The 130,832-nt window shown below is 38.2% G+C and overlaps 1 protein-coding gene across 4 annotated transcripts; it reads left to right on the top strand.

The window, feature by feature from the left end:
• Window positions 1–25,531: 25,531 nt before the first annotated feature.
• Window positions 25,532–115,380, top strand: MYOM2 (myomesin 2). Of its 4 annotated transcripts, XM_069011479.1 has the most exons (40): window positions 25,532–25,619; window positions 30,604–30,683; window positions 32,540–32,673; window positions 33,651–33,770; window positions 35,389–35,527; window positions 35,704–35,861; window positions 36,727–36,819; window positions 46,212–46,300; window positions 46,381–46,431; window positions 46,709–46,873; window positions 51,222–51,383; window positions 53,283–53,424; window positions 55,031–55,230; window positions 55,926–55,979; window positions 58,594–58,721; window positions 61,721–61,904; window positions 65,144–65,318; window positions 66,666–66,787; window positions 67,564–67,584; window positions 68,902–69,089; window positions 71,292–71,418; window positions 75,528–75,706; window positions 75,908–76,022; window positions 76,588–76,744; window positions 76,846–76,952; window positions 78,717–78,761; window positions 79,245–79,381; window positions 84,012–84,156; window positions 84,263–84,322; window positions 85,743–85,810; window positions 89,543–89,656; window positions 91,009–91,096; window positions 94,089–94,127; window positions 94,811–94,916; window positions 97,562–97,725; window positions 98,044–98,080; window positions 98,203–98,225; window positions 99,044–99,099; window positions 101,037–101,252; window positions 102,168–115,380. In XM_069011479.1, the coding sequence occupies exons 3-40, from the start codon at window positions 32,567–32,569 to the stop codon at window positions 102,276–102,278; spliced, it is 4,392 nt and encodes a 1,463-aa protein (XP_068867580.1). In that variant the 5' UTR covers window positions 25,532–25,619; window positions 30,604–30,683; window positions 32,540–32,566; the 3' UTR covers window positions 102,279–115,380. The 4 variants fall into 4 exon arrangements, with proteins under 4 accessions (XP_068867580.1, XP_068867579.1, XP_068867581.1 ...); XM_069011478.1 differs by lacking the exon at window positions 102,168–115,380 and having other exon boundaries at window positions 101,037–102,124; XM_069011480.1 differs by lacking the exons at window positions 67,564–67,584; window positions 102,168–115,380 and having other exon boundaries at window positions 101,037–102,124.
• The last annotated feature ends 15,452 nt before the right edge of the window (window positions 115,381–130,832 follow it).

Raw genomic sequence — 130,832 nt, 5'->3', positions numbered from 1 at the left:
AAAGAAAAAAAAAAAAAAAAAGGAAGAAATGTAATAAAATTAAATCCCTAATACAAGGGAGAAAAGAGCCAACCAAACACATTCCCTGGAAAGGGCTGCATTTCCATTAGAATTCATAGATCTTGTCAAGGGCTGCAAGTCTGGATACGTGAAGTCAAGAGAACAATGCTGATCTGTGCTTCCTGAAAAACTGCTTCTGGGACACCTCTGCCAGCATCTTTCCATCTACAGTTGTAAGGATCTAAGGTTGTAAGGATATCTAAAATGCACTAGCCATCATCCCTGTGTAAAGACACTAAATATTTTTGGTGGTGTAGTTCACTGAACAGTCAGTTCTTGCCTCTGCCAGCTGCTGGTGATTGCCACAGCACCTCTGGTTTAAAATTTCAAAAGAGTGTGGAGAAACACTCACCAGTTCCTTTTGCCAGTGTGGTAACTGTCTTCATCCAAACTAGCTAGCAGGAGAGCTCTGCTGTGTTTAAAGGGCACAACCTACTTACGGAAAGAGCAGCTTCCAGCAGTCCTTCTCTGTGTATTCCTCTTTACTTTTAGAACTGGAGGCTTGGAGGTCTCTATGCCTGAAATCCTTTACAGATACTGGGGTTTAGCAAACAGGGCAAATTGTTTCTTCTGGGTACCCAAGCCACCTGTGGAGCCTCTTGCATTCACCACTGCAAGCTGTTTGAGAAGAGGGAATACTCACAAAGAGGTGCTACAGAAAGAATACTTGTTAACAGTTTCCCCTCATTCCTGCGGGCCAAGTTTCTCCTGAGTAGCTGGCCTACATCTGAATTAAAGCCAAATGTATCTAAGTTTAGCTAGGTTCTTGTGATAGTAAAGACAGTGTTTTCCTGTGGGCAGGATGGGGCTGCTGGGGGCCTGTTGATCCAAGCTGCCATTTGTGGATATTACTTACTTTAGACTGATTGCAATTTCAGCAGAAACCCGACTTGGGAAACCACACAGTGTGCAGTTAATTGGAAACAGAACATGGCACAAGCATCTTTTAAGTTTAGCACTGGCCTTTGAATTTGTAAATAGAAAAGGCCTGTGACTCTGCAGTAAAAATGGTGGCTGCCCTAGTAAATTTCAAGAGGGAAACAGAGACGTTATTGTTTTCTCTCTCCCCATAATTTGCTTTTTGTTTCTCTCTTTGATCTAACAAAACTCTAAGATAGCTCCTTTAATCAAGGGGCAGTAGACAAAGCTTTGTCTGTCGGGCAATGTTTGTGTTGATTCACGCAGCTAAGCTTACAGGCTCTGGTTTTTCCTCCACCTTTTTATTCTATTAGAAAAGCAAGACACTTTTCATATGACCTTTTTTAGTCTTATGATATCCTCTGTTTTAAAGGATGCCTCCCCCCACTTCCAAGGTTTTGTATTTAGGCAGATGACTTTCTTTCTGGTTTTGGCACTTTTCTTTATGTTTTATTCACTGGTGGTTTTATGAGCACAGCACTTATGGTAATAGCTACATAATTTTATATAGGAAACATAAATTTTACTTCTTGTTATGTAACTGGGATTTCAGTAATTTCCTTAGCCTTCGTGTTACTTCTCCATTTTTCACTGTTCTTCTCTTTTCTGCTTGTACACGACTCCTTTTACTACTCCTTACAATGCCAGATGTGATCACAGTTGTGATCAACTATATTTTCAGATATTTATATATCAAATGTTTTATTTTTCACTAGTCACGTGGATACCTTTCAGATAAAGCAAGGATCATCTGATTCACTCTGGAAAGTACGGCTTTTCAAAATCATCTGTGGCTAAACTCCTACTCATTCAGCATCTCCTAGGTGACAGTAGCTGCACGTACTCCACGATAATTTAAAATAAAATATCCCATGGTTACAATCACTAGTTGAATTATGATGATGATAGCAGGGTTTGGTATCTAGCCCAAAAATCTGCAAGAGACCACTGGGATTATGAACACTGTGTTTTTTAATGCAGTTCAAAGATCTATGTAAGACAGAATTTGAAGTACTAGGGGCAGTATTTTAAGTTAGGTTGTCTATCTGACCAGCAAGCATCAATGAAACAGGACTGGGAAAAAGAGGGGAAAGATCAGTAAAAAATATCTCAGGATAAAGAAACAGTATTTTGAGTCTTTTGATGAATGTTTCTCGGTTAAAAAATCAAGTTTTTCCAGAAGTAAGTGGCTAACTGTGGTATGTTAAGATCCGGCTATTGTTACAGAGATGCCTCTGCCCAAATTAAGGAGCAAAAGAGACTACATGCTGAAAGTCAGTAGTAGGGTTTTATTTAACAGTAAGTGTGAGGGGGGGAGAAAGAGAGAGAGAAGTAGGAAAGGGGTGGGGGGAGAAAGTGACAGAGAGACAGGTTAAGTAGAAAATATCTTATCTCCACTCCGTGGATCCTGACAGCATCCTGTTGATCCTCTTCTCAGTGGTGAGGGTCCCACAAAACACAGAGTTCAGTGCATTAATACATGTTCAGGGTAGTTGGGAACACCCAGGTAACTCCCCTGAGGTGGAAGTTTGACACCATCTCTTCCCGTAGACTCTGGATTGGTTGCATCACTTTGCATCATGTGCAGTCCTCTGGTGCAAGGCCTCAGGAATGAGTCTGAGGGTGTTTTGGGGGTCTTTGATGGTTTATGACACCTTCTCAGCTGCCTCTCATGTGAATGTCCCATGGATATGGCCTTCCCAGGGTGAGGGGTTCAACAACTGAGCCAGTTTGTGTAAGGGAGGGTGGGTGTTCCCTCTGACCAGGGGGTTACACCACACATCCAGAAATTCTCCTCCTCCCACCCTGGCCTAGGGGGAGTGTGTGCAAACCTGGCCCCAGAAAATGAGTCTGTTGGCTGTGGTCTCCCCCATCCCAAAACCAGCCAGAGCTGATTTTCAGGACAGCTGCTGGGTTTGGCTTTCCTTGGGGATATATTCTTCTCCTTAGATGCAAGATAATTGGACAATAGTACCGCCCTTACCTCAAGTTCCTGTTAGGTGGCTTAACTCACAGTCCAGTTCCAGTCAGGAGGCATATTCAGGCAGGGGTGGGCTTTGGTGTTCACAGCTTGTTTATTCAATTTTCCATAATTGACAAAGTCCTTTAAAAAAATTTTAAGCCATTGACCATACCATTTGAGTCACTCACGTGGGAGGAAACAGAGTTATTGCCTTACTGCTAGTAGGTGGCATATAAATCTAAATGAAGCAGGTCATAGTAAAGCAAAAGACAGATGAAATTTGCATAAGCATGCAAACTGGTGGGTTGGATGACAAATAATGAAGTGATAGTGGCAGTGCAGAGGTGCTAGGACAGGCAGGGGAATAATGATCTCTCACAGCAGATGAGAGGTGACTGGAGCATAAGCATCGAGGGAAGATAAGCACTGTGCTCTGACAGAAGGCCTGTTCCCACACCCGGCCTGCAGTTTCCTTCCCCAGCATTACTAACTGCTACTCTACTAAATTCTGCTTGGCATAAACAAAATAGAGGCTTGAGAGTGAGGGATGAAAGGTTTACAGTCTGTTTGAGAGCTGTGCTCAGCTCCTGTTCAAACATCTCCCCTGGGTCACATATTTGGCTAGCTGTTACCTATTGCACCTCCTTGAAACAAGAAAACACACTGTATTTTGTAATTTCAGATCAGAGGATGGAGGAAAACCTGAAATGCTTTAAAAAATGAAAATGCTTTGGTTTTAACCCTTTGAAGATTTGAAAGAGCTTGTAATTTTGGATGTCTGGGCAAAATAGCATTGAGCATTATCCATTGCAGGGTTAATACAAATTTAAAAACACTGATAGAATGATGTTCTGTCAGTTTGAAGTTGTATGGGAGGAGCGTGTCAAACCTCTCCTGTCTCTACCTCCAGTCTATCCAAAGTCCTTAAATCCAGAGCAGAAGTGGGTTGTCAGATAGCCCTGCTCGATCTCTCCAGCAGCCTGTGATGAGCAGGGAGATGGGCTGGGAGCTGTGGTCTGCTCTTTCCCTCTCTGCTTCCTCATGGATTCATTTAACTGCCTAGACAACTGCTCCCAGCTGTCTCCACCACAGCAGCAGCAGTGGGCAGGGGAGGCTGAGGGGAGCAGGCAGGGAGAGGGAGGAGGTTGTAGAAGAAGAGGCATTGCCCATGTGGGCTTGTTCACCTGCACAGGAAAACAGGGACTCATGGTCCTTGTTACAGCTCTACATCCTATTTACAGAATGGAGGACATCTCTGGTGCCAGGCCTACTGGCTCCACACTGTTTTCACTCTCTGGGCTATATTTGAAGCAGATCAACTTTTATAATCTTGCTTAGAGCACCCAGTTCCGCGGCTCCCTGCTGCATGGGGAACCCCTGACAACCTCCCTCCCTCCCCATGACCTCCACCTCTCCCACATTTCTTCATGGCAAATCCCTGACCCTTATTTAACCCCATACTAGATGGCGGTGCTCTTCCTAGGAGAGCTCTGATGCTTCCTATCCATATGGCTGGGTAACTTGTCCAGACTCATGATTTATGTAGAGGTAACACAGACATCTGTGAAGCATTAGAGCCTTCACACATAACTCAGCTGATTGTGGGAATGGCCTGGTATAGATGGAGTGAGTTAGACTGGCCGCAGTTTTCCCTGTTTGTGTGATTGACTGTGATCAGGGGAAAAAGGTAACTGTAACTAAGGAGACAATTTTTCTGTCAGGGAAAGGTGCAGTTCACTTAGGAAGGCTTTATGGCACAGCTAACTAGGAAATATGTTATGAGCAAAGCCTTATAGTTTAAGTCACCAATATGCTTGGGTATGCCAGTACTCCAGATTATTTTTAAACAATCCTGAAGGAGTCTCTAATATCTAACTCCAATGTCTACTCTCCAAAATAGGCTATAGAGTTATTTTCCTCATACAGGCCATCAGATGTTTTGTTATTTCATGTCATATGCAGCAGTTTGCTGAGAAAAGACTGAGAAAGGCATTTAGAAACATTTCTAGACTGCTGGTTGCATCAACAGTATGTGATGATAAGAGTTCACATTTCCCTGGGCAGAGAAAAGGGAAGAAACTCTTCTTCCCTTATATACGTTAAAGCTCTGACAATTGCCTCTGATACACAGGATTAATCTCTCTCCCTGCTTTTTGTGCAGTTCCTGACCCCAAAAGGAGGTTCTGAGAGATCTGTCTGAATGAGAACTTGTTAGTGTGATAGGCCTAGTTGGTGGACTTCCAGATAGTCTAAATGTGGAGCTGTATGACAGTGTTGTACATTTTCAGTTGTGGCCAAGGAGGCATTTAGGTTCCCAGGGCATGTGGACTCATTCTGTGATGCAGCAGAGATGCATAAGTTTTGTGTGCCTGGAAAAAAGTCTGATGTTGATGAATTAGTTTTATAGAATCATTTAGATTGGAAAAGACCTTGAAGATCATTACAATGGTTGATATATTTACAGGGGGGGAGTGAGCACAAAACTGGGTTTGTCACAAATCTTGTGTCTATTTGGAACAGAAATACTCTGGTTCACTGGGATTTACCGTGCACATTTGTACCTTGTATTTGCTGCCTAAAAAGACTATTTTCAGTCTGCCTCTGTTTCTTTAAAAATTGTGGCAGTTGTTCTGCTATACAGTTTCTTAATAGTGTTGTCACTAACACATCTCCTAGTGCCTTTTGTACTTTAAAAAGTTTAAAACCACATTGTCCTAGACCCTTCAAACTGAAGACAGTTTCATCCTCTCCTTTTATGACAGTGAGATGATGCTGAGAGATTTAGGGAGTGAGAGACAGCATATAAAAATGTGCTGGACATTGCTGTTTGCTGCAGACAGATTCAGACTCTGGTCCCTCTCTTGGTTGTTTATGCAGCAGAGTTTTAATGCAAAAGGCTCAAGAGCCGCAGGATCAGGAATAAAACCAACATGATTGATTCTTGCTCAGCTGTGGGCCACAATCACTGCAGGCAATGATGTCTCTTGTCATCCCTCTGATCTAGAGTTTGCATTCCTCTCAGCAGAGAAGCCCAGTTGCTGCAGTGCATGTCTTGCTTAACAAGTGAAGTCAAAATGTAGCAGCAACACAGTGTGCAGGATTAAGCTCGTATTGAGCTTTACTATGCTAGTTTTCCTTCAGCTGTAATTCTTACCAGCTTCTCCATTGACTGCTATGAGTTTCTCTGGCATCCCACATTGGGTCAGTGGCATGGTGAATTGAGGTCATCACTGGAAACTTGGTGCAATGATTAGAGTGGCAGCTGTATCTGTTATTGTCTTACACAGCTCTCAGAGCTCTCCTCTGCTGCGTCCTTTCACAGCAGCTTCTCTTGCTGCGTCAGGTTTGCGGTGAGCGATACTGCTAATCTGCCAGGCTGGGCCCCTGCATGAAGGATGCTTCCTCCTTGCTGACAGCTTGCCTAGGAGGGATTTTGTGCTGCAGACCTTGGAAAAAAATTAGAAAAAACAGAAGAGATAAATGTTGCCCTTCCTCCTTTGTCCATGTGTGAAAATGAGCATTTGGGATTCTGCCTCTGCTGCCACACAAAGGAGCCTTTTTCTCTGCCTATCCCCAGGCTGAGTTTCCTCACTGGTCCCACTGTTCTTCTCTCTGGATACCATTCAAGGGACAAGTTGGAGTAACTAATGTCCTCTGCTGTTCAGAGGGGTCATTGCATCTTACATAAAATACACTATCTCTTTAAAACCTTAACCAATCCACCAAAGTCATTATTATGTATAACACTGAGGGTTTTTTCTGCATTTGAATAGTTTTAACAATGCTTAGAGGGTATTGTATACTACTGTACACATGCATTATCTTTCTTCCTAAATACATATAAAATATCCTTGAACCTTAAGTAGAATAGCTGCTGTGTCAGCAGATGCTTGTGCTTAGCTTAACAATTTGTGCTGGCATAGTCTTACTGCTGAAATGCTGTACCCAGGTGAGACAATTGAGAACAGGTCTTTTTTTACTGTAATTAGATCAAATTTCACCTGTGGGGTTCACTGAGATTATTCTGTGTGGAAACTAAGCATATGTCAGTGCCACATTGGTGCCATATTTGCAGACAAGCACAGAAAGAGAAATACCTCAGGGAGAAAATCTCATTCAATGACTGGTAGATGTATTAAAAATGTGTGTTTTCTTGAGGACTTTGCTCTAACAGGTTAGAACTGAATGAAATGCCTTAGCTCTACCCTTTTTCTCTTTCAGAAGAAAAGGAGCTTTGAAAATGTTTAGGAAATTGCAGGATGGTGTTGCAGAAGCTGATTCCAATGCTGTCAAAGGGAGGTAGCACAAAGATGGCAAATAGAAAAACACAGAAAAACTGGAAGGTGCAGCAACAAGAGGATGTGAAATCTCTTAACCAGGGAGTGCAGTATGTCCAAAACTGTAATAAAAGGTGTGAATATTTTGGTAGGTGCAGGTCTTGCTTTTCCTACCTCAGGCTGTGACTGAGTTATGCAGTTTTCAGGGAGACACACCTGAGACTGCTTTATGTTGTACATGACGTTCCAGGTGGGCAGCAAGTAACTCATATGACCCCTTTGGCTTTTCACGTGCCCAAGGTGAGCTCAGGCTGTTGAACTGAACATGTCATTCCTCTGAAAGACTTTGTTCTGGCGGTCTCAGGGAAGACAATTCTAATTCAACATTACTCATCTCCTGGACTCAATGAAAGGCTGGTTTTCTTTCCATGCCATTCCCAGACTGTTTAGGCAAGGTGATGCTTGAAATAAGCTTTATGGGGTTTGTTTACTTTTGTTTTGTTCTGGGTTTGTTTTGTTTTGTGATTTTTTAATGCCATGTAGTCTGTTTCATCTCTTCTTTCTGGACAAGGCCCTGGACACTATGTGTTCCTGGTTTAGCCATTTCGTCTGTGTCATGTTGCTCCCTGCCTTGTAGTAACAAATGTATGGGTTTTCTCCTGCTTCCTCCACAGATTTTACCTTCTGTGTCACCCACATGGAGGCTGGGTGTGTCTTTTCTCCCATATGCCATGGCTGGCAATAAAACTGAGCTTCATGAGAACAAGGAGGAGTTTGCTCTTCAGAAGTGCTTTATCACACAATGTATCTCAGTACACATCTTTTTCTGGGGATGAAGTCATGCAGATGTTGCAAAAAGCCTGCGGTACAGCAAGAAAACTGTGGGCTATTCCTAAGTGGAGAAAACAAGCAAGGCATTCCCCTCACACCTTGAGCAAAAGTAATAAATGACCCTAAATGCTTCTCTTGTGGATGTGAAATTAAGTGTGAAATGGAGGTAGGGTGCATCTGTCCAGGTGACAGAATCCCATCAAGTCCCACGGGATAGTATTGGAAAGCAAGGGATATCAGGTTACTGTGTGAGTCTGTTATGTACCAAAGAGAAATCTGCCATTTAGGTAAAAGTCTGAACAGGAGCATTATTTGTAAAATGAGGATTAATTGCATGGGTGAGACTGGCTGAAATACTGCACTTACTTTCAGGCATTGTCCTTGACTGGAAATGTGGACTCAGTGGAAAGAGTTCACAGGGCAGCAACATGAGTTTTGGAAAATGAAGAGTTTCAGAGCACTGGCTTTGTTTGATTTAGAAAATGAAACTCTACGTGGGGAACATGAAAAGTCTTTCATTCTGTGGAAGGGCACTATTAATGACTGGCTGATCTCTTTGCTTGTTTAGGAAGTGCAGAAAGAAATCAGATTAATTTTTGTTTACTCTCCAGCTAGAAATGTTCAGGCTGGATACTATGAAAAATTTGTTAAGGCAGTAATATTTCTATTAATCTACCTAAAGTTGCACAACATCCTTATTTTTATTATTAGTTTATTACTAAAAATCTCAATGCCTGAAATGCATTACTCTGTATTTTGTAAGTTCTTGAAGTGTCTTTTGGCCATAGAGTACTATTGAGTAATTTCAGGATAAATTGAACAAAGATGCCGTGTTTCTAACAAGATATGGTTCTAATTATCTTGAGAGCACTGAGAGCTTATGGGCTCACCCTCTCACATGTAATCTCATGTTGAGCTTTGGAGACAGCTCAGCAAGCTGTAGTCTAATAAAGCACAGGAGAAAAGTAACTTGGAGAATGAAAAACCCTCAAAAAGATAACATAAACATGGAAAATGACTGACTGATTGATTGATTGATTGATTGATTAAATGATTTATGAAATGGGTGTGAGGAGAAAGAACAATTCATGATGGCATGTGAGAAAGTGACCTTGGCAAAACTAAGCATGCAGGTGACAAAGGAATATCTGGCACAGAGCTGTACAAGAACCATGTGAAAGGGGGAGAGTGGGCAGATTTAAAGCAGTGGCAGATGAAGTGTAGGAGGCAGCAAAGAAAAGCTGCCACATACATGAGGATGAAGTAATAGATCTCCTTCCCCCTTACTTATATTACTGGATGGGGGGAGAATCTGTTTTGAAAGCACTGTAAAACAGAGAGATGGCATTTTTCAGTGTGGACCTACTCTGCACAGCTCCTGAAGAAGACTTAGCAGTCATCAGAAACTAGTGGCTCTTCCACGCCTGCCTGTTCAGAAGCACTTTCCTATTTTGGTCACCGCAAACATTCAGTGTTATCTGTACCTCATGTTCCTTCTCCTGTGCCAGCCTGTGTGAACATAAACAAGCCTTGTCTGTTTTAGTTTCTTTGCCCCAGTTAAGCACTGAATTTACACTTTAATGATTCCTTTCCTTCATTTGAATTTTGTCAGTTCTCTTATGGTATGATGTTCTCCCCTGCTGCAATTACAGGCTTTCAAGATGGTTGGAGACCCTGCCATAATATGCACAAGCTGCTTCACCTCCATACTGCTCCTGTGGTACTTCTCTCTCCCCTGCACTCACTCCAGTACTGCTTAGCAGTTTTCATTATCAGCAACTGCTCAATTTTTAAGTCTACCAGATTCTGGTATTACTAGATAGATAAACACACACACATACACATGTACGTACATACATATATATGTATATATACTATTAAAATTAACAGGGTTATGACTATCATGATTGATCCCTAGAACTACTGGCATGGCATCCCTAGCACTACTTTATACTGCACTATAAAGCTATCTTACCTAGCAGAACAGAAGGACTGTGTCCAGACCGCCACAGACAATGATGCCTTGCTCAGGCTGAATCCTGCCTATACTCAGGAATTGTTTGGGAAAGTTCCATGTCTTATAGTCCAAACGAGGGAATTTCAATACTCTTACAGTATTAGTGACTGAATTACCATGCCTGGGAATCTCCTGTTAGGTTGATGAGTAGCCAGTGTGTTCTGCCTTCTGAAGCTGCCTTTGGCGAAGCCTGCCACTCCAGGGTCTGATCCAGGCAGACATAAACAGGATAACAACTCAGCCAGCCTCAGCTTGGCTGTTACCCATTTTGGCACAAACAAGTCTAGGTTGTCTTCACCCAGCCGAGGGCTGGTGCCCATCACTGCACTTGCTGGTGTGCAGAGATGGTATGCAAAAATAAAGTTACTTTACAAATCTGATGAATCTGAGAGAAAATCTCATGTTCTTACTCAGAAGGCTACTGCATGTGCTGTTAAACACAAAGCTAAGAATAACGTCTCCTTTGAGAAGCAGATGCAGGGGCTGTTTTTGCACACCTCTAAGACATCTGCCACTTTGGCACCTATGTCTGAACTACTTACTCTAGGAGGACAAATTTTACTTTGGAATGGGATGAATTGAGTTTGTGGGGAGGCTTTCTCCACTGACAGTAAAGGCAGTCCATGGTAATGTGTTCAGGTACAACTATAGGTGGGGATAAGCTATATAATAGCAGTCTGCACTCACATTATGGGACAATTGCATGCAATGTGGTAAATCATCAGCTGAGAATCAACTTTGAATGGATTAAATGAGAACCAGTTGTGTATCAAGTGAATAAAAATCACAATAAAATCTTGGATCAGTGGTTATGTCTCTGATTGTGAAGTGCAGATACTTTTGTTTCTTGACCCCTTCTCTTACTAAATCTGCAAAGATCAACGTTTTCTGGAGATGTGTATCTATGAAGCAGAATCTGGGCAGGGAAGCTGATGCATTTCTGTGGGAGGCTGAGTTCCCAGCAGACCAAGATAGAGCTGAAATATCTTTGAGGACTGTAGCTTGTTGGAAACATATTTTCCCAAGGGATGGTGGCATTGCTGTTGTCTGGACCAACAGGGAGGAAACACATGGTGCTACTTGTTACACATGATTTTGTGCTCGTCCTCCCATGTGAGTAGGTGTAGCTGTAGTTCTGTGTAGTCAGATCCAGTTATGTAAAATCTGAATTTTATTGGTTAAATACAGGGAAGTTTTTTTTGTTTGTTTGTTTGTTTTTTTGTTTTTTTTTTTTTAAGAATGTTGGGTTTAAGGATTAGGTAGCCAAGAATTTGTGTGGTAGAGGGTCTGTGCTTTCCTTCTGGTGTAGGTGCTAGTAGAATTTAAATACCGTTCTGAGCTAAATTACAAATTCAGCTCGAACTCTTAACCACGCTTGGGGTTCTGATATTTCTGACCACTTTTTGCCCTTTTTATAGTAATTCTCCTCTGGAAATGCAGCTTCTCAGGGTGAACCTGACATTGTGAGCTGAGAACTTCTTACCTTGGGGCCCCATCTAGTGGGTAGAGGCTTCTACTGAGCTGTAACAAGGGCAACTTTATTTGTGTTGCTGGGAATTGAAAGCCAGGAAGAGGAGATGATACATAAACTCCCTACAGAGCTTAATAATCACAAATGAAATAATTGTTTGTTCATTCTTGTCCTACTGTCATTTTTTTACTTTCTGTCTAACAAAGGCAATGTTACTTTGCATTTCGTGCTGAAAGATTTTCATAACATGGTGGAAGCATACCCTAATCGTGGGGGAAAAAAGAAAAAAAAAAAAGAAGAAATGAAAAAAAACGATAAGAGGAGAGAAGAGAAGAAAAATCATCAATTTCTTCTCTGTAGCCCTGCATTTCTTTTATTACTGGAATGGCTGCATTATTTCACTGAGTGTGCTGCAGTCATTGGTAAGTGACACAAGGATCTGAGTACTACTCTGTGAAGCTATTCATAAGTTAAGAGGCTTCTTAGGTAAACTTGAAAACAGGAAACATTCCAGCCACACTAAAAGGTCTGTCAGACCTTTAAAATCTGTCAAACATTTAAAATCTGTATTTCGTCTTGACAGAAATGCTTATACGCCAGATGCTACAAATGTAAACATGTTCAGGCAGGAACTGTTTGTTATATGTATGTATTACGGAAAAAAAAAAGTCTTGATAAATGAAAAAAAGTTTTATGGCTATATCCAAGTTACTTTTACAAATGACATTTTTCTAATTCATCTGTCAAATGAATTTAGTGAGCCAAATTTGGATTTCAGTTGCACTTAAGTCATTCAGAGTAACCCAAGGGAGAAAGATGAATAACCAGACAAAACATATGTCCAGAGCTGTCTAATATTCTGACTTTTCAAAATAAAAATAAAAAGAAAGAAGAAAATAGCTAAACTATCTGTTAAGGATAAAGTTGTTTCTCTCTGGCAAATGTACTTTACAGAACTAGCTGTTTTGAAGACAGTGTCTGTAATATAGCTGGTAGTCTTTCAGTTTAAGATGAACCCTGGTGAAAACACTTTCTGAAGTGTTTCTGTGCTATCTGTATCTGCAGAGAGCATCATAAGGGATGGAGACTGGGTACTCCTGCATTTGTGTAACAGAGTTATTTCACAAAAAAATATATTTTACAATGGATAGGCTGATTATTTTTATTAAGCTGCTTAGTGAGGTTATTTAAAAATAATGCATGAAGCTCCCAAGGTAGAGATTTTGAAAGATAAATGAGAGTCTGGCTAAAATAAAAAGACCATGGTTGAGAAAGAAGCCTTTTCATACTTTGACTGTTGACCTTGAACATCTCTTTGTCTTAGCTATGTTTTCTTGTCCTATTCTTTTTCTTTTTATATTTAGCATGTGTGTGGGCAAAAAACAAATGAAGTAGCTTTCCATGCCCTGAAAATCTGGCTCTTCAGTTAGCTATTTATAAAGGAGGAAGAGTTTTAAAAGACAATGTGTGAGTTTTAGTTTGAAAGAGTGATTGACAAGTTATTTCTCCTTTTATTCTTACTGACATAATATTTTTTGTATTATTTTCTATCTGTTTTCAGCCTCTTTCTTTTTGTTTTTAGCTTCTATAAGCAGAGTCCTTTTAACAACACACTGACATTTCCCTATTTTGATAGCCTAGGTTAGTTTTATGCTGTCTCAGGAGTCATGTGGTGAGTGGGCAAGATCTTTAGCTGTGCGAATCCTGGAGTAGCTCTAAACTATTTTTTTTCCTTCACTGTGTTTCTCAGCCTGTAGGGACTAAAACAGTTTCCGAAATAAATGATCCTGGAAAAAGTTGCCTTCGGAATAAATGATCTGAAGCCCAGTGCTAGAGTTACAGCAGCTGGAATGGTCCCGTAAGTCCCATTACATTGACCAACAATTGACCTAGCTCAGCTCCCCAGGAAAGGCATGAAGGTCTGACAGAGGTGAATGCTGATAAGATTTTTAGGAAATAGATCCTATTTGTAAGAGAAACTTTCCTGGGCATCACTAAAAAGAGCCTGGCTCTGTCTTCTTTATACCCTCCTTTTAGGTATCTCTACACATTCATACAATCCCCTGAGATTTCTTTTCTACAGGATGAACAGCCAAGCTTTCTTATCCTCTCCCTGTATATCAGTTGCTCTAATCCCTCAATCATGGTATATCGGTGTAAATGCTTATGTATGCCAATTTTGATAATGCACATAACAATTATTCCAAGTATGGTAAATGAAATACTAGTTGTTAGTCTTGTAAATGGTGGCCAGAATTATCAAGTCAAGAAACTCCCTTGAATGTTTTAAAGAAATATGAGATGAGTCTGGATATTATTAATTTTAAACTACTTTTAGGCGGCAGCTGTCTTTGGATAGCTGCTATTTAAATTATTTCCTGGAGGAAGTTGTTGATCTTTGGTGTTGATCTTTAGCTATAATGTATCTACCTAAAAAGATATCATCATTCTTGGTTCCTCTTCAGATCTCTTTCATACACAGTGATTTATCTTTCCTTGTTACTTGGTTGCTGTTCTCTATTCTTTTATTTCAACTTACACATTCACCAAGAAAATGTTCATTAGCTTCTGGAATGCAGATCAATTCTTTGACCTTTTCCTCCTTAAGATCCCTGGTGCATATTTCCTAAGTGTTGTCTTAACATAAGAATGACTTTATTATACCAGGCCTAGAGGTACCTTTGGTGTCTTTGCCCTGTCTACAGCAAATAGCAGGTGCCTAGGAAAGATTTAAAGACCAAAGCAAATATATGTGTTGTGCTGCTCCCCAGAGTAGTTTACATCCTCTTACCCAATTTCAGGTCAAGTCCTCTGTGGGAGGAATACAGCACCTCTGCAGCTGTGAATTCAGAAAAGCTGGATGTGGAGGGCTGCTTTCAGGACCAGAATTAACCCATGATGTTCCAAATGCCTGTGAGTTCCATCAGCAGGAGGTTTGACTGGCTGTAGAGAGACCCATCAGAAGACTGATGGATGTCATGATTAGTTATGTTGGTAAGTTATATGTTACCCTGCTTATTATGTGTCTAAGTGGCGAGAGAGGGTGGCACTGTCATCCTGGCCATCATCTCATCCCCTGGGCTGGCACTAATAATGGGACATCTGGACATCTCCCTTTTCTTTCTTCTTGAGGATTATTAAGGGAGGTATGGGGAGGAGGTGGAATAACAAAAAAATAATAATGAATCAGGCACAGAGGAAATCAGAAGTCAAACTATTGAGACAGACACTCTGTACTAGCTGAGACTGGAGCTTTAGTGGACTATTTCTATGTGGTTGTCATGAGGAACAATTGTTTCCCAGGCTATGTGACACATGAGGAAATTCCTGTCGTACTTCCCTTAGAAAGGGAGTAACACTGCGTGTATGTTCCTTTCTGCTATTAGAGAGATTGCATCTATAGTGGTCTGTTCTCTTTTCAGTGCCATTTTTTTTTCAGCTGAAAATGGAGGCAGGATTTCCAGATCATACATGAGTTTGAAGTGTGTGATTGATCAAAAGTGCACAGAAAGCCAGCCATCATTTTTTGTTGCCCATCTAAACTCACCAAGTTCAGATCAGGGCAATTACTTTCCCTTACACAGGCCTCTATTTGCTTGTTTCATGTTTCCTGCAAAGACACGATCTTTCAAGCTGTCAGGCAGTTTCTTCACCAGCACCTATCACAATCAGTACGATACTCTTTACATTTTTATACTAATTCTACATAGGATTGAGCAGAAACAAATACCTACAAAGGATATTTGTCTTTTTATAGGGACAAAGCTGAAGTTCAAGTTGAAGATTTTATATTACAGTATAGGAATGTAATGCAGTTTGCTCAATTAGCATTCCCCAGAAAACTTCTGCAAAGATCATAATCCTAAGGTGTCCTTTTGGTAAGGTTCCTTTTTCTACACATTTCCTCTTTCTGGAATATTAATTTTTTTTGTAACAGAATCACAGAATCAGAGAATGGGTCAGGCTGGAAAGGACCACAGTGGGTCATCTGGTCCAAGCTCCCTGCTCAAGCAGGACCATCCTAGAGCACGTGGCACAGGATACCAAGATGGTTCTTGAATATCTCCAGTGAGGGAGACTTCACAGCCTCTCTGGGCAATCTGTTCCAGTGCTCGGTCACCCCCACAGGAAAGAAATTCTTCCTCATGTTCCCGTGGAACTTCCTGTGCATCAGTTTCTGCCTGTTGCTTCCTGTCCTACTGCTTGGCACCAGTGAGAAGAACCTGGAAACCTCCTCTGACACCCTCCCTTCAGATACCTGTAGTCATCTCAGTCATCTCTTCTCAAGGCTGAACAGGCCCAGCTCCCTCAGCCTTTTCTTGTACAAGATGTTTCAGACACTCAATCATTTTCATGGCTCTCTGCTGGACCTGCTCCAGGGGCTGCATGGTTCTCTTGTCCTGAAGAGCCCTGATTTGGACACAGCACTCCAGACATGGCCTCACCAGTGCTGAGCACAGGGGCAGGATCACCTGCCTCGACCTGCTGGCAGTGCTCTTCCTAATACACCCCAGGATATTATTGGCCTTCTTGGCCAGAAAAACACGCTGCTGGCAAGTTCATACTGCTTCTCTGAAATGAAATACTGCATGGAAGGTAATGACAGACAAATTTCAAGTCTAGAAAAAGCAGCACAATTCTTTTACACTAAATATAATAAAAAGTTGGAGAAAGGTACAAAGGCACACTGCTGGTAAGGTATCACCACAAAATATTTCTTCCACTGCTTAATGTTTATCATGATCTATGTCTGTCTCTCATCTCTGGCTGACTATCCACTATTATGTCAATAAATAGTTCCAATTTCCTCTTACTTCATTGCCTGCTTGCTATATCTTCAAAGAATCATCTTTTTCCCCATATCTGGAAAATTACAATTATATAAACATCTAAAACCCAAGCTTGTTTTAATTATTTGATTACAGAAGTCCTGACTGCTTTGTGCTAGTAGGCTGCACTGCCAGCATACAGTCAGAAACCAATATTCTGTCTAGCAATTGCACTGCAATAGCAGTGGGAAGGTGAAGTTTGAGGGTTAATATGTAAGCACCTTCAGAGGAAGAAAATACAGCGGTTTTTTTTAAATCTGAGAAGACAGCAAAAACTACTGTGTGGAAGGTAATGCTATGATGCCTTTTCCTGGTCTTAAAATCAAAGAGTCAAACATGGTTAGAAAGGGAAAAGGGATTTTATCTTGGTATTTATTTTAAGGATCCTTAGGTGCACATGCCCACGTCGAATGCACCGAAATGCACACCACAATGCACACCCAAAAGATCTGGTACAACATTATAGGTTTTACTAATTAGCATATCTATCAAAAATTCCCCAATGAGAGGCTTGAGTGAGCCCCCCTCCCCAAGGAGCCTTCCCCTGGATGGTTCTATCTTGGTTTACAGAATGTGTTCTGGAGAGGATTTTGGGGTCTGGGGCACACTGACCCCTAACTACGAAGCTGTTGCTGCCGGTTCTGAGCTTCCCCTCGCCCTCCCAAAGACACCTGCTCCTGCCCATGTGCTCCGAGCTCCTTTGTTCCAAGCACGGACAAAACCAAATGTAACTCAGACTCTCCAGCAGTGTCTGATTGGCCGCTCACCCCGGGTCCGCCCCCAGTCCTCCCCTCTCCCCTTCTCCGAATAAAAGAGATGGTCGAGGGAGGCTTCTCTCTCTCAGCTCAGCTTTTCCTGTGAACATCTGTGGTTGTCTCTCTTATTTGAAAGCTTCTAACTGCAGGAAATTGAGCGAGCAGGGAGCTATATTTCTCCCTCTTTGCTTCTGCTGATGGTATTTGCTTTGCAGCTGATACAGGTGCCGATTTTGAGCTACTAAAGTGCTAGATTGCCCGTGCTACCTCTCTGGGCTGCTCGAGGCTTTCTAAGGCATTGAAATACAAGCGCTAGCCGGTATAAAGCTGAAAAGATACCTTCCACACGAAGCTTCTAAAATGTTTAGTCTCTCAGCTTGACAAACAAGTCCAAGAATGTAGGCAAAAAGCACTAAGAATACAGAAGTTGTAAAAAAGGTATAAAAGGAGTATAAAAGAAAAGGCAAAAAATTTTCATGGCATCATTAGGCAAATTTCAGCTCTAGAAGAAAACGCACCTTTTTTTACACTAAACAAAATTAAGAGTTGGAGAAAAGTGTGAGCGATAAGTAAAAATTAATCCCTGGATATATCCAAATTATGACATATTTCCTTTTATAGTACAAGTACTTCAGCCAGCTGGTGTTTTCACCATATGTTTTATCAATTGCATGGTGTCACTGCACAGAAGTAGCCAATGCAACTGAATAGACGCTGAGGTATAAATAAGACAACGGTGATTATGATACTCTGGCCTCAAACTATGTGTTTCCAGTCAAGAGTTTCCATGCATTAGAAATTCCAGGCAGCTGATTTGGGTCCCTTTTTCAGGGAAAGAACAACGATCTATCACTCACTGAGATGTCCTAGGCAACCCCAATGGTTTCTGTGATGTGATGTTGCTGATATTGTCCTGTCATAAATAACCAGACATCTTGACGACCACACTCAGCTCAAGATCTTTTCGTCTCCTGCACTGCTACAGTATTTGTGTCACTTGGGAAACACTGCCAGTGGATAGGATTGGGTACAAGTGTAATCAGAAAGGCCACGGAGGCAGGGAAGGAGGACAGCTGTCCTAAGCATTCAAAGCTTTACATTCTGTGCCGTTCTGATGTGACGTGAGCCTCGAGATATTTATTAAGCTGGACGAAAGCCTGCTTTGGTCTTGCAGCTCTCTGAATCTGCCTACCTTTTATTGAGGATATGTTACAGTAGATACCAGAGTGGTACCTAATGCTGCCTAACTGCAGTAGAAAATCAGAATAAAAGAAACAAGTGGTACAGAAATTTTGCTGCCATCTCAAGTTATCTGTATCTGGAACACATAACTATCTCAGATTAAAGTTAAGAATAATAAAAAAATTGTTTGATTCAGATATCAGTAAGATAGAAATCAAAACATATGTACTTATACCTCTAAGTTTTTCAATCAGTAATACAAACATTACCTTGTGATTAAAATACAGTTGCAGAGGAATACACAGGCCAGTATGTGAAACAAGACAGGCTAGATGAATTATGAAAAAAAACCAAACCCAAAACTAATTAAGAATAACTTTTCTAAGTTGTGTTTTAATGTGAACAGTGTTTGTGTGGGGAATCCTATAGTTTTTATTTGGGTAAAAGCATCCCTCGAAATGAGTTTTGGCGCTATGTCAAATGAGTCAAGGACACCAATGGATGACTGATTTAGTGACAACTGAATGGCAAAGAGTGAGAAGATTAAATAATCAGTTAAATGGCATGGACAAAGATTTCAGCAAAACCTCCCCATTAGGAATAGTCACAGATGTACAGGAGGAACAGCAGCAGGAATGGAGAGAACTGTTGACCTCCAAATGTGGCTTGATCTGAAGCACCAGAATATGGACCATGGACAGAAACAGTAGATGGAAATTGGGATGGAATAATCAAGTAGGTCTCTTCGGTATGTCTTCTGTAATGAACTACTGTTTTGTTTTTTATGCACTATGGCATTGCTCTTGAAGACCTGGAGAAGAAACTACAGAGCAGTTGGAGAAGAATCAGCATAGTTTATTAACACTTCTGCTAAACGGTGGCTTCTTCCTTTGCTCTTACTAAAAATATGAAAATCTATCAAAACAGTGTAAATTTGGGGCCTGCCTGAGAACACGAATCTTAGCACACTTCTTGTTATATCTACCTATGGCAAACTCATTCCTTTTGCTTATAGCAACTACAGAATGAAAGATATGCAGCATTAGTGAGGAACAGGAATTAAGGGGTCCAGCTGATATAACTCCTTAAGAAAATTGTGCCTGATCTGCATTTGCAATAGTTCTTGCCCATTTACAGTGAAATCTTGTCAGATCTTCATTCCTTGGAGCTGTTGTGGATGTAAGTAATTTAGTTCTGAAATTAAAAAAATATAATTTTTCTACCTGCTTCCAGGAGTATACTCAAAGCTTATTGTTCTAGAGTACAGTAGTGATCATAGATGTCAGGCAGTATATCGTGTGGCATGGGATATACACGGCATAGCTATGTGCTTTCAGTGACACGAACTGTTGGATATGCCATAAAAAGTTCAATGACCTTGAATAGAGGGGATGTGCCTGAACTTGATACTGTTTGAGGTTTTCATGTCAGCTCTCACGTTGGACTCATCATGCAGGCGCTGACATGTGATCTGTTATGTATTCCTTTCCTTCTCCTTTTCCTCTGTGAAACAGGAGCAGATAATTTCCACATTATCTGTGTGAGGATATGTGGAATGTGAGACAATTTTACCTGGAGGTGTTGGGTTGGGGTGAATGAAGATCCTGAGCGCTGGACCAAGGGTGTGCGAATAGGTAGACCTGCATAAAGTGATGAAGAAATGTTTAGGGGAAGGAATCGGACAAACAAAGAGAGGAACACCTCGAAAGGGCTATAAAATGGGCTGACTGCATATCAAGTACACTTATCTGACTGAGCCCTGTGCCTGATCACCACAGTCTCTCCTATCTTTGCTCGAACCAGTCTTAACTATGTATCTCTGTAATCTCACTCTTCATCCATATGTGTGAGTACTGCATGGACAGTCTGCCAGGTACTGGGGGGACTGGGTGCCAGCTATTGGTGTCAGACTGGGGGTTTTAAGTGCCTTTACACTCTACATGTAGCTATCTAGGGGGACGCACGGGTGTGGGATGCCTGCAAGGTCACCCATCATGAGAGTGTTGTTTGCAGCAAGCACTGATGCAGAGAGAGCGCAGGCAACTAGACAGAAAATATGTGTGTGCTTGTGAACCTGGAGGGTGTCATGTGTGTGCCTTCACTAGTGACCTTCAGCTTCTGCCAGCCCAAGAGGAGAAGGGGACAGAACCAGTCAGTTCCAGTCAGACACACAAACTCAAATATAGAGGTTATGAACACAAGAAAACTTATTTTTCCCCCACTGTGAGAGTACCCAAGAGCTGGCCCAGGTTTCCCAGAGAATTAGTGTATTCTTGTCATGGTTTAACCCCAGCCAGCAGCCAAACCCCCACAGCAGCTTGTTCACTCTCACCAGTGGCATCAGGGAGGGAATAGGAAGGGTAAAACAGAGAACTCCTGAGTTGAGATAAAGACAGTTTAACAGGAAATGCAAAAGCTGCACACACAAGTGAAGCAAACCAAGGAATTAATTCACTGCTTCCCAAGGGCAGGCAGGTGTTCAGCCATCTCCAGGAGAGCAGGGCCCCATCACACCAAACAGTTAATTGGTAAGACTAGCATCATTACTCCAAATGTCCCCCCTTTTCTCCTTCCCCCAATTTTATATACTGAGCATGATGTCATAGGGTCTGGAACATCCCCTTGGTCAATTTAGGTCACCTGTCCCAGCTGTGTCTCCTCCCAACCTCCCATGCACCCCCAGTTCCCTCACCAGCATGGCAGCATGGAGAGCAGAAAATGGCTTGGCTCTGTGTAAGCCTTGCACAGCAATAACAAAAACATCTATTATCAACCCTATGCTCAGAAAAAATCCAAATCACAGCTCCATAGTAGCCACTATGAAGAAAATTAACTCTACCAGAGCCAAAACCAGCACAAGTCTTCATTTTTGGAAACATTCAAAATCTGGACATGGTCCTGGACAACCAGCTCTAAGCAGCCTTGTTTGAGAAATGGGCTGGATAAGACGATCTTCAGAGGTCCCTTTCAACCTCAAACATTCTGTGATTCTGTGCCTCAGCTGTCTGTGCTTGTCTGATGCAAATCCTGTATGTAAATGCTGTTACAAGATGCAACCCCCACAGCTGATAGCTACTGAAGCCTAAAGACATTAAAATAGGCTTTGAATTGTGCTGTTCAATGGTGGATTCAGGACTGCAGCTGTGTTGCCTTCATTTACAAGTGTGGCGAAACCTCTGGACCACACCACTGCAGTGTTAGTTCCTGTCTCTGCCTTCTTACAGCCTGTGGTTCTCTCCAGATTTAATGTTCTATTGATGATACTGGAGTTAGTTGATAAAGGTAACAGTTGCTGCAGCAGGTATCTGCCAAGTGTGTTGTGTGACACTGGAATAAATATACCAAGATAAGACAAGCATCTTTATGGTCCTTGTCTTTGCACAGGTCTCATTGTAAAGGTAAATGAAGAGATGCCACTGAGCTGATATTAAATCAAGAAGGATATGAATCTGAGCTTTCCTGAGTCAGTAAAACCTTAGCACTGACTCTGGTGTGCTCTACAGTGGCTTCTTAGACAGCAGGGGGACACATTACTATTTAGATATCTTAAAAAATAATTGACTTGCTGTAACTCAGTGAGTTGTAACTCAGTGGTGTGTTTGTCTTCTTAGATACAAATGAGGATACTTACTAAGAGATGCACTTTATCTTCTGTTGCAGGAAAAAAATTCCAACATTTTCTATGCTCAGGTATTTTAATGTTTGTTCAATGTCTTATGCTAAAATTGTTTGATGTTCTGGATGCAGTTCAGTCTACCTCTGAAGAATTGCTGATTGAAAATCCTTGTCTGTCTGTTTAAAATATCTTCCAACAAATGTGGGAGGGTTTGTTGTTGTTGTTGGGTTTTTTTTGTTTTGTTTTGTTTTGTTTTCTGTCAGCTGCCATTGTCCTCTCTCCTGGGACTTGTACAGCCTTCCCTTAGTTGGAAGTGTATTTACCTCTTCCTCTAAATTACTTGACTGGTCTCATCTCCACACAGACTAGTCTTATTTCTGGGAAGGGTAGTTTTAGCTTTTGGCAGTTTTCAGCTGCATGTAGCCAGCCTTAAATTACTTGCAAGTTGGGCATTGAACAAGAAAATCAGGAAGTTCTAGTAGAAGAAGAGAAAATGCATCAAGAAAAAAAAAGAAAATAAGCAGAAAAGAGGAGGTAGAAAGAGAAGTGCATAGGCTTCTTAGAAGTCAGTATGGGTTTGTTCTCTCCCCACCTGAAAGAGGAAGTAAGGTGTATTTCCCTTGGGGATTTGTGCTCAACTGCACATTTACAGTGCTGTCAGCAGTCAAGTGCATCTTTTACTGCTCTCTTGCTACCTAATCTTCATGGGCAAGTGCACTCTCTCTGAAACTGTTTTGAGTTCAGTCCTTCAGGTGGTGGTATTCTCTTCTGAATGAGACTCATTCTATTGTTTCATAGGTGAAGCCCATACCTGGCAATCCTGAACTTCTGACCAAAGGCACTAACTGAGGAAAGAACATGATTTATTTTTAATGTGGTTGAATTTGCATGCGCTGTTTTGTCGTTCATTTGTAATGCCAAAGGAGATGTTGGGACCTGGGTAACTGTGAAGAGAGGCTGTTCTAAGATCACCAATGCACAGTATCCATTGTTCTAGCATGGCTTTAGAAACTTCACCATAGGGCTGTATGAATGATTAGGACTGCTGCAGAGATGAGGAACCTCATTGCTAGTTACCAGCATTTTAACTTATATGAAGCTGTAAATATGCAACAAGCATTTGAAGAAATCAAGAGTTAACACATTAACAAAGCTGGGCTTCAGAGGCTGCCATACAAAGATGCATTAGGTTTTCTTGTAACTGGAGAAAGATAAAAGCACAAGGCCACTATTAATGTGCCCTTATAGGCTACAAACATACTTCTTCTAACACCAGTACATTCCATTTCATTACTCTTTTGATGTTTAATCCAATGGCTACAAAGCTAGCACATCTTTTTCCTGAGCTCTCTTTCAGTTCTTTGTTCTCCCCTTTGCTGGAGTAGTTGAGCCATTACTCAGGCCTGTATCTATTAAGCAACTCACATCAAGAGACTGGCATAAGATACAGAAGTAATTCTAAAATACCTAATTCACAAAAGGATTTTAGCACATGCTTAGTTTTAAGTGCTTGAATAATCCTTTTGATACCTTGTTAAATCTCTGCTTTAGAAAAGTTCTTAGGGAAGATCTTCTATTTTGGAAGTGGAGGGATCAGGAGAAGGAACCTTCTGTGTTAGGGAGGAAGTAGGAATATATTGTAAATTATTTAATAGTTAAAATGCTGGATAATTTTTGGTGCTCTGCTGTCTAAATTCCACCACCAGTGAATAACACAATATTGCAGTTTTCCCTTGTATCCTATTTTGTAGTATCTATGAAGGGAAGAATTTATTTATTGTCTTTCTTGGACACAACCTGGGACTGGACCCCCTAAATGGCTTGGTCTTGCCTTTGGCATTTTTCCCACAGTCCTTAGGATGCACTTCCATATTTTTGTCATTCAGCCACACCCTGAAGAAAACTCAAAATAGAAGAGTGCTCAAGTGTAAAGGCAGACAGCAGGCTATAAATGCCTCCATTTCTGTAGAGATAATAAATATAGAACAAGAAATGAAAAGCAGAGTGTAGTGAGAACTTTAAAGTTTTCCTGAAAAATGACCTTTTTCCTCCCACAGGAAAATTCAGTAGGAGAGAAGAGATGGCACAGGGAAAGTAAAGTAGGTTTGCTCTGGATTATTACATGCTAATTACTTTGACAGCTGCTTCTGAAGCAACATCTACATTCAGGGCATATGAACTCATTCTACTGTGTCTGTCTCTGTAGATCTAATTCTGTCAGACTGAGTTATAATTCAAGATCAATGGGAGGAAGGGAAAAGTCTGTTTCAAGCAAATGGTAGCCCTAGATGATACAAAAGTAGGAAAGATCCTTACCAGAGCCATTTAGGAAACTTGGATGAACACTGCAGATGCAATCTCTTCCACCTCTTGCTCTGCTTCCCATACGTAAGAAGAATACAAGACTTAAAAAGAACATTGTTCATGTATCAGTGTCCCATACCAAGCAATGGAAGAGATTGTCAGAGTGACTTTGGCAATGACCGGATTTCTATATAAGTAAATTGAAAACAGATTTTGTTATTTTCAAATTATTTTAAGATCAGTGAATTACCTACCTTTTGTATGTTGCTGACTCACTGATTATTTGAGTCATTATGGGCTAAGTCGTGACGTGTGATTAGGTCTGCCATATAGCCAGGTTTTCCCAGGCATGTTGTCCTATTTCCAGACAAATAAGACGAATGTGATTAATTATTCATGATTGTCATAAAGCCTTGTCAGAGGTCTTACCCTTCCTTCCCTTCCCCCATACAGGTACAATCCCTGTGGGGTTGTCTACCACCAGAATGGGGCAGAGTGACTGATCCCAAGCCTACCAGCTCTGCAGAGCCAGTGCTGCTATCCCATGACATCTGGACATGTCAGAGCCACCGCAGTGGTTTCGGTCCAGAGGCCTTGTAGCTTCTGTACCGAAACCCAGGAGCCCTACACGCAGCAAACATCCATTTTAGTTAGTAATAATCAGGAACCACACGGGTCCATCAAGGTCTCACAGAGCTGACTTCTTTGGCTCTGCATGTTTATGCCTCTGTGCATATTAAATTCTTCCTACTTTACCTACGAGACATAGAAAAATCTCTCTCAGTTTGACCGGTGGCATAGTAGAGATGAAAATAAGAGGGGTTTTATACAACTGGTATGCCTTCATATGTTGCAAACATTCTCAAAGCCAGAGAGCTCTTAAGGAAGCAGTGGGGAGGCTCATTTTACAGCCTGAAGCACCAACAGGGTCTCATGTCTCTACTAATAATATTCTGGAGTTTACGTCTCCTCACTTGTCTTCTAAAATTGTCTTCTAGTTTAAAACTTCAAAATCTAAATAAGAAATTTAACCTGTTTTCTGACATTTAATTGCTTCCCATGTGCTTGCTGTTGGTGGGAAAAGAAACCCTGCTTTTAACATAACTGCTTTTTTAAGGAATGAAGGTTTTCTTTTATTAAAATGCAATATTAAACTGCATATAAGCTAATGCTTTTCTTTGACTTTTATATCTCTCCCTTATTGCATGTTAGGCTGGCCACAGTTTTGGGAGAATCACTTGGTTAGTTCTAAATATAGCACTGCATCTGCTCTTAAATAGGAGTGAAGGGGCAGTAGCCTTTGGAGAGAGGAATTATTTGTTTTCTTCAGGCAGTGCTTGCTAAGCTGGGAAAAGCTGGTCTTCCTCTCTGCTTTGCAGTTTTTCTATATCCCTTGGTAAGTCCATTTTCCATCCATATTTTTCTTGTACAGAGCAAATGAGAGTGCTTATAGGAGGGGGTTGAGTGCTTTCTTGTAAAAAAAAAATATTTACTTTCCTCAGGGAAAACAAGCAGTAAGCAGGACTCAAATTGATTCATGAAAAGAAAAACAAAAAAGTAATGTAAGACTTTTTGTCCTGTGCACAGTCACCTTGATTTTATTCTGTATTACATTCCCTCTGTTTCTTTCTGCATATTAAGAACTACATTACAGAAATCCATAGCTCTTCTCATATATATTTTTTTCCAATTGCACAAATGGTGGCAATCCCACTTTCTTTTGTGCTTATACTATATGATTCCTCTGAAGTCTGGGTCTAATTAAGCATAAAATCCTATAGTAGCTGGAAAAAGATTTGGTCTGATGAAGAATGGGATGTAGCTAGGCCAAAAAAAAGAGAATACTTTTATTTTGTGTCTGCCATGCTTTCAAGTACATGTTTCCAGAAGATGTTTCTGGTGTCCGTATTGCTCTAAGCTATGTGATGTGTTCTGTGCCACGTGAAAATTCCATCTAAATACCACTGATAGAGCCTTGGGAAATCAAGTTCATGCTCTTGAAATTATGCCTGTGTGTTGATAATGCCTATGAGCCAGTAAAAGTACCATAATGAAGGAAATTGAACGTTGGGATGATGGGAAATGATTTTTATCATCTCATTGTCCAACGTTCTTAGCTGTCCAGTTGAAGAGATATAATACACTTGCCAAGTGAAGGGAAATCTTCAAACTTTTTCAGAACATGTTGGAACTCCATGCATTTGGAATGTTAGGGTGGCAGGGTTTCAAGTCAATGCAGACAAATTTAGCCTTGTTTAATTCCCAGTCTTGTATGATCATAAATTCATAAGGTAACATCCACATTAGTACCCTTTCTGGGATATATGCTGTTCAGCTTCTATTAGAGATATGGAAAGAAAGTCAGTTTGGAAGCTTCCACTCCTTTCCTTCATGAGAGTCACAGAAAATCTAAAATTGCATTCTTTTTTAGACTCACTAAAATGCAGGAACTGGTGCTCCCCTCCACAACAATTACTTTGCTGGAGGGAAGGTTACCCATGACTCTGCCTGCTCCTTACCTCCACCGAGCAAAGCTCCTCATCAAGGGTTGTGGAAATGACTGTGACCACCCATGACATATTTCAAATTACCTCCACACTAACTGATCTGGCTAGAGGGTGAGGCAAGCCATTCAGGGACTATTACAAAGTCAATGTGTTCATTCTAACTAATCATAGATATGCTGTAGCCAAATGATTACATTAAATTGCTGAATCTACATGTATGTCATTGAAAAGAATATCATTTGATGTTGAGAGATGTTGAAAGCCTACTCATTCAAAACATATATGAAATTAGTAAAAATGGTAGACACAACTGTGATGGCCAGTACTGTCAGCTGCTTGAAAATGTTGCTTTGCTGGATATTCAGATAAGTAGAAATAGAGGAGAGAACTTCATCTTTATGTTTAATAACCAAAGTAATGCATGCTTTTCTGGGGATTATTCGAATCTGTTTAAAACCAGTTGGAGAAATGAGGAAAATACTATTCCCATGAAAAGGAGTGTGATCAGTAAAACATAAGACCAACTACAATGTAGCTAAAGACATCAGAAAGGAAAACACAAGAAGTCTTCATGCTTGCTGAATGATGTCTGGAATTCAGCAGAGTAAGCAAATGAGAATTCCATATGATTTTTTTTTTTTTTAAAGATGAGCATTTGTGTTCTATTGTCAAAAAAGCTAAAATTGAATTCTTATGCAGACTGAACAAGATCTTCAATGAGAAGGACTGAAACATCTTAAAATGACATTATATTTGAGTAGATTTTAAAGTTCATCCTTTTTCTTGGACAAAACATACATTTCTGTGTAAGATCTAAATATACACATGTGTACAGAGATAAGAGACTGGAGAGACATATTAGAAATTTTGTCAAATCAGTTTTTTACCAAAGTAGTTTATTATTAAAATGGAGAAGATTTAAACAGATCCTCTACATCCCATTCTGTTTAGACTGCAGTGTCTATGAGCTGCATAATGATTTATGATGGCTTTACAAGATTTCCACCAAAGTCACTTTCTGGGGGAAAATGCTAATATGTTATTAAGTCCACATTCTGTACAGCATGGATATAACCATCTGGAAAGGATCACATATTTTTTGAGTAAATATTGTAATTTTTTATACTGGTCAATGAATAAAAGGTTGTTCTTTTTTTCCTTTTTTTTTTTTCCTATCTTTCATTGTGGTATGTAGGTGATATGGATTTAAATATATTTTATTAGTTAAGTATTGGGGGCTTTTATGCCCCATAGAAGTATAAGTTAGCAGCTTCCTGAAAACACTTTTTGAAAAATGTGAGGAGCAGCTAGCAGAACAAGAGACAAGTAGAGGGAGAAATGTCTAAGTTGTGGGAAAAACAGGACAAGCCCTCCAATCAGTGCAAATGGTCGAAGAAATCTCTGGCTACGTGAGGACAGGCAAGAACTCATGAATAATTTTGGCACTTCTCCAGATGGTCAGGAACAGAGATGAGCACAGAAAGTGCATGTTGCATGGTATAGCACTGGCAGGTCAGGCTGAGAAAATACATGCTGTACAGTGCATTGCTCATGACATGAGCCTTCTGAATCTGGAAATGCAAGTTGTCTATCTATGGTGAGTGCAGCCATGTTCTTCTTCCCATGGCATTTGTCAAGACATCCATCAATTTAGTTGGTTGTGTGCCTGCTCTCTGAGGCAATGTAAATGATCATGCTAGAATTTACTGCTTGTCCTTTAAATCTTAAATTAACTCACTTATCAGACTAACAATGTTTATATCAGACCCTTGGCTTCTCCGCTCAAGAATGTGGCCCCTTATCACGTGGTCCTAGATTATGGCTTTCTATTCAGATCAGTATTACTGTGTCATGAAACTATGCATATCCTGACCTGGGAACTCGGTCCTTTACTCATGGGCAAGTAAAAATTGTTGTATACATGCTTGTTATATATGTGCTACAAAGCATGAGGAAATGTATGTTTATGTAAACTGACTTGAATAGTCTAATTCACCTGTGGTTTATGTCATTAATCCTTGAGGACATTTTGACTGATATAATATTTTTCTTTGGGTTTAATAGGCTTCTGAGGGGTTTATACAGCATATAGATTAGTGCACTTTAGGTTCTTTTGATGGCCCCAGCATGTACAGTCATAGAAATAAATAGGAATAATAATAATAGAAAGGAAGGATTACAATGGTGCTACATTGCACTAACAGGGTCAGATGAGACACCAAGTGTTTTAGGATCATCTTTTTCCTGTAACTCTAGGTCTTTTTCTTGAAATCCAAGATCATTAATAGGATCTGCATGGATGTAGCTCAAGGATTGTTCATGACACACAGACCATATATTTCAACAAGGCCTCCAAAATTCTTGCAATAGAACTTGGTGAATAAAACTTGATATCTGCTTTTTAATTTGTTATAATCATTCAGATAATTAATTTCTCTTTCTCTGGACTTATGCTTTTTTGTTGTTGTTGTTATTGAGCTCTCAATTTTCCACTGGGATTTTTTCCCCAATTTCTCTGCCAGACCACTGGCTGCAACTCACTTTTGAGTCAGTTCTACCAATTCACTTGCCAGTGTAACTAGGTCTCCAGACACTGTCATTAATAAAATTTTGGTTCACCTAAATCAATAAATTCAGTGGGGTTAAGCTGTCATCTGCATAGCATGTCCTCTAACTCTGTTAGTGGTAGGTAGTCTACATATTAGAATATATTTCAAACATTTCATATAAATGTGTATCAGTGGAAAAACTGGTAAAACAGTCAACATATTGTTCCTAGGAATACAGTATAAACTTCTTTCATCAGGAGCTCAATATCTTATGTGCTGCTTTTACATTGGGACTTTGATTTTGCTCTTCTGATACTTGTCTTTGCAGCCCTATTAAGTATTAAATGCAACATTGTTGTAATTACTTGATGATTATTATTATATTTGGAATTGTTGCCAGGCAGCTCCCTTCTGTGTTAGCAGAAGGCAAAGTGAGTCTGGCTGCTAACAAGCTCAGTTAATTGCTTGTATGGAGGCTGTGAGTGGATGGCTACCCTTGTTTCTATACTAAAGGTGTTAGGGTAAATGTGAAAAATATATGAACCCAAATTTTGAGAAGTCCTGGGTGCTGACAAATAGAAGAAGATATGCTAACTAAAACATAAGTTGCACATTTAGTGAAAAAGGCTGGACTGCAAATGACAATGGTGTTGTCTTCTCTCTCAAAAATGAAAATGACTCAGACTGTGATCTATCCAGATAAATGGACATTACTCTGCAATTGTTATAAAGTGGATCTCAGTGTGAGTTATATACATACCAGTATGTACATTGAATGTTGATAAACTCACAGATTTATTTAACTTGGCCACATGTAAATATGCATAGCACTTAACAGTGGAGTGAGCTTAATCTATGTGTTTGTCCTCTGCACCTTCATTTAGGCAAAAAGGCTAATTAAAAACAGAGAAAAGGGAACATTATACCATTAATTGTCCAGTTAACATATGAACTGTTGTGGAAACCCAATGTCATATACACAATAGTCACACAGTTAGCAGGAAGAAAACCAGTATTCGATGTCTGCAGATGTAGCATCACATGATGAACAGATATCAAAACTAGGAGAAGCCAAGGCTGCTTGTGGGTCTGTGCAAATCTGCTTGTATAACCAAGACATTGTGTCATATGATGAGTTAATAGGTCCATGAGGAGTCCATGTCAGTTCAGCATTGTATAAGGGCACCTTACTAAGCCAGCATCTCTGTGAGGTGCTGAGCTAACTTGGGTCATGCTAACTTTCTTATTTCTCTAGAAATGTGGCATTATATTTATTTAATGTTGCATAGTAATGTGGTAAACCTGTTTCATTTTTGTTTTGCAGTGTTTGGTGCTTTGCCTAAAGCTGTCATTCCTGAACGTGTGACTTGTCATTCTCATATCTCTTGAAAAAGGGTTGAAAAGGTAACTCTAAGTTATGCAGAAGATGCAGTTATGAAGTGATAAAATGTAAAAAGCTCTTTAGATCTCAGAACTTTTTAAAAGAAGATGTGACTTCTATTAAATATACCTACTGCTTGCTCCTACTTTTTCTTGGAAAAGTAAAAGTAGCTGATATGAGAACATCATGATTTGGGAGCACCTGACTCGGCTATTGACTATCTGCAAGTAACAATCACACACTGTTGCTGTTTTTTACTCTACTCAATTTATTACTAGCATTTCCCTTTTTTGATAAATACCATATGCTGGAAATATGGTATATATTGTCATTTTACCTTGTTAAATGTTTTATCTAAATGAGTTTAGAAGATTTCTATCCAAATCCCTTTAAGCTTTCATTTTATATACATCATGAAGCTGCCTATTTATTTGACTTTTTGTTACAAATTTGGACTTCTTGTGTGGGTCTGAGGCAGGTTCTTCTTGGCATGGTCTGTGTCCAGGCACGGCCAGGCTGTGGGGAGCTGGAGACTGTGTCTGCTGTGTCATTTCTGGGGAGAAACTGATGGCCCTGGGGGCTGACATAGGGTCCTGGCCTGTGGGCAGGGTAGAGGAACTCTGGAGGAGGCTGGGCCAGGACAGTCAGGTCCATTGCTGTCCTCAGAACCCTGACACACTCTTAATGTTGTCCCTGGGTGAGCCGGTGTTGCTTCACTTGCCATGGGTGCCCTGAGGTGGATCCCAGGCCATGCCTCAGCCTGTGCCCTGGGTGCTGGCATGGAGCTGGCAGCCTGCTTGCTACAGGAGAGCATAACAACAGGGACGCTCGCCTTAGCTCTTAGTAGGGTACTGGAAGTTACTGCAGTAATTTACCTGACTAAATCTTCATCTGCTTTATATGCTTGTATTGGGAGCTTGCTTCTGTTGACACTGAGGTGTAGGTGCCTTGTGGGGGAGGTTTTGGCTGTTCAGTTGGGATCCCTCACCACAGTTTGGGCCAAATGGCCCAGGAGTAGAGAACCCCATATCTAACCCGGACTGCAGTTACACAAGCTGGCACCTACTCACAGCATGGCTGGTGACATTCCCCACTTCTGCAAGAAGTTATCATCATATTTCTAATGAGCACAAAGGCGTGTAGGCACCTCCATGCTCTTTTAATGATGTGGTTGGGAATCTGCTTAACTCTAACTCAGTGGGAAACACGCTTTTGTCCCCCACACTGCTTGTGGGAGCACCCTGAATGTTTCTTATAACCTTCTATCCAAATAATGATCAAAAACTATGCTATGCTTTGGAGAAAATCCACAAGAAGGTAACCGGAATAATTGATAAGAACCCATGAGGAAAGATTGCATGAGCCAGCTTTGTAGGGTTTAAACAAAAGAGCAGGAAAAAAAAGTAAAGAAAATCTTCAACAGGCTGCTACAAAAGTGGGCGAATACAGTCTATTTGTTGTCATGGTGAATTGGACAAAAAATAGTACGCATAAATTGCCAGAATGGAAAAAGTGAAAGGTTTGAAGAGCAAAGAGCTGAAATACCTAGCAATGGCCAAAAACCTGTCAAATTTCCATCCATGGGAAATTCTATGGAGACGTTAAATGACATCTGCAAAGAAGGGGAAAAATTATCTAGTGAGATCTCTTTTAGGCTATCCTCTATGATTCTGTAGCTCACACTGTATGAGTGATAAGATACAGTCTGAGGTACCCATGTGTGTGACTGATGGCTCTATTTGTCACAAATTGATGCAGTTTTATAGATTTGTACATGTTCACACACGTCTACATACCAAAAAATATCAAACCAAAGTGTCTGAAATATATGGCTAAATGTGTGCATGGCTAAATCTGTGGCTAACTTCACTCTCTGCAGGAGTTACTGGTTGTAACAAGAGGAAGCATGTCTTCAGTAGCAGTGCCATTTTACCAGCGGAGGCACAAGCACTTTGATCAGTCCTATCGCAACATTCAGACAAGATACATACTTGAGGAATATGCAGCAAGAAAGTAAGTGCCATGTATTTGAGCATAGACAGGTCTCTTTTTGGGTAGTCCCTTCTTAGAATCAAGATACTCACCTTTCCCCTCCACCCAAAAAAATTGTGATTTATTCAGAATGATAGTTTTCCACTTCCTTCCATTGGCATGCCCCTTGTCTATAGTCTTTCACCAGCCTAGCTACACTTCCTAACAACATTGCAAGATACCTGCACAGACCTTTAGCTTAGGATCTGTCCTGTTTGCTACCTCTAAACTGAAAATTTTTCCTTGTAGTCTAAAATTGAAACTCTGACTCAAGAAAAATTGCCATGAAATTTATTGTAAGTCATAGAAATAGCTTTTTGTATGACATGATGATATTCCTGCTCCTGAAGCTGGCCATAACTAATTATAGCTTTTGCAATTCAATTTCTTTTTTTAAACTTAAATGAAGGCTCAATGCTTCTCGTGTGAAATCCGAGTTTTAGCCAGAAAATACACATTCTTTTTATCTCAAAGCCTGAAACTTTGTATTGGGGTTCACAATCACTGTTCTCCCTCCTTAATAATTAACATGCCTACATAGCTGGTCCAGATTCCCTTATGAAAGAGGAGAGTTTATGCAGCAGGTTCTGTGAATTATAGAAAGGCAGGAATACTTAGACAGTGCTATGGGGAGTCTTCGTGATTTGTGCGTTGGAGAGGCTGGTACCCCTGTGGTTCACTGAAATGCTATCATTGCACCTGAATGATTGAAGACTGAAATAAATATAAATTCAATAGAATGAAATAAAACACCTAATGATCCCCAGTGACAGATGATGGGCATTAAGCCCTTGAAGGACAAGTGTCAATCGGGACCTAGTGCAGTCAGTGAAGATGCAAAAGTTTCTCACTGAACAGTGCTCAGTCCTGGCATTTAGCTCAAAGTAATTTCTTTGATGTTTGTGAGTTCATATTTTACCTGAATTTCTGGGTTATAACAATGTCTTTTATATCTGAAGGGCTGCTTCCAGGCAGGCTGCTTATTATGAATCATCTGGCTTGGGCAAAACAACATGTAGACTCTGTGCCAGGAGGGCACGCACCTTGGCGCATGAAACAATGCAGGAATCCAGGAAAAGGTACAGCTCTATCGGTCCAGTCTGACCTGTGTAGTGACTCTGGTGCCAACTCTTTTGCCAGGGCTCTTTTCAGAGTTGACAAGACTAGAGGCTTCTCTGTCACTGTTCTTCACTAATCTATTTTGGCTGGAACACTAAATGACTGAGTGTCACTTTCAGTCTCATATTTCATCCCAGAGTTGTTCCCCTGATCCCCACTCTGACTGTTGAAAACAGCTTTAAAACAAAAATAAATTAGAATCCACCTGGTATCCAGAACTCATTTTGAACAGGCCTACTCCACTATTCCTAATTTCTAATTTGGATCAATTTAAATGTTTTAAATTCTTTCCAGAATATCAAAAGAGTTTACTGTCATGTCTCAGTTACAGACTTGATAAGAAATCCCATAGTAACTGTGCTGATGACAATATTCCCCTTAGTGAATTTCGCTGTTTCTGCTCTGCTTTGCTCTACAGTTACTGCACCAAAAACATAGAGGATTTATATTATAAGAATGAATTCTGCCATGTTTATAGAAAATATGCTGTGAAAATCATATACATCCATGTGGTTCTGGTACTTTGGTTTGAAATATATAACCTCAGAACAGAAATCTCTAGGAAAATAAAATGATTTTGGATACATTAATTTAGTTTTTAATTTCATCAATATAAAAAAAGACATGGCAGAACATGGCTGGTATTTAAAGTGCACTGAAATGGTACAAAGATATTTTTTTAAATATCAGAAAAATAATATTTTGATCTACTATTAACTGAATTTCATGGAAGTTTTCTTATTTGGGTATGCTTTCACAGTCTTGCCATATGTTGACTATACTGACAGACATGTTAGAAATATCTGATATTCAGTACCTTCTTTTGTCCTCTTGGAAAGGAAAAGAGTGGCATAGGCTGTTTATTGAATCAGCATAAATGAAGGAAATGGAGCTAGCTTCTCCTAAAAACTTTTATGAGTTGGGGTTTTTTAAGAATTCTGGAAAATCTGTGGAGTTAGATTTTCAGGGAACAGCTCAAAATTTTTTCAAAACTATAATTTCCTGGTAGTTTCTGTAATAGTTTCTGCTCATTCTTTTCAAAGGACAGCTTTTTTTGCATACAACTGTTCATCAAATCCTTGTGAACTCCTTGGTCTGTATCTTTCAGATGAGGTCAGCTGATAACAACCCATGGAGCTACAAGAGCTCCCAGGTTCTAAAGCTAAGGTTACTATGTAAGCAAGGCACAACTTTTAACAGGTTGTGAACAGTCACAGAACTTGCCTTCAGTCCTCTGCCTTCTTGTGTCCATGGGGAGGAAAATCAGGGGCCAGAAGGAGGCCAGGCAGGTTCTTGACATCAGCTACCAGAGGACTGGGGGGAACCAGTCAATGTGACCACTGCAGAATTCAAGACCTAGAGCTATGGCCCCACAAATACAGGGGGAAAGAATATGAAGAAAATTCACATGATTTCACCTACTCATTATTAGGATATGCATACAGATGCTAAGAATGATGCCTAACCTAAATTTTACATCTTGCTGATATGGTTTCAGAGCCTTTGGTTGCCAGATGTGTATGAGTGACAAATTTAAAGTTTCATATTGGTTACCTGATTTTTTTTTTTGTCCCACAGGAGTCATGAGCAAAAGTCTCATGCAAGTGATGAGAAAAGAATCCGTTTTGCCAGTGAGTTGTCTGCTTTGGAAAAAGAGATTCACACAGCCAGGCACCGTGCTAGAGAGCATCTGGATAGACTTGCTGTGCAAAGAATGGTACCTGCTGAATCTTTTTGCTCCTATGCAAAAATAATTGCAAGATATACTGAAATTTAGGCCTGTGCTTCAAATATGAGTAGTGATTAAGCATCTTTTTGTGGATTTAAGTTTAGATCTTCTACCCTATTTGAGTCTAGTTCCAGATGCTTCTTTTCTTTTCCCATGTTTAATAGGTAGAAGAAAATATGGCTCTGGAAAGACATATCATTGAAGAAACTATAAGTCGAGCCCCTGAAATTCTGGTGCGCCTGAGGTCTCACACTGTCTGGGAAAAGATGTCTGTGAGCCTTTGCTTTACTGTACAAGGATTTCCAACCCCTGTTGTACAATGGTAAAAGGCCTTTCCTAGCCCTCTAAAAATGTTGTTAAGCTTTTTTCATTTGAAAGTTATGCCGTAACTGATAAGTGTCACGTATATAATGGCTTTGTTAAATCCACTTTATAATCCTCGTAGATGTGCTGGATCGCAGCAGTTGATACTGCAGTGGAAGGAGTGGGAGGAAAACTTTCTGAGTGGCCCCATGCAATGTGAGAAGCAAACTCAAGTATTTCAGAAGGCAGACAGTGGAAGGCATTCCAGTCTTTCTGGCCATTGAGTTTCCTGAACACAAAGTCGCAAATGACAAAATACACAGAGCTCATAGCTACTTTCTAAGCCTGGATAAATGTGCATGGCATCACTGTTGTCATGGGCTGTATCCGTGGTCACGTTGTGTTAGCTTCTGTTGAGGAGGACATAAAGGTCCTTGCAGATGACCTCCTCTCTGGACAGGTGCTGTCCTGTATATGTGAAAGCCTCAGGCTGGACTGTGAAGGCCTAACACGAGGCACAGCTCTGTTGCTGCTCCCCTTTTTAGTGATGAAGTGTTTTACTGAGGTGCAAGATAAAGCTTGCTTCCCATCTTGTATCAGGGCTAGTGGACTTGAAAGTTCAAGCCCCATGCCATCCTCTCTGTGCTTCTCTTTCTCCTCCTCTTCTAGATTGGGTGCACATCTTCTCTTTCCACTTCCTTGCTGCTATGATGATCCTGCTTTGCCTTCATGGCCCAATATGTATCTATCCATACAGACTGGAAAATACTCCATGCGAGTAGAGAGAGTTCAGATGATAGTAAATGACATCTTGATCCAAAGATCTACCAGAAGAATGAATAGTTGCTGATATTTATGAGTTTGTTTTTTTTCTTGATTGTCAGGTACAAAAATGAGGAATTGATTTTCCCTGCAAGTGATCCAACAAAGTACAGAATTGAAAGCAAATATGGAGTACATGTGTTACATATAAACAGGTAAATCTTTCTGGGGAATACAACAGTTATTAATACTCTATACAAAGTATTTTTTATCAAATAAAATTAAAAATTCACACAAAGGCTGCAAGAGAATTGTTAAATTCAGCACACTTTTCTGTTGGTACTCACTTTCAGGCTGGAGAAGGTTCACTGAGTACCTGCCTATTAAATTATGAAAATGAAATGAAAAATCAGACATTTATATTCATTAACTTCAGCAATCTACAAGATATAAAAGAAGAGGCAAGTAGCTGAAAAAGTGGTAGCTCCTTTTTTATTAGAATTATACCTTCTCAGCATTTGAAGTGGAAAATTATATGTTCATATGTTCTTGTCATGATGAAGCTCTTTTAGGTAAACTAAAGTATAGCTGGGCAGGGTAGGGATACACAGCTGTATTTGTTTTACTATATGTCAGGTTCTCTTTACTTTTTCATCTCCTTTCCTTCTTTTCCTTTTTTTTTTTTTTTTTTTTTTTTTTGGTTTGTTTTCCAAAAAGTAAGGAAGTGTAAATTACTTTTTTAAAAGGTTCTAATTTATTAATTTTATTTTTTTCAAAATGTGAACCTTGTGATAGAAAACATGCCTGGGTAGAACAGCTTCCCATATACTAATCCCATGCTTTCCTAAACAATTGAAATATTACATATAACTTAGTGGAAGCTTTTTAAAAGATATAAAAAACCCAAATAAAAATTAAGACATGACTGCAGTATTTAAAAACAAAATTAATGTCTAGAAGAGAGACACAAACCCCTTCTTTTAATTTCTCCAGAACATGAGTATCAGCTGTGCTGAAACAGCTGGAATATTTGTGGCTAACACTTGTCTGGCCAAACATTTAATCTTCTACCCTGTCTCCATCTGTCAGCAGTGGAAGCAGCCCTGAGCACAGCCTTGTGGCATTAGTACAGAAAAAAAGTGCATCATTCCTTCTGCTTTTGGGAAAGACTAGTTGCCTTTGCCATCCTGCAGCCAAGTCCAGCCCAGCTGTCAATCTTTTCATAGCTCAGGATGGGAGAAACATATCCCTGTACAGAACCTGGCAGCAAGAATCACCAGGTTTTTGCTTCCTAAGGTGCTTCGAAGGCACTCAGTCTTCTGCCCCCAGGCCATGGATAACTTGCTAACTGCTCTCTGTATCCATGAAATCTGTCAACACCACTGTTTCTTCCCACCAACATTACTTTTGACCATAAGAACAGGAGGTTAAAAGATAAAAACAGATTGTCCTTTTGCCATCCTCTCCCTTTTAGCAGGGAAATGGAAAACGCTCTCCTTTGTCGGGATATGTGTGAGTGCCAGTAAGGAGATGAAACTTTAGTCACTTCCTGATGGTGAGTGACTTTGACTGCTTATTTCTTTTGGTTATCATTCCTAAAGAACTTCTTGGTGAGTCCAGATGCCAGTTATGTAGCATGTAGGTTCCTTTGTGACATTTTGGGACTAAATAGCTTTTGGAAGAAATGAGAATCAGTGCTGATGCTGCTTTCTGAGCAACTGTAACCATCAGGCTGAAGGGTATAATGGCTTCCATCCCCTTGGTGCTTTTTATCTCTTTTATGGGCTGGTTATCAGTCATGTAGGCACAACCAGCTTTGGAAGTGTTCAGACCCAGCCATATTTCAGAAAAGTTCAGACATATCACAGAGTCATTTATTGGCACCCACTCAGGTTTCCCCACCCCCTGTCTACTAGTCCCAGACCTCTCATGCAGATTCATGCAGTACTCATGCAGACTCTCTCACATTCAGCCAAGCTGCCATCTTCTGAGACAGTTGCTCCATTTTTCTTTCATTCTGTTTGGCAGTGTGGTCTTTCTGCCACTTAAAGATTCCTGCCTGCTCTCACACAGATTTCCCTTCTACACTTAATACTGGGGGATAGTTATGATTTATACAGTTTATTAAATAAAAAATTTTAATATAAAATTTCTTTCTTTATTGATAATCCATTTTATTTCAAAACCTGATCATCAGCTGTATTTTCTGTCCAAAACCACAGAAAATGAACATGCAGGAAATGGAAGAACATGTTGTTAGAGCATAATTAAGGGTATCTTGTATTGAAAGCAATGGATGTATGGATAATGGTTAAAATATATAAATCATTAATGCTTTTGTACAAACATATATAAATTAATTCTGTATCTTCCATGCATATCTTTGTGCACTTATGTTTTATATTTTATGAATAATTTGTTTTTCTGGGAGGTGGAGCCATTGAGACTTTCTTCCTATCCACTTCTGTGCTCTTCTCAGCTGTTCATATTAAAGTGCTGAGCTGAATGTAATCTTATCCACAGCCGCTCTGAACGGCCTTGGAATTTCTTGGCTACTTTTCTAGCACTTCAGCGAAGCCCAGGCAGTGAACTTTTTCCTTCTGATGCAAGTGGGATATTTATTCCTGTGAGTATTCCCTGATCCTAGTGGAAACATTCTTGAGGCACCGAAACCTTACCATCACCTTGTTATCTTAAAGTAGTAACTGGACACAATTTCATCCCCCACTGTCTGCTGTTATCCAGAACCCATAAACCTACAGTAACCAGATAATTTTAATTTCTCTGTCTCATATTTTTTATGATGCTACATTCTCAATTTACCACATTTTCTGCATGCATTCACAGTGCTATCATGATCATATAGGGTCTCTTTCTAGCTCCTTTTAAACTTCTTCAAATGGGAGTTTGAGATCAAAGTCTCCCTTGAGCAGTAAAGAAAAGGAGTTTGGAGTTTAATTTTATTTTTTGCACATCTCTTAATTATAGCAGAAGTGATACGTATTTGGGTAGTGGTTCATCCCATCTTTCAACTCACATCTGATAGGTTATTAGGAGGAGACTGTGAGGAATCCTGGGAGGCAAAACTCCTGGTAGTTGAAATGGATCATACATATCTGAGAATATGCAGGTTTGTTTAAAATGTACTTTTTGTCCCACATAATTTAACTATGGGTAGGTACACAGTAGAAGAAAAGACTTCTGTATCAGAGGTAGTTAAGATGAGGGTGGCCATTGCTTTATGGCATAGCTGAAAAATGTTTTCTGTCTTAGTGAATATATTAGCAATTAAAAATTGTAACATTTTAAAGTTCCTAGTTGCTAATACTTGTTTAGCAACAGAGTTGGGCTTTTTTGTTTCTTTGTTTACTGTGATGATTTATTAAATGGATCACTTGGCTTTGGCTTTATTCAGCTGTGAATGCCTATGTTACATTCCCAGCTACGTTGGCTGGTGTGTAGAGGAGACAGCAGTATACTCCTCCCTGGGGGTATTCTTGACTCCCACCCCTCAGTGAGCAGGAGGGTGAGCTGAGCCGGATGGTAGGAGCAGGGAAGGACTTCTGACTTTCCAGAGCACTGTCAGTGCGGTGCGGCCACACAGTTTCATATCTACAGGGCTCGAGGTTTAACAGTATTTTATCTTTTATTAAGGCCCTCTCCCTTTCCTATTTAATAAAGTCACAGCCTAAGAAGTGCATATCATCGCAGAGGAGAAGGTTTGCAGCTGCATCAGCAGAAGTGTGTCAGAGCCAGCAGAGTGCAGTGTAACACCTGCTGGCAGCAGGCAGGGCCAGCCTCTGATCTGGCACTCCCGTCCTCAGCACCACCTGCACCGCTTCAAAAAGGAAAGCTTAAAAATTGAACGAACCATCTCTTCTAGCTATTCTCATTTAAAAAATGACCCTGTGCAGTCATTATAGTGCTATTTTAGTTTGATTAGGCACAAAAGGCTTGAGATGATTTAATCTGGAGAGGTAGACAGCGAGGCGTGCCCTTTCTCCGCTGGAGTGGAAGCAGAGTAGAGGCAGAGGTGTTGAGACAAAGGCGATCCTCCGGCGTAGCCCGCAGAGCCTTTGAGCTGTGCAAGGTTGGTGGGTGATAGACTGCAGCTCCCGGGGTTTTGCAGGTATGCAGTACCAGGGGCTGTATAAGCAGCAAAATGGTGTACTGCTTTCCTCTTCTTGCTGAAAGGCAAACAACAGCCCCCAAATACGTGATCTTCTGGCTTGTCAGTCACTGTCCCCTATAAGCTGCCCTAGCTGGGGGCTTGAGGAAGTGGCCACCTCATAACACAGGTCCCTCTTCCCTAAACACAGAATCCAACCAACAGAAAGAATCAGTCAGATTCAGTCTGACTGGAGAATCAGCACAGGAGATGGCAATTCTGCAGAGTATTTCCACATTTTGATGTCATATAGCCATAACACTGAAAATTTTGTCATTTGGATTCAAAGGAGTAATTTTTAACTCTGTAATTTACTACGTACTGCCTCCTGTTCTTTACATGCACTGAATTGTGTTCTAATTCAGAAAAAGATGCTGTTTCACTCTTAACTCCTGTGTTTAAATCTGCACTAGGCAGTTGGATGAATATATGCATTTTAAATAGATATATCTGCCTGGGGAATATTCCCCACACAAGCATTAGCACTTCAGAACCTCATGTGGATTCAGTGCAATTTAATTTTCACAAAAAGTATTAGTACCTTGGGACAGATACAGTTCTGCACTCACATTTTATGCTATCTAAATGTACTCGATGCATATTTTATCTGACCTTTGTAAAGGCTGAAAAACACATTCTCCATCATAAAACAAGAATAACTGTGAGACCACACCTTGCCTCCTGGGTACTTCAAGTGTAGTTTCTAACTGGTCTTGACTCAGTACGCTTTACAGTGCAATTTAGGAAATCTAAGATTTTTTAGCATACAGGGAAATAGATAATTTCAAGGATAATCCTCCATCTGAGCATTACCTGGCACAAAAGGAAAGTCAGAACCTAATGCAACTTGCCATCCTGTCCAACTTTCTTCGTAGTGGATATGAAACAAAAGTGCTATCTAGCTCCTAGCCACTAAAATCCTCCATTTTCAATATAAGATTTAAAGGCATTTCAGTGAGTACTAGGCTGTCTAAGATGGTTTATTTGTCTCCTGGAGAGTCAGATGAATGATCACAGCAAAGAATTTTAAGTTGCTTTCAAAGCAGTAAGATACAGAAAATGGGTAGAGTTGTTATGACCTCTTAAATAGCAAAAAGTGCCTAGCCTGGGGAATTGTGTGTTCACCATAACCATAAATACCTCATTTCTCTTCATAAAAAACAAAGGATGCTATAAGAATGTGGTCAGCTATTTGGTCAGTTACTTTGTTCTTATGTTGCCCTCAGGAAAATGAATTATAACTCTATCACTAACTTTTGTCAAATATTTACTTTCAGATTTTGAGCTTCTTTTGACTAAAGATATGACCCTTTTGTGAATCTTCTGTTTGTTCTAGAGACATTTAGGATCATACTCTATTTTCTCTACCTTGGACACCATCACAAACAGAAAGATCCCATCAAAAGATGTATTTTGCTGTTTCTTAAGAGAACAAAACTGTAGTGAGGGGATTGAGAAGAGCACAGATATATATTCATTTGAAAAGTTAATCTGCTATCTGCCATTCCGTTTCTTCATTTTAGGGAGACAACTTTGCAGTGCTTGAACCTTTAAATTTCTGAAACTTTGAGTGGTTTAGCACAGTTTGGGACCCCAAGTTAGTCCACAATACATGTTTCTCTATTTTCAGGATTATTTTTAGGCCACCTGTTTTTTAACAATAAATCTCTCTTTAGATCCTAAATCCTGTGTAATTCTTACAGATGTTGGTTCCTGTTTAACTATTTTATCTGTTGTTCTGCTAGAAAATGAAGCCAACACTGAGAGCAGATGATGACTGGTTTAAAGTGAGATTTAACCTCAGTCAAGCAATGCTGATTTTTTATCTTTTTTGTTAACCCTCTATAGCAACAACAAAATGTTAAAGAGCAGTTAAGTTGGATTTGAGAGAAGCGAAGCAGCCTGAAGTAATGCTTTGTTTATGTGAGGAAATGGCCTAGTGCAGCATTGCTGGTGTAATGTTCATCATTCATTTATGACATGGGTGCTGTGTGCTGTCAAATCGTCTCCAGGCCAGGGAGGGATCAAGCCTGATCAGCAAACACAGCATGGTTCCCCCAGCAATGTCCTGCCAGGTATAAGTGTGCACCATCCTCTGGGAGGGTCTAGCTCATCCAGGAGAAACCTGGACATGTAGGTGGTAGGAAAACACTGTGCACCTCTGTAGGTCTTTGTCAGGATGGTGAGTGGCCTGGGTTGTGGCCTGAAGGGCAGGAAGACTTCATGGGGCAGGTATCTGGGGACAAGGACTGCAGGGCACACTGTGGCCTATACCTGCCACCAGTGCCTAGGAAATGCACTCCTGGGCTCTGCCTGATGCAGCAGATTGAAGACATTCTCTGCCACAGTGACCTCCTGGTGTGAGACAGACTAATATTCTCACCCTTCAGGACAGGGCTGTCAGCCATCCAGTCTGCTTTCTGGGAAAGATCCCTTACTATCTCCTGAGCTTGTGTGTGGGAATCCTTTTTGTGAGCACACCAAGGCATGGCAAGGGCTGTTCTAAAACATCAGCACTAGGGCAATCAAGATCCAGTTTCTGGGGATGAATGCTGTTTAATTTGCTAATATGTAATATATGTTATTAAATATACTATGTACTATATTTACACTATTTACTGTGTATTCTATATACAGATTCTTAAATTAGGGATATAGCAGAGTGACGAAAATGCCTTACATCTCCAGAACAGTCAATTCTGCAATGCTCCTTGTAAGAAATTTTTGAGCTTTCTCATTTGTTGTTAACTTGTTATATTATAGTAAGATACTGTACCAGACTGTGATAAACACCTGAATTATGTACATTTCAGTATAGAGAAACATGCCTTAGGAAATTATCCTGTGCTACGGTTTTATATTGCTTTTTGGCATTTTATTACACAAGTGTTAAATAGTTTGGAACTGGGACAGTGAAAAAAAGGTTCTGCTTTTAAATTCATTACAAAGAAATGTTGTCAAGTCTAACATCTCTCAAGTCCAGAATCTGTTAAGCTTTATGGAGCTTTATAGCTCTGGGAACAGGTATTGTAATTTTAAAATCCTTCATGTAAACAAACTGTTAAATAGCCTCCAGCCCAGAGAATGGTGCTGAATGAGGTTACATCCAGCTAGTGGCCGGTCACAAGTGGTGATCCCCAGCCCTCAGTGTTGGAGTAAGAACTGTTTGACATCATCAGTGACCTGGATGAGAGGAACAAGTGCAGCCTCAGTCAGTTTGCAAATGTCACCAAGTTGGATGAGATTGTTGATCTACTGGATGGTGGGAAGGGTCTGCAGAGGGATCTGGACAGGCTGGATTAGCGGGCTGAGGCAAATTGTGTGAGGTTTAAGAGGGCAAAGAGACAGTCCTGCACTTGGGTCACAACAACCCCCTGCAGTGCTATGGGCTGAGGACAGAGTGGCTGGAAAGCTGCCCAGAGGAAAATACTAGGGATACTGATGACAGTGGCTGAACATGAGCCAGTGTGTGCCCAGATGGCCAAGAAGGCCAATGGCATCCTGGCCTGTATCAGCAGTAGTGTGGCCAGCAAGACCAGGGCAGTGATTGTCCCCCTGTACTCAGCACTGGTGAGGCTACTCCTCAAGTGCTGTGACCAGTCTGGGCCCGTCATTACAAGAAAAACATTGAGGGTCAGAGTGAGTCCAGAGAAGGGCAAGGGAGTTGGTGAAGGGTCTGGAGCACAAGTCCTGTGAGGAGCAGCTGAGGGAGCTGAGGGTGTTTAGCCTGGAGAGAAGGATGCTCAGGGGAGATGTTATTGCTCCTACAACTGCCTCAAAGGAGGTGGTAGCCATTTGGGGTCAGGCTCTTCTCCCAAGTAACAAGTGACATGACAAGAAGGAATGGCATAAACTACACCAGGGGAGGATTAGTTTAGATATTAGGAAAAATTTCTTCACTGGAAGGGTTGTCAAGCATTGGACCAAGCTGCCCAGGGAAGTGGTTGAGTCACCATCCCTGGAAGTTTTCAAAAATCCTGTAGCTATGGCCCATGAAAGTCATGGTTTAATGGTTTAACATGGTGGTAGTGCTGGGTTGACAGATTGACTTGATGATCTTAGGGGTCTTTTCCTACCTTAATAGTTCTATGGTTCTATGATTTCAATTCTTTTAAACTGTTTTTCAACCTCACTGTGCCTGTCCAGACTGTACTAGGATTTTCTACCCAGCTACAGTCCTTTAGGTTATGTAGCCTAGTCTTATGACTTTGATAATTAATTGTATGATAAACTTTGTAACTGATTTCATGATTTTGTGAAATATATGGCTAAAGGATTGCCACCAGGAGGAGCTGTTAGACATGTAAATTTAGAGAGATAAATCTCAATTTAATGGAACTTTCATCAAGTTTTGCTTTAGCCATCACAGTACAGATAGTATCGTTTTTATGATCTGACACTGTCCAGAACATATGCAAGAAGTGAAAAATAGGTGTCTGATGTGTCTGTGACAGCTGCCACATACTCCAAATTTGGCATTCTGTTATGCAATTTCCATAAAACACCCTTACATATTCCTTCTCCCACATCTGGGATATATGACCTCTTAGAAGACAAGTGCAATCAGAATTTCATCACTTGGCAGTTGCCAAGAAGACAGAAATTTGTTCTTCTGAGAGGAAACTAAATGCATGCATGCATAGTATTGTATCTCATAACTGAAAATTTTTGAGTGGTCTCCATTAAATATAATACTAAATGAGCTATTCCTGATGGACTCAATTTTAAATAAGAAAATAACTGGGGCATCAAGGTTTGCACCTATATTTTAACAGCTGGTCATATATGTGCTCATGTAACTTCAAGGAGGGATGAATTAAGTGAGACAATATATCAGTGTTTTGCACCACATAACTATTTTTCGCTTTGCATTTGTTTATACTCTCCTTGCATAATGATTTTTTTTCTCACTAAAAAATATGACAAACCAAGCCATGTACGCACATAAACAATTTTTATTGGTGTTCCTGATTTTTTATAATTTTCCTGGATTGAGATATGAGAGAGGCAAAAAATACCAGTATCTGCCAGATGGGAATAGCCATAGAAGGCAGAATTTTAGCAAGAATCACATCTATTTTTACTCCATGTCTCTGTCCTAAAATAAGGCAGAAGGGCAAGATGGACTAATGAAGGTTACATACAGAAAGGGAATAGCCAGACTAGCATTCTCCAGCTATCTCCTTTTGATCATTCTCTAAAGGTCATTTCCAGTTTGCTCAAGTTAATGCAGCCTGTGCACTAAGCTGTGATGGAACTGCAGTTAAAAACAGTAGCAGCTTTCTGATTGTCTTTCATCGATGTCTTGCACTGTGTGACACCAGTGAAGAGCTTTATACACTTTCCTTATGGTTGGCATAGTTTAGCTTGTAATATAAATCATTAAGAGAATTTTTATTTGCATAAAGAGACATCTGTTTTTCTCTGTCCTCTTTTCAGAGCTGACTTTGATGATTCTGCTACCTATTCAGCAGTTGCAACAAATATCCATGGTCAGGCATCAACAAATTGTGCTGTGATTGTGCGAAGTAAGACCTACTTTATATTTAAAACAATAAATAAATATAATTCTCATGTCATTGAATATTTCTTGTATGTTTATTTATAGGGTTCAGAGAGGAGGGAGAACCTCACCCAGCTGCGATAATGCCCTTCCACTGTAAGCCTTTTTTTCTATTTGCTTAGATAATTTATGTCCTCTTGTCAGAGTAATGTTTTACTGAGGAGAAAACTGAATACAACTTGCTTCTTCTGACTTTGCTTTCTAAGCATTCAGTTACAATAGGAGCTGTCCAGATGCTCTTGCTTTGCCATCTGAATTTCTAGATCAGCATACAGTCTAACAGAAAGCTCCATCTCCTGTTCAGATCAGACACTACTCTGTGCCAAGTACAATTTACTTGTACTGAAGAATGCTCTCATTTTCTCATGCATAGTGCCCCTGTCATATGACGTTTGCTTCACCCACATTGATGTCCAGTTTCTGGAGAAGTTCGGAGTCACTTTTGCAACTGAAGGTGAAACACTGACCTTGAAGTGTTCTATGTTGATCACACCAGAGTTGAAACGACTACGACCTCGTGTTGAGTGGTATAGAGATGGTAAGTTATTACATTGAATAGAAGCTACCTGGAAAATGCTGGAGGAGATGCTGAGGGCACAGGTCAGGTTTAGAGCACCATATTCTCAGAATGAAATTTGGAATAGAGCAAAAAAATATCTCTAGTTAGAATTTATAGTCCTGCATTCTCAATTAAGTGACTTGGTCAACATCTCCTTGAGCACACGTTAATAGCAACAGGAGGTAACCTTTTATTATCTGATAGCACAATAGTTAGAACATTTACTTGGTAGAGATCCAAAGTCAGATTTCACAATGATTTATAGTTGAATACTGTGACCACTGAGCTGAAGGGTACTCACAGGCAGTAAATTGAAGTTTGAAGTACTGAGGTATGGGTGTGGGTCTCCACTTTAATCTTGCTCCAGTATTTATTGTGAATTTTGTATTAAAATCGCATGAATGTATCGTTAGGAAATACTTACAGAAGCTAGGCCTGATACACAATATGTCTGCTCTGCTGTTAATGTGCCGTGTTGGTAGGTTTCTTACCTTGCCTCTTTTGTCAGTGAAAACCTACGTTATGCCACTCTTACCATGAAGTAGTCTTACCATGAAGTGCTCAAAATAACATCACTAAGCTTACAATATACTGAGGTGGATGGTAGACAAAGCCTGGATGAGTAGTGTTTGTTCACTGCACCAAAAAAGGGTTTTAAACATAAAACTAGCTACTTAGAGCTTAATGCATAGCAGCCTGTTGTAGATATTTAGCCCACCACTTTTCACCAACCACAATCTCTGTGTAGGATTCTAAAGTAATTATTCTACCTGAGGATTTAAGGAAAACCTTGGTTATTTGTGAAGAGTTAGACCCTTCCCCAAAGGGACCACATTTGAGAATGGTGGACTTCCAAGACTGATGTTTGGACTAGTCTCGAAAAAGTTGGCAGAAAATTCCATAGTTGAGAAGATGTGATGAATAAACTAAGAAAGGACAGTAAGATTAATAAGGTAGTCAAGAAAATTCAAGGTTAGGAAAATCAGAAAAAAGATGCTTTTGTTACTGCTTGTTATGCCTTTTGTTTCATGTACATCGTAGTTTTACATAGATTCACATCTGATCCTTCAGGGAACAAACCACTACTTATTCTTTCATTCTATCATTGTGGATACTTCCTTGTAATGTGCTATTAGATGTCAATAAAGTAAAAAATATGAAATAATGAAAATGGCTTTTTCTGTTTGGTGACTAACCTAAAATCTAGGGCTGGTCCTTGAATTCAGATTCTATTCCCACTGAAGCATACAGGAATTTTATTATACAGTTCAGGATATTTAATAACTAAAACTAATTGCTCACTTCACTCTCGGATGAACCATCATTTTCAAGGGTACCTTTACTTTGTCTCCTACTGGGTGCAGTTTTTCAAGGTGTCAGATCTCTCAAATTCTGAGTTTGAAACTGCAACTAAGAAGAACTTCTAATTTTCAAGGAATTCCCAATATTGTTCCACTTTTCATCAAACATGAATTTTTCTTGCACTATGGACAAAACTTCGTGACTCTTTCTCTTTGTGTCTTCATAATGACAAGATAATTCCTTCTTGATATGTAACAATACTATGTTCTTTGTTTTCTCCCTTATCGAACTTAATAAGTCCTTACTTGTGAAAATCTGAGATGAAAACTTGGTCTGTTTAAAGCCAATAGGGTTTTGCTAGGGAGTCAGGTAGGCATTCATCCCATTATTCTACTTATGTTACGTGAAATAGGATGTTACAAACAAGCTTAGATTTGTCCTTTGTTACAAGTACATGGATCACAATATTTCCAAGAGATGTACAGATGCATTAACTGGCAGAACTTTTTCTCAAACACAGCAGGAATTCATGCACTACCAATCTTTGTTATGCACTACAGTTCCCTGTGTTGAGTCCCTTGAGAGCTGGAGGCAATGCATAAATATAAGCGATGTGAAGTTAATAATTTGTTCAACATCATGCGCTTTAGACATTCTGTTTTTTTAGAGAGGTAATATTTAATTCTACTCTTGCATTAAGACAAACCATACTCTTCCTAAAATTTTTCAGTTTGTGTTAATCAAATAATAGCAACTAAAGCCCCAAGATGGATAGGTATGATTTACTTCTAATAATTATACACCGGAAAAGTCTGTATTTATCTAGCATAAATAAGCTTCACACTAGTGAGCCTTACTGAGAGCACCTAGTAGACTCCTAGGGTCTAAGTCATCTTAATCAAATCCTCTGAACTGATCTGGGATTTCACAAACACTAATATGATGTCTATTATTCATGGCCCACTTAGAACAGTTTAGGATACTGAAAGAACCATTTAAGATATTGAAAGAACAAAATCAAAATAATACTTCAGGAATGTATATCTAATCTGGACATGAGTTCAGCTGATTACAGGAACTTTCTGTTATTAATATCTAATGTAATATAAACACTGTAAAGCCATGTGTACCAGTGTTCTGCAGCCATCTATACTGTAATCTAGAATAAAATAATTGACTTCAGAAGGAAAAGTCATGGAGTGAAGAATCTAGCTAAAATTTCAGTGGAATAAAAATACATTATGGAAAGAAATTTCAGTATATAGTAGTTCCCCACTCTTTGAATTTTCATCATGTATTAGGAAAATTATGTTATGTACTAAGAACAGCATGCGAGGCTTGAGACACACTGCCTCTGAGGGTTAGTCTCCTGCAGGTTTGTCCTTCAGGAAATTCTGGGAGAAGTAATGGAGCACAACACATGAACAGACTGTGAGTAGTCTTGTAATTGTAATTTTATTGTGATGGCAGGTATATGAATATTGTTCTATTAGAACTTCTAAATATGCTTGAGGCCTCCAAACTTTACTCTAATTGTCTTGCCTACAAAGTCATTCATCCAGACTGCATTAAAAAAAGAGGGCTTCTGTTGATTTCCGGTGGATCTTTGGCCTTGTGTGAGGGAGAGAAGCTTTTCTCCTCTTACCAAACACAACTACCTCCTCAATTTCTTCTGTCAGGTACACATAATGAATAGAAAAGGGTGATTCTGGCCTTAGCAGCATTACAGGCGTGCCTATAGTTTCTATGTATTCAAACTAAGATAGCTACCAATCCACTGAAACTTGGAGTCTAAATATGCGACCAGCTTTACAGAGATGCTGGTTAATCAGCTTTGTTTTTTTCCTTAGGATTTTCCACAGGGCTCATGCATTGGTTAAAGTTTCTAGGTGAAGGTATTTTATGGTTTAATTTAAAGTACTTTGTGTCTCTCTACACAAAGTCTGAGTACCATTGTGACAGGCATGACAGAAAGGGGACACTCAGGTTTTCTAGGTATGGATCTCATGACTACGGATCTCATGGGAAGGAATGTGATTAAATTTAGTTTGTGTGTTTCCCATAAAACTACAGCATGCTTGGCTAATTAAGCGAGTTACTGCTGTAAGTTTTAGTAACGTATGTCTTCCGCATGCTTTATTATCTGAATGTTTTATTGTCATGTTTTATACCTTCTTAAGCAATTCAGAGGTATGTGAAAACACTGATTCCTTTGCAATTGCTTGAGTGTCGGCTCCAGAATCTATTTAAGCAATAGAATGATAAACATTCATAGATATTCCGATCTTTTAACATACTTCTACTGCATTAATTATAATAAACTCATGTGTGATAGGTCTTAGGGAGGTAAAAATCAAAAATAATCCAATCAGCTATTTAAAAGGTTGATATGAGAAAGTCCCTTGGCTAGCATAAAATATCCTGTTCATTCTTTTCCTCTGGTTTCACTAAGCAATGATATTAATGTGCATTAATCATGGGCCACCACCTCTCACCTTTGAGAGATATAAATTTAATTTTATTCAAGGCTGAACAGGCATGCCTTGAAGATTTAAATTTAGTGTATGTTTATAGCAGTTTTCAGATTAAACTGAAATTTATTTTTTAAATTTGGAAGGAAAAATTGAGTAAACTGACATTTGACCTGAACAGGAAGCAAAACTTATTAAAAATGAAACAAGGTTCCACCCTGCATTCATTACAGGGTATGGCAGGTTTCATGTCAATATTTCTAAGTGTGGATAACATTTTTGTCTCTCAGTGTATTAAAAATTACAGTGAGGGGAATTTTGTGGTTGGCACTTTATGGAGTAGTATTAGACCTCATGTTCTCTAAAATTCACTGATCAAATAATTTTAGAGAGCTGCAACTTGCTCTCTTTAAAGTTTTTACAGCATTAAAACACTACCAGTCAGAACAAAACTGCATTAATGTTAATTTGTGTCCCTGGTTAGCAGAGAACTGCTCTAGGATGCAGGTTGTTCTAGCAGCACAGTAACATGCCTGATGGGTTTTCTCTTCCAGACGTGCTGATAAAGGACTCCAAGTGGACAAAGCTGTATTTTGGAGAGGGCCAGGCAGCTCTTTCCTTTACTCATCTGAACAAAGATGATGAAGGTTTATACACCCTGCGCATGGTTTCAAGAGGTGGAATCAGTGAATGCAGTGCATACCTGTTTGTAAGAGGTAAACTTTTAATGTTTCTTGAGGAGAAATTAAAAAGCATTGCAAAGTTTAGTTTTATGAAACAATCCCATGTAATAACTGAAGTACAAAAGAAATTTAGCCCTGTGGTATTTCATAGGCATTTGATTGGTACATAGTAGTCTGTACTAAAAAACAGTCACCTTACATGAATGGGGAGCTTCAAGAGAGCATGTTCCTGAGGACATTTTGTTTCCTGAAGAACCAGAGAAACCATTCTTGTGAAGAGATAACTTGTTTCTTTGTCATCTTCTTTCCTGGTAGAAAATAAACATCTTTGTGTACAATCAGTTCTCACTGTGATGGTTTTGGCTTTAGAGATTGGAAACTGGGAATGAGCCTTGCTGGCCATTCTCATATCTTGTGCCTTGCCTTAGGGATATGTGCAGGAGAAAGCAAAAGAGATATTCCCACCACTATACCAGTCATATTCATGTCATTATCCAGAGAAAAAAATAAAAGTAAGAAATTAACTGACTGAGGAAATACAGTTTTCACAAGAGACATAGATAAAAGGAGGTAAATGTATTAAAATAGAATAAAGGTCAGAACTTTTCATCACATTTCCATGCACAGCTCTCAGTGAAGTGAGAATGAGCTTCCACATGCACCTGTGAGCAGAACTTAGTATTCAGTTTTATATTTTTTTTCATTGAAAGATGAAAATATTTCTGTTTGAGCAGTTCTTTCACTCTTTAAAATACATTAGACAACATCCTTCATGGGGGCAAATTGGAACAGCCCCACTGAAGCCACTCAAGCTGTATTAATTTTAAACCTTGTTCTTCTTGCAAACATATTGGAACATATGTGCCTTGTGGGAGTGTCATCCAGACAGTTTGTGTGGGATAGAGGGAGTGAATGTCTTTTTCAGGGGTTTGAAATCCAACTTCCTCACAGGGCTAGTGCAAAAGCTTCATCAGCTTTGCACTATGTCTCAAACAAGCCCCTTTGGCACCCTGATCTCATTAGAAACAATTTGCTAAAGCTTTTTATGTCCAGGTTACCTTCCAAGAAAGACAGTACTCAGGGGAAAAACACCCACTAATATATAAATCTTTCTTAGAAGTTTTTGTTGTAGTGATGGATGAATTTTCTGTACTTCTCTTGTCCATTTTATACTATATTTGATCCCTTTGCATGCCCAGGACCCTGGCCTTGAGCTATGTCCTCTGGAGTCTCTAGTGTTGTCTGCTGCCCATTCTCTTGCCTTTTTTCATGTAGGCTGTGATCTGATACTGAGCACAAAGTACTTCACACCTGATTTGGATCAGACTCTATAAATTTAGACTCTATACAGGGTGGTTTTTTTTTGTTATAGACATCTTCCTTTGAAGGGAGAGAACTTTACCCCTGTTGCAAGATTTCATTTGAGGGTCCGAATTAGTCAATATCTCTTAAAATGAAGTCACAAAAGGATATCTTAAAGGTGACATTGTAAGACTGTAAATAAAACATAGCATTATAAATGTACCAGGAACTTGCAAATTTTTTATTCTTTAAGAGTTTTGTTTTCGTGGGCTACATGTTCTTTACTAAGTACCTTGGTCTGACTAGTAACACTCTGAGTCACAGCTTTCAGTGACAGAGCATCAAAAACACATGGGTGGGTTACACTTTTAATTCTCATCAAAAATAATAGGTGTTTGATTCCTAAAAAGCTTTTCTCTCCTCAGAAATATCCTTGAACGTTTTATCTGTGTAAAAATATAGACATTAAGGTCCCAAATCATTACTGTAGTGAATTAGTGTGTCATGAAATGTTTGGACTTCCATTCATATAAGCAAGTATTACAATGAACTGGAAGTCTTCCCTTTGCCTTTTTGATGTATTTCAAAGGAATTGGGGTCAAAACCAATTTATTTTTATTTGTGGTCCAGATGCTGATGCACTGATTGCAGGAGCACCAGGGGCACCAATGGATGTTAAATGCCATGATGCTAACAGAGACTATGTTATCGTTACCTGGAAACCACCAAACACAACCAGTGAGAGCCCAGTTATTGGATATTTTGTTGACAAGTATGTAAACATTAGCATTTATTTAATTTTTTTAATTTCCAGAAATAAAATGCCAGAAGAGAAAAAAAATTACCATTCTATCCTTTCAATGTGTTTATTCTTTATATATATTTTTACAGACACTTGGCACTGGAACTCAGTTACACACTGTGTTAAATTACTAGATTGCTCCCTGGCAAACTTTTAGCCCAGATGATTTAGTATTTTCACAGGCAATTCTGGGCACAGTCTGGGAATTAGCAGGGGCTGGAGGCCATTCCAAGTAATATTTGCAGGCAGACACATTTTATCATACACTTAAAATGTTCAGTAGTATGGATGTGGGCACAACAGAGAATGAGCCCTGACAGTATTTAATTTATAAAAGCTAGAATCCATGGGCATCTTGAATTAGATTTAGTCTCTTTAATCTCTATAGTGCAAAAGCTGAAACCTAGGAGTTATTACATTATCTTTTTATTTCTTTCTTAAATGTTATACATCAGGATCTCAAGGCCTGGTCTCCTGGGAGCTGGTAGTTTAAATCAGACTGGCAGGCCTCTGTCCTTCAGTCAGCTTTGCACTTTGCTGGGGTTTCAGCTCAGTGCAGGCAGCTGGCAAGCAGTGGATTGAAGCACTGTTTTGCATGCCTCTTCCACTGAAGTGAATGCTTGCTCCTTGTAGCCAGAGCAGAAGATCTGATCCTTAGTGTCTGAAACTGTCAGTCAGCAAATCATTACTGAAATGATTTAATAATGTATACGGCTCTGCACTTAAAAGCAGCATTTGCAGCTCATTGCTATTTGCTACCCTGTCATTTGGTCTAATTCAATAATAACTGTCTGGGAATAGCTGGAAAAATAGTGATTTATGAATGGCAGTCAGTATGAGGAAATTAACTTGAGACCTGGGGACTCTGCCATCTATATCCAATTTATGTGGCACATAGATCATAGGAGTATTTCACCTATATTGTGTATAATCTAGTTAGATGTGCCATTTGACATGTTGCTTGTATCACTGCGGTGCCAAGGAGCCCTCGATCATAACATGACTTTTTTCTGGTACTGTCAGGGCAAAAGAGAGTCTTCTACACAAAAGGTTATAGTAGTAGAACACAGACTATATATGTACACACAAAGCAGTCAGTATGAGGACATCACTCTGCTTCTTGATGACTCCTACACTCTGTGTCCCAGCCATTTTGGGAGGGAAATGCGCAAAAAAGTTTACTTGAAAATATGACAAAGAAGAGATAGAAAAGATTAGGTGAATCTTGCAAATTCATCATGTTCTGTGGAGATGAATATTAGAAATGAAAGTGAATAATTTATTCTTTATATAGCAAGGAAGAGAGCCAAACAGAAGGGAAGCAGAGAGATTTGAAAAGGCCAAAAGCCGTGGAAGAAAAACGACCTTTGCATTATGAAAAAAATATGAACAGGGTGGGAATTGGTTCTCTGATCAGAGAAGAGTGTATAAAGCGTGTGACTTTCATTAATGAGATGTGTGGCTTAGCTTCTCAGCTTAGCGAAGGTGACTTCCGGGGTTCTGACCTGGTGTGTGTAGCATGGGGTGTATTTATTGTGAGATAATACTGACAAATGCTGTCTTCTGCTATTCCAAGATGTGAAGTAGGTTTGGAAAACTGGGTCCAGTGCAATGATGCTCCTGTAAAAGTCTGCAAGTATCCTGTGACTGGTCTTTATGAGGGCCGGTCTTACATATTCCGTGTGAGAGCAGTGAACAGTGCTGGCATTAGCAGGCCTTCTCGACCCTCGGAACCAGTTGCAGCACTTGACCCCGTTGACCTGGAGAGAACACAAAGTAGGTTATTCAAGGCTTCTTTTTTTAAAAGCAAAATATTTTATTTAAGATTATGTTTGCCCAGTTAACCTAAGGAGTAGAGTTTATTTCTTCCTTTGATTGAATATCTCACTACAGACTGCAAAGTAGAACTGTGGAAGCTTCTCTATGAATAGAGTAAGCCAGCTTGCTTGTTGATTTAGCCTTGTCCTAAACCCTTGTGCAGATTCTGTATATCATGTACTTGCACACCTTCTGTTTTGTGCACTCCTTTTGGTCAGAGGGGAGTTAAAGTAATTATGAATACTTCAGAGTACTGCCCCAATGTCATTGTTAAAATCTGAGCTGAATATGCAGTTTCTGTTACATATGTTTTATGTATGTCTGTATGCTTTATGATTAATTCCTATAAAAAAGCACAGTTAATGACACAATTGTTTGCTAATCTGCCTCAAAATCAAATCCATCTACTGTGACTATGATTCTTGCTTTTTACCACAGCTTTAAATAGTACTGTCTTATCATGCCCGGTTTTTTCTATGAAAGATAGTAAACCAGTGTATGACTTTGAGTTGACTCTATTTGGGCAAAGATTTAATAACAACATTATAGAAACAGAGGTATACAGGCTCTTGAACAGGTGAAAAACAATAATTGCAAAATTTTTAAATATATTGAACTAGTTTGAGGGACTAATTGAATATTTTGATTAACAGCTGTTCATGTGGATGAAGGGAGAAAGATCGTGATCAGTAAGGATGACCTTGAAGGTATGTAGCATTTCTACAATTTCAGTCCATCTGCTTATGCTCCAGGAATTTTGCATTATAATTAGAAACATGACTTGAAAAGAAATCCATCTAGTGATAAAGTCTCTCCATTAATAAATAAAGACATATTATGGCTTGCAAGGTTGAGAGAACACAAGTGAAAGGTGAGGTCTAAAAGGATGGAGAACATCACACTCTCAACAGCAAAACCTTTATGATGTGTCGACAGAATGTTCTCACCTTTTTACTTTGACTAGTGTTAAGCTGAGTTTAAAAGGTTGAGCATTTAACTGCCCATTTGATTGTCCATATTTCCCCTCTTTCTAGCCTTCTGGGAGCTAAGTATAGGTTTTTTTAGGCTGATTTTAATGATCTGAGCAAGTTACTGCCATTCTCATAAAAACTTACACAATCCATCTCAATTATTTAATTAATAATCTACCTGAACACAGAGATTATTCTTAAGGTTAAGATTATAGACTAAATAATATTTTTTCTCTGGAGAATTGGAGAGATCACTGACAACTTTTGAGATAAAGTTTGCATTTCTTCCGGTTTTTGGTTGTTTCTCTGTGGGATGATTTTTTTTTTAGACTTGAATAATGACCTTCTTTACACTTAAACTGTTAAAATTGTTAACTATAATGGCTCAAAATTAAAAAAAGTGTCTGTCTGCTCTCTTCCACAAAGGTTATAAAGTTGTAACTCCAGTAATAACACAGTAAAAGAGAAATCACCTGAGAACAGATGTAGTTTAAGGAGAATCAGATATTAAATGGTTTTCCCAGTGCATGGAGTGGATAGATGAAGTTTCTCTATTTTTACAATAGTACCTTAAATGAATTGATATGAGTATTATCAAGATATATGAGGCACATTATAATATCAGATTATAATTGTCTTGTTTGGCTTCACAGAACATTCTTCTAATCTCAGAGTTGCCTTAGAATGATCAGGTGCAGTATATGGCCACTCTGGCATAGGCATAAATAATGATATTTGGATTTCTGTCACATGAATGTGCATATTAATAGAGTATGACTATTCAAATATTACTCTTTATGTAGATCATTACTTTCATCTGCAAGATTGGAGACTGTTTCTGAAAGAGCAATCTCACAGATCGGAAATGGTTTTCCTTTTTAGTGCAGGATGACGTTCCATTCTGGGAACCATACTGTACCACCATGTTATACCATTACAAAGTATGGGAGCTTTGTTTTTTTTCAAGAATGTCAGAAAACATGTTGATATTTCATTACCTGAAGTCAATTGGAAGCCTTTTGTCTTCATGCTGTGAAAGATTATTGTAATTTTCTCGGCTATATGTCTTTCATCTTAACCTCAGCTGATTCATGTGCCTTTCTGAAAGAAAAAATACAATTGTAGGAAATAAAATATAGAAAGCATTGTGAGAAATAAATTTTCATTGGATGTATCCGCTTGCTTTAAAAAAGGTTTGGTTTTGATTTGGGAAATATATATGATGAAATAATATCAGCGTACATTTCGAGCCTGGTTCATTCTACAGGTGATATATAACTGGTTGAAACATCACTGCCACGATTTAGAGATTACAGGACATATTGAAATATTTTTCTCTTTTTTAAAGGCAAATCTTAAACATTTAGAGGATATATGCTCTTTTCTAGCCTGAGAAGTGGAAAAACTTACCTGCAAAGAAAGAAGCTTTTTCCTTTTTCAATCACAAGCCATAAAGATAAAACTTTTAGGTGTCTGCTGAGTTGCTATTTCTGACCTACTACCAAGTCAAAGCTTCTTCAGGGCTGTGTAGCTGTTCCTGCATAGAGGTCCATCACAGGTCCATCATAGGTCACTCTCCTATCTAGTGCAGTTTTACCCCATTGTAATTCCTTGGATAGCAGAACTGGCTTTTTCTCATATTGCAGTCAGTGAGCAGGACCATGAAAAGTTGAGCTGAATTCTTCCAACCTGGTCCAGGGTAGGGAGGTTGTCTCTAATGCTCCTGGTAACTCTGCAGAGTGCGTGGGGAGAGGGGTTTGATCCACAGCATGGATCACGGCATGGTGGAGCCATCACAGGGCTGGTTACATTTTTAAGTCTCTGATTCATAGATTTTAGAAGTGCTTTAGACTGTACAGCTGGTAATACCAGTACGTCATATGATATATTTCTGATAGGTTCTGCTCCTTTTTCTGCTTTCCTCTTTGTTTTAAAGTGCTTTTCTCATTGTGCTTCCCTTCCAGCTGGTTTTTTTAATTCTAATTTCACATAATATCTCTTTAGACTTCTGTCTTTGATCAAAAAATGTTTGCACATAGTGAGTAGGCTTTTTACTAGCAGATTGAAGTAATTCAAATGTGATCAAAGAAAAAAGTGTCACCAAGTCACAGAGTTTCAGGGAGCATATTAAACTTTTACTGCAAAAGTAAGTAACTAGATACTGAGATTTTATTTATCAAAATTTAATTGAAGTGATCAGGTGAACTGCACAGATGATATCACAGCTCCTAATAGCTGAGCATTGCAGTGCAGGGTGGGAAAGTTGAATCAGAAAGATGACCTGTAGCATGAATGCTGACCCAGGAGTTAATCTGCTGTTTAACACTTGTTACATTTATTAATCTTACAGGGGATGTTCAGATTCCAGGCCCTCCCACCAATGTACACGCTTCAGAAATCAGCAAAACATATGTTGTACTCAGCTGGGATCCACCTGTTCCCCGTGGCAGGGAGCCACTGACATATTTCATTGAGAAGGTACTGTACTGTATAGTGGTGTTCTGTTGTAAGGTGCTTCATTGCTGTGTGCAATTACAGTCAACCCATTCTCAGAACTGCAGAATGAACAATAAAACCAACACTTTCTGTGGTCTTGCAGGATTTAGAAGTTGGATATTAGAGAAGCATGGATAATCAAATGTCTTACTGCAAGATTTAATGAGCATTGAAATTCAAGGTCCAGTGAAAAGGATTCCCCTATGCTATTTGCTTATTACTGTCTTAATGGGAACAAATTATTTATGCAAAGTAGCAGCTAAAAAAAACCAGAAAAGAAACATTTATAGTTTTCACAGTCTTACAGGCATGGTTGTAAGTTTTCAGTCTTTCTGTATTAAAGGGAAGTTTCTGTTAGTCCTGTGGTAGAGCAAGGAACAAACAGTAACTCATAATTTGATCTTCACTTTTTGTAACTCATAATTTGATCCTCATTTTTGCAGGCTTACAGCACCCTCTACTATACACTGACATTTCCAATTTATCCCCTGTAAGGTCAGCAAAGAGGCAGATGCCTGTCTCAGGTTCACTCCTCCCTGGTACTCTTCGTGGCTGCCTTCCTCTTTTTGCATGGAAAGGGGACTTAAGTGCTCACACCAGGAGAGGTTTGTTCTTCACCCACCTAAGTGAATAAAATTCAGATAAATCTGTCCCTGAGCCATGTTTCTAAAAGATATTGTATTACAGCAACTTGTTACAAAGTTTTCCCAGCAGGTAAATTGGCCTCATACCTGACCTCTACAACACTTATATGTCAAGCTATACTTAGTTTTGATGAATTATGACTCTAGCATATGCCCCTTCTTAACAATCCACAAACACTAAACCTGCCACACATTCAATTTTCATTGTGAATATTATAACAGCCTTCTCTCAGGCCCTTACTATGCAAGTTTTTTTCTTCTCACATGTCAAATTCTGCACATTCCTCCACAGTTCATTTCCTGGCCATCCTGTTAATATCACTCCGCTTTTTGCAGCCCCCAGCTTGTCTTTTCCCTTTCAGACACACAAAAAAACTCCTTTTCAAAGGAACCCCATAGGCCATTTCTACATTCTTCATCATCCATTACCTGCTGGATGTTGAACATATCAGTGTAAAGTGAAGACTGCTCACTAGTTAAATTTTCCAGCAAGCATGTCTGTTTCTCTCACTCTGCCTTTTACACTCAAAAAAAGTAATGAAAATTTTCATAGAAATAAGTATCTAGTTTTTCTTTCTATGCAGTAAAATATAATGCCTCCCTTGCATTTAGTCCCAGTTACATATGTCTTCTCTTATCTATAAATTTCAGGAATACTGATGTAAGGATTTTGAACCAGCTCTTGTTGTGGAAATACATTGTTAGTTCCAGAATATGCAGAAATAACCCACATAAAAAGCTCAGAGGTAGATTTCCACTGAGTGGACACCTACACTTTGTTAGCTGAATTTCATTCTAAGAATGAATTGGAAAATATACGTTATTTGCTTGTTTTATACAAATAAATTTGTATAGCTCCAGAAACAGTACATAGCAGTGACAAGGATGAAAAAACAAGTCTCAATTAAGCTCCAAACTTAATGAAGGAAAGTGAGAATGAGGACTAAAAGGCTATTATAAGAAAAAAGAATTTCATTACACTAATTAATACCTGAATCTAAAATCTTTTTGCATAAATAATATATAGGAACATCTTAGTTCATAGGTGAATGTTTGTTTTTTGCTTTCTACTGTCATCTGTTAATTTGGAAGTGTTTCTAATTATTTTATTTCAAATAAAGAAGATTCAGTCCTGAAGAATAAAAATATATTTGTAAAGCCTTCAAGAAACACAAAATGGAAATAAGTTTTTTATGTTCTTTTGAAATACTTTTTTAACAGATAAATCAAATAAAATTGCAGAACAAAATGTGATGCTGATTTTTTGTGAAAAGAAGAAATTAATGTTTTTCATGGCAGGAAGTAAAATTTACGGCAAAATAATATTTATTTCATGTTTTCCAGCTTTTTATTGTGAAGAAAATGGATGTTATATTTCTTTTTTCTGTTGAGAACACTAGGTGGGTTCAGTACCTATGAAAAAGATTTTGATATATGGACTTGAACTGTTTACATTTTTATTATTTAGCTATCATAGGTGTCATTATATACAGGATAGTTTCTAAGGAGCCATGAAACACTCTTCCTCCTCTAAGAAGTTCACAGTCTATCAGGTTTTGTTCCCAGACTCACTGTTTCAAAATTTTATAAACATATGATTTGTATGCACCTATCTATGTGCCAAAGAAATTTTCTTCGATCTGTTCATTAGGCACTTGAGTTTTACTTAAATTTCTGAAAGATTCCATGACTAATTTTTGGTTAGAGTAAACAGTTTAAGTGGGAAATCTAATGGACAGCAGACTTCTCTCAGAGTCCTGGTTTGCTGGCTCTCCTCCATGTGCAGTTGTGGTGATGATAAGCTCAGCTGCTGCATTGAGAACATTCAAAAGTAATTACTTCATTTGATGAATGCTTTTAGGGGATATGATCTTACTCAAGAAAATAAATAATGATAAAGTGGTGAGTAAGGTAACATTTCCCTCCCTATCTTTCTGCAGAATTTGGATTAGGGCTTGTTTGCTTAATTCCAAACCTTTGGCTGTTCAAGTGAATTTTGCAGGACATGAGAGTAATTCCTTTGGGACCAATCACAATTGACAGTCATGGCCCTAAAAGAAGGCTGACTGTATGTTCACATGTGCATATACTGAAGTCAAGGCTAGGAGACAGTGAGCTATTCAGACCTTTTTGTAGAGCAATGGAATGCACGAGCTATGAGAATTTGCATATGTTTAAGTCAGGCATTTTAGAGAGATCCTTCTCTCATAGCTCTTAAATAAATTAATGACAAGTGCAGTATGCAGTAGACAGACAAGACATAATGCAGTACAACAATATGTTCATTTTTTGACAGTTCACTGAAATGATTCATGGCTTTTTTGTTGTTTTTTGTAGTCCATGGTTGGCAGTGGAAGTTGGCAAAGAGTCAATGCACAGGTTGCAGTAAAATCTCCTCGCTATGCAGTATTTGACCTTGCAGAAGGAAAACCATATGTTTTCCGAGTGTTGTCAGCAAACAAACATGGCATCAGTGATCCATCTGAAATCACAGAACCTATACAACCACAAGATACTATTGGTAAGGTATTAATTGTAAGACATTAATATTAAAAACAAAGATATTTTACAAACTGGAAATAGACAAGTCTCATTAGATTATTGTAACTATGATAATAGTAGTCGACTTTATTTGTGTTCAGTTCTGTGATGGATTTAAAAAAGACCAAGAAGCTAAATTTTAGAGATGTCCCTGAATTTTCCTAGAGATCACAAGTCTCCCTACTGAAAACAATAATCAGTATAAAGTTAAATTCACTCTTCAGTGTTCTATTAATGTGACATCAAAGCAATAGGTTAATCACTAACTTTGATAACTACATTTTCTGGCTCAGGTAATTATATACTACCTAATTTCCTACAGTTTCAGCTTGATAAGGTAGCCTTTAATTTCTTTCTTAGTATTCTGAGTTGCAAATTACTTCTGGTGCACTATTCCTGCGGCATGCAGATGAGTAGATTTCAGGAAAAGGGGAAGATACAACTACCTAATCAGTGGTGATTTTCCAAATGAAAATGAAGTGTTTATCTTGGGGCCACGTTCAAAAATACAAATGAAAATTTAGGTAGTGGTTATTCATCTTGTTTTTCGAATACTTGTTTTGGTTTTGCAGTTTTGCTGATGCTACACATAACAGCTTGATGTGTTGTTAACTGTCACCTTAAGTGCACATATCTTACTAGTACACTTTCTAGTAATATAAAAAACATGCACAGTATCTGATATACCATAGTTAAAAATATAATCCATACTTTCAGCTCCATCTGTAACTACATGATAAAGAAAAGCACCTTTTGCTTTCGTATATTCTTGATTGGATGTCTCATTTATGCATATAAATTATTTAAACCATTCAACCTTCCCCAAGGTAGGGAATAAAAACACTATTTATTTCACTTAGTACAGAAAATAAGGTATCCCTTAGGGGTTAACGCAACACCTTCTGCATAACTCACAGCTTTAAGTAAAGCACAAAGCAGAAGATTCTACTTTAAAGAGAAACTTCAGGAGTATTTTCAGAGACAGAGTATGCCACCTGAGTTAAAATATATCAGAAACACATGGCTCGTTTTAGTTGCCTGCACTTAGTGTCTGTCATTTGATACTCTTAAGGGTGACTGAGACACCTTCTTGGGGATGGCAATCATTGCACAGCAACTATGGGTTGCTTATGAGCAGAAACTAAAGAATGGATGGGGTATCCTAGGCCATCCTAAATGACCCTTAAAATTATGCAATTTAATTGAGTGGTAAAAGTGTATTCAGTTTGAGATTAAAATCTAAATTTAGGTGTTTCCATGTAGGTGTCTGCAGGTGCAGTAGATGTCTCTGCTCTCACTGTGGCATTTGGAAGCATTGGCACTGGAAGATAAGTTGGCTGATGTTGCCATGAGTTGCCCCATGTCACTCAGCTATAGAGTGTCTGTTTTGGGGTGAGATGAATAATTTTCAAGACCCTGCCAACCACTGATGGAAGGCTCAGTGTAACCAACCAAAGAGACATCCTTTTCAAATGCTTTCAGTTTGCCATTTCAGAGGACTGTAGGTACTGTCTCCTGAGTCATCTCTGGCAACTCCACAAAGAAGTGACAAAATGGCCCTAAATTAATTTATTTGTGTAACTGAATTAGCCCTAGCTCTTTGACTATAGTGGCAGCTTAAGAATATGTGCTTGTAGACACACATTAAGGTCTAAATGTAGGTACATTTATCTCAGACTGAATCAATTTGATCTTACAGATTTATTGTATAAAGTGCAGTAGTGTGTAAGTATTAATCTTTATTCTAATATTGAAAGACTAAGTGGAAAACATGCTGCCTTTCTTTTGTTTCATGCTGCTTGCAGTTCTCTGCAATATCAATCTGAGGAAACTAAAATACCTTAAAAAGGCGAGTACTGGATGCCTTTCTTAACCTGTCATGTTAGGCTGAGATATTGCCTCAGTTTCTTACATTATGAAACCTCAGGTAGATATTTGATAGTGTACAGACTGTGTGTTGGTTCTTACTATGATTTTTTTTTTTTTTTTTGCATTTAGATCTCAATATTTCTGGTTCTATTTATGCACATTCATCTGTTTAGATCAATGTAAACCAACAATGATCTTTCATTGCATGTAAAGTAAACTGCATACTATGGTACATTGGGAGGACTATAGTCAACAGGTTGAAGGAAGATTTACCCTCTTTTTCTTGATGGTGTTGAGCTTGGTTCTGGAGTATTAGTTCCCAGTTCTGGCTTCCTTAGTCTAGAGGGATGGTTGTAAATTGGAGAGGTCTTGTGGATGGTAGCCGAGATGACCAGGGGATTAGAGATTGTGACTTATGAAGAGAGGTGGATGTACCTGGGCTTGTTTAGTTTGAAGACTTACAAAGATGATGGTGTCAAACTTCTCAGCATTGTCAAATGACAAATAGAGGCAACAGCCAAAAATTGTAGCTTAGTAAGTTCATGCTGGATATACTTTTTAATTAGAAAGGTGCAAGGTGCAGGAGTGCAGTGCTGGAAGAGGTTGTGCAGGTAAGCTCTGAAATCTCCATTGTCAGAAGGTTTCAAGACTTGGACAAACCTGTGACTGACACACTAGTTTAGTGTTGATGATCCCACTCAGTGATAGGGTGAACTAGATGATCTCCAGAGATCCCTTCCAACCAGTGTTCTTATTCTTCTATGACATTCATCTAGCTACTTTTAGATAAATTATTTGCACTCAAATGTATGCTTAAAGTTGTCCTGAAAAGTTCATATTTTCTGAATTGGGGTTAACATTAGTTAACTGTGAGACAGTATTTCTTAATCCTCATAATAACCTATCTCTATAGTTTATATGCATTTCTTACTGACACGGTAATGATACAGGGACATAAGCTGTACATCAAGCTCTTATTTGAGAGAGAACTTTTGAAAGTGAACATTTTCTTTATGCTTTTCTCCACACTCGTATTTGAAAAGATGTACTCCTATAATTGACTATCACAAAACCTATATAAAATCATATGGGTAGGGAGCCTCACAGCTTAGAGCATTCTGAGAAAAAAATAGAAAAATAAATATATTTTTATACACACATATAAATAGGTATCCAGACTTTAAGTGAAAGAAATCTATTAAAATACATGTCATATAACGATATTAACATGGTAGGAGTAGTCATAGCTGTAGTGATTAAATATGACCAAATTATGCAGTGTTTCATCTAGTTCAAATTACTTTTATTTTTATGTATTTCCTAATAGTATATTTTATCTCTTTTTCTTAGTTTTGCCATCTGCACCTGGACAGGTGGTGGCCACAAGGAATACAAAAACATCAGTTGTAGTTCAATGGGATAAACCAAAACATGAAGAGGATTTATATGGCTACTACATTGACTATTCTGTGGTGGGATCAAATCGCTGGGAACAGAGTAACCATAAACCTATTAAATATAACAGGTATTGATAATATTTCTGTATTTTTGGGAAGTTTGATAGCCATAGGATATTTTTAAGACATTTTATGTGCTAAGCCATAGGGTTATAATGGAAGGAGAATATTGAATGGATGTGAAGAAAAACAGTCTGCAGGGTCTCAGAGCTAAGTTTTCCAAACTGCAAGGCTATTCTCCTCACTTTTTTTTTCCTCCAAGGAGAAGCATCTTTTTTCTATTCCATGACTTTGAGTTTTAAAAGCAGATTCTAGAGACATGATTCTGAGTGTCTTGGACATGAGTAAGTATAAAATATGTCTTTTTAAGTATGAATTATGCTATGGGGTAAACAGACCTGATTCACGTGAGGAAGAGTATGAGAAAGGAGAGGGAATTTGAAAGCTTTATCATAGTCCATGAATAACAGGGCAAAAGGTCAGGCTATTTCTGCTATAAATATGATGGCAAACATGCTTTGGCAGCTGACACAATTATGCAGGAAATCCAAGTGTCCATTCCAGAAACATCAGAGCTCCTTGATCTGCTACCTCTCTGGATAAAAGACTGTAGCCCTGTTTCTAATTCCCTTGTCATGACACTAGCTCTGTTTGAATTTCTGATGATTTCTTACTCCCTCCTGAACATATCAAACTTCATTATGGGATTCTTCAAGCAATTTCCTCTGTGGAAATCATACTTAGTTTTTATTGGAATCACTCATGAATTGCAAAGTTTAGATGTGTATTTTGTATTTTCTATAACAAGCATGTAATTTTGTGTAGTATATCAGATCAGTTATTGACTGAGTGACTTTGTATTGTGATGAGTCCTTCTTCAAGAAGTCAAGGAATTTGATCAAAAAAACCCTAGAGACTAATTCTTGCTCAAAGGGGGTTGGGAAATCACAAAAATAAGAAAAAACCATTTCATTTCTTCATACATGAACATATCTTACAATAGGATAGCTCTGAGTATTTTATTTAGTACAGTAATTACCTAGAACCTCAGATCAAAACTGAAAACTATTTTTGACAATGACTATAAAAGTACAGTGAAAAATAGAGCTCCTTCCCAGAATAGATTAGAATTTAGTAAGCCAAAGTTCAGAAGGAATATATTATATTTTATCTGAGTTAACCTGCTAGATCAGTACTAGCAATCTAATGAGAACTGTGATTTTTGCTCCTGTGTGCCATCCAATTATATTGTACTACATCATGTTATTGTATTGCAGTTTGCCTCTTGGAAATATTTTCCTTTGTGAAGCAATCATGAAGCTGAGCTTTTTAGTGGACACAACAATTTCATGTTGCAGCATAGAATGATTCCTTTAAAATATATACTAATATGTGATGCTATCTTTTTAACTCAGGTTTGTTGTTCATGGTTTGGAGACTGGAGAGAAGTATGTCTTCCGTGTGAAAGCTGCAAATGCTGTAGGACTGAGTGAAAACTCACAGGAGTCAGAGGCTGTAACAGTGCAGGCAGCCCTTAGTAAGTTGGTTCTGTGCAACTCAGCTTCTTGTTTCTCGAATGAGTCACATATTTTCAGCCATCATCTCCTTTGGTCTGATTTGCTATAATAGTGTAGCTTGCAGCCATCATGCACATCTGCTTAATGATGTCTATTCTCTGGCATGTGGCTATTCTAGAGAAAGTACATTTTTATTAAAAAAAAGTTATTTATAATGACTGTTAGAAATATTGGGTAAGATGTGCTATAATGGCCAGATTGCCTTTTGCTCCTAAGTGGTAGCAAAGAAACTTAAATTCTGATTAATCTGGAAAATAAGTTTGTGAGTGACTTGGAGTGGTGCAAAACAGTTTAGCTGGAATCTGTTCCATTTAGAAGGGTTTCAGTAAGCTTTATTACTGTATGGTTGAACCAAACAAAATCCCCTTTGTCTGCTCCAGGTTGGAGCACAATCTACCTCCTCAAGTATCCTACAAACAAAATTTCTGCGTAAGATCAGCTGTTCAACCTTCAATGGGAATCATTCATGTTGAGTGAAAGGTTGAATAATTATTTGCAACAAAGAGTACACAGATCTGGGCTATCGTGGTTCAATTTGAATTTCTGGACAGTTTCAATTCCATACTGAAAAATTTTAAATAGGACACCTTTTCCCCAGAAGAGTGGCCTCTACCTCTTGAAGAAAACCAGTAGACATATTTGTCAGAAATAATCCTCTAAAAGGTTTATAATTCAGGATGGTTAATAGAAAGTAAATTTGGATGTTACTGACAAAGTTACTCTTTGATTTTTTTAGGAGGAAGTGTGTCTCATATGGGTAGGTGGCACATTGACACTAGCACATCTATCACCACAATGTTGTAAATGCGCTTACACCTATTTGTCACTGTGTGTTTTGAAGATGAGGGTTGCATGGGTTATATCACCAAACACAGAGCACGTGGATCTTATGCATACTTATGGGATGTGGACAGCTTTTATCCATTTTTGTAGCCTTAACAGGAATTTAGCAGGACTATCTATAGGTGGTTTAACATTAGCATGGCCATAATCTTTCTGTAATGTTATTTTAAGACCATTTTCAGGAGTTTGCCATGGTCATTCTTATTTATCAAGAAGTGGCAATAAAAGCAAAGGCCTCATTTTATGACTTCTGAGTACAGCATCATACTTGAAAAAAAAAAGAACAAAAGGGCAGTTCTGCTGATTACTATCTGTTTTAAATGGTGATCATTAGTACAGCTACAAGATCAGGGACTGTACTAAGGCCTTTGCTAGTGTATTCTCTTCTGAATGAGGTAAGTTACATTCTCTCAAGTTACACTGGTAATTCACCTGAAGGTATCAGATCAGCTTCGGCTGTACTGATTGAAGCACCCCAGTGTCAAGAAAGTGGTATCTTTGGGCAGACTTTCAAGTATGTATGAAAAATGCAAAACTGCTTGCTAGAAGGGGTAGCCAGTAGGAGGGGATTAAAAACCTCAGGAAAGGGTTTTCTTCATCCCTAGGAAGGTGCCCTGGTGACATTTCTGCGTATGCTACAGAAGGAAGTAGAAGGACATTACTTTTTGCCTCAATACAGCTTAAGTTACTGAAAGTCTAAAGATCTTCTATTCTTTCTAGAGGAAAAAGCAGTCACAGTCTTAATGAGGCATATAATAAGAAGATAGGACAGGAAAACTGTGGTGGTCATAGATCAGTCAGTCATATGACTTAATTTTATTCAAGTTCATCATCTTTTTTTTTTTTTTTTTTTTTTTTTTTAATTGGATGATTGTTACTGTATTCCAGTCGTATTTGAGCAGCTTACTTGTTTCTTAGTAGGAAGAGATCTTCTGACTCATTTCAATCTTTTGGCACAATATTTGGTCTGGAGAGTCTTGCTGGCATTACTATTTCCATACCAAAGGTCATCTATTCCTCCTTGCTACCTTCTGAGAGTTTTAAAACCTTCCATGTTTATATCCAGTAATAAAATGAATGTTGGTTAGCAACTTTACAACTATTTTGCTATCATTATACTGCTGAGAGCAGTATGCTGCAGAAAACAGAAGCAATATCAAAAATGCTAAGCAACTTCTACCCTGCAGTGTTTTAGACTGTTCTAACTCTCAGGTTGCTAATTTCCTTGTAGCTTGTCCTTCATATCCTCATGGTATCACACTTCTGAACTGTGACGGGCATTCAATGACCCTTGGCTGGAAAGCACCAACATACAGTGGAGGTTCACCAATCCTTGGTTATTACATGGATAAACGGGAAGCCAACCATCAAAACTGGCATGAAGTCAATTCTTCCCTTATTACCCGGACGATTTATACGGTTAGTATTTTTTGATCATTATATTTTTGGAGTTGATTTGAATTAATTCTTTGGATTTTTTTTTTAAATGAAAAAATTCTTTAAATACTTCAACAAAACTAGGCGCTTCCATTTGGATGCAACAATGTTAAACCTGGGGTAGAGAATCAGTTCTGTCCCCTACTATGAAATTTTAATGTGCATAAGACCATTCAGAATAGAAATTTTTTGAGAGAAAACTGTGAAGCACATTTTTCACTAGGAACAAGATAGCCATAAAATGCTCCACAAGCTATTTTCATTAGTGATCACTTATGTATCACCACTGTAACAGCATACAGAGAAAGGATGGAAGTGTTTAGCAGGACAGATAACTGCTGTTTGTGGAACTGGAGACTTGTAAACAAAATGGAGATGGATTGAGAAAAAATATAACTCTCCCTTTTCTTACTCTCAAAATCTGCCTGCAGCTGAAAAAGCATGTATATTAATAAGCTTAGCCTTATGTCTTGTCACCTCCTTTACAGAGTACCAGTTTTGAAATAAATTATTTCTGGTTACACTTGCAACATATTAAATGTTTCTTAAAAGAGGAAAATTTGGATGTCAGCTTCCATGAAGAATAGTTGGGGAGATAGGATATAGCAAGTAATCAATCAATCAATCTGATGCTTTTTAAATTAAGTAAAACAATCATATTTTATTCACAAATTATTAAAATTTTATTTCTGCAAGTCAGCAAATTTCCTGTACCCCTTAGGGCAGAAGTAAGTCTTGCAGGTATTTGACACTAAAGTGGAAGATAATGATGCAGATGAGCTGAGGAAGAATGCTTCTGTCACAGAAGGCAGGCAGCAATACTCAGGTGTGTGCATGCTTGTGACTGATTTTATGATTGGCATCTCTGACATAGCAGATGGAGCATGGATGTTGAGAAATAAAAAAGGGCAGGTAGGATAGGCATGAAAGGGCAAAGTGCTTACAATGCTTTCCACATATTTTTATTTTTAATGCATTTGTAAACAAATGAGTAATGTAAATTAGGGGCCACCTACCATTCAGAATTTAACTGGATATTTAAGTGCCAGTACCTGTATTTGTGCCTGAAGGTGCATCTTTGTACATTAGTTTGAATGACTAGAATCTGAAATACTGATGGGAAATAAAACCAAGACAGCTTTTAGTAGCACAGAGTATTTTATGACATGCTGCAAACAGAGAATGCCCTGAGATATTCATTGCAGCACTGGGAAATCACTGAAGGCTTTACCTTCTCTGATTAAATAATTCTATGGGAACTCCACAAATATCCTTTCCCTTAATAACCTGGGATTTCAAAATAATTTTTACAGGCTGAGCTCTTTTGGGTCTTGTGGGTCACACTATATATTTCCTTATCTTCAGGAAATTATGTCTAAATTATTTTAGTGCCTGACTTTTCAGCGTTACCTTGTTTGCTTTGGTCTTGTATTTGATGCTACCCCATATGTTTGTTACCCTCACATGTTTTTATCATTAAAAAAATTGCACCAAAATCCTTTTTTTATCTTACACTTTCAAAGAGAACTATTTATTCAGGAAAATCTAAAACTGTTTGGTATCTCCACTAGAAATTCTGCTCTCAGCTATGTCTTTCTCTTGAGACATATGATTAAATATAACTGTGGGAAAGATTAATATAAGCCATGAAATAGTACTGAGAGGCTCTTTCCTGGAGTTATACCAGCACTTTTTGGAACTGATTGGATTGTTTTTTCTTTTAGTTTCCTATTGTTTCCTTTTCTTCCTTGGTCAGTTCACTGTGACCTTTTAAACCAAAATACTATTTGAACTCTTGGTTAAGTGAATGGCTTATGAACAGTCATTCACAAACAATACAAGAAAGTATTTCATTTTAGAACACTCACCCATAGTATCTGCTAGTGGTCATTTATTGACTGGGCTCCTTGAACCTTTGCTCTAAACTTTTACAACTTTTCATGCCAATATATGAGTGTTGTCATTCCTAGGATGATGTGACTGAAACGTGGAGAATATATATTATGTTCTATAATATAGAACTCTGCAGTGTGTTTGGTTTAAGGATAAAATCTTCAAATTACATCCTTCAGCACAGTAGTAATGCCTGATAATTAATTAACCAATGTTTATATTCAAGTATTTATTAAATGAATATAAATAATGGCTTTTGATATATTGAATTGTTTTATCAAATGAAAAAAGGTAGAGGATTTGACTGAAGATGCCTTCTATGAATTCAAAGTTGCTGCTGCAAATCTGATTGGAATAGGTCAACCTTCAGATCCCAGTGAGCATTTTAAGTGTAAAGCCTGGACTATGCCAGAGCCTGGTAAGTCTATTAGTTCTTCATGAATCTCAATTCAGTATAAAATCCTTGAAACACAGCCACGAGTTCCAGCCAAAGTCTGCAGGATGTCTTTTGCTCAATTTCTTCCATAGTACCTGTTGAGATTGCTCTTGCTTCCGAGGTCTGTTAAAAGTTACCACCACACCTCCAATGATGGCATTGAGTCTCCTGGGAAATAGATGGCCTTTACTTAGATGACCTTGTTGAGTTCCCTTTCTTTCACTGCCCTCACCAGCTCAGAACAGTGTTGAGCCTTTAGTCTATGTATCTCTACCACCTCTTCAACCCCTACAAGCTCCACCTCACACTCACCACCTGTACAATATCTCTGCACCATAAATGCAGTCTACTAAGAATATTCCTAGAGTTTCAGACTCCAAAACCATGTTAGCTTTTGGTCATAAATAACACAAAAGAGGGGCCTGTTTCTTGACATAGAGACAAGTAGCCCAGCTAGTCTCCTAGACTCAAATAACATGCCCATGTATTTGTGTTTCCTCTAGATTCTACCTAGGTGTTACCTGAGAGATTCGCCAGGTGTTAGGACAACTGTGCTAACAAACATACAGTAGGAATGGCTGTGTGCTAGTACTCAGACCCTGTGTTTGGGCTGTCTGTAGTTTAGCAGTGTAGATGTAGCTGAAGACTATTAATTATAGTTAGAAGTACTATGAATTTAGGACCCTCACCAAAAAGAAGTTAAACTGTAATCTACCTCATGTAAGCATGTAAATTTGTTATGTAATACATAATATAATACATAACATGCTATTTATATGTTATATGTTATATGCTATATTATATTTCACCATATATATTATATAAAATTTTTAACGTACAAAAATGTTAAACATCTAAAGAATTAGTCCCCCCCAGCAGCTCTCAAAGCCCGTAAATAAGCCATAAAAGGGTTTCTGAAGGTCCATTCTGCATATTTTATAACACTGTAACACTGTTACTCATACTGAGCAACACATTTTCTAAAGCCATTTCTGATGTCTGGGCTGATTTGCTTAAACAAAGTGTGTTACAAGTACAGCCCATAGTGAAAGCACAGAGACCTACCATTTAAAATACTTCTACTTTCTTTTTCCACAAACACTGTAAAATACTGCTGTGTTGTTATATTGAATTCTATATATGACTTTGAGCTTTGATATATACGTAAAAATCCACTCTAATACTTGTTTATGTCATCAGGAGATGTCTGACACTTAAAGCATCTGTTCCATGCCTAAATATTCACACAGTTATTTTCTCAGTAAAGAAAAGAACCCCACAAAACTCCTACATCTGGATTTGTAAAACTATCAAAATTACTAGTGAGTTGGCATGAGGTGGCAGGGAAATTTCAGTTTTCTTTTCTATGCTATAAGTAGAAGGTAGTTCTTACCTGAAATTCAGTAAGATCATGGAATTATTTATGAGGAGAGACTCTCAAATGTCATCTAGTCCAGCTGCTCACTCACTTTCAGGTTACCTATACCTATCTCTTTGAAAGAGGCTTGTCTAATCCACCTTTAAAGTCTTCTCCTCATGAAAAGTCCAGGTACTTTGGACAAGAACCAAAGTAATCTTCCTAATCTTTCTATGCTTGCAGTTTAAAAGTTTCTCTTATATTCCTGAATTTTTCTTCCTGCAACATTCCCTTTAGATCATGTATTCCTTATTGCTATTTAAAAGAATTTTTTGTTCTTCTTCTAACTTTTTCTTTTCTAGTTGGTTCATTTCTTTCTTAAATGGCAGTGCACAGACTGGAGATACTACTCCAAATAAAGATTTTTCAATGCTGAATAGAGAAACTATAACTCCACCTCCTGAAAGGCATTTGCCTGCTTACAAATCCCCTTCTATTTCCCCTCTAAAACAAAAATTACACAGTTAAGTTCCAAGTTTATTCCTTTTTAATGCCCATATTATTTTCCTGAAAAGCTGTTTGTCTTTATTTTCTATAGCTAAATTCTTCAGAGTTATAAATCTTGCCATATGGATTTAATGACAAAGTTGTCAATAACAAAATGTTAAATCTCCTGATCTTAATTCACTTCATGTTAACTACATTTTCTTATACTCTTGTAATATTTAGTGTAAGTGCATCCTCGTTTGAACAATTATTTTTCTTAAAGAAGTGATCTACGATTTATGGTCTCTACAGTGTTTTCAAAACATCATTGGAATTATGTAGTGTGTAAAGAAGTGAACATTATCTTTCATTTTAAATGATAGATAAAGAGCTAACAAAACCACTACAAGCCAAGAACATTGCCATCTCCCTAAAAAACCCCAAATATCCAAACCTGTAAAATATTTTCACAAGCCTTTCTTAAAATACATTTTTAAACAATAGCTTAACAATAATGAAAAGAAGTAATTGAGATTTAAAACTGGGAGAAAGAGCCTGACCCTCTTCTTTGACTTACTAAAGACACTGAGGACTAATGTAATGTGACTGCAATGTACTCCCAGTGTCAACAAAATATTCTTCCACTTTTTGATATAGAAAGAATGTTTCCTTAGAAAGGCCAAAACCTTTTGCAGGATTTCCAGCATAAGTGATGGATTCCTTGCCCAGAGTCTATAATTATTTCATCCTTCTGCAGAATTTTAATCTTAGGTGTCTCTGTGAGTGTCTGTGAGTTAGCAATGATAGTTAATGAATTGTGTTACATTGCTTTAAATAAAAAGAAATGTATGGGGTCTCAGAATCCTCAGAATAGAACATGCTTCATTACTCTTTTCCTTCTACTGTCTAGATTTCTACTGGGTCCATTTGACAGTGGAATTTTAATTATCTGTGGATATATAGACATTTAGATTGGGATTTTTAAAGAGCCCTGAGGGAAGGCTTTAGGTGCCTTGAAAATGGCAGTCTTTCCATGAGAAATCTAATATTTATCCTTATAAGGTCTGTAACAGGTATTCAATATGCTTTTCTGAAATGTGTTTACCCATTTTGGAGAAAAACTTTTCTAAACGTTTGGATTTCTTCCCCCCCTGTATATTTGCTGAATATCATCCTTTACAGATTTTATGTTCTTTCATCACTGGTTATCATGTAGGCTGGAAAGGTAATCAGAGTTATTTGTAAGGCTTTCCACTCTTTTTTATTATTATTATTTTAAATAGTAAGATGTGTTGTAGGGAAAATCAGTATCTTGAAAACTGAGAAAATCCTTAAGTCTCAAGTTAATCCTTAAGTCTTCATCTTTCCTTGCTTTGCATCTAAAGCACAAGAAGCAAGCTACATAATTTGACTAAATATGAGTATTTTGTCATGGGTATTTTGACTATGGTGGGAAATTGACATGATTATGTCTTTACATCGATATTTATTTACTAGTGTAAATAAGTATCAAGAGTATAGTAAAAAATAATTGCTATAAGTTAGACTGAATGGCACGTGAACAGTTAGGTGAAGGAGAAGGAAAGTATAGTAGGGAAAAACCTAGTACCTGCAAACATATACAATCTCACTTATTTGTTGAGTATCAGGATCCTTGTGGCTTAAATTTTTCTCCTGTCAAGTATCATTCATCCTGAGAAGTTCCTCTTGGCTGCAGCTACCTAGTTCACAATAAAAATTCCTCTGTCAGGGAACAAGAAGCCTGATCCAAAGTCCGTGGTGCCACTGAATTTTGGATTATTTTGAAAGATCATGGTTCACGTATAGTAGTGAAAAAATAAAAATCCTGATGTTAAATTATAAACCTGAATCAGGCTCAGTGAAGCAACTTTGATGTGGGGCTGGTGAGTTAACTAATAGACAAGAAGCCTCTCTTGCTTGTTGGAAAATCTTAAACTGCATGGATTTTCCACATGATTAACTTTCCCTTAAAAGAGAGCTACTGAGATCTAGCTAAGCAAGTATGCTTCAGAATACTAATGTCACTCACTGTGTAAGGCAGGTATTGCTGCATACAGCCATGAGGGGAAAATGACCTAAATACCACATACACCAGCTGTATTGTAAAGGATGAAGTTTTTGGAAGCAAATACAGTCAAAATTATAGTGGTACATTTTGGCCGCTACAGGGACAGCTTGCAAAACTTCATTATATTGAAGTGAATTTCCAATACTTGAAATATTTTAGGTCCTGCCTATGGTCTCATGATATGTGAAGTTAGAAATACATCACTGGTTCTTCTGTGGAAAGCTCCGGTGTATGAAGGCAAAAGCCCTATTACTGGGTATTTAGTGGACTATAAAGAAGTAGATGCAGAAGACTGGATCACTGCTAATGAGAAACCTACTTCAAAGCGCTATCTTAAGGTAACATTTTAATTAATTAATATTAATATAAATATTAATATAAAACTGAGTACTAAAAGTTCTTATTGAGTACATAAAGGATATATATTTGAACAAAAAAGATATGTATTTGAACTTTGGCTTCTGCTAACATCTTCATATAAGTAAACAAAATAACTTCAATTGTTTTTTAAATTGGCTTTGCCCTTTATCTTGTTTAAGGTCACTGATTTACATGAGGGCCATACCTATGTTTTTAAAGTTCGTGCAGTGAATGATGCTGGGGCAGGCAAGTCATCTGAGATATCTGAACCAGTGCTTGTTGAGGAACGGCCAGGTAAAATGAACTGTTGAATCTCCTCTGCTTCTAAAATACTATAATACTTGGAATTGAGTTTAATCAATCTAATTTGATATTGTATCACATACAAGTATTTCAAGAACTAAGAAGCTCTTAGCCTTAAAACTTAAAGAAAAAATCATGTAGATACAGATATAGTGAAAAGAATTTGTTCTTTACTGTAGGAGTTATTTGATAATCAGGTATTTTGGTTTTTATTCAAACAAGGTGCAACTTGGTGTGACAACACATTTTTTAAAGCTCCAAAAATGATAATAAAATTGATTTATTTAAACTTTTTGTGTGTTCTCATATTCAGTTATATCTTATTGATTTTTTTCTCTATAAGCATTTATTAGTATTAACATTCCTTTCCTGCGTGTAGAGTAAGAAACTTACTAGCATGTGTTGCCGAGTCAGCATATGACATAAACCTGCTCTAAGACCTGCTAATAAAATCAGTATCTTTTAGGATAAAATAGGTGTGGGCTTTATTAATTTATGATTTGCACCTTGAAAGAAAAATGCAGCCTTGACATTTGAGTTGATTCCTATTTTGCAGGAACAAAAGAAATATATTCAGGTGTGGATGATGAGGGTAATATTTACCTGGCTTTTGAGTGCAAAGAAGCTACAGATGCATCTCATTTTGCATGGGGTAAATCTTATGAGGAGATTGATGATTCTCATAAGTTTAAGATTGAAACAGAAGGAAATCAGTAAGTCATGCCAGTCTACCAAAATATTAGAAATTTTTCATGTTAAAATTCTTGACTTGGGATACTGAACTAATTATATTCTTCTTCATTAATGATTTTAGTTCTAAACTGTACTTCAAAAATCCTGATAAATCAGATGTGGGAACTTACTCTATCTCAGTTAGTGACACAGATGGGGTTTCGTCCAGCTTCGTTATGGATGATGAAGGTAAGATCCTTATAATTTCAAGTCTTTCTTCATTGTATTGCCTCAAGTGCACTGAAAATTGCCCAAGAAAAAAAGAACCCTCCAACTCTCACATTATTTTCTATACATTAAGAAAAAACAAAAAAGAACACACTGCAGTCTTTGTGTGATTACTTATTTTTCTGATTATCATAATAATGAAAGCTGAGGTAACTTCAGGCAATATTTTCTAGATAAAGATAAAAAACATGGCAAATTAGAATTGTTTTCTTTATGCTGGGATTATAACGATGTTTGCAATTATACCTTACACTTTCAGTTATGCTTGAGGCTCTAGATGCAGTATCTCATAATCATGATGCAGGAAATTAGTGAGAAAAAGGATGATGCTTTAAAAAGATCTAAATACATTGGGTCAAATTATCATATGGCGTACATTTATGTTAGTTTTGCTATATTTCATTCTAGCTATTTTGTTTCATTGGCATTGCAATTAATTTGCTTTAGTCTGACTTTGCTCTATCATTGAGAAATGCTGACAAAAAAAGCAAAGAGGAGAGTTTATTTTACGCAAAATAAAAATTACTTTGGTGTTTCCCAGTCCTCAGCTGTAATTGCTATGCCCAGTTCCTCAAGTATTGAAATCCCTCTGCTTCTCAGCCTACCAAGTCATTTAAGGAGATGAGACTAAGTGGGAGTCTGATAGAAGGCCGGACTTTTATCACAGTGAGAAACATGTCAAACCACCCTTTCCAAGTAGGTGTTGAGAAGAAATCCATGTTCAGATTAAAAAAAAAAAAAAGGGTTCTCCAGGACATGGAAGGTTTATGAGGACTCTTAGTCAATAGTTATGACCAATATGTGCTTTTTAATTTTCCATTGCATTTAATCATGAGAATTTCCATTTGACTAAGTTTTGAAGCATCACTCTGAAATCACACTGTAGGTCTTGTCACCATCAGATCTACCTTTGAAGATTTTTTTTTGTATAAGAGCACTGAAGGTGTTTCCCACCCCATACTTAGCCTATGTCTTACCTGATCATATGTCACTCAAAATTACAATTTTATTTGTATTGGATCCCTGCACAAGTATCAGATTTTGCGTCTTAGCACTGAAAACCATTATTTCACTGCCCATTTACTCTCTCAACAGCTATAAATTCTGCAATTTTGCAAAATCCTCTATCATGTCATAAATCGATGCTAATTTTCTCTGTCTTTACATTATCTGTAAATATGGAATTGGCAGTAATGTTCATTTTCCAAATCTTTATTCGTAATGACTATGATAAATAGGATTAGTATGAAAACTTAAAAAACTGAATTCTAGACTCTCCAACAGCCCTTGTGAGGATCAAGTGCATTCACTAGAACTTTCTGTATTGTTTTCAGACTAACCTGCGCTTGATCTTGTTTTCTGACACAGTAAAACAACAGTTTTAGGAATAGTGTGAGAAAGGAAGTCAGCAGATAAAGGAACCTTGTACACTGCTTAGAAGCTATTGTTTCCCATCTTTCTTTTGTATTGTTGTTTTCAAAGTTTAAAATAGATTTTGGGCTTTGTTTAGATTCCCTTGCATAAGAGAGTATACACTAAAATGCGTGCAATAGGAGCATTTGCCAAATCCATGTATCAGAATATAAATATTTTATGAAGCATTGTGTATTCATATACAAGCTTTAAGGAAATAACTTTGCTGATGCTTATACTTTCGTTGACACTCATTTGCTGTCTGTATTTTTTCAGAATAAATTAAAACATGGACATTTTTCTTATTTTCAGAGCTTGAACGTTTGATGGCATTAAGCTATGAAATAAAGAATCCAAGTAAGTTAAAGATCTGAATTTACTGGATATTTCTAGAAGGAATATAATTACATACTAATGACTGGAGTCCCAAAAAGATTCTTCCTGAGACAATGGCAACTTCATTTTTCATGGCAGCTTCATTTACCGTGGAACACCTAGCTTCCTTATCTTTTAGTTTGTTTAGAAGAATATTAGTTGACATCAATAAAATCATTGTTCCTAAATGTCTTTGAACTTTAACTTTGACAGTAGATTACAGATTGTTACTAGGATTACCAAATCCTTACACAATATACATACAGTAAGTAAATTCTCTTCTCCCTTTGAGAAATTAATTAAAAAATCAGCCAAAGGCTGCATTAGAGGACTCTTCCCTGCTTAAAATTTATTCTGTATCCAGAAATCCATAAATAATAAGGATTTGCTAACATTTTACTATGATATCCCTATTTCTCACAAGGTTTCATACACTATTGACTTTTGATTCTTTTCTTTTTGTAGCAATACCACTGAAATCAGAATTAGCTTATGAGGTTCTTGATAAAGGAGAAGTTCGTTTCTGGATTCAAGCTGAAAGCTTATCTCCAGATTCTACTTTCAGATTTGTTATTAATGATAAAGAAGTCGAAAATAGTGATGTAAGTACATATTGAGTACTAACATAAGTCATTTTATTTAATAAACCTGCAGGTTTCTATTGTTATCATAGAATCATAGAGTCATTTAAGCTGGAAAAGACCTTTAAAATCATGGGTTCCAACAGTTAACATAGGACTGCCAAGTCCACCACTAAACCATGTCCCTAAGTGCCTCATCTGCTTGTCTTTTAAATACCTCCAGTGATGTTGACTCAACCACTTCCCTGGGCAGCCTGGTCCAGTGCTTGACAACCCTTTCAGTAAAGAAATTTTTCCTAATAGCCAATCTAAACTTCCTTGGCACAGCTTGAAGCCATTTCTTCTCGTCCTATTGCTTGTTACTTGGGAAAAGATACTGATTCCCACCTGGCTGCAACCTCCTTCAGGCAGTTGTAGGGAGCACTATGGTCCCCCCGAGCCTCTATTCCTCCAGGCTAAACCACCTCACCTCCTTCAGCTGCTTCTCATCAGACTTGTGCTCCCAACCCTTCACCAGCTCCGTTGCCCTTCTCTGGACACACTCCAGCACCTCAATGTCTTTCTTGCAGTGAGGGGCCCAGAACTGGGTGCAGGATTTGAGATGTGGCCTCACCAGTGCAGGGTACAATCACTGCCCTGGTCCTGCTAGCCACACTATTGCTGATAAAGGCCAGGATGCCCATTGGCCCTCTTGACCTCCTGGGCATATGCTGATGGCTCATGCTCAACCTGCTGTTGACCAGCATCCCCAGGTCCTTTCCCACTGGGCCAATTTCCAGCAACTCCTCCCCAAACCTGTTGTGCTACCTGCCGTTGTTTTGACCCAAGGGCAGGACTTGGCATTTGGCCTTGTAGAACCTCACACAGCTGGTTTCGAGCCATCTATTCAACTGGTCAAGATCCCTCTGCAGAATCTTCCTGCCCTCCAGCAGATCAACATTCCCACCCAGCTCGATACTTTCCTCTAGATCATTGATAAAGATATTAAATAGGATTGGCCCCACTGCTGAGCCCAGGAGAACATCACTTGTGATATCCACCAACTGGATTTAATTCACGACCACTCTGGCCCTGGCCATCTAGCCAGGAACCAGTGCACACATCCAAGCTGTGAGCAACCAGTTTCATCAGGAGAATGCTGCGGGAAACAGTGTCAAAGGCTTTACTTAATTCCAGGTAGACAACATCCACAGCCCTTCCTCATCCACTAAGTGGCTCACCTTGTCGCTGAAGGTTATCAGGTCAGTAGCAGGACCTGCCTGTCACAAGCTCATGCTGGCTGGGCCTCACCCCCTGGCTGTCCTGTGAATGATGCTTAGTGTCTCTCAAGATGTATCCGCTTCTTAATATCCCCTGGCACTGAGGTCAGGCTGACAGACCTGTAGTTCTCCAGATCCTATAGTACCTTAATGTCATGTTATTAAGGTGTGATAATACCTGAAAGGAAGGCCAATCTTTAACTCAAATCTTTTTTGCAGTACAGAATTCCTGTTTCAGTGTGAGCCTATTTATACCGGAAAAAGAGTTGGACTCTCTCTATCCATTTTCGGTAACTAGATGATCAACAGCCAAACAGAAGGAGAATTTACACACAGACCGGTGTTAAGCACAAATATTTTAGAAAAATGGCTTAAGGAAAAGGCTGCTTCAAGTACAGTTTTGGATTCTGTCCAACAAGACGTTGTTCTCTGAGGCTCATATTACTAGTTTTACATATAATGTGGAAGGCACTTGACAATGCAGCAACGTTCACAGACTTTAAATTTTTATACAGTATCACTTTCTATTTTGTTTTTAAAATTTTGGCTTAGAAACTGGGCATTGAACAGCTACATAGAAATGAAAGGGTAGGCCACCAGCTTCCTGCATTTTTATAGCTCTAGGAAGACCTCTCATATAAAGGGGCATAAAAAAGCTCTCATATTGGGCTGAGAAGAAAGCAAGGTCATGCCTTTGCAGGGGAAGAGTATTGTTCATCTACAGGCCATAAGCACAGCACTGGAAATACGTTTTCCTGTGAAGAACTAATCTCCAGTGCAGCTGTTTGAAAGATTCAGTTTATTCCTGAGAATGTAAATCCTGGTTTGGGTCAGAGAAGTTTTATCAGCATTTTTATACCATAGAAAAGCAAAGAGCATTTACTTTAATTACATATTGACAAGTGGAAGAAGTAGTATTTCTGAGTAAAATACTTCTCTTTTTTTCTTGCTTTAAGAAGTAATAAACCATAGAACTGAAAACCTGAATAATCATGCCTAAGATGTATTGAATTGAAAATACTCTGTCTTGGCAATGTTCATGGAAAAGAATGAGCTATTTTTAGTTCGCATATGTTTTGGAAGTGTTGACATCAGAGAAAGTCTTGAAATGAAGCTGCATTATTTCACCTCTTTAATTAGTAACCCACAGGTGACATTTATGTTTGGAGACAGATGATACTTTTGTGGAAAGTCACATAAAAGCCTAATATTTATGATGCCCATAAAATCATTGAACTTCATCTTGCTGCATAATGGCAATTGTTAGAAGCCTAATTGCACTCTAAAACCTGTCTGGAGACTGGGCTACAGTCACTGAACATGTTCAATAGACCATTATGCTGGTGAATTGTGGCCTGATTCTTGACATTGGCTGAAGCGATAAATTTTTCCTGCTAGGTCCTAACAGGGAGTGTTTTTTATAAGATTTCAAAATAAGCTGAAAATGGAATGAACTGAGCCCCATTTACTTAGTTTTTATTTTGATATTTTAATGTTTCATTTAATAAAAGTAGGAAATATTTAAAAAGTGTGATAATGAATCAGATTAAAACATATGTCTTGCTTTATTTTTTTAACTTTTCTGCTTCTGGCAAAATTTAATTAACGTTCTCCCTGGGAACTCATGAAGTAAATGCCAGTGTGGTCCTTCACCTCTCTGGGCAAGAGACTGTAAGCAAGAATTTGACTTTTGCACATTGAAATTTGGACTTTTTGATAGTTTGGGTAGGTTTATTAATGCTCTTTTTAACCTTCCTCACCTATCACTGTAACTCTTACAGATGAACTCTTACATAAGTAGATTTTCTACTTAATTTCCCAATTGATTTAATCTTGTCTTGTTCTTTGACATTGTATCTTTCTTTTCACTATGTATGGTAAATTGTGTATCCAAATTAATATGCATATCCCTTAAAAAATTATTATCCTGGTCAATCTGTTGGCTGACTGCTTTGTTAATTACATATCTTTTCTTTTTCTTCATTCTTCTGTTACCTGGCTAAGACTTAAAAGATTTATAGATTTGAAAATGCCAGTACTGAATGGTAAATTTCTTGACTATGTCTGCACTGCTCTTCCAGATGTGTAACCCATACAACAGTGAGTCTATTTTTGAGGCTGGGCAAGACATGTCCCTTAAAGCTAAAGCAGATATATCTGTGGCGTCATTCCTACTACTTTTGGATCTTAGGGGCCTTAGATGTTCTTTAATTTCAGTAAGATCCTAGAGAATTTAATAAGTGGCATTTTTACTAGCTTTTTTTACGTTTCTTCTTTCGTCTCATCCCCTAAACTTTATCTATCTGTTACTTTAGAATCATTTTTTACTTTTGGAGACCAATAAACAGGTTTATCAAAACATTCTGTTTATAAGCCATTATGTCTCCTTTTAACAGTATGTATAATACACTTGAAAGTAACAGGTTTTTTAGTAATTCACTGAATAAAAGAGGATATCAGTAAAACATGGTTGTATCTAAAACAGAACCTGCAAATTCAAAACACATATTTTGCAAAGATTGTCCAATATTTGCCCACAATTTTCTGTTTCCATGATGATGCTTGCCAATAATTAATCTTTCTGGAATATTTAATAGAAAGCAAACACATAAAGGATACAAACACTGAAAAGCATATTTAACTTTGAATTCAAGTCAATATTTGGTGTTTTGTGTATTCTGCAAACACTTAAATGGGTAACTATATGTTCTGACAGAGTTATACCTCTCTTTTGCTGGACTTGGCAGATCCTTTTTGGTTCCCAGAAGCTCTGTTGGGTTTGCACAAGTTACTTTTCTCATGGTCTTTTGCTTTAGGGTTCTTTGAAAATTACACCTAGCATTAAATGAGAAAATCATTATACCCTTCCTAGATTAACTATCCTTACTAAGAAAATGAGATCCACTACTGACGACTACGTATGTCTCAGATATTTAGTAGGGATGACTTTTTGGATTTGGTGTGATAGATTTATTTGAAGATCCATATTTGTCTCGAGAAACATAATATTTCCAGTTGTTTCTGGACTCTGCTAGGAATTGCGCTTCTGCCTAGAAAACCCCCTTGCTGAACTGGAAGCTGTAATGCAGCTAAAAGTGGGCTGGTAGGTTCTTCTTCAAATACGCCCAGTGCCACAAACTATTGTTTTCAAATACAAACCATCTGTATTATGATGACTCGAGGATTCCAAATGCAGCTGCACACCGCGGTTTCTGTCATCACTGGGATCTTGTTGTACAACAGTAAATAAAATCACGGTCCTCTTTCCTTATTTTACAATTAAAAGGACATGAAAATGGTTGACTGTGGAGGCAGGAATATAAATAATAATTTATTCAATAGGAATAATAAGTAATTTACACTATACTAAGGAACTTATTTCTTTATTTCAGAGGCATAAAATAAATTGTGACCGTTCAAATGGCATTATAGAAATGGTGATGGAAAAATTTACAATTGACAATGAAGGTACCTACACAGTACAGATTCAGGACGGAAAGGCCAAAAACCAGTCTTCATTAGTTCTCATTGGAGATGGTATGTTCATTGAAACATTGAAACTTTGATGAAGAAATGAACTTCAATTATTCTTTGAGTAATTTTGTGACTAACTCATTTTTCATTCACCTCTTCTAAAATTTAGCTTTCAAGGGAGTATTGGCTGAGTCTGAGCTCCAACGAAAGGAATTTCTCAGAAAACAAGGTAAGACAGAGCAGATTGGTGACTTTAGGCGCAGTTTACAGCTAACAATTTATCCCTGGCACTAAGTACTAAGTGCTTACAGTTTCCATTCTTTATTAGAAGATGAGTAGAAGATTTTAGGAGACACCTGAACCCTTGGTGGTTCTTATTTTCCAACATTGTCAATCTGTGACAGAACCTTCACTAAGTAGAGAAAAATTGAGAGTTCTCACAAAAGGTTATCTTTGCTCAATATTCATGAGAAATGTGCCTAATGTAGGCTCTGATCCAACAGAACATTTAATTGCATTTAGTTTTAAGCATACAAGTTGTCTGTTCAATATAATTGACAGAAGAGTAGACAGCCAAGACAAGTGGTGCCAGACAAGGAAGATTAAAAGCTTGACCCTATAGTTTCTATCCAGGCAAAATTCCAGGAACTAAATGTATATTTGTTGCATAGTTGCTATACAGCTGTAGCGTTTGTTATATACTCGTTATCTATATTGCTTGCAGCTGAATGAAGAAATTACTATTGGATACCTAATTCAGTATTCTATCCCTGTGAAATCCTTAAAAAATCGAGCTTGAGCTCTAGTTTGTAATTTTCACTTGGCACATGGCTTTCAGGATGAAACTAACAATAAAAATTAAAAATATTTTCCTAAATAGCTTAGGTAAGAATCTGTACAAAAGTAATGTAATTCTATTTTTTTGTTTAAGGTTGTTTAGAACTGATTGAAGAAAAAAATTACACCACTTACAGCATAAACTGACAAAATCTTTCAATTCTCAATGATTTAAGTGAAAGTCTTGAACTTTGCTACTTTCCAGGTTTGGGTATTGGAATTATGGGCCCTGATCTTGCTGACACAAAGACATATATATTTACTGAGATAAGTAAACACAATAATTTTTAAAAGGCTACGTATGTCAGCAAGTTTTCATCAGGATATTTTTCTTTGTAGAATTGGAACCTTAGTGGGGAAACAGAGTATTTTCTGTTCTGCTTGTAATATTTAATAGATTTTTAAACTTTACATTATTTGGGGAAAACAGTGTCCGTCATGGGTTTGTTGCTTTTACATTAAATACATTATTTGTACATTTGTTTGTAGCTACTTTGTTTCTTTCCTCTGCTTAGTTGGCAATTTGGCACAAAGGTATTCAGTAAACTGATTTCTCTCACTAACCATTTTACATTTTGGAATACTACGTGATTCATACCGAGACAAGACTCAGGTTTCTAACCTGTCATGTAGACACTGGGTCAGTATGATAAAAACTTGCAGGATTTTCCTTCTAGTGCATGGGTAGTCCAGGAGTTCCCTCTTGCTCTGGTGTAAGGATGTTGTAATTGTCATCCTTTTTCTTTCTTTCAGTGGATCTTTCTGATATTCTTCGTTCTACAACTTTGCTTTAAGATTTTTTTGTTTCTTAGGTCCTCACTTCTCAGAGTTTTTGCATTGGAAGGTTACAGAGGAATGTGAAGTTTTACTTTCTTGTAAGGTAAGGAAATATATTTTTAGAAATTGTTGGTGAAAAATTGAGGTAGGAAAATTTGAAGAAGGATTTAGATACCTTTAAAATCAGAAGTTTCATATGAAAACTCTTTTTTATTATTTAGAAAATTTTAATATGGGCATTTCTGACTTACTATTCTTCAGCAGTAGGGTTAATGAAAACAAACAAAAAAATAGGACATTTCTAAATGTATTATTAGGTGGTCCAATTCTTTATAAAAATTGTGAGCCATAAGAATAATTTACACAAAATATACATGCCTTAAGGGTCCTTCTTCTTCCTCAAAAAATAGCTACAAAAAGCCGGAGTTTCTTCTTTACCATTTTCTGATTTCTCTAACAAAGTGTCTGTTGTTTAATCAGCTGTAATCAAATGTGCAGCAAAGAATTCTAGAGTTAATGTTATAAAACACGATTTTAAAATTATTTTTGGCTAATGACTTTTGAATTTTAGGTAATGATAATGTGTATTGATTTCAGTGTAACTTCTGCTATTAACATCTTTATATGCCTTTCTGAACAGATAAATTTTCATTTGTTTTGCTCTTCTAGAGTGACTAATTAGAGGTCTGAATAACTAAGTAAATTGAATTCAAAAGGCATCAAACTCTTCTTTCTCTTTTCCTGTAATGTGGACTCTTTTGTATTAATTTTCTCTTCTTTTGAATAACTTTTGGCTTATAATTAAACTATCTTGAATGATTCATTATGAGCAATTTACATGCACATTTGTGGGATTTTTTCCTTTTTTTTTTTTGTTTTTTTGCTGCTCATTAACTAAGAGACCCTTAACCTCAAGTTATTCCCAGCAGAACTGACCTGGTGCTGAAGCTGCCATTCCATGTGCTCCCATGTTAGGGCTCAACACTCATTAGCTAACACAGTACCTTTGCTGGTTCTGAACTGCATTGCTGAGTACTTTATAATCTCTACATGCACGTGCCTCAGGCATGAACTCTGCTTATCCTTTCATTCACACTGGGAATTAAATGTTGCTGAACCAGTTATGCTAGTGTTAATTCTCTACAAATTAATCTGAAATTATCCCTCTTTCATTGGCTCTTGAGCCCATTTATAGCAATGAAGATGTGAAAGGCTGAGCATCTGATTATTTGCTTTTCACCAGTGTGCTTTTTGTTCACAAGGTCAGAACATTTTATGTAAATGAAATCTAGGATGTGGGCTGCTTGCACACTCATCATTTTAACTATGCTATTGACCTTATAATGTTTGTTACTGTTAGTATGTGACTGGCCATTAGGTTCACATGGTACTGTTGTTTATGGCTGTTTAACTTATATTTGTACATAGGAAGAGTTTGAAAAACAAAGCCTGGATTTGTCCTTCAAACTCCAGGTACCTGACAAACAAGTCAGAAGTGTGGCCACTCTGATCTATTTCTTTGGTAATAAAAACAATCAAGGAATTACAGACCATATCGTAACACTTGACCCAGGTCTCTTCCAGGCTATTTTTAGTGCTCCTCTGAAAATCAAGGGAGTTTTTACCTCTTCTAAGAGCCTGGGATAATGCGAAGGAAGTATCTGTAAGAGAGGGCATTTTACCTTGACTTTCTTAAAGGCCGTAGCAGGACATAGGGAAGCTAGGAAACCACATCAACTGGAAGCTTTTCTAGGGCAGAGGACTGACTGTATGGTCCAGGCCCATAACAGTAATGATGGACAAATATGGATTGTGCTATAAAAGAGTATATCAAATGTTACCTCACATATCCCTTATTTTCTGTGTGATTGGACCTGACTGACTTTTGATTGACTTAGTATTTAGTTCTAAATTAGCTGGGATTGATGACCATGTTCTTGATATTGTAGCCCCTCAATGCCAGTGGAACATGGTTGCACATTTGAAAGATAATTTGATGGTGTTTGCTTTTTGCTTTTTGTTTTGTGTTTATTTTTCTTCATATGCCAGCAAATACTGTCATTTTTCTTTGAGTAATTCTAAATTTCAGAACATTCAGAAGCTACTTGCTCTTGCATAACTTTGGCCCTTATTTGTATTGTGTCTGTTAAAAGCACGATTCTTGGTATATGGCTAAACAGTGAAAAAAGTAACATTTCACAGTAAATGTCAACATGAAATAACTTCAGCACTGCAAATTGCATGTGTCTGAAACTCAGTCTATTTATTGTCAGATTGAGTGCTAACAGTCTTTGATGAAAAATTGTTGAAAAGCATTAAAGGCTTGTTCCTTCGGGCTTTGCTCAAATAAAATTGCCACTCATGTCATAGGACTACAGGAACAGCCACTTTGTAGTTACTGGTAAATGTAAAATGCTTCTCACTTTTCTCTAGCAAGTCATTGCTTAGGGCCAGGCAGTGATCTCAAATACTGTCAGAGATCCATAGCAACCACACTGGTTATTAAGCAACAATAGATATGATTAATTTGAGCATGTTTCATAGAGATGTCTAGGAAACAGTATAGAAGACACTCCTATCTGTCATCTCTACAGAGAGCTTTCATAGAACTGTTCATCTATGGAATGACTTCTCTAATGTAAAAGGGTTAGAAATTGGCTCATGCTTTTTCCTCCAAGCAAGCCACTTGAAAACTATTGCAGATCTGTATTAAGTTCCAGGCTTCCCTCTAGCCATTTGTTCAGTCTTTTGCTTTTTCTTTAAGGAGCCTTTTTAAAGCAACTGCCTGGGGACTAAGAAATATCTTGCCAGCGCTGTCCTTCTACCAAAGCCACACTGACTGAAATTCAGGCTACACATGAAAATACCATTGCATTTTTATGACTTTTAGAAGGGTGTGGGGATAGTGATGTCAAATAAACCATAGTGTTTTGGAAAGTGAGTGGAAAAAATATATATATTGCCAGGGTTGCTAAAAAGAGCTGCACTTTTATCTTCTTTGAATTCAGTTTGAGGTAATTTATCCAACAATATTTTAAGTGTATACAATACACAATCTTTATATCAAAATTAGAACAATGTTTCAGGTACAGCTGTACTCTATTTATGCATTGTTTTCATGAGCTGCTGCTACTACAGCAAAATTCATGCTTTCAAACAACTGCTCTGCATATGCCCTACATTGTTAAACCCCTTTTTGCTGGGAGAGACTGCAATTTCTAGGATTCCTCAGATCTTTGTATGCCCCATGGGAGTCAATGTAGAAGGTTAAATAAAAAAGGATTTTTGGTGCAGCTCACAATTTTGAAGTCTTGGATGCTTTCAGAATAGTAATTTCAGTTGCTTTCTGCAGCTTAGCCATGAGAGACATTGCTTAGGTAGCTAGGATAAATCTCCAAATTGGCTGAAGACTAAGATGGGACCTAAGTTCTGTGTTACAACTCTCTGGAGTCACAAGGCAAACACAAAAAGATAAAGGAGAGTTCAGAAGCTCTAATTTCAAAGATACTTCTTCTCACAGCTATCTGTAGACAAACTGCAAGCACAGAGCTAGGGTGCAAAACCAGTTAAGTGAAGAGATTGCCAGGATTTTCTTTAAGGATTTTACAGGGCTCTGAAATTGTAACCTGTATACTGTGCTGCAAAGAAATACTGTAGGACTAAGATTTGCTTAGTAGGACTTGGTTGAAATTGGTTTTTACTTAACTTTGTTTGACATGTGTTATAAAAAAAATGGTTTTGTGTGTTGAAAGTACCTATGTTACTTCCCACAGTTCAATACCTTTCCTCAGGACATAGCCTTATAAAAGGCTTATGTGCCTTTTCTGTTGTACAGGTTGCAAATACAAAGAAGGAGACTGATTTCAAGTGGTATAAGGATGGTTCTGGGGTTGAGGTTGAGGAGCTGCCTGATCTGCAGAAGGGAGAGTGTCACCTCAGTATTCCCAAGGTACTGTATCACCTGCCAATTACAAATTACAGCTTCTGCTGACACACTATAGATTTTCCAGACAAAGCAGTAAACCAGCTGTCATGATTTCTTTGAACAGTTGTAAGAAAAAACATATTTTTTGCCCTTCAATTAGCTAATTAGCTGGTGAATAACTATTGCTAACAAAGAGTATCTGGTTTTGTTATCAGCTCAGAGTTCATGCTTAAGTTGCTTCAGAGTCCTTGGGTGAACTCTATCTCATTTTTTCTTACTACTCCTTAGTTTTTCAATTTGTTCAAGCATCTCATTTTTGACAGTGTTTCAGTTTTATTGCTTAAAATGAATAAGTTTGAAGTTTATGGCTCCTTAAGATTTATCTTTATGCAAACAGGATAACCCATCTTCTATCTGAAACCTTAACTTATATAGTAGCTGCCTTTGTGAATTGACAAAACCTCCCAGACAGAGATTTTCTACTTTCAGTAATGTGCATTCCATCTAATTTTTTTATTTATTAGCTTCATATTCTTCTAATTTCCTTCCTTAATTTCTCTTGAAAGAAGATACTGACTTACCAGTGGCTTAATTTCTGTTGAGGAGAGTTTTTTTGGGAGGGTGGTTTCTGCTTGTCTTGGATTACTCTTGTTGCTTGTCATTCAATTATATGATACTTGTGCTATGGTTTATGTGCTTGTGGATTTGTGGAAGTCTAAGTATTAAGTCATCTCCAATCCATATATAACTGTATATTTTCCTTCAGGTTTTAAAAGAAATTAAAATAAAATCACAAAAAAACCCCAACCCTACTGACTTTAATGCAATATCACTGTGATAGATTTCAGAATGTAAACTCTCCAAGGGTAATGAATTAATTATTTACTTAGCATAGATACAATTTGACTACAGTTGCTGCTTGAATGAAAGCAGCATGAAGGAGCTGATATTGCAGGATATAGATTTGGTGTTATGCTTTACATAATTAAAAAAATAATTTTGGTTGAAGGAAAATTGCATTTCTAAAGTTTGTGTAGGTTGAAGTTATGCCCTGTTACATCTTACTACAGTGCTTGTAATTTCTACTGACCAAGATAAATCATGTCTTTTTGGAACAAGACAAAAAACCTTATGGTGTCTAGATGAAATTGAACTGAAATCAGAATAGGTTTTAGGCTTAAGAACTAAATGCATTTCCATAAAAATAGCATGAAAAAATCATTTATATTTTCCATCGCCACTCTGGTAAAATTATTTATCCAGAAGACAGTACAATGTATGTTGTTTTATTTAGAAAATCATGCAGGGGTTGAGCAAATCCAGTACTATCTAGTACTATCAAGTTTGTCAGTAAACATCTTGTGTTTTCCTTGTAGCTGTCTCGCAAAGATGAAGGAGTTTATAAGGCAACACTATCAGATGATAGAGGTCATGATGTATCTTCTCTTGAATTATCAGGAAAAGGTAACATTCCATTTTACTGTAATGGAATACTGATCTCCGCATGTTGTCCAGAGATGTCAAAGGTCTATCCTTGTAAATGGCAAATTAGCATATATTTTGGTGTTCTTTGCATTTCATTTCTCTTATGTTGTAGAGACCTGAACTGCAGATCAGCAGTTTAGGACGGGTGACACTGGGCATTGTGATTAATCTCTAGCACTTTGACAGGCAAGAGATCAAGTATATTTCTAATGAGACAGACACTCCATTTTATGTGAGATTGCTCTCTCTCAGGTTTGTTAAGCTTTAATAGCTACAAAAAACCCTAAAGCAATTAAGTGCTATGTTGATGTGGGACCCTCAGTGGGGACTGGGATTTTGATTCTAAATCATAATACTGTTTTGTGGCTTAGTGACAGCTGGCATCTCAGCCCCACACAGCCACTTGCTCACTCTCCCTGAGATGGGGGAAGAGAGTTGAATGGGAAAAAGTGAGAAAACTCCTGGGTTGAGCTAAAGACTGCTTAATAAGTAGACCAAAAGCTGTATATACAGGCAAAGCAAAACAAGGCATTCACTCACTGTTTCCCATGGGCAGGCAGGTGTTCAGCTGTCTCCAGTAAAGCCAGGCTCCATCACATATAACAGTGACTTGGGAAGACAAAAACCATCACTCCAAATGTTCCTTACTTTCACCTTTTCCCCTCAGATTTATATACTGGGTATGATGTCATACGGTATGAAATGTCCTTTGAGTCATTTAGGGTCAACTCTCTTGGCTGTTTTGCCTCCTGACTTCTTGTGCACCTCCAGCCTCCCCTTGGTGATGCAGTCTGAAGAGAAGAAATAAGAGACTTCCACATTGTACAAGCAGTGCTCAACAATAGCTAAAACCTCCCTGTGTTATCAACACTAGTTTAGTCACAAATCCAAAACACAGAACCAGAAAGCTGCTATGAAAAAAATAACTCTATCCCAGCCAAAACCAGTGCAATTTCTGTCCCTTACTCCATACTCTTTATGTCGTGCTCAGGTCCCACACTTTGCAATATGTTCTCATCAATCACCTCCTCCCTTCCTGTCCTTTGATATATACACAAATAGCATTCCCTTAGTCTATGGATTTGTGTAGGTGTATCCTGACCACTGGAATAAGCAAAAAATACAGTAGGTCTCCATCCTATGGTCAGGGGTCCAGCTTCCAGGGACTATTCTTCAGGTATGGCAGACTGTTGGGCTTGAAATGTACAGTGAAATGCCCATTTAGAGAATTCACTGTATCTAATTCTGTGGGTCCAGGAGGCTTTGAAAATGTCATCCAGCAACACATAAAAACTGCACTATAATACCAAACAATGGGTTCCTAAATGGTGGAGTTAGCCTTGAAACATAAAGGATAAAAAGAGAAGTTTAGCAGGAGCAGGGAAAACTGCATATTCTATGGGGCAGGTTACTTTAAGTTCAGTATGCACTAAAATACACCCATGATAGCCATTTAGAATAGGTTTCATATGATATCAGACATGACAGTGAGATACTGTAATTCTATTTCTAATTATTTTTTTTTTCTGTAAAAACTGTCAGTTTTCTTTGACCCTGAGACTAGCTCAGTTGGTTAAAGTGCAGTGCTAATAATGCCAAGGTGGTGGGTTTGATCCCTGTAGGGGCCATTCACTAAGGACTTGGACTTGATGATTCTTGTATGTTCCTGACAACTCAGAATATTCTGAGTCCATAACAAACACTGATCTGTTGCCAACATGAATGAATTTTACTTAACTTTGGTGAAGAGAGCTTCCCTGGGCTTATTTGCCTAGGTCCTGCCAACTAGGCCAAAGTGAATCTTGATTAATCCCACCCGCATGTAGATATTTGACCCAAATAATGAGTATTTTTGGCAGGCTTGTAATAGAAGGAGAAAGACATGTTAAAAAATTAACCCAGTTTACCAAAGATCTTAGCTTTCCTTTTCAGCAGATGGAGGAAGTACCTGTAATAAGAGGAAAAATGAGTATCTGGCTGTTCTTAAGATGTGGTTTATTGCAGAAGACTGCATTATCAATTGATAATCTCCCAGGCATATTTATTTTGCATAAATTCTGCCCATTGTTCTCTCAGAAAAAAACCCCACCCTCATTTAGACAGTGTGGTTAGCATAACCCTACCATCTCAGACAGTGAAATGTAAGGTATATATAAGATACAATTCATTTCCTTCTAGCAAGGCGTCAGCAGAAGCGTACTGGAGATTGCAAAGAGTTATGGGACTGAATCATGACTTATTTCAGCAGACAAAAATGTGCATATACAGATCAATACAGAAAAAAATACATAAGTAGTATTTTCTGAACTTCACTCATTTCTCTGTCTTCCATATTCATAAAAATTCACCAGCATTGAATAAGAATCCTTCAGTCTTGACTATGCATTATTTAGACTATGGTGCTTCTTTTTCTTTCTATCTTACATGGTGTCACCAAATATGATTCTTCTGCTATGAAAGGGTTCCTCACTCTTGCGCCCTTGTCTCTGGGGTTCTCTCCTGCTACAAACCCATCAGCTCTGTGATATTTCAAAGCTTGATATGATACCTGCTTTATTTCACTTGCTGTTAAAAGACTTTTGTCAAATGCCATCCTACAGGGAGAAGGTGAAACTGTTCTCACCAAGAATGAGATAATTTCTTTTTCACCTGCTCTCTCCTTTGAATGTGAACTATTCAGTTTTAATGACTTTTTTCTTTTTGCTGGCCTAAGGGAGAGAGACAAAGGTTTGGCAGCAGACAGCTGTCTCCACAAAAGGCCGAGATACTGAGTGACACAGCAGAGAATTCATATGCTGTACACAGAGAGTTTCCAATTTGTCCTGTACACCTGTTGCAATTTTAATGGTTTTCTTTGCTTAAGGATATGAAGATTTCCCATATTGCTTTAATTAAACTGAGCGTAACAAAGCTATATACTGATTGAATTTTGATGGTACATTTTCTTCCTTTTTCTTCTTTCTCTCTGCAGTTTATGACGATATAATTCTGGCATTGAGTGGAGTGAGTGGTAAGTAAATGCTGTCTTGAATATTCATGTAGTGGTTTTTTATTTTGAAGTCATGTGAGGGTGAGACAGAGAATTTTTATTTTAAGTGGGAAATCTCTGAGAGTCCTGATGCTTACATTATTATGGATGTTATTAAGTTTCTGAACAAGCAGTTGACCTTGCTAATTGACACTATTAAAAGGGAACAAAGTATTATTCCACCTGGTTTGTTTGGTTTAGAGACAGCGAAAATGTTGCAGCAATAATTTTCTTCCTGCTTCCCATTAGTAAGTGAATATATTCTCTTGATATAGAGAATGAGGTTCTGGATCTGTTCCCAGTGAGAAGCTGTTCTTTCCACTGAAAGAACAGGGTTTGCGCAAGAATAAAATTTTTATGTAACTAGAATCACTACAATACTCTTTCATGGCAATTGTATGCCTAGATCATTATTTCACAATGGATCTTGCCAGTCATAATGCTTGTATATGAAAATAAAGTCATAAACTGATACTGAACTTTCATCTGATATAAATCAGCAGATGTTCCATGAGAGGTATGACAATTGTCTCTATGATAGTTGAGAATCATGACACAGGTCTTGAATTTTCTTATGTCCAGACAGTAAAAATAATCCATTCCTCTATTTCCTGTTCATTCCACTATCTCTCCTATTTGATCCACATATACTCTATTTCATATAGGTAAGTCAGCTTCTCCACTAAAGGTTCTTTGCACTGAGGAAGGAATAAGGCTCCAGTGTTTCTTGAAATACTACAATGAAGAAATGAAAGTCACCTGGTGCCACAGGTAGATGAGAATATTTTTTTCAATTTTACTTGAGAAAAATATGGTGTCTTTACAATTTAGTATTTATTATTCTGGGACATTCATTTAACAACTGGACCACATTAATGAATTTCTCTTTGCAGAACAATATATTCTCTTTTAACATAGAAAGTACATAAGGTAAAAGAAATATTATAAGGCTCTATCAGGAGGGCTGTAACACACAGAAAAAAAGGAATCTATAGTATTGTGTTCTCTCATTCCACACAGACTGTTTGTCTTCCATTGTAGTATCTGGTTGATTAAAAGATAGCAAAATATTTGGGCATAGTTTCCTATTCAGGGCTGCCTTTTTCTAAAGTGGATAAAACTCCCCCCAGTTCTAGGTGAATATCAAGGATCTGCTCTCACAGTTTAATAAAAGCCTGTGTTAAGAACAGAATTCTTTTTTTTCCAAACTGATACAGTCTTAAGTAACCCAAAATATTTTAATTTTGATACTTCTCTTTGAAAAGATATTCAATGGGGCACAGAATACCTTGAGAATAACCCTCAGAGCTGAGAATATGGCCAAAAAAGAGCTTTAAAGTTCCTAACAGTTTTCCACTCTCTTGTTACATTAATCTTTGACTTTGGAGACAGTCAAATCATCTGTGTATCTACAGCTAAATATTTGTTCAAATGCTTTGTTATGTCAAGCCCTCGCTTGTTTGAAACTGCAGGTAATATTTGAAAGGATTTTAAAACTCTTCCAGTGGTTTCAACTTCCACATTTCTTGATGGCTTGCAAAGATGACACACAATGACCTGGTCTGACTTAGACAGGAATATCAATATGTTGTCCAAAATTTGCAATGCTTTTTATGAAGACAGAAACATGAACAAAGTGTTAATTATCATCATGTTCAGGGAGCTCAAGAACACTTCTGCAAGGTTGTGTAACTGTATTTATATCTCAAGCATTCTATTTATAAAGTTCTTCTTCTTTCATGATAGTAATACCAGCATGATGGCAAGGAAAAGGAAAAAAAAATTGCCTCTGCCTTTTATGCTTGAGTTTTAAAAGTGGCAGTCTATTCCACCATCCATTCCATAGAAGTATAAAACTGAAGAATGCTACATGGCTAATATGGAAATATCAGTGTCCACACTGATATGTATTTATATTTACATTTACATTTATATTTACATTTACATTTACATTTACATTTACATTTACATTTACATTTACATATGTATTTTCTTTTACTTTTACATACAGGACCCCCTAAATATTTCAGATTTTATAATGTCTTACACTTTGATTGTCTAGAAGATCATTGAACACAGATTATTCATGAATAAGATTTCTATTCTTATATTAATATAATGACTATAATCAGAGCTTTAAAGTCAAAACAGAGACCAAAACCAACCAACCAATGCACCAATCTCTCCAAAATTCCCTGATCCTTTAAATGGGGTTATAGCACATTTTTTTTCCTGGAAAAATTGAAAGGCTACACAACCCATGGTTTTTTTTTTGGTTTGTTGTTTTGTTTTTTTTTTTTCTTTTAACCAGGTAAATTTCTAGCTAGCATTGAATTATCCACTGTCTTGCATAGCATGAAGTACAATACAAGTCCTAGAGCTAGTACTCATCATCCACTCAAGCCACAGTGGGAAACATTATATGTAATATTTTCTAATATAAAGCAGTTTCTATTCAGAAATCTAATTTGGTAGGCTGAACACAATGAAGTTGCCCTAAAGAAAGGGAAATGGTAAAAATACCTTTTCCGTATCAAAATAACTCTAGCTATGGAGTCAAATCAGCTCGGTCTGGGCGAATAAAATGAGTGATCAAGAAAAAGCTAAAACTGACTTCATTTATTAAAATTCCAGCTAAGGATGCTTGGGGAGGAAGAATGAAAAGAAGTATTTCCTTAGTTAATGAGTGAAAGAGGAAAATTCTCTTTGAGCCATTGAAAGTGATCTGGTTTACATAGTCTGATTAAATAGCTTCTTCTATTTCCTCTCTTCAGGACAGACAAAACCGCCTGATCTGAATCCGCAGAGCATTTTTTTTGTTCTTAACCAGGAAGTGATGATAAGTCAAGCTAATGCCATTGTTTTTTAAAGAGTTTTTATTGCTTATCTGCAGTTAAGAAGTGTTGTTTTCTTGTTTTTTAAAAAACAAAAGCGTATTTTAACTTGATGCAAAAATAATTTTATAAAAATCTTTTGTTAATTGATTTTTGAAGTTAATGAAAGACAAAATATATCCTTCCTTCATCAAAAAAAGATGCTTATTATTTACAATCCATATGTATTTTATTTTTCTGTGTATGAAGTGTACAGAACTCTAAACACTTTCACACAGAGCTGTGTATGTGCATAAAGATGTAAGCATAGCTCTGTGTGAGGAGAGAAGGAGAAAGAGAAAAGGGTGAACAAATGGAGCTTTGAAATGAAAACTCAAGCTAATATTTTTAAAGTGTTTTCAAAGTGTTTCATACTCCCCATCAGGAAGCAAAGACTATTCTGAGAAAATGAGCCCATTAGTTGCAATCTATTTACAGCTTAGGAATACTATGTTATCATTTGTGACTTTTTATAGATAATTTCCTATGGACAATATACAGGAAAAGAATGTTCAAACTCATCTCTATTCATCTTTTTTTCAGGGAATCTAAGATTTCTTCTGGTGAAAAGATGAAGATTGGAGGTGGAGAGGATGTTGCCTGGTTGCAGATAAGAGAACCCACTGAAAAGGATAAGGGGAATTACACCTTTGAAATCTTTGGTAGCAAGGAATCCTACAAACGTACACTTGATCTGTCTGGGCAAGGTATATTTCTAAGATCAGATTTATATTGTGCCTTTTCATAGACTATGCAGATTTTACTGGAAATAGAGGAATTATAGTAAAAACAGAAGTCTTTGATCAGAACCAGTTATAGTTCAGTTTTATAACTGTTATCATCTTTTTAGTCTTGTATCTGTTTTCAGCACAGGTTTCAGGAGTCTGGTTTCTCTTTGTGCTACTGTGTGACCCTGTATGGGTTTTAAAAGAGCTGTAACATGGGTATGTGTTTAAATGTTTGTATTGAGCCCCAAGTGCAAGTCATGTTCATGGAAAATAACCCTCTCAATTGTTTTGTTACAGCTTTTGATGATGCATATGCAGAGTTCCAGCGACTCAAGTAAGTGCTGCATCTTTTGTGTTTTAATGCCATAACAACAGTGCCTTTGATTACACAAAATATTTTATTATTAATTTCATCAATAACACTATACATTTCTCTTCCTTTTTCAACAACTTTAGGGCAGCTGCTTTTGCTGAGAAAAGTAAGTTTATTTCACATTTTATCATAGGTGTTTAATAATGTGATCTAGTGTTCTTTTTAAAGCATCCATCATGATATGCTGCCATAATTTACTGAGTTCTGTGGCTGCAGAAATACTCTCTTAGAACAAAATATCACAATAACAATAGTAATTTGTGGATTTAATTGTCTTTAATTGCTATGGAAACCCACTAAACACTTGATATATTTTGCAAGCCTCCACTGTACCTTGTGTCTGCAGAGATTTGGTGAAGTGTGAATTGTGTGTTAAACAAGGAGGTGTTGAGACTGAAAGCTGCTGAGGATACCGACTCTATCCATTAAGATTGCTTACTGCTGTGTGTTGTGCACTGCTTGCTGAGACCCAGACTATGGGGAAGCTCATTAGTGTTAGGGATTGTAGGAGTACTGGAAATGATATCTATTCCCTGGTGATGACATGATGCTTCTGCCCACAAAGACAGTGGCAGAACAAATTTTCCTTAGTTTTTAGATACCACCAGGATGCTAAAAATGCCCTCCTTACTTTGCTCTGGGCCCAAAGCACAAACTGTCAAGCTCAGCAGTAGCTTCAGGGTTGTTATGTGTATCAGTTTAGAATGCTGTGGCACAATCTCTGCAAAAAAAAAACTAAGGGGACTATATAACACATTAAAACCCTCCCAAAATATCACAAAAAATGTATTGTTTTTTTAAAGTTAAAAAAATCCCAAAAAACCAAAACTGTGAGTCATGACACAAAGTTGTAAAATCATTAAGAAATGAGTAATTTTGAAGTCTAAACTTTACACAGTCACCATATTTTTCTTTAACTCCTAGATCGTGGTAAAGTCATTGGTGGTTTGCCTGATGTCGTTACTATAATGGATGGAAAGGTAAGGACAGCTTTTTGTCATGCTGAGCAGTTTACTTTGATATCTAAAGGTGAGGGGAGGTAGATGATTTCATAGAAGCTAAAAGCAGAAGGAGGATAATTTGATTTTTAGTTCAAATCCATAATTTGATAAATTGGAACAGACCCAAGTTATCTAAATTGACTGTGGAATATATCTGTTCTCTGCTAAGTTCTTAATATTAACTTATTAAGACTTGATTAATTATTATGATTTATTATTTGCTCTTAAATGAAGTCGCTTTTGAAAGCAATAGTAATTAAAAGTTGCCCGTCTTACAAAAAGGACAGAAAGAATAAAACTCACGGCATTAGAGAGAAGGTTATTTTCCCAAAATTTTATTTTTGTGTATGCATAATTACTCTTTTAAATATTTTGTAGTAAGTCTAGTTCCTATGTGCTATTAGTTAACTTTGCCTCCTACACAATATCACTTCTTCCAGAATACTCAAAGACTTAGCTTGCCACTAGATTGTACCCAGAGTGAGTAAATCTTCCTTCAGCATTCTGACTTTGGATGCATGAATTGTGCAAGACCACTTCTATTTGTGAACATATGGTGATTTTGATCACTGAAAATTTCTTCCTGTTTTATTTTTACTCTGAATTATATGACATCTATTCCGTTATCATCAATCAAAAAAAACATTGCTCAAAAACATGCAAGTGTGAACACAGATGGACTTTCTCAGCTCCCTCTGGATCAGGATTTGGTGAAACCTGAAGGGGAATGTGGAGGCAATAAAAGGAAGAATTCTGGTAGAAATTGTCAGTTTGGGGTTGTTAACAGTAGGGTTTTTAATTTGTTTTACTTTTTCCTGTTTTTTTTTTCTTTTTTCTTTCTTAACACAATGCTGCATATATTTAATTCTTAAGGTGACTTAGTTATCTAGGGCCGAATTTTGCAAAGAATGAGTTTTCAGCAAAGGTGAAAAAAGTAGGAGCTAATCAATGCAACTTCTCAGATGTTTCTTTCATTTTCTCTGTGATCACTATACATAAATACATGAAGTTTACATACACATACATAGAGGGTGGTCAAAATGGGGTTCAGCAGTGCATCTATAAAAATTTGGAAGAATGCTCATGAAAATTTTACGAGCTCCTTAAATCTCACTTCAGTGGTTGAAAAATACCTAAGCTGCCAGGATGGTCCATTACATAATGTCAGCTATTTTCTGAATATGCTACACATGCATCTAACACATGTCCAGGGTGGATGGGACTGTGAGCAACCCTGTCTAGTGGAAGGTGTCCCTGTCTGTGGAAGATGTCTCTCCCCATGGCAGTGGAATGGGAAGTAGATGATCTTTAAGGTCCCTTCTAACCCAAACCATTCTATGATTCTAGGAACACTTTACCAGTATTTATGTATTATTTATTCTTCATAAAATATTTCCACTTTACCAGTCAGCAGCACCTGGAGTCAATGTCCAGAGATTCATGTTGTGTATTCTATTTTTAAGTGATTTTTTTTTTTTTTTTAATCATCTCAAGCAATAACCTCAGGAGGCCTTGGTCAGAAAAGATTTGCTCAGTTTTCCACCCTGCTGTGTACAGGGAAGCTTCAAGGATGTTTTTAAAACTATCATTGCCTGAACCTCATGTCAGACTAATGGGTTGTCAGGAGTCTCCTGCAGGCAGGACTGCAATGACACTCCAACTTACCATCTTCAGACACTGTAACCCTGAGGCTATTACTGTATCACAGTCACTGGTGAGATGATCGAAAGTCTGACTCAAGGGAAAAAGAAATATTAGGGACTCTACTTTTCAGTATACTTTTCAGTCTTCAAGAACATGATACAATATCTTAGTTTAATTATCAAAGAATAAAAAATGCCTGAAAGCAATACTGAGAATATTCTAGTCAAACAAATTGTACTGATCTCAAAATTACTTATGTTTTCCTCCCTCAGACACTGAATCTGACCTGTACTGTGTTTGGAAATCCTGACCCTGAAGTGGTTTGGTTCAAAAACGACAAGACCTTTGAAATTGATGAGCACTATGCATTTTCACTGGAACAAGGGAAATATGCCAGTTTAACAATCAAGGGAGTGACTTCAGAAGATTCAGGCAAATATAGCATCCATGTCAAGAACAAGTATGGAGGGGAAACAGTGGATGTCACTGTAAGTGTGTACAGACATGGTGAAAAAATGCCTGAAATTAAGCCTGGCCAACTTGCTAAACCCAGACCAATACCACCATCAGAAGAAGTCCTCAAACCTCAGGCAAAGTGAAGATCCAGTAACAAGTGAGGCTTCACACTATATTTGACAAACAGAATAGAATAGGTAAACTGTATTTGAGCTATTTCCACACAAAATTCATTGGTAATGTCCAAAGGGAAACTGAGCTTTTAAATTTGCTGTAGGGAGGTAGCTGTGCTGTGGTGCTGTACACATCTGCAACAATCTCATTTTGAGTACATCTAATAGAGTAGGACTTACAAACAGTGTATAGCCCAATTCCTGCCAGAGGTTTCCATATGCAATGGCAAGTTTCAAAAGCCTACAAACCAACAGTAAACTTTCATTTTCACACTTCTCAATGCTCTGCAAAAAAATCTCAAAAGTCCAAGCAACCCAACAAGCCTCTGAGAACAAACATCCCATCAGTAAAGGTAGTGAACTGCAGTTAGATAGATATTCAGAGATGGTCCTTTTGGTTTTGAAACCTTTGGTCCTGTAAGTTTAGTGAATAGTCTTGCTTTAGTAGAGATACTCTTGTCCTATCAATAGTGTGACTTTAGTAAACTTTTACAAGTGTTCACTGTTTACTCACTGAACCATAGGTCATAGGGTTGTACTTTGTTTTTCCTGCTTTGTGCTAATAAAACTTTAAAAGTCACCTTTGCGACTCGCTACTCCAGATCACACCTAACTAGTTCTATTTACTCTTCTTCATTGTTTAATTATTGCTTATTGCACAATTTCACAGCTGGTAGCATGCAGACTATTGACTTTCAATAAAGAATGCAAATTATGGTTAATCACAGTCACTGGGTGGCACTTGCAACATTAATTTTACTTTTTACAATACAGGTCAAGCTTAAACTGGCACCAGAAGATATGTATACAATTCAGTCACTTAAGATAATTATGTCTTTGATTCTCCTCTCACCAAAAAGAACAAGAGAACTCTTCCACGGGTGATGTTCTTCTAGACAAAAATATCAATATATTCTTATTGTGAAACATTTAAATAGGATGGGCATTAGTTGCTCAGATATCTCTCATGCAATACATAATACAGTGTTTGCAGTGATAGCTTTTTTGGATGAGGTTCCCCGTTCAATAAAAAACCAACTGTGTATCTGGAAAAACCTTTGTTCTTTGCTAAGCAGCTTCCAGGAAGAGTTCTAATGGAGAGTAATACTAGTGGTACACATTGAATGCAGCCCTCCTCTCTTGTTACTTCTTCCAGTCTCCAGGATAAATGAGATGAAAAGGGAGCATTGTGGGAGATGGGAGCTTGGATGAGGGGGTCACGTGAAAAAATGGCACTGCAAAATCATCACAGGAGAAACTGAATGAAAGAGCTTGACACAAGTATACAGACTATAAATTTGTGTTTGGGGTCATTGCTGAAAGATGATGCTGAGTCTTTCACTCAGAGTTTCAACTTCTGAGCTTAAGTGTGGGAAATGTAGAAACAGTTGTTCTGACTTCTCTCCTCCTCCCTGCAGCAGACAAACTGAAAAAATGTCCAGGAAATGGACAGTTTTAGAACAAATTTAATTTCAGGGCTTCTTTCTTTATTTTTTTTTTTTTTAATTTAGTTTAAGTGACATAGACCTTTCATTGTTTTGTCTGGCAACCAATTCACTTGAACCGAAATATTTTTTTGTTTTGGAGAAAGATAAAAAGCACACAAAATGAGAAACCAATTTACAAGCTGTCAGATGCAGCAGGTTGGAGCACACATCTGGGATACAGAAGAGCAGAAATCCCCTCCCTCCTCCTTCCCATCCATGGAGATTTGAACCAGTATCTCTGACTATCAAGGGTAGTGCACTAATGCTGAGTTTGGTTTGTATTTGGAAGTGCTGCTTCTCTTTATCTTTTTTTTTTCCTTTACCTGGCTGGGTAAACAGACAGAAAAAGAGACTAGAGCTAGATGCTGTGATTTTAAATAAAAATATTTTTGAAAGATTTTTGTACCCAGAGCAAATCAACAGTGAGTTTATGTTTAAGTACGTATAAACACCCAGGAATTATACTGAATGGTGATGAAAAATACTTTTTTTGGGTGAAAACTTGTGGCTAGGTATCTACATTCTGCATCTGGTCATTGAATGAAAGTATTCAAGAGGGTTAAAGACTGAAGAACGTGGTATTACCATGAAGTAGTTTAGTTAGGAGATTTTAGGACATAAAGAAAAGTAAGGATTTACCATCTGAGTATGTGTCAAAATAATAAAATATAATTTTATAGGAATCCATCATCACAAGAACTTCAGCAAGTCTGTCAATGAAATAAACCAAATTTTCTTATTTTCTATTCTATTTTCTTATTAAAGAGATTTTAGGTTTTCAAAATCTTACTATGGCAGGCTTGCAAAACATCAGAGCCAGTCTCCATGGCATACAAAGTGAGTATCAGCAGGAATTTAATATTATTCTTATCTCCTTCTACACTACACAGGTTAATTTTAGCTGACACTATCAAATTATTGCATGTTATGGCAGCTTTTCAGAGGTATCCTTGGGCACAGGAGACAAGGTTAGTCTCATCTCTGCTGTACCTTTTGCTGGCCCTCTTAGTTAAGCAAGTTTCCCTTATTTCCTTCCAGGAAACCAGAAATAATTTATGATGACAGTTAATCCTCTGCTGAAGTATGGAAATTATCATTCACAGGAACATTGTATTCAAAAGGCTAAGGACTTCCTAAAAACTCTTTCATACATTTCAGTGTTCAGTGTGTCTTTGGTTTCTTTGTACACATTTTAAAATCTTATTATTGGTTCTGGGAAATGAATTGGTTCAGCTCTGTTTAAAAGGGACTATCTTTTCAGAGTCAACGTGCACCTAGTTGCCCAGAGGGGCAATCAAATAGGGCAGATATTAGAGGGTCAGACACGGTGCTCTGGTAATCTATTCAGAAGTGAGGCATATTAGCATTTGTACATGCCCTCCACAGACCTGGTGTTAGCATTAGTTTAATTAATAAACATTTGAAGGGGTAAAACAAGAAGTTAAGATTTGCTCCAGAAGGTCAGATGCCAAATTAACCTATTCACACTAAGGTCAAGGGAGATGGACTCATTTATACTGCATGTGAATCTATTATTTTTACAAAACCAGGAGCCCATTACAGTGAATTAGCTGTTTCTGTTACCTTTAAGAAGAAATGTTTCTATTAGAATAATTTTCTGTCGCACTGGTGAGTTTTGTCTTGTCTGAGTTTCATGTTGTGCTTTTCTGGGCAATGCTAGCGTGAAATGGAGCATCGCGGACTTGTCACAGGAGGCAGATAAGATGTCAGCCAGTTGTGCTGATGGGCCAAAGTCGTAGCTGTGCCTGTCATGTTGGCATTCTGCTGCAAGGCTGGCAAGGCTGCCTTTTCTCCAAGCACCTGCTTACTTTGAGGATGCTTTGATATGTTGCTGTTTATTTTCTGGAAAAAACTGTTCTATGAAAATTCCTCCGAAGGCCAGTTTACAGGTGCTTTTTATGAGGAAAAGATTTTTTTTATGACAGTGTTTGCCTCTAGCATAAATCTTACTCCAGCTCATAAGGCTCACCTGCATCCTACAGCTCAAAAACTTGTACACACTTCATTAATCTGCTCTTGTATGGAGACAGAGGTTCAGTGGTAATAGCACCCTAAGTGATGTTAAGGTGCAGACAATTTTTAAAAGCAACTTTGAAATATAATAAAGCACCTTATTTTCTTTTTGTCAGTCTAAGAATAAAACCTCTAGATGGCAGCAGAAGAACAAGATAGAAATAAATAGATCTTTAAAAGTTCTGCCAGATATAGGATATCCATCATTTTGATGCAAACACATCACTTAGGCAATGGGAGATTATTAAAAGCATTATACTTATGCCAGTGACAAGGACAGGTCCAGTAAATGACTGTTTCCTGGAAATAGCAGGTGATTTTGCAAGCAATAACACTGCCTCTTAATCTTTGCATGACACACATTAAGAGGTTAAGCATGCCTTGTAAAATATTGCAAGACTCATTTTAGATCAAGTTTCTCCTTAGGATATGAAACCCCCAGTGTATCAACTATATTTATGAAGGAAGATTTGATTTTGAGCTCTGAATGCAAGCCTCTCAGATTTAGCATCTTCCACAGATTTCCAAAACACTGTTTCCAACACTGTAAGACCCGTGCACTACAATTTTTGTTCAGTTTTTATAGAGGGATGATTCCATTTAAAATTAACGTGAGGTGTGTGAGAAAAGAGCACAGGTCTGGCTCTCAGCGCTGCCACTGCAAGATTCAGTGATGTCAAGACCTGTAAGAAACTACCACTAGCCTTCTAGATTAATATTTAATTCCTCATTGGAATGTGCATGTAACTCAGTAGTAGCTTTGTCCTCAGGTAGCTCAAGGTTTATTAGACTTGTATGCCTTCATGTCATTTTGTTTGTGAACATTTGAACTTCATGTGGGTGCAGTAAAGGACTGTTAATGTGTAATAAATATGTGCCATTTTTTAGGTTAAAGTAACGTCAATTTATGTTATTGTTTCTCCTCTGTTACATTCATATTGTACAGCTGACAACTGACAGGCAAAAGAGACTTAGACACCCTACTGGAGTTAGAAGTGATAATGGTTTATAGCTGCAGCTGAAGCCTTTCCCATGGTATCCTAAACTATCCAGCAAGGTTATCCAATGCAGATTTCACCAGGCACCATCACATCCCAAGAGTGAATTTGGCCTCCACCCTGCTGAGGGCCTCTGTGGGAAGCCATTATCCATCCAATGACATTGGCGCACACAGCATGGAGAAGAGAGGCAGATGGAAAGAACTACAACTTCTGTTCAAGAGAGAGCTGGTGCAGCTCTTTACCATTTTAAATCACAGTACAAACGATGATAAAAATTTTAGTCTGCTGGCTTAGTGACCTCCACTGGACCATTTTGAATGAAGAAGTGCACTAAAACCAATCCAATTTTAAATCAACCCAAAGCCAGCCCTCCTGATTGCAACATAGTATGTGAAAAAGAACCCCATATAGTCATGTGCCACTTTAGCTGCCTGGGAAAAAAATTCCTTCCACATATGAAAATGGCAATCAACCTCCTGCATGGTGCTTAATGGGAGGTAAAACACAAGACGACTCCCTGGCTGGGAGTTATGAGGCCACATGCAGATGCCTCCATCTGAGCTAATCACTGAAACTCCCTTCTTGGAAATGGAGAGAAACAAGTACCAGTGGGGCACAAGTCATGTCATTCTAAAGCAGGTGTCTCAAATAAGTGAGATGAATCATATATTTTTTCCACCAACTGTAAAGGGAATTTAGTATTAACTGGTTGGATGGAAGACATCTGCATGGCTGATGTTTGAAGTCAGGTGTGAGAAATTCTGCACCATCTTTCTCTAATTTAGCTCTTTAGTTGAAGAATCTATTTACAGAGTTCCTTCTTAACATCTGAAATTTTTGCTGTGTTTTTACATGTTGTCTTCCTCTACTGAACTCTTGTAATTTGCTGCCTTCTTTGTGAAATCCATCTTATTTCAAAGTCTCTGTGCAAGCATTTGTTGACTTCCATCAGTCACTTGGTCCCAACTTGTAGCTGACTCTCAGGATTTGGCCTTTATGAAGACACTGTGTTAGGCCTTCAAGTCTTTAATATGTGTAGGTCTTCATCCCACTTTTTGATTGTCTGTAATGCTGCTGTTAGTGTAGGAATTGTTTCTGCCCTTGCTTCTCTCAGTGCCATCTCTCTGTGGCAACATCTCAACCAATGGATGCAATAAGCCTTTCATGGTCTGTTTCTGTCCTTTAGCTAAGCCTGTAAGATGGGCCTTGTGCAGTTTCTCTGTTGTGCTGGCAAAGCACACCCTCTGGCTGGAGAAGCACTGTTCTGTGGTCCGCATAAGTCCAAGTTCTTCTGCCCAAGGCAGCTCAGTAACTGGCAAAAGCTCTGAATACTCCTGCTTCTGGCTGGAATCCATCTGCTTTAGTCTTCTGTTTGACTAGTTCCAGTTGTCTTTCTGTTCAGCTCTGTTACTCTCTAGGTTTTGTGATTTCTTGGTATGATCTGTCTTCCTCTGTTATTCCATCTGCTGTCATTTCATCTTGCTTTAATGGCAGAATTTGTCCCAAGAAATGAAAGAGCACAAGGCTTACCTTTCTAGTCCCTAGATCAACACCCTGTACACATCACACTAACCTCTTCTAGTGCCCACCACAAGGTGCAATGTCACCTGAACTGCCTACTGGAGACAGTACTTACCCACCCTCACTTCAAATCAAGAGGTGTTTAGGAGTGTGCAAGCTGACCTACACCAAAACTTTGCTAAGGTCAAGTCCAAACAAATAAAAGTACTAGCTCATTAGTTCAGTGCTGATGCCTTAGCGCTGGTTAATTTTCTCAGAGGTTGTAACTGAAATGTCCAAGCACCAGTAGCTGTATGAAATGTGTATGATAGCATCAAGACTTAGTGACTTATTAGTAAGTAAATAATTGGGGCTACATGGCCTACTGTTCTAATGACCACTTTTCAGTGAGCAAGCCTGTCCTAATGAAAATGAAATATTTGATTCAGCAGCCTATGAATCTTGTACTGTTGATAGCTGAACCCAGCATTTCTGGATGTTGACCCTTTCATGATGCCTTTTTATTATCATTCACCACTGATTGTCTTCCCACTAATTTTTAGGTAATTTAGGGGAAAAATGTCTTATGATTAAATGGCACATTTGTACTTGAACTCATCTGCAAGACATGCAGATCTTTGCAGGCTTAAACCTTAAACTTCATGATTTTCTTGGCTTTTGGGCAGACCTCCAGGTCACGTACAGTAAACATGTGGGCCAGCTTTGGCTGTTAAAGGTTATGTCCTGACCTTTCAGGGACAGGTTGGGCTTTTGTGGCATCTGTTTCCTTATCTTGGTGCATACCCCCTGCTGTTGCAGTCTGGCATTTATGACTTGTCAACAGGATTCCAATTTTTCTCAGATGCGTCTTTTCCTCTAAGCATGACATGCAAACCTGTTTCACTTTGTCGTGAGGTCTTAATCTGCTTTTGTGTTCTATTTAAACACAATCATGTTTTAAATGCACAGCTCTCCTATTAGAAAGGCAGCCAATTTCCTATGAATCTTATTTGTTCAGCCTTACTCATATGAAGTAAGTCTGTGTTCCATCCTTTTGTGACTGCCTGAAGTGTCCTGCCACAAATCAGAGAATATCTCTTTCAGACCTCTCTGTCTTCTACATCATTAAATGTCAAGGTTTGACACCAGCTGGCAACTAAGCACCATGTAGCTTCTTGCTCACTTTCCCTAGCTCCTCACCCTGGTGGGGAGGAGAATAGGAAAGAAAAGGCAAACTTTGTAGGTTGAGATCATTACATTTGAATAATTAAAATAAATAAATACCACCACTACTACTACTACTACTAATTGTAATGAAAAAGGGTGAGAGAGGGGGGAATAAAATCCAAGAGAAACAAGCAGTGCCCCATACAATTACTCACCACATTCTGACCAATGTCTAGACCATTCCTGGGCAGCAGTCAGCAACCCCCAGCCAACTGCCCCCAGTTTATATGCTGAGCATGACATTCGCTGGTGTGCAATATCCCTTTGTCCGGTTCAGGTTGCTTTCCTGGCTACACTCCTTCCCAGCTTCTTGTACACCAGCTCACTGGCAGAGCATGAGACACTGAAAAGTCCTTTATTTAGAGTAAGTACTATTAGCAACGAAAGCATCAGTGTGTTATCAACATTATTCTCATACTAAATCTGAAACACAGAACTTCAAAGCTTTTAAGAAGAAAATTACCTTTATCCCAGCTGAAATCAGGACATCAAGTCACCTGTATTGTAACTTGTTTAATCAACCATGATTTGTCTTCTCAGAAACTTATCCTTACCTCATAGTAGCAAAGATTCAGAAACAAAATTTTCATCACTTTCCAAGCTCTGCACAATACATTCTGATGGGCTCTGATCAGGCCTCATGTCCATCCCATGCCAAATGTAGGACTATTTCATTCCAAAACACATAGCTAATAATTCCCCTTCCATCAGAGCACATCTCGTTGGGCCTGACAGGCTTTAATTGAAAATGCCATGGGCTAATGACTTTGCAGTAACTGTGCTCTCGGGTCTCCTCCTGAGGCCTCAGACTGTAATTAAAGATTCTCCACAGGCATTTCAGGATTGGCAGCTTGCTTGTATTTGTCTTTATTCTTTCAGATGATCTTGTATTTTGATGTTAAAGAGACAGAGCAGGGATATTCTGAGTGGCCAAAGGGACTTTTGTCTTTAGTCCGAGCAGTTTAACAAGTTGAGCCTCTAAGGGGTAACCCATTCAGAAAACTGCAACCAAGACTGTAGTGTTTTACCCTTTCAGGAATGATACTGGGAATAATACCAGCACACTTTCCCTAGAGGCTGGACTAGCCTTTGAAGGATTGCTTATCATTCTTGAAGGAGCAATCATTTGCAGTGTAAGCTGAATCTGGTTCACATGTCAACAAGCTTGACCCACAGTGTGGAGACCCTCACAGCCTAAATGAGCCTCTTTGACCTCTCCCTGCTTAGCAGCATGGCTGCATGATGGTAATCTCCCCTGGAGCTGGGATACCTCTCAAGGTTTCTGCTTGTGACAGAGAGAGCTTTAAAAGTGACTGATCTTTGGTAGCAAACAATATTGTACATAAACTTGCAGTATGGTAACTTTGATTTGAGTTGCTAACTTTGATTTTAGTCTTGATATGTTCTGAATCAGTCTTCAAATGATTGTACTCAACAGTAAAAATATGAACTTTGTCATGGAACTTTTTTAAACCAGTTTTACAGCATCATATTAAAACTGCTTTTGCTAATAACTTTGACAGCAGTTCTTTAAGAGATCTGAATTCATGACAGATTGAATGGAAAGGAGCAGGAAAGGGGATCTGCAGATGAAAGTTGTCTCTTGCTGTCCTCTTCAAAACCTGTGTAAATGTGTCAAGTTGGTGAATATTAGTTTGCACATGAGTAGATATTTCCTAGTGGTAAAAGTGTCTGATGGTTCTGGGCACACAGGTCAAAGTCTAGCCAACAGCATCTTGCCTTTTCTCTGAGATGACCCCTCTAGGATGCCAGAGGCAGTACCTTCTTTCTTCCTAACTGCTGCAGTAAAGAGGATTTCTTCCCTCTGCTTCCCTGTGGGATTTAGGCAGGGTAGGAAGAGGGAGATATCTGATACTGTTGCAGAGCAGATGATGATAGATGGTTGTGGAAAGCCTGGGATTGGAGGGGGCCCAGGGAGGAGAGGGAAAGGGGGACTGTGGATCTGCTGGAAGGCAGCTGATAGAGCAAATGGCAGCTCCAAAGAGCAACTGATCCTGGGGATACTGGCTTGGTTGCAGAAGTGGGCAATAGCAAGGAGTGAGGAGAGTTTTAAAAGCACAAGGGGGAGCATGAGGTAGAGGGGAAAGAGACTGCAGTGAACGGATGGACAGTGAGGCTCAGATGAGGACCCAGATACACAAGTGGACAAGGCAATAGTGAAACAGAATACAGCTGGATATGAAGGCCCAAAAGCAGTACAAACAAAACCACGAGCTCATGGACTGGATGACATGTATTTCTCTCCAGAGATTGAGATCATAGGCACTTCTGTGTATCTGAGAGCAGTATTTTATGAAATCCGCTGTTGATTAGCCAAAATTACTGTCGGTGGCAACTTCTAAGAGAGCAGACTATGTCAGGTGAGTCTGGTAACCAGGGCTGAAACTCAGATGAATCAAAAGATCTAAGCAGTAGAATAGAGTGACAGGAAGAGAAAGACACTCAGTGAAACTTGCAAGCTGAGAAGGAGATTGATAGTGGTTATGTTCATGGCCATATGAGGACATATGCAGTGGCAGTGTTAGAATTTCAGTTAGGTGGCAGAATATACTGCCATCAGAAGCAGAGATGTGTGATTGAGCTGCACAAGAAGGTTCAATCTAGTCAGATGACCATAACAATTTTAGATACAACAGATATATCCCCTCATGGAGCTGTCCTTCTAAATGTGAACACTGCCCAACTCACTAAGGGTCTCAGCTACGTGGTTCTAAATAAACAAACAAAAGTCCTCAAGATCCTCAAGAAAAACTTTCCAAATCTCTACCTAAAATTTTCTGGTAGCTGTCCCCTTCTCAGGATCTCTGTGCAGCACTGGACCTGCTAAACTTAAGATATAGGGTGACCTGAATATGTTATTCATGATGAGAAGTGGGACACTCTCTTCTATCTGAGGAGGTGCTAGCTGGGAATTCTTTAGTTTGAAGAGCTTCTTCTCTGTACCAACTGTTCAGACACCAATAACAGATCTCCCACAAAATAAAGATTGTGTTTGGGCTACATAACCTGATTCAATGTTCTTTTCTGATTGACTGGCAGTGGGATGAATTACATATACGGTAGAGCAGAAGCTGCACAGCTATCAGTATCTCTCTGCAGTGATTTCATCTGTCAAGCTGCATACAGCTTTTTGCTTTGGTTTTACAGAGCCAAAATCTTTAATAGCAAAAACAATAAGGGATCCCATGACCTGCCAGTTTCACTGATGTGTCCCTGGTTCTCTGTACGCAGCTCCAGTGACTCATTGTGGCCATAACCTCAGTGTTTATGTCTCTCTTGCTCTTCTGGCATGGTACAAAACAAACCTCAAGAATACAGCATATATTTTTCTCACCTCTAGAAGTGCTTTGCTTTCAAAGTTCTCTTTTGTTTTCATTACCTTGCCATTGGGGCCATAAGCTATTTTGTGAAGAATTGCAGTTGATAGAGCAAATCAACTTTGTTTTTGCAAAAAACAAAGCACATATTTTAACTGCTGTTTTCTGATTTTTAAACTCTGCTCTGTTTTCTTTGCTTTTCTGAATTATAATAAATGATTCAATGATGAACCTACACCTAATTTAAAAGACAAGGGGAAGCTGTTTCACATAACTCTTATTTTCCTTTTTATAATTTTTTCTTTTGATGGCTAATTCCAGATGGGATATGATTGCTCCATCTTTTTTTTTTTTTTTAATAAGGATTTGATTGAGTGCATAAACTCTTTTGCAGTATGAAACACATTGGAGAAGCTTGATAACAACTGCTGCAGTATTCCTATTCAACCCAGAATGGAAACACCTTAGCTATCATTTACTGGAAGTACATTTTATAATGAAAAAAATTAATATATCAGTGTTCAAACTCTTCACAGAAAAATAAAATTATGAGGCTAGGATAGGATAGGATAGGATAGGATAGGATAGGATAAGATAGGATAGCAGAGTAAAGGTGCACTTCAGGTATAAGAAATATCGTGAAAGAAATGTCATGGGCAACCGAGGCTCTTGAAAAATTGAGGTTGTGACCTGGAGTAAAATTTAGCAAGTTGAAATGTAGGAAACTCTGACAGCACAACTTGAAAAAAATAGATGTTTTGTAGCTTGTCCCACCTGTTGCTCAGTACAACTACCTGAAAAAGAGGCTGTAGCAAGATGGGGATCATCCTCTTCCAGAGAACATGACCTCAAGCAGAAACAGAGGAGGCTTAGGTTGGATGTCAGGTAGAATTTCTTCATGGTAAGGGATATTGAGCATTGGAATGAGCTGTCTAAGGAGATGGGAAGTCATCATCCCTGGAAGAGTTCAAGATGTGGCTGGATGTGGCATTCAGTCCCATGGTCTAGTCAAAAAAGTCATACTTGATCAAAGACTGGACTCGGTGATCTTGAAGGTCCTCTCCAACCTAATTGATTTTAAATTAAAGAATTTAAAAGGAAAAAATTAAGAGAAGTTGAGCACTTCTACACACTGGCTAATCCACCATAAAAATCTCAATTTCTCTCAGGGGTATCCTTCCCTGGAGGGGTAAGTTTTTCACAGGGGCTACAGCACATATACCTCTAGAGAAAAATAGTTGATTCTGTGTCTTATATGATGCACCATGCATGAAAGCATGCAAAAAAAGCAGTGTGTGAAAATATGCACAGTGCTATAGTCCAGCTATCTTTCTGTTGCTTGAAAAATGGATAAGCATTCAACACCAGGTATTAGGAGGAGGTAACCTTCCTTGAGGGCAACAGAATACAAATTGGAATCCACTTGCTAATTTTCAGCAGTGAGATTCAATTAACATGTGGGACATAGCTTCAGTACCAATTGAGAGAGAGGGTCTTTCTGAATAGATACAGATTAGTTAAATTCCAAGTTATTTAATACTTGCTAATCAACTTCATTTTTGTTTGCTTGTTTGTTTTGTTTTTGTCTAGGTGGGGAGGGGGAGGATGGCAGTTTTTTTTTCCAGGCTGGTCACTGATTTTCTTCCTGCTGTAAAATCTACAAAGCTATTGCAGTAGTCCCATGTAATCTTGCCATATTAAGTGAAACCTTAATTCTTTCTTCAGATCATGGATTTAGGAACAAGGTCTTGAATAAAAGAATGAGACCCTGTTATTATGAAGGGTGTACAACTCAACAGCAATGAGGCATCTCTTCCCTTACTGGGGAGGCAAAATGAAGCTTTCATGACTGTAAAAAGTATGTGACAAGTACAGCTGCATTTGCATTCAGAAATGGGGATCATTAAAGACCTTGAGCTGGATCAACCCTTTGTATATCATCAGGCTGAAATTTTGAGTCTCAGGCTTGTTATATTATTGAAACAAATGGGGTCATACTGAGTGACATGTTCTTGGGCACTGGGAAGGTTTGGTCCCCAAGGACTTTATTCGCCTGTGCTAATTCTGCTTATCAATCAACTGGGCATTCACATTTAATCCTGGTGCTGAAACATTCTTGCAGGTGAATCTTAATTTGTGAGCTCTTTGCATTCTCTTGTGAGTCAAGAAGTTAAACTAATTTGATATTGCACTTGCTTGATAATGAAAAAGGCTGATGAGAACAAGACAGAGTTTACAGTAGTGTGTCTCATTAAATCATTTTGCATTTCAGTAGCAGGATGGTTTATCTTTCAAGTGGTGTTTGTGATAAAGGACAGATAAAACCTGTCCAAAAATCAAAGTAAAAATGCAAATGTTCATTATTTTTTATTACAATAAAATTCAAATTTCTGCTAAGAATCATGGCTGAATGGTGCTAGAAGATGTAAAAAAAGCCTCAGATCCATCAATGAGATGTAACATTGCCAGTGGCTGGAATTTCTACTGCATCACCTCATAGTTTAGACTGAAAGTCTTAGACTGAAGCGAGTATCTCAGTATTAATTTAAAACAGAAGAATTCACTTCTAGTCTGGTGGTTGTTGTGCAGAAAAGCTAGAGAACCCGAACTAGAAAAGGCAGCAAATAGAAAAGTTTGGCCTTCAGCGCCAGGGGGAAGTCAAGTGCATTTAACACTTCTCAGGAGAACTGGGCTTATTCTGTCCACTTTAACCACATCATTCAGAAGTGTGGTCTCCTCAGATGCACCCAAAAAAGCCATCCTGGAGTTGGCTGCTGCCACTGGAGCAACGCAGCAAACTGTGTGCTGTGGAGTCCCTTTCTTTGGAGGTATCATAGAGTCAGGAAAGACTGGCTACTCGAACTGTCCTTGTTACACCTGCAACCTGCTCCTCACCACTGTTTTCCCTTGTGATCATTCCCTCATGACATGACAGAAGCAAATCAATTTATTACAATCCACCCCTACTCCTTGTTTGCTGCTGAACTGGTTGAAGAGAAGGGGTGTTGAAAGCAGCTATACACTGGATTCCTTTTTCCGATGGGCTGCAGAAAGTCCCACTGGGTGTAAGGTGAGCATCCCTAGGTTGTAATTTTATCATAAACCTGAAGACTGATAGTTAATATCATATGAACACAATGAGATTATTTTTATGTCACCTGAAATTAAAACAGTGTGAGGATCAAGATTTATCAGAAAAGAAACTGCTTAAAACCAACCCCAAAACAGTCCTTCATATGGGAGTTTGATTTCCAGGTACAGCAATGTGCTTATCTGTGCTAGAAGCCTTCCTGGTCATATTCACATAATAGTCTACTTACTGCAATATACAATGATGCAATGTAAGATTCAAATGCCAGAACTGTTATCTTTAGCTATAAACTCATAAATAAATTCTTTATACAACCAAATATGCTGTTCTTTTCATTCTTGCAGCTTTCTACTCTAAAGAAAATTTTTTATATGCTTATTTACATAATTGTCACATAATATCACTGCTCTTGACAAGAGCAATACAAACCATTCTTCAAAGTTTTTGAATAAAAAACCAGTCTTATTGAAGTACTTTTATAAAAATGAAGATTATCTGGAATTCAATTCACATTGATCTTTAGTATTTACTGTTTAGAGGGGGAAATTAAGGTCTTAGAAGTACCTAGTTCTGGATGTGCTCATTAAAAAGATACATAAATCAAGCAGTTTAACACAGGTAAAAACCCCAACTCATCAACATCTAAAATGACCACTTACAACTTCATGAAACAAATGTTGTTTTAGCTTAAGGGTGAAGACAAAAAGGAGAAAAAGGACCCAATTTCGTATCAGAATATGAGTAGAAACACTCTTATGATGTCAGAGATGTGTTAAATGTTACCAGTAATGAAAAAATGCAGATCATGTACACAGGTGCCTAAATCCAGGCTAATGAGTATTTGGCCATGTGTATCCTCTGTGCAGTGCTGCAGTGTTCATGAATCAAAGAATGGCTGCATCTTTGGAAAATGCTGAGTCCTAGAAATGCTAATGAGGCAGTATGCAGAAGTCATAACTGTTGCCACTGTCAAGTGGCCATGAAAATGATTATCTGTTAAGATATTGGAGGCAGAGCTACTAGCTTCTAAATTCTCATGGAACTCATCTAATTTACTAACTTGTCATTGCATCAAAATTTTTAGTTTGTCATGGCAACCTGAGAACAGAGAGGAGTAGGATGCCATCAGGCAGCAGTCATAATGCAGGCATAAGTTAAATGCCTGTAAAGTTAATGATCCAAACCCTTCATTGCAGCTGCGGGGTACACAGTGTAGCTTGGGGGAGGTGCACAGATGCTGTAAATTACTTTGGATGCCAGTGCCATGACCCTGGGCCAGCTGTGTATCAGACCAGACTGGTGGCATAAGTTACAATCATATAACTGCTGCTGTGAGTGATCCTGAGTGGCTGTTGTGGCACATGTAATGTCAGTGTCATGCTGAAGCATAGACCCCTTTTTTTTCCTTTTCCTCCCTTACTCTGGCTGTAGGGTTGAAGGCAACCTGGGAGCTGCTGCACTTTTTCTGCCCCACTAGGAAATTATCCTACCCTGAATAATCTTTCCATTGCTGCTGGCTCTTATAATTCAGAAAAATGCTGCAAGTCATCTTGAATGCATGAGACAAGCCAAGGCGATATACTTTCCCTTGCTTTGCATATTTTTCTGGTTTACATTCTATTTTATTGTAATAGCATGGACACTAATTTTGCTTTAATTGTATCTTGGATCCAAGAAAATGCTTTTAACAGTATCAAATGACTATTCACCTGGGTAAAAATGGTAACTGAAAAGCAATGTTATTGACAAAATTATCTGTCAGGGCAACAGCATCCTCTCTACAGCTTTCACAGTGTGATGTTATTAGTGCATGTGAAAGCTGCCTGCCTGCTCTGCTGCCTGCTTTTTAGTGATAAGTATTATCTATTATATTGCAGGAAATTTTGGTCAAAGCCTTGTACGTTCTGCGGTTTTCTGAACATATTTCAAGATCTTCAGGTTTTATCATCTGCAGATAATTTTTACAGACAAACAGATATTATTTTGGTGGAAGAACAGGAAGAAACACTCGCAGCCAGGAACACTGGCAAACAGAAGTTTGGAGGTAGCAAATGAATCATGTGAAACTAGGACAGACCTAGCAAGCAACAGACACTGTTCATCTGTGCAGTAAAACCCACTTACTTTAAGCCACAGCTGTAAAGTTAATGGAGTTTTGGTAAACTGCCACTCCCTGGGGATGACAATAAGTTTATATGTCTAGATTTCTTACATTCTCCTCTCCTTAACCTGGTAACCTAGGTTGCTGAAGTACTTTTAACACTGCCTTCGTCTCTTTTTTTTTTTTCCACGGAATATGCCAAGACCTCTCATAAAGCAGTCACTATATTAGGAGACAGAGACTCACAAAGCCTGGGTAAATGTCAGTGCCGTGGAACAACTTTCACCCCTGAAAGGTCACAGACTGCAGTTCCAGCATATTGTGGTCCAGTCAGCAAGCAACCAGTCAAGCATATAAGTTCAGCATAATACCACATTATTACATTTATCTGGCCAGCATTAAATGTGCTGCAGCCTCATGCTTTGTTTTCCTTGACTTTGAATGAATGAAGCAGCTTTTGTAGGGCATCCTAAAGCTGTTCATTCAAAGATTAGAAAAAGGTCATGGTGTCTGATGGGGGATTTAGACTGAGTGAAAACACCTAACACCAAACTCATGATCCTCAAACCCTCATCCAGCTTCTCTCTAATCTTCACCATTTACATTTGCTAAATACTTAGAATAGAACATTACAGTTACCTGGCAGCACTATAGTTGTGGTGGGAACAGGGAGCTCCTGGGACAAGCTTGCATCTTTTGAACTCTGCCTTTTCCTCCTGTGTCCTCAGAAAGTACTTGCAGAGAACTGATTCTTATCTTAGACAATTCCACCTGCAAAAAGCTGTACCTCGAGAGAACTTGTTTGATTGGTTTGTTTTGAGGGTAGAAGGAAAAGGGTCTAAGAACTCTCCAGGTTACAAATCCCAAATGGAAGACTGTGCTGTCTGGTAGTGCTGGGGCACTAACTCAGTGTAAGCCCTTTCTTCAGGATCTCTTCCCCTTAGGCTGCTCTGTGCTTGGTATACTGTTTCTTGTGGGTCCAGCTGTCTTGCACTGGGATGCCTAAAGGCTAGGTGCAACACTGCTTAGGAGTTTGATTCCTAAATTCTTCTGGGACTGGTTGCTGTTGACAGGAAATATTTTGAAAGTCTTAATTTTCTTATCTGTTTTAAAAATTTGACAATTTGTCAATTTGAAAAAAATATGCCAGGGACAGGTGTTTACTTTGCTAGAATTTACATATATGTGCACATACATGTTGTTTTAACCAAACAGCAGCACTAGGAAGACAGCGGGGGTGTTTGCTACTAGACCCTCCCTGCTCTCACTGATTACATTACAGTGGAGATTATATATTGATTCCATAATATTTTTGATAACATTTTCACAACCAGTATGAACGATTATTTAGAAGAGTAGTGATAAATCACTCATCTGATGATTGCTCAGTGCTAATGACTTCTTTTCCTTGGATGATTATTCTGTTGGACATTGTTGTACAACCTGTAAAAGTTTCTAAAGCTGTGTTTTGTGTGGGTGAGCCAGCACTTCACTGAACGGCTCTGCAGGTTACAACTTTGCTGTTCCCTAGGGCAGGCTGCCGATCTCTGCCTTCATTTTTCTGAACATTATCAGAACATCTAATTTCTATTCCGCTTTAGGGTCATGCTAAGTTACCAATTTTAAACAGTTTCTGTGATGTTGACAGTTTTAATTTGTTCCACTTGGTATGTTAGTAGGCCTATTGTTTTTTCAAAGTAGATTTTTGTGTTTCTGAAAGAGACAGTTTCTGTATTTTCTCAATGCAATGCGATTTGTACCCATATTGCAGCTCCAGACATTTCCTTAAGGGCAAGTCTAATTGAAGTTGCTTGATTTCTGCTACCAATCAGAGTTTTTTCAAACTGGGTTTCTTTTCATCTGTAATGCTTTAAGCTTCTCCTGTATTAGCAGGCTCACTCAGGTGTAACATTTTCTCTGAATCTCTCTGCTTGACCACAGCCCTCTGGTTCACTTTAGTCAGTCTCCCAGCTAACATTTAAAAAGCACCTGATGAGTTCTGAGACTGATTAATGCTTATGAGAATTTACTTGTCCTTTCTTAAAATGATTGCATCTAAATTAAGCCATAAATCTAGCTCTGACTCACCTTTCAGCAAGTTATGCCTTAGCTGGACTCCCAGCTGAGCAGGACAGGATTTGGGGTGGATGCAAGGACCACAGTATGGATCGCTGTTGTTCAGTAGTCATTTAAGGCTCTTTTTAGTAGCCTTTTAAGTTAATATTTCAACAGTTACTAAGCAAATCATTTTACTGGATCTATGTCCCCTTTTTCTTGGGAGAAGAAGAATTTGTTGTTAGTTTCAACTGTGCAGTGTGTTATGCAGGGGGAAATGTGAGTTTGTATGTGCTTGCACTGGAATGAATAGTTTGTAAACAAGAGGAGGAAGGTGGAAATTTTCATGGTATGTATTATTTGAGGATTTTACTTACCTCCTTGATGTCAGCAAATTGACAATTTCTTGACATTCATGTATCTCTTCTGTATCCAAGCATTAATGGAACTTTGATAAATTTTATTATTTCATCATTAATAATATAATCTGTGGCCTTTGGACCTTAATGCAATGTGCATTTTAAATATTTTGTTTGTGATGAATTTATGTTAGCCTTTTATTGTAGGTATATATCAAAATGACTTTCTTTTTTTTCCAAGTAAATCACTAATCATGCAAAGCTTTTTTTTTTCTCAGCAATCAATAAGCTGTTTTTTTCCATTTGGTTTTCCAAGTACACACAAGACTTATCTTCCCTCCATTTCCTCTTTCAACATTTTGATTTTTTGCATTTTAGTTGAATTTGGATGTGCCTTTACTGAACAGCTGTCAGGAAGAGAGACAATGAAAGTGAAGAGAGGCAAGAGAGACTGACGGTTGGACCAGGAAATGTGCACCAGTGTCTTCAGCTTCCCTACCATGAGCAGTCTTTGCAGTTAGGGAAACCTCTGCCCCTGTCTTCCCTGTCCTTCCCCCCAATGCCATTTTTTTCCCATTAGGACAGGCACTTAAGGAAGAATGCAGGCAGGGAAATTTGGTCCCACAGAGGAAGGGGGAGGATGGAACCAATGACAGAGATGATCAGGGTGGTCGGCAGGAGAGCTGTTGCTTGCAATCGCAGTGTGGTGTATGTTCTAGCTGCAAAATCCTACGAGAGCAAACCAATATTTACTTCTTACTACAGACTTTCAGTCCAATAGGTGGAGGATTTATGGCTCCTCACTGTAATGCAGTTTCCATATGCTGAAACATTGTCCTGGGTACTGAGTGTGTAAGGTAAATTCCAAGTTTCCTGCAAATTGTACAAGGTCTGCATTGCCATCTTTGATTTGGAGATAGGGAAATCAAACAGAAAAAATTATTTACTTGTGGGAACACACATGAGTGAAGTAGTAACAGTAGAAAAATTAAAGCACACCCACTGCTCAGTTTTATCTCTAGTTCATTTATGCTTTATTGTATCAGTGCATACAGAGACTTAAAAATTAATTTCTTTTGTGAAAAAAACTTAGGATACTAATCCAGACCTTTACTAGGTAAGTATAGATGTTGTGAAGGCAAAGCCTTCACAAATATTTTAGGGTGGCTCAGCAGCAGCTAGATCATTGATGAGGAATTAGCTGATACTTAGACATTGTGGAAACAGTCTAGACCCAGGTGCAGAGCTAACACAGGCCCACACAACTCCATTGAAACCACACTCCCTGAGAAAGCTCAGCATTGCAGTATTTCCCTAAGCAGTAATATATACCAGGTAGAGTATTTCAGAAATTACAGTATTGATATTATGAACAAAACTGCAATTCATAAATCAATATTTTTAGTTCTTAATAAAACATTATAGGCATAAGGGTCCAATTTTGCACCATAAAGGATGTTCTATTTTGAAAGTATTTTTTAGTGTGCAGTATTTTCATCCCATATGTAACATTATAAAGTTTTCCAATTAAATAAAATTATGCATTAAAAAACATAATTTTTATTCAAGATTTAAACTGAAAATAGTAAAAAAGACAAAGATTGAGAAATGCTATTACTTTTGCTCCTTGTAAATACAAATTTATGTAAGGAAAGCTTTGCCCCACAGGGTTGATCAACTTTGAATGTATTATTATCGGAAAGAGAATTCCGCAATAGAAAATGAGCATTCAAGATAAGTTCCTGAGGATGCATTTGGATCCTGGTAAATTTTTGCTGATAAAATTCTATCTACCATGTTTTTATCCAAAATAATGATGCCTTGTTTCATTTTTAAGTTGTTCACTAAATCATTGTGTGCTAGAAATGTATGGAACTGTTGCAGTTTATTAAATCCTGCTATGAAAGATTAGAATTGTTCTGCATAAGCCTCAGGAGACCTGGGGTAGTTCATGAAGCTTTCATTAAGCATTTTATATTGAATTTTTCATCCATTAACTAATGAAATAGATGTACCAACAGACTGCTAGCTGTGTTAGAACCTCTCAACTCCACTAAGATGTGAGGGAAAACTGTCGTATACTTATTTTCTTGACAGAAAAGTTTTCAGGGGGTTCAGCTTTCTCATTTACATTAACTTGTAGCAAAGAAGAATACTTTCATAATGAGTATTTTATACTTTCAATGCAGGGTAGCTATACTACTACTGCCAGTGTCATGAACAGTGAGAATAAAGAGTATCATTCCTCAAATGACACTGAAAAGGATAGATATTTTTTCTTCCACTGAGCAGAACCAAATAATTTTTTTCTAGAAAGGCTCTTTGCCATTAATATATACTTTACATATAGTACAGCTGTTTTAAGACACTGAAACTATTTATGACACATTTATTCATTACTGTGTGGTAATCAGGATGGTTTTATTGGGTCAGCACACCAAATTGCAATGTATATTAGTTTGTTTACTTTTAAGAGAGTTTGGAATGGAGATTTTTATAGTCAGAGATACTAATGATAATACAATTTATTAGCGTTTACATCAGATGTTGACATTTTAAATCCATAGTCCAAATTTATTAATTAAGTCCAGCAGCAGAGCATTATATTCAGCTTACCGTTGACTCCTAGAATTTATTGAAAAATGATCTTGCTTCACCTGATGTATCAGAAAGAGTTTGCAGAGAGCTTTTCTGCTGCAGAGGTATCTCTATCAAATTTGTACCACAGATTAAAAGAGGAGGAACTGTTTAAAATGCCATTAAAATTGAGCAGTAAATCTTTCACTTTAAAAAAGAGAGGAGGAGGAGATCTCATTTTTCATTTCTCATCAAAGGTAGGCAACTAATTAGTCTCACTCCAATTAATACTTGGGTTATATAAAAAATGATTGATTCTGTCTAGATTTTTATCCTTTGAACATATGGCAACAAGGAACATGGAAAGTTTTCATCTGTCGTATTTGTGCTTGTACCTTAAAGTGTGAATATATGGGCTATGCACAGGCAGTGGTCTAGTATTTTGGCTGCAGAGATAAGTGCAAGCTATTCAATCACTTTTATTTCCACTGTTTACAGCTGATAAAGAACAGATCTTGGCCATGCAGAAAGCATGTTGATCACCTGTATCATGTACAGATGGCTTTTGAAAGTGTATCCAGACTGGTGATTCCAGAGCAGAGCTCAGACTATAACAATAACAGTGACATGTAAAATTTAGGCTCACGGTAAGATGTAGAGTCTGAACAAAAAATGGCCTTCTAAAAAAACAGCTTGCTTGTCTCAATATCCTACATCTAGTCCCCTAATGCTGACTACTCACTGCATCCTTCCTCCCCCCTTGCCCAGGTCCTGCTTGCTCCCCTTCTTTTAAGTCTGCTTTTTGAATTTCCACTCCCATGCACAAGCAGACCCTGACACAAGGTCAGCCAGGGAAGGCTTTGGTACTCCAACCTTTCTCACATAAAACAGGTTCCATGTGCTCTTACCCAATACAAGCTTGTCTGGAGTTATATGAAAGCAGACCCAAGGGAATGGGTGAAACAAAAGCACTTGCTGAAAATGACATATGGGATGATGGAGGAGAAGGGTAATGGTCAAGCTCAGCAGCCCAGGAACATGAACTTTTGCACAATGTCTGGGACTGCTTGTTCATAAAGCTCAGCCTGCTTCTACCTGCAGGTAGAAGGGGTGCCCGAGAAAATTATGCAGTAAAGTTGTTATTTGTGCTGTTTCTAACAGACTAGTTACTAGTCTCCCCATTTTGGGGAAAATTTTACTCTTCTCATACTCAGCCCCTCATTTGAGAGATGATGATTTAGAAAAGGAGTTTGCTAACCTGAATGTTAATTTACCTTAGGAAAAGTCAAATATGAGTAGCTTGAACCATTGGATATTTTAAGCTCTATCATGTTCATTATAGGTTAGAATTTCTCCTGCTTGTAGAGAAGCTTTTTCAGGAATAGAGGGAAGATCTCTGACAAGAAGGATGCACAACCAAGTTCCCTAATTAAATGAATGCTGATCTTAGCATACTGTCTTCTCTCACTTTCAGTTGCTTTTTATGAGCTCTCTGCCTTGGTCTCTCTCTGCATCCATTTACCTTTTTTTCTTCCTTTTCTTGTTTGTTTTTGGTTTTTTTTGTTTGTTTCTTTCCTTTTTTTTTTTTTTTTGTTTTCCCTACCAAAAAAAGGAGAGATAATGAGACTATTTTCCAAGGAACTGAGTAGATCAAGTGCAAATTCTTATATACAGAAGAGCTGGAAGGTGAGGAGGTGCAGATGAATGCAAGTTTTTTAGTGTCAGGGAGCACTGGTCCACTGCAGACTGTTACAAGCACCGTGTCAACCACCTCAGTGGTTTTCTGCATTTCTGTGCTGTTCAGGAATATTTGCTGGCACAGGTCACAGCAGCACATACTGCAGCTGCAGCCCTGTACTGGCCTGCCACAAAGGGAAAGTATTACTGAAATGTGGACTTACCTCAGCTAGATTTCTTTCCTCTTCCATATTTTTCTCTTCCACATGTATGTGCCATGCAGAGGTAATATAAGGGCAGGCTGTTACTTAAATGCAGCTGCTCCTTGAGCCAGCAAAACTGCTGTTATGCACTATTACTAGTCACTCCCTGTTCAATGCCATCTTTCCAAAATCTAACCTGTCTCAAAATATCTTTTCTAGCACCATGATGTTAAGAATGCACAGAAAATGAGGCAAAAGTAATTAACTCATCCTGAAAAAATAATACACTGCATAATTTGAGCAGTATTTAATTGATCAATGTTACTTCTGTAAGCATTTTGTAGCCCTAGCTTGTAAATTAAATAAATTCCTGATAAAGAAGTATGCAGAAATCCAATATAATTTCTTCACTTGTTCACATACTTTACTAGAGAATTATTTTTTCTATAACAAAGCATATTTTCTGCACTATTGAACTACATCCTTCTTAATGGGATCTGCCTGTTTCAGGTTTGTATGTTTACTTGACTGGGTGGGTTGCCTGCTTGAGAAAGGGAGCTTATTTGAATTATGAAAACAAGAAAATCTCATATCCACAAACTGCTCTCTATGATATTTGTGATATGGTATAAATGTTAACAGAAGAATTACTAATTTACAAACATAATTATGAGTAACTATTCAGGTTTTTGTTTTCTCAGTAGTTCATCAACTAGCAGTAAATCTTATATTGTTCTGGTCATTCACCTGAATATGGGAAGAGAGTATTTCAGTGAACTGGATATGAAACTACTGTCCTTTCCATTTTTCCAGTCTTTCCAAAGTACTTCTGCTTTTGCAAACTGCACCTTGAATGGCACCAACTGTGAGCAGTTTGTTGCTGTGTGATGAGGCACTTTGCTTTCTTGGACTTTTAGGGAGCTTCGGGAGCCAGATCCTCAGCTGGTGTGAATTTATGAATATATGAATAGTGTAGAAGTAAATACACTGCCATTTAGGCTGCCTGCTGGTGTTCCCTTTCATTCCCTTAGAGTGATGTGTGTCATCCCACTCACATAAACCTAGCATGGCTGATGTTATTCAAGATGTTATTTGCAAAGCAGAAGGGCTTTGCTCTCTGTAAGGCAAAAGGAGCAGTGGTCCTCCATCCAATTCATTCTCTCCTCCACTAAAAAGTTGTTCACAGACTATTGGTTCAAGAAAATCACTACTTCCAAATTAGAAAGCAATAAGCTGCTATTCAAGGGCACATGAGTAAATTGAAAACACTTTTTTGAACACTTGACAAAGATTTTATTTTTCTTACACTGGTTTCTACTGAAAATAACTTGTGTTCCTGGTGCCCACCAATTAAGTTCAGGCTTCATTATGTGCCATACATAGCAGTGTACTGGCCCTGGATACAGAGCTCCAAGGCATATGAAGTAGGTTTGCTGATCATACTGAGTTGGGAGGAGCTGTTGACTCTCTCAAAGACAGAGAGGTCCTGGGCAACAAGGTCTAGGTGACCCTGCCTGTACACTAGGTGACCTTCTAAAGCCTCTTCCAACCTCAGATATTCTGTTTACACATAACACACTCAATAATAGGGAATTAACAAATGCGTGACACTATTTTACTGAACAAAACACCACCACCTAAATATCTTCTTGTTGCTAGGGTTATAGAAATGTTCAAAAGACAGCAATCATGACATTTATTTATATCACAGGTATAGAAAAATGTGTCTACAATTAATTGTATTTTCCTGTGTGAAGGACAAATTAAAAGAATATTCTATATTGTAAAAAAGCCTTGGGTTACATCTAGTGATTGTACATAAATGGGGTCAAAATAAAACCAGCTTTTTCACATTTTTTTTTTCTTTTCAGTCTTTGATTCCTGTAGCTAATAACACATTCAAAAGGTATCAGAAGTTTAATGGATGTTTTTTCAGACCTTTTATTCCTAAAGGATAATTAAAATTATTTTAATTCTTCTCTTCACTAGACATACCTAAAATGAAATTAAAGAAAGCATATGAACATTATTTCAAGGCTCCATTAAGATATAATATTTGTTCAATGAAACAGAACCCATGCTTTAAAAAAACCCTCTAATTCCTCTGTTCTTTACTGGATTATGCATTTTTGGATTATGCAATATTTGTATTGGTATTGTTAGGGTAATAACTGTTTAATTTTTTAAACTGATTCGTAGATACTCTGCATCTATGTCAACTGCTCAGAGAATACCCCCTGGAGCTAATTAAAAGAGGCAAAATAAACCAACGAGCAGCCTAGTTTCATCTCAATTGTTATAAAAGGGTTTGGACTCTGGTAAAAAGCCACAGTAAAATTTACCACGTAAACCTACTACATAAGTCTACCACAGAAAAAGCAGGTGTTGGTAAACCAGAACTTGCAACAGTATCAAAAGCAAATTTGTAGATTTGTAGAGGTATAGAAAATATAGTCGTAAGTTAACAAAAAACCTCCTATGAATCTCTTGAAAGAAAAAGATCTTTGCAATATGCCATATTATGAAAAGAAAGACTAGTTTTCTACTGTAATACATTAATATTGTAATATAGAGGAATCAAATGCATGAAATGGATACTACGTGCAAATTGGGCACAGAACAGAGGACCTTAAGCTGCAGAATTGAAAATTCAGAGTCAGCAGAGAGACGGGAAAAGCTGAGTGTGCAGAAGACTATGAAAGAATCCCAGCTAGCCCTGCACATCTATAGGTGTCATGCACTCTAGGTTCTTGTAGCCATTGTGGCAAAGAAAATCTTTAAATAATATTTGAAGAAAGATAATACAGGTATGAGGATGAGTTTTGAGCTATTTTCTATGCTGATTTTGATCAGTCATGGCAAGCTAAACTCTCAGTCCTGTGCTGTCCTCTCTCCTAGGACTGTGAGCTGATATCAGAGCTAAATGCTGTTCATGCTCCTCAGTATTTGATGCCATTGTACCAAAATCATGTGATTTCCAGGTATTCCCACAGACCACTGATTTTCCTGGGGGGTTAATTTTAGAAATATATTTGTTCCTGTGTATTTGTGTATCTGTATACAAAAATGTATACTGAACATTCTTGTCCCTGCAGCTTATCCTTCACACAACCAGACAGACTTGTTTAAAATTGAAATCCCCCAATTTCCCCCAACGTGTACAAGTCTGCTGTGATTCTCCCTGTGGAGGACTGCTATGGTTCCTGTGGTCCCAGTGGGTTCCATAACTTCACCTTTCTTTGGTCTCACTGTCATGCTCTGTAGGCTCCAAATCTGGTCTTCTCAGCACTCTAGTTTGTGATCCAGCTACCCTACTGCCTGGTTCCAGTGCTCAGCTTGGCTGCTCTGTGGGTATCTGTCATCAAGCAAACCTTTTCACGGTCAATTTGTAGTACAGCAACAAAACAGAAGGACTGCCAAAAGGTTTACAGGACAATTACTCTTTGATTTTGATGGCACAAATAGTGTGTAGGTCTGTGCAAAAGAAATAAACCACTTATATATATTGCTTGTTATACCCAACTCTTAGAAATAATCTCTGGCATATGGTCTAAGACTTCTGGAGTGTCCTTTCCTAAGTGTGCCCTATTTTTCTGGTATAAACTCAGAGTGCCTCCTCCCCCCTATTTTGTTTTGTTCCTATTTGTCCCCTTGTGTTTGTTCATTCCTAGCTGAAAGAATAATAGAAACAAACTCTCTCTGCCACAAGAGCAGGCTCTTACGATTCCTTTCCCAGTTCTGTTGTTTCAAAGTCTGCACTTATATCTAGTTTTTATTGGATGTCTAAATTGTGGGATTACGTAGACATAAAACAAACTGCTTGGAAGTGGTTTGGCAGCAAAACACATCACTAAATGAGGGCTAATTTACTCAAATGAGAAAAAGAATATGTTAGTACACAGATGCAATATGTGTTGTGGATTATCTGTGATCTTAATTTTACCACAGCTCATCTGCTTTTAATCTTTTAGTCAAATTTAGACAAGAACAGTAGAATTGGCTCTACTTACTTGTATATACTAGTTTTACACAGATAGGCATATTGAAAAATGCGCCAGTGTCAGAGACTGAACTGAGTCTATGACTTGAACATTTTCTTAAATGACTTCTAAAACTGTATTACAAAAGCTGCAAAGAAGACTACCACACCCTGAATGGGGCCCTGACTGAGGCCTTACACTGCTCGATGATGAAGATAAGGTAAAGTAAAAACTTGGGGCTGGGGACATTCACAAAGCACAGGCTTAACACCTCCAAAGGTGGAGACCACAGCCCCAGGGCTATCAGCTGCCAGGCTCACACAGACCCTCCACCAAAGGAGAGGGGGAGGAGAGGCTTTGGGTGTGTGTTGGAAATGCCTCTGGTCAGAGGTGCAGTGACTGCCCATCCTCCACTGTGCAGAGGAGCCCAGCTGAGGGGTCCTCACCGTGGGGGAAGCTTATCCACAGCAGAAGGGGTGACATGGCCCATCACAGGGGCCCTCCTCAAAGGGGTCTCCAGACCCTGCACCAGAGCACCAGAGATGATGCAACAGACCCTCAGTGTTGCAAGGGACAGTGTGTCAAGCCAGACCTTGCAAGAGAGACACGTGGGCATTCCCACCTGGCTCAAAGTGTATATTAATCCATGGGATTCTGCACTCTCTGGCCTTTGGTGGCGTGTGGTGGCATGGCCACGGCTGAGACAGGGGGACCCTCACCACCAGCAGCCCAGATGGAGGGGAGCAACGAGACATCGTTGGGACCCTCGGATGGGTGATCTGCTTCCACCTAACCCCTGTCACCTCTCCCTGTTCCCCCATCCCCCACGCACACTTCTTTCTCTCTTTCTTTTCTCTTTCCTTGTCTTTGCCTCTCTACTATTAAACAAAACATCCATTTTTTTGGCATTAACATCTAACCTCGTTTGGTTTTAATCTTGTTTCTGGGGATATTTTGAACCTTCTAAGTTCTTTCTGGTTTATGCACAGAGACTTAGCTTTCTTTGCTTTTCTGGGTTTAAACCAGGTCATAACAGCGAGTCCTCACAATCTTCTCAGCCTGAACAGATATGATGATACGGTGTACAGACCTGTGCATGCTGTTTGCCACTTGCAGGCGGTGTCTGTTGAAACAAATTATTTACTTTGATTAACTCGTCCCATGGCATCAAACCAAACAGGCAAACCAAGTCACTATATCTCATAGCTGCAATACAGAGCTACATAGTATTTCCACAATGCTTTTAAATATATGATGATATTTCATTGTTTATTTTGTCTACTCTAAGCAACAACTGAAATTTAGTGTTATTTTTGTGGGAGAATGCATTTTTTTAATAGGAGTCTTTTGGATAAACATATGCCTGTCTTTTCAGCTTTACTAAGAATGTTGGACAGGTCTGGTTATAAAATATTTATTCTCTAGCACTTTTAATTTATAGTCATTATTTCAGTTATATATTACCCTCTTCATGCACTTAACTGCTTTTGTGTTTTTGTCTTGTGATAAAGCCCTGTGACATATTTTTGTTGACATTAATTAGAGAAAGAGCTGAGTAAGTTTGGATGTTTATGATAAAATATTCAGAAGACAATGGGAACTTTGCCTTAAGTGCTGTAGTTTTTACTCCACATCTTAGGATGACCAGATGTTCTCATTCCTAATGGAGTGTTCATTATTTGTTATTGTCACTTTTTCGAGTTTTATTGAATGTATTTCTGAATCAGCAGCTGTCAATAAGCCTTAAAAGAGTTATTTCTGTGGAAGAAATCTTAACATTTTTGAAGACAGTAACTCTTGGGACCATTGAGACCTCACTGGTTTTCAGCAATATTTCTGTCTCTTAGGAATACTGTGTAAACTTTAGGACCAGATGATTATACTTCTTCTGGAAGCCAATGAAATACAAGTGACAAATAATAACTACAGCGACTTCCCTGAAAATGCACTGCAAAAAAAAGAAGGCTAACTTTTCCATTCACAGTACTTCAATAAAAAAAAAAATCTGCAGAAAGTTCTTGAGCATTACCAAGGCTTCAATGCACACTAATTTTTGGACTCAAACAAAAGGTCAGCTTTAAGCCCAGACCCACAGGCAGTCTCCAAGAGCTTCTGAGCTTACTCCATGCCTGCAGCTAAAGGAGATGATGCAAAGATCACAGCTGGGAGCAAGGCTTTGCCTCCAAGCCATCCAGCCCCACTCCCTCCACTCTAAACACTACAACACTAAGTGACAAAGAGTAGATCTCTTGTTCCTTGTTTCCTGCCATTTACGGACCATGATTATTTGATTGGTTAAAAGTAGAAGGCTGATCCTTAGAGGGGTATTATGGGAAGAAAAGGAGCCAGTGTTTACAGAAAAAATATATGCATAAATTAAGGTAAAATTAGAGAAGCTTCATTGAACCTTTCTCTGCTGTTTCTGTTCGTCAGGGTAAGCTAGACATCTACCATGCCAGGTCTTTCCAGATGGCTGTGTGTCCTTACATGCGCTACGCTGTCATAAGGCAACATCCACTGGAATTTTTGTACAATCTTTAGAACAAATTTCCTATACTGAGAAAGAAACCAAAAATAGCTCTGCATAAAATAGGAGCATCTCCTAACTGTGTTACTGATACTATTTCCAGCAAACTGTAGTGAACACACAATCAGATCACTGATCAAGTGTGCCCTTGTTGCACGAGGGAGATCTGAGATTTCAAGGCTTTAGATCCATATCAGAAGCCTCTGGTCTGTGCAGATTGGCCTCCACTGGCAGCTAAGGCCCTGTGTGGCCACTCCCCTCCTTCCCTCTCTTCCCTCAGTG

Source organism: Aphelocoma coerulescens, chromosome 3 (assembly GCF_041296385.1).
Source record: "Aphelocoma coerulescens isolate FSJ_1873_10779 chromosome 3, UR_Acoe_1.0, whole genome shotgun sequence".
In the NCBI taxonomy this organism is placed as follows: Eukaryota; Metazoa; Chordata; class Aves; order Passeriformes; family Corvidae; genus Aphelocoma; species Aphelocoma coerulescens.
Note: the sequence above shows the minus strand (reverse complement) of the source record. Positions and strands in the feature narration are given on the sequence as shown.

What these genes read in the sequence shown, in the direction of transcription:
- MYOM2 (XM_069011479.1), top strand. Translation starts at nt 32,567, where the DNA reads ATGTCTTCAGTAGCAGTGCCATTTTACCAGCGGAGGCACAAGCACTTT. An exon ending in ACAACCACAAGATACTATTG is followed by an intron (nt 61,905 to 65,143) that starts GTAAGGTATTAA and finishes TCTTTTTCTTAG; the next exon opens with TTTTGCCATCTGCACCTGGA. An exon ending in CTTCAAAGCGCTATCTTAAG is followed by an intron (nt 75,707 to 75,907) that starts GTAACATTTTAA and finishes ATCTTGTTTAAG; the next exon opens with GTCACTGATTTACATGAGGG.